This window comes from Bidens hawaiensis, unplaced genomic scaffold (genome assembly GCF_021521415.1).
Source record: "Bidens hawaiensis isolate Kalapana, Puna unplaced genomic scaffold, B.hawaiensis_p1.1 tig00022149_1, whole genome shotgun sequence".
Lineage (NCBI taxonomy): Eukaryota > Viridiplantae > Streptophyta > Magnoliopsida > Asterales > Asteraceae > Bidens > Bidens hawaiensis.
The window spans coordinates 14,587-154,936 of record NW_027493430.1 but is presented as its reverse complement, the minus strand read 5'-3'; the positions used below and the strand labels follow the sequence as shown (position 1 = coordinate 154,936).

At 39.7% G+C, this 140,350-nt stretch overlaps 5 protein-coding genes and 4 pseudogenes across 6 annotated transcripts; 6 read left to right on the top strand and 3 right to left on the bottom strand.

Moving 5' to 3' along the window:
• Positions 1-14,564: 14,564 nt before the first annotated feature.
• LOC143564716 (chloroplastic group IIA intron splicing facilitator CRS1, chloroplastic-like) lies at positions 14,565-18,332 on the top strand. Its single transcript, XM_077051908.1, has 7 exons — positions 14,565-15,233; positions 16,116-16,497; positions 16,573-16,703; positions 16,768-17,118; positions 17,204-17,360; positions 17,448-17,737; positions 17,816-18,332. The coding sequence occupies exons 1-7, from the start codon at positions 14,634-14,636 to the stop codon at positions 17,915-17,917; spliced, it is 2,013 nt and encodes a 670-aa protein (XP_076908023.1). The 5' UTR covers positions 14,565-14,633; the 3' UTR covers positions 17,918-18,332.
• Positions 18,333-20,560: 2,228 nt separating this feature from the next.
• LOC143564705 (uncharacterized) lies at positions 20,561-21,281 on the bottom strand. Its single transcript, XM_077051899.1, has one exon. It carries the CDS (start codon positions 21,276-21,278, stop codon positions 20,778-20,780), a length of 501 nt encoding a protein of 166 aa, XP_076908014.1. The 5' UTR covers positions 21,279-21,281; the 3' UTR covers positions 20,561-20,777.
• A 7,818-nt stretch (positions 21,282-29,099) lies between these two features.
• On the bottom strand, positions 29,100-31,661 carry LOC143564704 (putative glutamine amidotransferase GAT1_2.1; annotated as a pseudogene). The gene is made up of 3 exons (XR_013140923.1): positions 31,562-31,661; positions 29,407-30,134; positions 29,100-29,312 (listed from the first exon to the last, which is right to left on the bottom strand). The product of XR_013140923.1 is annotated as a putative glutamine amidotransferase GAT1_2.1 (transcript).
• Positions 31,662-43,190: 11,529 nt separating this feature from the next.
• LOC143564723 (mitochondrial-processing peptidase subunit alpha-like) lies at positions 43,191-59,228 on the bottom strand (annotated as a pseudogene).
• Positions 59,229-62,657: 3,429 nt separating this feature from the next.
• Positions 62,658-64,367, top strand: LOC143564703 (protein PLASTID MOVEMENT IMPAIRED 2-like; annotated as a pseudogene).
• Positions 64,368-67,774: 3,407 nt separating this feature from the next.
• LOC143564702 (large ribosomal subunit protein uL24z pseudogene) lies at positions 67,775-68,458 on the top strand (annotated as a pseudogene).
• An 11,827-nt stretch (positions 68,459-80,285) lies between these two features.
• On the top strand, positions 80,286-83,092 carry LOC143564701 (zinc finger CCCH domain-containing protein 14-like). Its single transcript, XM_077051897.1, has 2 exons — positions 80,286-81,684; positions 82,050-83,092. Exons 1-2 carry the CDS (start codon positions 80,872-80,874, stop codon positions 82,353-82,355), a joined length of 1,119 nt encoding a protein of 372 aa, XP_076908012.1. The 5' UTR covers positions 80,286-80,871; the 3' UTR covers positions 82,356-83,092.
• A 5,331-nt stretch (positions 83,093-88,423) lies between these two features.
• On the top strand, positions 88,424-89,508 carry LOC143564700 (transcription initiation factor TFIID subunit 9-like). The gene is made up of 2 exons (XM_077051896.1): positions 88,424-88,958; positions 89,044-89,508. Exons 1-2 carry the CDS (start codon positions 88,701-88,703, stop codon positions 89,344-89,346), a joined length of 561 nt encoding a protein of 186 aa, XP_076908011.1. The 5' UTR covers positions 88,424-88,700; the 3' UTR covers positions 89,347-89,508.
• A 33,480-nt stretch (positions 89,509-122,988) lies between these two features.
• On the top strand, positions 122,989-123,465 carry LOC143564722 (uncharacterized). Its single transcript, XM_077051914.1, has one exon. It carries the CDS (start codon positions 122,989-122,991, stop codon positions 123,463-123,465), a length of 477 nt encoding a protein of 158 aa, XP_076908029.1.
• Positions 123,466-140,350: the final 16,885 nt, after the last annotated feature.

The window sequence follows — 140,350 nt, the reverse complement described above, 5'->3', positions numbered from 1 at the left end:
ACGAAGTTTGTGTACCGTGTTCTGGAGAGGCACGGTGTACACCTGACCGAGGTGCACCCGATGGCGATCGCCAAGATTCGCCACTTCGAGTGGGTGTGCCGGATTCTGGGCATTGAGCCCTTCGTCGACCGCCTGATGACCTTCTACTCTTGGAGGTGCATCCAGGGGTGGTATACTCTGATAACCCGGATCAAGGGTTTGAAGATTTGCGCAACCGAGCGCAGTCTTCGCTCATGGAAGCGGGAGTTCTTTTTTATCTCCGCTCGCGCCATCCCCCTTGCCATGAAGTTCAAGAATGGGCAAGCACTCCCCAGCCTTCACGCCTCCAACTACCAGGAGGCGGAATGGTTCTCGAAGATATCCCGAGTCCAATCTCCGGTTTACCGCTTTGCGGAGTCCGGGATGGTGATGCTAGGGATGAGCCGGGTGTGGAAGGATGCGGAGGCGCGAAAGATCCCGATCGTCCTCGAATACGGTTTGAACTCTGTTCCTTACGGTATGCTCTGTTTACTTTGTTTATATAGGTTTGTCTTCTAACTGCTTTTCTTTTATTTCAGAGGGGAACGACTTGCAGTCGCTCTTGTATCCGCGGGAGGCTGACAGTCCCGCTCGGATGGGTACTCGCGCTCTAGATGAGAACGAGTTGCCATCCTTGAACAGACGGCGGATCGGTTCGTGGAGATCTACCCGCCAGGCCACGAGATCCTGAGCGCTAGGCGGCCAGGTAAGGCGTTATTCAACCCTCGACCCCTCAATGCTGAAACCTCTGGTGGAATTCCTCTAATCTTGTGTTCTGATGAGGAATCCGCAGATGGTCCTCCGTTGGTGCGGAAGAAGAAGGCTGCCGGCGGGAAGGGAATGGCGAAGGCCTCCACTGCCGATCCGGTGCCTCGGTCTGATTCAGAGACCGAGAGCGAGGAGGTGGCGGGGAACCCGGGTGGTGATAGGACCACTGTTCCGGAGGCTGCGACTGTCACCGGAGAGCCCAGGAAGACGACGGTGAGCGGCGTAAAGAGGCCGGCTCCATCGGGTTCGTCCCCGCCTCTCCGTACCTTTAGGCTCAAGAAAACCCGTAAGTACAAACTTCCCCTTTTTAACTTCGTAGCTTTCCATCATTAATACTTATCTTCCTTGTGCAGGCGTGGATGTTGACGCATTCCAGGGTGGAGCGGGGAGGAGTACCTCTCCGCCCATGACGGTAGGCTTGGTCAGCCTACCTGAGGCGACGACCCAGGCGGCTGCGCCTGCTTCCGCTAGTTCAGTTGCTCACTCCGTTGAGCCAACTGTTCCAGCTGTGATGACATCACCGCCGGCTGTCAGTGCCATTTTTACCGCATCTTTCACTGAGCCGGCGGTTACTTTTTCTGCGCATTCCGCAGCGGCAACCACGGTTGTGAGTTCACCTCCGTTGGTATCTACCGCGGCGGCCTCCATGCCTCCGACGTCGGCAGCTACAGCCGATCTTTCAGGTATGCTTGGGGCTTCTCGCCAACCTCTGCCTCCTTCCCATCTGCCTGACCTGTTGGATGGATTTCCCTTGGGTTCAGGTGATGGGTTTGGCGGCTATCGGCCTGTTGTTGACCCTACAGGTGCGTAGGGTTCTTTTGGCCTTTTTTTTTTATATCATCTTTTCCTAACTGCTTTTTGTTTTTTGCAGTGTCGGATTCCAATGAAGTATATGTTCCACGATGGAACATCCGCCGAGGAACAACCCTTCGCACACCTGTGGAGTGCGTGGAGTGGGCTCGTCACGCAGCTCCCAGTGGTGCGTTGGGGGAAGCCATGGCTAGCTACCAGGAGGGTAGGCTAACCAATGAGCTTCGGGTTCTCCTGGCCCGGATGCAGCTGCGCGTCGAGCTGCTTTGTCGTGAAAACGACAAGTTAAAAGCAGCTCGCATTCAAGAAGTAGCTCAGGCGCGGGCTGTCCGGGAGGAGAATAGGAGGCTCTCCGCGGCTGCTGCGGAGAAGGAGAAGGCGTTCAAGGCCCTTGAAGTTGAAGTTCAGGCCCGTCTCAAGGCCCGTTCCAAGGCTGCCCAAGCTGTTAACGAACAGCTTCGGCTGGCTAAGGAAACTGCACGGAACGCAACCGAGAGGGCCACCAAGGCTGAAGCTGTTGCTGAGCCTCTACGCGTGGAGAATGAGGAGCTTAAAGCCAAATTAGAGGCTCTCCAGCAGGCTCATGATGCCTTGGCGATGGAAGACGCCAAAAAGCTCCAAGAGATCTTGGACCAGAGGGGGGTGCTTGACCACACTGAGCGGAAGCTAAAGGGCGTCGAAGAGGCTGCTGCAAAGGAAGTGTTGCTTGCCAACCTCAATAAAAGTGAAGCCGAACGCGCCAGTAACCAAGCTCAAGCCGCCCTCCAAGAAGCTCTGGTTGCCAAGGAATGGCTTCTTCGAGAAGCGTTGTCTCAGGTAAGCTTAGCTTCATAACGTCTTCACGCTTTTCTTTGTAAATAGAAAAGGTTTTGATACTTGTATATTTTTTTTGTAGGTTGTGCATCGAGTCTTCACGGATACGTCATATGACGATGCTATGAGCGCAGCCCTCAACGCTTCTCATGAGGATGGGGAAAAGGCCGGCTTCCTGCTTGGTCTAGGGTTCGTTGAGAATGGCATCCCGCCTTCCAACTTCCCTTTGTATGATGTGGATACTGAAGCTGTTTATGACCAAGCAGTGAATCAGTATGCCGCCTTCCCGCATCCGGTGGTGGAGAAGGTAAACGAAGTTACCGCTGCTGATGATGGGTTAGCTATCCTTAAAGCTTTCCTTGAACCGCCACGCTCTACTGATGGTGCTGGTCCAAGTGGAAGTGGCCCTGAAGCTTGATCCTGAAGATCCCTTCCCACTGTTAGGATAGGTTTAGCTTGTATAGATTTATATTCTTGTAGGCGGGTAGTTACCCGGCCATTCTTGTAACGAATATTATGAAATATAAATCTTTGTGCGGGTAAGACCGCTATTTTCACTGGATTCCTTGCTTTATAAACGTTATATGACTTGCATACTTTAGTTTAAATTAGCAATTTTCCAAGTGTTTAGAATAAGTTAACCTTTGAACGTGGTAGATAATAGGTTGAAGTTTTGCTTCCTCTTTCGTGATTGTGCGGGTAGGACCGTCACTTGCACTTAGTAGGATGGCTAAACTTTACCTATATCTGACCTGCGTAGAGGTTTTCCTCATCTTTTTATAAATTTTCCAAGTGTTTAGAATAAGTTAACCTTTGAACGTGGTAGATAATAGGTTGAAGTTTTGCTTCCTCTTTCGTGATTGTGCGGGTAGGACCGTCACTTGCACTTAGTAGGATGGCTAAACTTTACCTACATCTAACCTGCGTGGAGGTTTTCCTCATCCTTTTGTTAGAAATTCTCTGTATTTTGAATAAGTTAACCATTCGACGCGCGGTTGTCAATAGGTTCGGTTTCCTCTCATGATTTGTGCGGTTAGGACCGGCACTTTCATTTAGTTGGATGACCAAAGTTTACCTATGACTGACCTGCGTGAAGGTTTGCCGTTTTTTGGGTTTATGCGGGTTTTGCCGCCTTCCCCACGCAACGACTTTCCACGTAATTATGCGGTGAAAACCGGCATCAGTGTTGAGTAAATTAACCGTTCGACGCGCGGTTGTTAATAGGTTAGTGTTCAGTTTCCTCTCATGATTCGTGCGGATAGACCGGCACTTTCATTTAGTGGGATGACTGAACTTTACCTTTAACTGACCTGCGTGAAGGTTTGCCGTTTTTTGGGTTTATGCGGGTTTTGCCGCCTTCCCCACGCAACGACTTTCCACGTAATTATGCGGTGAAAACCGGCATATCCGTGTTAAATAAATTAACCGTACGACGCGCGGTTGTTAATAGGTTAGTGTTCAGTTTCCTCTATCATGATTCATGCGGATAGACCGGCACTTTCATTTAGTGGGATGACTGAACTTTACCTTTAACTGACCTGCGTGAAGGTTTGCCGTTTTTTGGGTTTATGCGGGTTTTACCGCCTTCCCCACGCAACGACTTTCACACTTATGTATGCGGTGAAAACCGGCGTCAGTGTTGAAAGTTCATAAAGTATAAATGTAAAATCATCAGCGTCGATGTTCTAAGGAGAATCATTTCCATTAGAAGTGGCTCTGGGCCTTTTCTTTACAAATTTGGAATTGATCTACATGCAAACTGTGTAATTGAGCTCCCTTCCATGTTGTTGGGATGGGAGTGCCATCGAGCCGATATTGTAACATCCCGAAATTTTTATATTGATAAATAAAAGAAAGTTATGTTTAGTAATTTCACGTTTTAGTTATTTAATGTCGAGTAAGGAACGGGTCTTGGGCTTAGTTATTTTATGAACTCGGCCTGTCTCGACCCGTAGGAAGCCAACCCGAGCCTAACCAAACCCGTAGTATATAAACGAAAGTTCTTGACACTTCCACCATTTTCACCATCTTCCTTCACTTACACCCACCCAAACACTCTCATTTCTAGAGAGAGAAGCTAGAGAGAGAAAGTTCTCAAATCACAAATCCGAGTCCACAATCTAGTTCCTAATCGTTTTTGGTAAGTCCCTCTCGAAAATCATCCGTTTTCATAACCATTTTCGAGCTCAAATCGAGCAAAAACTCCCTATTTTCGTAACTTGAGTTTTCGGGTCAAAAACCGCCTTGTTTTGATGTCAAAATGCAAGCTTTTGTGTTTAAAAGTACAAGGAATCGATAGCCCTTTCAATCCCGAGCATTTCCATGTCAAAAACTTCGATTTTGGGTCAAAAATCTGGAAAATCTGGAAAACCCGTGGGTTTCTCCGTCGCCCAGCTTGAAGGAGTCGAATCAGACTCATTCGATCGAACCAGTCGATCGAATCAGTCCATTCGATCGAATGCGTAGATCGAACAAGTCCAGTCGACCGAATAGGGAAGCAACCGAATAGTCTCCAACTCATTCGATCGAATGAGTTTTGTATTCGATCGAATGAGTGTTGTATTCGATCGAACGTGTTCCTATTCGATCGAACGTGTTCCTGTTTGATCGAACGTGTTCCTATTCGATCGAACGTGTTCCTATTCGATCGAATCAAGCCAGAACCAAGCTGTTTCCGAGTTCGCCTAAGGTTTAACTTCGCCTGAAGCGAAGTTCGTTTATAAAATGAATTAAAAACCTAATGGAAAATGTGTTAAGGCAGTTATCGAAAACGAGTAGTAGTAGTTAATTGATATGTGTAAATATTATACAGTTAGCCGAGCCTAGTTAAAGAAAGGAATTTCAATCAACGGAGAACGTAACCGTATTCAGGTGAGTTTCTAGCCCCATTTCCTTGTTATGTTTTCGGGGCTGTGTGCATACTCGATGTGAAGTGTGAATCCACTTACTTTAAGTGGTAAGTGTATGCTATAGATGTTATATGAGGTATATATTTATAATGCTTGTCGGTACGTGAACGATCTTCGGATATTGCACGTATCGCCAAGGATAGCGATTGCCAAGTGGTTGATAGTGTGTATGAATGATGTGATGTGACTTGTTCACTACGTAAATACTAAACTAATATGAGTGTGACCAAGGCAGGTTGAGGTAGAGTGTGTTAGAGGTAGCAGGAGTCTAGTAAGGGTGTTAGTGGCATAGCGTGAGTGCGTGATAGGGAAAGCCTATACGTGCCTTCGTTATTAAGTGGCATAGCGTGAGTGCGTGATAGGGAAAGCCTATACGTGCCTTCGTTATTAAGTGGCATAGCGTGAGTGCGTGATAGGGAAAGCCTATACGTGCCTTCGCTATTAAGTGGCATAGCGTGAGTGCGTGATAGGGAAAGCCTATACGTGCCTTCGTTATTAAGTGGCATAGCGTGAGTGCGTGATAGGGAAAGCCTATACGTGCCGTTGTAATTAAGTGGCTAAGCTGTAGGGGTAATTAAGTGGTTAACAGTGGCATGTTAGACAGTGGACTATGTGTCTTCGGATACGTATATATATATTGTATGAAGTGGTTGTATGATAAGTTGCTTGATTAACTAGAACTCACTCAGCGTAGCTGACTTTTAGTATGCACGCAGGTGAGCTGATTATAGAGTTAGCATGAGGATGACACACGGCATGGATTGAACGGCTGGCATCTGAAGAAAGAAGTAAAGATGTTTTAAATATAAAGTTTTGTGTTATGGTATCAAAGAAAAGATTGAATGATTTGTAACAAATGATTGATGTTTTATATTCCGCGAAAAGTTTTAATAAACTCTGATTTGAAGAACTGTGTTTATGAGTAAATCCGACGCGAAAGTAGGGCTTCCGGTAACGGGGCCTTACAAGTTGGTATCAGAGCATAAGTTCGAGAGATTTAAGCATCCTACATGCTTAGACTCGAACAGAAAATGGGATTTAAGTAAGAAAGGAAAGAAGATGCCAGTTCAAGAATGCCATGTGTCGCTCAAGCAAGATCAGTAAAGGTAAGGTGTATGATTAAATGATATATGTTAATGAGAAAAGAAAGATATGTGAACGTTAGGGATAGGAATAATTGATTGTTTGATTTGACAAACTGCTTATGTAGAACCAGCACAAATGGACTCATAAAGGGAAGTGTATAGGACACGGAAAGTAACGTGATCAGCTAATCACAACTGGCCACTGTTATTACCTGTTAGCCTTACTATCCTTGTACTAGATAGATCCTTGAGTGATGATGTTTGTGTTTTCCCTTTTAGATTACGATGGCTGGAGCTGGAGAATTTGTTGAAACTGGGGGTCGCACTGGGCGTCGTGGCAGGCCTCGTCTTGTCCGGCAACCCTCGGTGGAAGAAGCTTCCCACACCGAAGATGAAGGAAGCGCAGCTGGAGGAGACCAGAACAACAACGAAGAAGTTCAACTTAGCCCTGCAGTTCAAGCAGCCATTGTTCAAGCTGTAGTTGCTGCTGTGAAGAACCTGAATCCCGAAGGGTCTGCTGGAAGCCGTGAACGAACCGTTGAAGGGGCAGGTGGTAATAATAGAAAGAATGACGAGAGGGAAAGGGATAACTCGAGTGAGGTAAAGTCTGTGAAAGATGATGAAAGGAAGAGGGGCCGAGGCGGTTGCAACTATAAGTCCTTCAAAGGTTGTGACCCGCCTAAGTTGACTGGTTTGGGAGACGCAATCGCTACTCTTCAGTGGATAACCGCCATGGATAAGGTTATCCGCATTAGCGAGTGTCGTCCTGACCAAGCAGTGGGTTATGCCACTCAGTCATTTGAAGATGAGGCCATGTACTGGTGGGAAACGGTCGAACAAAGGAAGACCCGAGAGGAGATTAAGGCCATGAGGTGGGATGACCTTAAGGAGTTAGTGATGAAAAGGTTCTGTGCTGATGCTGAGGTTGAGAGGGCCGAGATGAAGTTTCTGAATCTAAAGGCGGACAAGATGACACATCGTGAGTACACCACTGAATTCAACCGCATGTCTAGGTTGGTACCTGACATGGTGAACACCGAGGCGAAACGGATCAAGTGCTACGTTAGAGGACTTCCCCAGAAGGTCCGCATGTTGGTCAGGGCCAACAAACCTGTTACCTTTGAGTCTGCGGTCGAGTTGGCGGAGATAGTCTATGATGATCTGGCGGCGGATGATGTGGGAGTGGAAGATGAGGGAAAAGGGAAAGGAACTAAAAGAGCTGGGGATATCGTGGAACATGCAGGGAGAAGGACACAGAAGATGGCAGGGAGTGGAGCATGTAAGGTGTGTGGAAAGATGCACTTGGGGGAATGCAAGGCTGGTCCAAACCAGTGCTACCGATGTGGGAGGGAGGGGCACCTCTCCCGTGAATGCACCGAGGACCAGAAGTGTTATAGGTGTGGTAAGTCAGGTCACATAGCTAGGGAGTGTAGAGAAGCCGTGGCAGTGAGGGAAGGAAGAGGAAACGCGTGAAGGGATGGTCTATTAGCTGCTGAGGAGGTTGCAGGAGAATAAGTGGCATGTCACAGTTGTTTTATGTTTAGTAGTTAAAGAGTGTTTTATGTTACAGTTGAACCTATGTTGTTTAGCAAGCTTGAATGATTTCCTTTTATGTTATGAAGTACTTGTGACTTCTTGTGCTTTAGTATGAACGATCTATGAATTTAACTTGAATGCATGTTGGTTATAATAAATAGTTGTGTGATGGTAAAGCGTGTAAATATAAGAAGTTTTCCGTTTATAGGGAATAAGTTAGGTTTCGGGGGCGAAACCTCTTTAAGGAGGGAAGACTTGTAACATCCCGAAATTTTTATATTGATAAATAAAAGAAAGTTATGTTTAGTAATTTCACGTTTTAGTTATTTAATGTCGAGTAAGGAACGGGTCTTGGGCTTAGTTATTTTATGAACTCGGCCTGTCTCGACCCGTAGGAAGCCAACCCGAGCCTAACCAAACCCGTAGTATATAAACGAAAGTTCTTGACACTTCCACCATTTTCACCATCTTCCTTTACTTACACCCACCCAAACACTCTCATTTCTAGAGAGAGAAGCTAGAGAGAGAAAGTTCTCAAATCACAAATCCGAGTCCACAATCTAGTTCCTAATCGTTTTTGGTAAGTCCCTCTCGAAAATCATCCGTTTTCATAACCATTTTCGAGCTCAAATCGAGCAAAAACTCCCTATTTTCGTAACTTGAGTTTTCGGGTCAAAAACCGCCTTGTTTTGATGTCAAAATGCAAGCTTTTGTGTTTAAAAGTACAAGGAATCGATAGCCCTTTCAATCCCGAGCATTTCCATGTCAAAAACTTCGATTTTGGGTCAAAAATCTGGAAAATCTGGAAAACCCGTGGGTTTCTCCGTCGCCCAGCTTGAAGGAGTCGAATCAGACTCATTCGATCGAACCAGTCGATCGAATCAGTCCATTCGATCGAATGCGTAGATCGAACAAGTCCAGTCGACCGAATAGGGAAGCAACCGAATAGTCTCCAACTCATTCGATCGAATGAGTTTTGTATTCGATCGAATGAGTGTTGTATTCGATCGAACGTGTTCCTATTCGATCGAACGTGTTCCTGTTCGATCGAACGTGTTCCTATTCGATCGAACGTGTTCCTATTCGATCGAACGTGTTCCTATTCGATCGAACGTGTTCCTGTTTGATCGAACGTGTTCCTGTTCGATCGAACGTGTTCCTATTCGATCGAACGTGTTCCTATTCGATCGAATCAAGCCAGAACCAAGCTGTTTCCGAGTTCGCCTAAGGTTTAACTTCGCCTGAAGCGAAGTTCGTTTATAAAATGAATTAAAAACCTAATGGAAAATGTGTTAAGGCAGTTATCGAAAACGAGTAGTAGTAGTTAATTGATATGTGTAAATATTATACAGTTAGCCGAGCCTAGTTAAAGAAAGGAATTTCAATCAACGGAGAACGAAACCGTATTCAGGTGAGTTTCTAGCCCCATTTCCTTGTTATGTTTTCGGGGCTGTGTGCATACTCGATGTGAAGTGTGAATCCACTTACTTTAAGTGGTAAGTGTATGCTATAGATGTTATATGAGGTATATATTTATAATGCTTGTCGGTACGTGAACGATCTTCGGATATTGCACGTATCGCCAAGGATAGCGATTGCCAAGTGGTTGATAGTGTGTATGAATGATGTGATGTGACTTGTTCACTACGTAAATACTAAACTAATATGAGTGTGACCAAGGCAGGTTGAGGTAGAGTGTGTTAGAGGTAGCAGGAGTCTAGTAAGGGTGTTAGTGGCATAGCGTGAGTGCGTGATAGGGAAAGCCTATACGTGCCTTCGTTATTAAGTGGCATAGCGTGAGTGCGTGATAGGGAAAGCCTATACGTGCCTTCGTTATTAAGTGGCATAGCGTGAGTGCGTGATAGGGAAAGCCTATACGTGCCTTCGCTATTAAGTGGCATAGCGTGAGTGCGTGATAGGGAAAGCCTATACGTGCCTTCGTTATTAAGTGGCATAGCGTGAGTGCGTGATAGGGAAAGCCTATACGTGCCGTTGTAATTAAGTGGCTAAGCTGTAGGGGTAATTAAGTGGTTAACAGTGGCATGTTAGACAGTGGACTATGTGTCTTCGGATACGTATATATATATTGTATGAAGTGGTTGTATGATAAGTTGCTTGATTAACTAGAACTCACTCAGCGTAGCTGACTTTTAGTATGCACGCAGGTGAGCTGATTATAGAGTTAGCATGAGGATGACACACGGCATGGATTGAACGGCTGGCATCTGAAGAAAGAAGTAAAGATGTTTTAAATATAAAGTTTTGTGTTATGGTATCAAAGAAAAGATTGAATGATTTGTAACAAATGATTGATGTTTTATATTCCGCGAAAAGTTTTAATAAACTCTGATTTGAAGAACTGTGTTTATGAGTAAATCCGACGCGAAAGTAGGGCTTCCGGTAACGGGGCCTTACAGATATGCACCTGGTTCGGGATCTCGTTGTTTGCGCAGTATGTAGTCTCCAACATTGAAGCTGCAATTTTATTCGTGTTTTCCCCAACTGGGGTTCTACACGCATCAGCCTGCTCAGCGTTCATTGCGCCACGAGGTGCGCGAGCGTCCCATCTCTGACAAATGCTTCGACCATGTCTTTTACGTCTGTGCATTCTTCAGTGTTGTGGCCTTTTGTCCTGTGAAAGTCACAGTATTTGCTCCGATCAGCATTGTGACGATGTCGGATTATTGGAGCCTTTGGCCATGGGAGCTCCTCAGTGGCGAATATCTCGGTGACGCTTTTGGTGAGTGGCGTCCATCTGGAGTTCTTGTTTGACTGTACGTTATCCCTTCCGCCTAACCGATGTTGCAAGCCGGATGAGGTGTCAAAGTTTACCCTTGACTGCCAAATGCCTAGCTTCCGCTTTTTGTTTAGTCCAGCGGTAAGGACGTTGTCTTCTCTTGTTTTCTGGGTGTAGAGGTTTGTGCTCTGGGGGAGATCTCTACCCAGTTGCTTCTCCGTTTCCGCAAAGCGTTTTGCTGCTGTCATGATGGCATCCCATGTGGATGGCATGCCATCTTTACCCGTTAAGGTGCGGATGAGCTCTGGGTCGTTCGCGCCCTGGATGAAAGCAGCTCGAACAAGATCTTCGCTGATATTACCCAGACTTAGCTTCTTTGAGTTGAAGCGAGTGATGAAGTCTAGCAAAGATTCATCTTCCTCTCGAATGCATTTGAGGATTGTCCATTGCTCTTCGGTATACTTTCTTTGTTGGCTGAAGTGTTGGCTAAACTTCTGTTGGAAGTCTGCCCAGTCGTAGATGTGGTTGACCGGTAGACGATCGAACCACGCTCTAGCTGCCCCAACAAGCGTCATTTGGAACATGTAACACCACGTAGGTTCCGTCCAACTACTGACGGTTGCCCCCGCTATGAACCTGTTCAAATGATCGTCTGGATCAGATATACCATCGTAAGTGTCGATGTTGGACATCTGTTTGGCACTTTTCGGGACGATTGCTTCCGCAATGTCCCTTGCAAATTTGGACGTTCCCGCCTTTGCAGCAGTTGGTGTAAATGTTTTCGAGAAGTCACGTGGATTTCCACCTGTTTTTTGGTTTGAAGGTTTCTTCAAAATGCCTTCTCGGTTGGGAGTCCGTTTCCTTACGCTTCCCTTTCGCCCTATGACGAGGGTTTGCGTCACTATCGGATTCCTCCGAATCATTGTCCCAGTACTCTCCAAATTCGTCAGCTTGTTGGACGGAACGCAAGCGTTCGTCCAACTCAGCTTGGAATTCCTTCTGACGTGCCTCCGCCCACGCTTTAACTTGTTCAAGTGTTTGGCGGGAGAGTCTCGTCTGTTGTCTTTCCGCCTGGGTATTATTGAATCCCAGGGGATGGTTGTTTACTGCATTTGCCCCAGCTTGGGTAACTGGGGTAGTGTTCGTAAAATTTACTGCACTTGCCCCGGCTTGGGTAACCGGGGTAGTGTTCGTAAAAACTGTGTAGTCGCCGGTATTCCTCCCAGTAGGTGGGGTTGTGGTTACCGGAGTTTCTTTAACCATCTTTCCAGAAGTTTGAAAAAACTAAAAAGAAATGAAGTTTTAGCTTTTATGCACGGATGGCGCCAATGAAGAAACACTAATCGGACCCCGGGCAGATTACGGATAACCTGGGGGTTAAATAGATGTTTCCCACGAGGGGTTAGACCCGACAAAGATGGTTCTTCTGATAACCTGCAAAACAGACACCGTGAGCTCGTCACTGAGAAGGGGGGGTTCCTCCTTGTGACTACCCTCCGGCGTGAGAATCAGACTAGATTGCTTTTGAATATAAATGTATATTAAGAGATTGCTAGAGCAGATATCAGGTATATATGTAATACGAGATAGTATATGATGATAAGATGAGATGATCATACCATTTGGGGTATTTATAGCCGAAGGTAGGTTTCCAAGAAGGTGTAGCCGGCTGAATAGTATTCCTGTTCTACCAACTGTGGCCTACGCACGTGCCATGCTGGTAGTTGGTGGGTAGGCAGCGGCTGACAGTGACTAGGCCTGCTGTGTACTATTCCTTTTCCACCAACTGCCGGCTATGCACGTGGTATGACAGGAGTTGGTGAGTAGGCAGCGGCTAATAGTGACATACAGTACAAGAGCATGCTGCTCGCCATACTGTTGTCAATGAGCTGTCGTATCTTTGGTCAGATCTTTTGCCCATACCTCGTCAGGTACAGTACAGAAGATCTTCCTGTATCGTACGGACTGGCTTATTTGGGCGGGAGTATCCCCCTCCCGCCTTTGTGCGGGATTGTTCCCGGCTTTGCTCATTCCTTCAGGTGACAACTGAATTATTGAGAGCTAAGTGCCTTGTGCGTGTAGCCTTGCTGCGCGGGTGGCCTTCCCTGATGGCTTGTATCCGCAGCTGCGGGAACATGCAGAGTACTTCACCATTGGGAGGCATTTCCTGCGGGAACAGCTTGCGTACTGCGCGTAAGGACGTCACGTCTCTGAGCATGGTGGGTCCTGCGGATCCAGTTGGTTTCTGCGCAGACGTCTCTCTTCAAGGTGAGTCTTGCGGGTCCAACTGGGCTCTGCTTGGACCTACCTCTTCAGAAAACTATATTGGTTTTACATGGGGAACTCTTTACTTGTTCATATTCTTAACGTTCATTTTCCTTTATACAAATGCAAAACAAAGACTTTTGTAAAAAGGTCAAAATATAATTGAAAATTAGTGTTGTGCATGGGCCGGTTTTTGTTTTGTTGTGAGCTCAACCGTACCAATACCAATTTTGGTTTTTGGATTTTAGAAAAATGTTATGTTACGAGTTGATTTTAATTTTAAATTGGGCTTGAGATGTTTGGCCTAAAAAATGTTCACTCAAGATAATTTAATTTGAAGCCGAATTTGTGTAACCCACTTATTAAACAATAAAATTTGGGCATAAAACTTTTGATCCCAAAATAACAATTTTAAACCAATAAAAACATCCAAACAAGTTCGGTGTGGTTCGCTTTTGGAGTTCAATTTGGTTCGGTTTTGTTTTGGAGTTCGATTCAGTTTGGTGCAATTCGATTTTGGAGCGAGTAATTAGCAAAACAGAACCTTGATATTCAGTTTTAAAGAAACCCAACCTGGATCGTTGCTTATTAATTTGGATCGATTAACTCTCTTTAATTTTATTGATTTTTTCGGTTTTGATTTGGTTATTCACTATTTTTTTCTCACCCTACCTGAAGATCATCATCATCATCATCATCATCATCAAGAAGTTTCTTTCAATTTTTTTATAGATTCAAACTAGTTATACTTTTTTTGTAAAAGGTATATAAAACAAGTTCATTTTTCAAAAACCGCGTTTTGTGATAATTAGACCAAGTGTAATGAAGGTGCTAGGGGCGTCATCCACCTGTCACCTCAGCACACGTCAACCCATTCTCGTCAACAATCTAACGCTCAAGAGGGCTTATTTTGTGGGGTCCACTCCCATTTCAATCAATTTGTTTTTTTAAATCTTGATTAGACCATCCGTAGTGCCACAGCTTTGTGGCGTTTTGGCTCCAAAACGCTGACGGGCACCCCCCCCCCCCCGACTTTTTGGCCTAGCGTTTTACGGTGGGCGTTTTCTACAAAACGCGATGATGGCACACATTTTGATAAAATTGTGTGTGGGGGGTGGAGACAGAGGAGAATATATGTAATTATTATATGAGAGTTGTGTCGTTTCGTTTTGTCCATTACACTACTTTTTGTAAAACTCTCCAATGTTGACGGGATGCCACATGACGCAAAATGCGCAAAGGTATGACATTTTGACTACGCATGATCTTAACTAAACCCCCTCCATTACACTTTGCCTTTTGAATTAGTTAAAGGTCACTATCTATATGAAAACTTGTGGTTAACTGATAACTTGACGAAGCTTAAACTAACCAAACCATAATACAGTTCATTGCATCAACCATTCATGATTTCATGCCACGTAGATGATGACATGTCACAGATATTTCTAGCACTTGGATAGTTGGATAGATCAGTCCAGTCTCCACACACTGCAACTCAACCTCAGAATTTAGCTTAGCTTCCATCACAATGTCAGCATCCATGTTTCTCTCCCACACAATACTCTCAAAACCTTCAAACTTCCCTAAACCAAAATAATCAACTCCTCAAACCACACACCTGAAACCCATGATAAAAATCTTGACTTTAACCCAAATCCATCAAATTCGGCCACCAAAACAGCCCCATGGATGAAAACCCCTCTTGTTCTTGAACCCAATCAAGTCCTAGACTTCACAAAACCCAAAAACAACAACAAATCACCCGATACCAAACCCGAAAAGACCCGAAAAGCATTAACCCAGAAAGTCAGCGGCGGAAGAGGCAAACAAGCCATGAAGAAAATCCTCTACAGTATAGACAATCTTGAACAACAAAATCAAGAAGAATTACAGGATACCCACAAACACATTGAATTTAATTTACAATTAGATGAATTGGGTGATGATAATAATATTAATAATAATGTTAATATTGATAATATTGATGGAAGAGATAAGAAATGGTTTCGGCGAAAGCTTCCGTGGGAACGAGACGAAAGAATGGTGTTTAGGAGGATGAAGAAGGAGAAATTGGCGACTGCTGCTGATTTGAGTTTGGATGAGGGGTTAATTGAGAGATTAAGAACTGAAGCTAAGAATATGAGGAAATGGGTCAAGGTTATGAAAGCAGGTGTGAATGAAGGTGTTGTTGAACAAATTAGGTTGATTTGGAAGACTGATGAGCTTGCCATGATCAAGTTTGATGTGCCCTTGTGTCGGAATATGGATCGCGCACGAGAGATTGTCGAGGTTAGTTCTTAATCAATATCATTAGGGTGCAAATGAGTTGAGCTGCTCGTGAGTTACTTGAGATCAGATTGACAAAAAACTCGAAAAGGGCTGTTTTGAGCTTGGGCACAAATAAAGCTTGTTTAGTTATTGAGTCCGAGCTCGGGCCTTGTATGGGAAGGTCGTTTTAAGCTCGTCAAGCGTGCTTTTACAAGTTTTACCTTGTTTTGACTTGTATGATTAATTTTACAATGCACAGTCAAGCTCGAGCCAGGCTTAGGCTCGTTTTGAGGTTTTTCTTAAAATATATAACTACAATTAAAAACGTATATAAATTAACTAAGACATAATATGTGAGGTTAGTGCTTAATCAATTCAGGGGTGCAAACGAGCCAAGCCGCTCGCAAGCTACTCAAAATCTAATCGATAAAAAGCTCGAAATCAGCCAAGCTTTTTCGAGCCTGAGCCTTAAATAAAGCTTGTTTAATTATGGAGCCTTGTATGGGAAGCTCGTTTAGGCTCGTTGAGTCTTAACAAGCGTTGTGTGCTTTATAAGTTTTACCTATTATGGTCTTGAATATATTAATTTCACGCTGCATAGTCGAGCTCGAGCCGAGCATTGACTCGTTTAAGGTACTGCACAAGCTCAACCCGAGCCTAGGCCCGTTTTGAGGTTTTTCTCAAAATATCTAAAAATAATTAAAAACGTAAATAAGTTAACTGTAAATGAATAAATGAGCCAAGCCCTAGCTTAAAAGAACAATTCACGAGCCGTGCTCGAGCTCGAGCTCTTGCAAGTCAAAGCAAGCCACAAATTAGGTCATGAAACGATGAATTTTCTCAAAAATGGTCATGAAATGATAATTTTTTTCAAAATTTAGGTTATTGAATCTTTGTTGGCAGATTAAGACGGGAGGTTTTGTAATATGGAGTAAGAAGGATGTTCTGGTTGTCTATAGAGGATGTAATTACAGAGATAAACATGTCACTGGGACATTATATCAAACTGTTGGTGTGCATGATGAAAAAGTGGAAAGCATGCCTGTACAAGGGTCCCTCTTTGAGAGGGAAGCTGATAGATTATTAGACGGGCTGGGACCGCGGTTTGTTGATTGGTGGATGCCAAAGCCATTACCCGTGGACGCGGACTTACTTCCCGAAGTGGTTCCTGGTTACAAACCACCGTCACGGCTTTACCCGTTAACCGGTAGAGCTAAACTCACAGACACCGAGTTGACTCACTTGAGGAAGCTTGCCTACCATTTACCTACTCATTTCGTCCTCGGTATTCACATTTATCTTTCTAATATTATGTGATGTTAAATGAATAATAATCTGAATCAAATGAATACTTGTGCAGGAAGAAACCGAAACCTTCAAGGCTTGGCTGCAGCCATTTTAAAACTGTGGGAAAAATGTCATATAGCAAAGATCGCGGTAAAATGGGGAATTCCTAACACAAGCAATGAGCAGATGGCTTCTGAGCTTAAGGTAAGATTATTAATAATATCGGTTTGACCAAAAAGTCAATGCTATAATTTGTTTACATGTGCAGGTTCTCACCGGCGGAGTGTTATTACTACGTAATAAATTCTATATAATACTTTACAGAGGCAAAGATTTCCTTCCTCCCAACGTTGCAGATCTTGTTACCGACCGAGAAACGGAGATTAAAAGCTTCCAGCTTGAAGAAGAAACAGCACGTGCTAATACAGTTGGAACGTTTGATTATCTTGACCAACCGCCATCAGACGTTAGCACTGTGGGTACATTAAAAGAGTTTCAAATTATTCAATCGGAACATGAGGGATTCAATGGTGGAATTAGTGAGAATGAAATTCAAGTAGAAGCCGAGAAACTAAAGTTAGAAAAAGAAATACGGATTCAAGAGCGCAAGTTTTTAATCGTACGTGTATTTTCAGTTATTTTATTTCCGGTTGTTATTTTTGTTGTGAGAAATGAAGATGGGCTAAAAAAATATTATTTTGCAGCTTAAAATGAAGATAAATAAGGCGTCAAAACAGTTAGCAAAGCTAAATTCTGCATGGGAGCCGGTTGAGCCAAATGACGACCGAGAGGTTATAACAAGTGAAGAGCGAGAGTGTTTAAGAAAGATGGGATTAAAGATGGATAGCACATTAGTACTTGGTAAGTAAAAACTCTAATATTAAATTTTTTGAAAAAAATATAATGAATTTTGATAATGCTAATAAGAATGATGATGTTGGATTTTAGGGCGACGAGGTGTTTTTGACGGTGTAATAGAAGGTTTGCATCAACATTGGAAGCATAGGGAAGTAGTGAAAGTGGTGACAATGCAAAGAGTGTTTTCAAGGATATTGTACACCGCACAATGTCTTGAAGCCGAAAGTGGCGGGGTACTTGTTTCCATAGACAAGTTGAAACTCGGATATGCTATTATTATATATCGCGGGAAGAACTATAAACGCCCTTTAAAGTTTTCAAGAAACCTTCTTAGTAAAAGAGAAGCGTTACAAAGATCTTTGGAGATGCAAAGAATTGGGGTAAAATAATGTTATCCTTTTCGTGCTTCATTGATACCATTGAGTTGCGGTAAATAATGATGTCTTTTGTTGTTTCAGTCATTGAAGTTTTTTGCAAATATGAGACAGCAGGCTATCTATGAAGTCAAGTGCAAATTGGTGAGTCTCTGCACTAGCCATATACACATAGGTTACCCTTAGTTTTCATATTACCAATATGATTAAATTGTTGGCTTCTAATTCAGGATGCTCTTACAATACATTGATGTAAAAAAGAAGACACTAAAGCAAAGATTTATGAGGTATGCATCGTTTTCTATGGTAGACCGTGATGTAGCTTCACTAATACGGGCAGGAGAGCTTTTCGACGTGTACAGCACCCGTGTAGACTCGTAGAGGCCAGGGTATATCATAAGCTTGTTGAAGCACAAAGTATCACATTTTCATACCAGTTTTAACAAAGTATCATCTAAATTTGAAAAGGTATGTTTTACAAGATGGTCTAAATTTTGTTGAGTGGTCAAACTACTAAAGTGTAAAAGTCATTGTCTTGCACAAAACATGTCGGCAAGTTAAAGATATATTCATGTTTAACACAAAATTTATCAAATTAGTTTAAAATAGCAATCCATTAATGTGTGTGAACTTTTTGTTACATTTTGTGTTTGTATTGTTTTTTTTATATGTATGAACTTTTTATTACATAAATCTAACTTCAAAATGCCTTCCTAGAAATAATAAAAATTAAAAAGAAGAGTTTCACTTCATTATATATATTTTTTAATTAGTTATTAACCTATTGTATTTGAAGTTATATCTACCGTTTAACGGGTTTGATGTTTTGTCATTAAATTTTACGTGAATAAACTCTTACATGTGTAAAGCACTATTCCAAGCATACCATCACATTTGTGCATTGGTTTTGGATAGTCCGTTCATTAGATATATCAACCGTCTTACATTTTTAGACCAGTGTAGTGGGTTGTCCAAGCCACCTGACCCTTTTAATGTCCATGAAACCATTGATCACAATAGGGGCTAAGGCGGTACTGGGTGCGAGGGCTCTGTGTGTGGGGCCATAACTTTTTCCAACCAATCAAACTATCTCGCTCACATTTTTATGAACCAAAAAAAAAGATTAAATAATATGTGACTTTAATAAAACCATTACGCGGTTTTAAGGTGTGTGGGGCCGTAACTTTTTCCAATCAATCAAACTAGTTCACTCACATTTTTATAAAAAATACATTAAATAATATACGTGTTTTTAATAAAACCATTGCATGGTTTTGAAAGAAAAGTTAACGGGAGCCCTCATGCCTACGTGGTAGTGACGTAACAGTCATATTTTCACATTTTAGTTAAACCAGTACTCGCAGTTTTAACAAATAAACCGTGTGATGCAAAATGTGAGAGTCGATATCAAAATATTCAACCAATAAAAAGTTATAACTAAAAATAAAAAAAATCTAAAGACAAACATTACTATTTTGGCTTCTCTTTCTCTCTTCCAATACGTATGATCACCACTCTATCTATATGTTATGCTATAGTTGTTGTGCTTATTTGTTACTTTATTGAAAGCTCAGTGTACATAAATATCAGTACATATACTAATCCTCCATCCGATGATCTTGAATAAGGAAATGTTATTAATAATAAATGTAAAGTGAAAGTGATGCGTAGAAGAATGAGGAAAAGAAGATGGCAGATGAGTTGGAAATCAGCACTCCACTCCACTCCACTTTCAGCCATTCCCATAAAGATCCCCATCCCATACATTCTCTGCATAAAAGCATTTCATCTTCCTTGTACTTGTTTAGATTACATTTCTGGTGTGGTTATCATTCACTTATATTTCATTATGTGTTCTTATTTACAAGGATAATTACATATATGAATTAGAAAAATGACACGTCTTTATCAAAAGAACATAATGTCTCTTTCTGATTTTATATTTTTTTTCTTTTAGGGAGACAAAACTTAGAAACCTGATATAATTAGAAAGCAAAACAATGAAAATATAGCTTTCCTTTCCAGTCAATGAGTCAAGTCTTTAAATTAGGAAATGGGTATGTACGGGTTTATGCTTTTAAAACTAGGTCATCGTACAATTGCTTACATTTTCCATTTTTTGGGAAGATACTTAGAAAATCCCTTAGTAAAGTATGGTTTTTTGTTCTTTTAATCACCCTTTTGGCTTTAAATCACAATCATGTATTTTTTTTTTGAATGACAAATTTCAAATTTCTTTATTCCAGTCATTCATTGGACTTAAAAACAAATTTCAAATTTCTTTAATCCAGTCATTGATTGGACTTAAACCCTAGACCTCCCCTCTTAAACCTTGGTGTTTAAAGACTTTGACTTCGCCAAATGACAATCGTGTTCATTTAAGATTGATTAACCGAGGAAAGATTTCTGTCAATATATTGCTTTAAGTATGTACCTGAGCAACCGTTCTTCTAACAGGATTGGGGTTTAAAATGGATTGCTATTGAGTTGTAAACGAATTTGCATGTTGTAGACTTGTAGCTATATATTTTTCGGGTTTTGTGATCTAACTTTGATCAAATACACATTTAACACAATCCAAACACGACCTGTTTATTAAAAGAGTTGCGCTGCGTTTTGCATTTCACAAGTGCATTCGTCAACACTACTATCTTAAACAGCATATTACTCACAATACATCCTAAATAAGAACATATAGCAACTTAGCAAGTGTAATAAAGCTACAAAATTCTATCTGATTTAAGTATTTGTTATGAAATCTATAATATTCTACAAACAAACTTCATATGTTGATCTGCAATCAATTAATTTGTATAAAATGTTGTAGCCTATCTTTGTAATAATAATGAACTCACCTGGAACTTAATCCAATCAGAATCACATTACAAAAAAAACTAAATTACCTTACCAGCTAGATGCTGGAACCACACCACCACTCTCACTCTCTTATTATTATAATTACTTATAACAATCACTCTTTCAACCATAGTAATGCTATGATTCCAATGCTTCTGTTTCGATATAAACACTACTTTTCCATCAAAATTTACTCCGGAATCGCCACGAGTACCGGCCGCCACGCTCGCCTCATTAACCGCTGCCGTAACGTCCCCGGAAAAAGCCTAAATCCTCTCCCACCGCCTCGCCGGACCACCAGATCACAATCGTAACCGCTCCACCGGTTCGCCTCTTCTCCCATCTCTTCAACCGGCGGTGAAGATGAATTTGAATTTGAATTCGATGACGTCACGAACAAGTCCTTCAACTTCCGTCGGGAACCGGTATTATTATTATTATTATTATTATTATTATTATTATTATTATCCTCCGATGAATCAGCATCACTTCCTCTACGATCTAAAAACTCGTCAGTTGACGGTAACCGGCGGTTACCGTTACCGTTACCGTCACCGCCGCGAGTTAACAGCATCCGGAGTGTTTTGCGGCGGCGGAGGTGGATGACGGGGCTGGTGGACGGACTCCGAGTAGGACTGCCGGCGACGGCGCATTGTGTGGCTAGCATTTTGAACTTGTACATTGTGGCCATTAATTGAATCTGATCTAATTAGAAGAGGATGAATTGGATTGAGGATGAAGAAAAAGATAGATCTGAGATTGATGCTAATCGTGTGATGGTGTAGTAATAATAATAATAATAATAATAATAATAATAATAATAATAATAAATATAGATTCTTTGTTTTTTGTACAGGCCACAGCAGCTTGCTTTGGAATTGAGGGTTAAAGAAATGAAGAAAAGCAATGGCCGGATTAAAGTGACAGTGGTTGATGCTGACCGATTTGTACTCTTACTCTACGTGACACGTGGATCACCACGCGTATACCCAACCTCATGATTTGTTGAGAATTATAATTTAAATTTAAGAGGCTAATATCTACAGTTTGGATCATTATTATACTAATTGTGGCATATGAGATGTGTCATGTGATAATATACGAGTCATATGAGATTATACGAGCTAACATCCAGCCGCATGGTGACCATGGGCGGATATTCATTTGGGTCACAACGGGCCTGGTCCTTTCCTATTTTTAAGTTTAGAAGTGTAAGTTTAGCTCGTTATATTTGGAATAATGTTATATTTATTTGGTTGGACCCTCTTAATTCAAAATCCCTAACTAGACATATGGTTTTCGAATATTTTTAGCCGCCCTAGTTTAAGTGTTTAAGTTTGGCCAATGATGACGGGATGACCACATGTAGCCAGAATTGGATGGGGATTGTTAATGTTTATAAATTTTTGAATAATATACCTCGTGTTTAATACGAGTATACGATACATATGAAAGTAATCATCGGATTCAAGTACGAAATAAATTATCATATTTAGATTAAATGTTAAAAGTTTTATTCAGGTGAAATAAATGCTTTCCAAAGTTCGATTCATGAGTAAATATTAAAAATCCAAAATTCAATTTATGAGTAAATGTTAAAAAGTCTAGTCAACTAAAAATCAGGTACGATTGGGTTGCTTGTGTGGTGGAGGTTCATGGCCGGTATATATATATTTTTTTTAAATTGACTTTCATTAAAAACAAACACAACCAACGACTATCACCAAGACGGAGAAAGACGTCGAAAGCCACAAATCAAAAATAACAATCACGTTACATCAAATAAACACCATCTTTTCCAATCCACTACCCCTATCTTAGATCTATTTTTGTACCAAAGAAAACCCAAAGATTTTATATCCGCAACCATTTCTACCACCTTAGTGTTCTTGCCCGAAAAAATCTTTTCATTCCTAGCCCGCCAAATCCTCCAACAAGTAATGATGACAATGCCATGAATAATCAATCTCTTGTTCCCCGTCGCACTACTAACCTTATGCACTTCCACCAAATCATTAACATGGAAAACAAAAGATCTAGGGATGTTGCACCATGAACCAATCGCATTCCAAACGGCCATAGAACTGAAACACCCGGTTAACAAGTGCTCGAGCGATTCCTCGTTACTCTCACATAAAGCGCAACTATGATCATCACAATGCAAATGACGTCTAGCTAAAGTCTCCTTGGTTGGAAGACAATCCAGAACGGCCCTCCACATAAAAATATTACATTTTTTCGGGACCCAATCGCTCCATTGAAAACCGAAACTCCCAGCATCCACAACGGACCGAACCATCCATCTTTTAATCGACGAAACCTCGAACTCTTTGCAGCTACCAACCGCCCAAGACCATGAATCTTCACGGTCAACCATTACCACCCCTTGTAGGATATCTTCCAACTCTTGCTTCTCGATCACCTCCTGTTGGGAGCAAGGAACTCTAAGCCAATCCCACACAATGCGACGAGAGGATCTAGTGACCACTAACCGATCTGCTAACAAGACATTTTTATGTTTTTCTACCGCATATAAGGACGGATACTTGTCCATAATCGGCGCCGAACCCAACCACAAATCCATCCAAAACCGAACTTGGCGACCATTCCCAACTGTGGCCCGGATCACTCTATTAAAACCCACACCATCAACCTTAAATTTGTTCCAAAACATAACACAATTCTTCCAAACCCCGGGAACCCCATTATTAACCAGAGCAAGCCCCCAACCGCGCGAGGACCCGTGAATAGACAACACTACTCTTCTCCACATCGCGTGATGATCGTTTAGAAATCTCCCAAGCCATTTAGTAATCAGCGCTTGATTATTAACCTCTAAACGAGCGATACCTAAACCCCCTTCTTTTATAGGTTTGGTGACTACCTCCCAAGCCACCCATGACATCTTCCTCACTTCATCCGAACCGCCCCATAAGAACCTTCTCATCAAAGCTTCTAAATCATTGGTAACCTTCTTGGGTGCCTTAAAAAAGCGAAAAATAATAAGTGGGAAGACTATCCAGCACCGATTTAATAAGGGTTAACCGACCGGCAATAGATAACGAATTAACTTTCCATTTAGAAAGCCTCTTCTTGAACTTGGACACAACCGGTTCCCAATTAACCACCCTATTCATGTTAGCGCCAACCATAATCCCTAGATAAGAAAACGGGATTCTACCCGGCTTACAACCCATGAAACCAGCTTGGATATCGATCTCACCATCTTCTACACCTACTCCAAATAACACTGATTTATGAAGATTAATCTTTAGCCCCGAACACAAGTAAAATATGCGAAGAATATGCTTCAAGTTATCAAAATTAAAAGAAGACCATTCTCCCATAATCATAGCATCATCCGCATAAAAAAGATGGGATAAAGTAGGACCTTCATTAGGAAGAGTAATACCATGAAACGCACCTATATCACAGGCTTGTTTCAACATACCTGAAAAAGCCTCCATCAGAATAATAAAAAGAAAAGGCGATAGCGGGTCACCTTGACGAATGCCTTTATGACACCCAAATTCGAATGTAGGAGATCCATTAACAAGAACAGATGATCTGGTCGCCAACAAAATACCACTAATCCAATCACACCAGACCGAAGGAAAACCCATCTGAGAAAGAACCGACAACAAGAACTCCCAATTCACATTATCATAGGCTTTATCGAAGTCAATTTTGAACATAAAAATTCTTCTCTCCCTCTTCTTAGCCCAAGCAATAACCTCATTAGCCACCAAAGGGCCATCAAGAATATATCTCCCGGATAAGAAAGCCGACTGATGCTCTGAGACAATCTTATTCATAACCGTTTTGAGTCGATTCACTAACACCTTCGACACAGTCTTTAAAATACAACCAATGAGACTTATCGGTCTAAAATCCCCCAAAGATGACGGATTGTTTACCTTAGGAATTAAGGTGATAAAAGACGATCCAACCCCCGAGCAAAAACTTTTAACACTATGAAAATGATCAAGAATATCCGCAAAATCCTTCTCGAACAACTCCCAAAAAAACCGAATGAACCTAAAATTAAAACCATCCGGCCCAGGAGCTTTGTCACTACCGCATTCAAAAACCGCCTTCTTGATCTCATGCACGGAAAAATCACTGATCAAAAAATCCGCCTCCACCGAATACAAGACCGAAAACCCATATCCAATCAACCGAGGCCGATGTGTAATAGATTCTTTAAACTTACCAGCAAAGAAACGCAAAACTTCCTTTTTAATGAGAACCGGGTTTGTTTCCCACACCCCATTCACTTCCAAACCCGGAAAATAATTTGAAGCTTTACGTTTATTAATAAAACCGTGAAAAAATCGAGAATTTTCGTCTCCATGAATCGCCCAATTACACCGAGCCTTTTGCTTCAAATCCCGGTAATAATGATTATCCAACTCGCCTAACCGTCTTTTAATTTCGCTTAAAGACCATGTCTCTTCTTCCAACAAATCCCGAGCCTCCATGGTTTGGTCCAAATCACGCAACTCTTGCTCCAATAAAACCCTTTCCTCCTTTTCTTTGGCTTTACAATCGATCGCCCATCTAGAGATAGCATCACGCAAAGCTTTAAACTTATACAACAATCTCGCGTTCGGAGAACCATGAAACGAGCCATCGACAAGCGTCTTCTTAACCAACGTCCCAAAATCCTCTCTACCAAGCCATGAATTGAAAAACCTAAACGGTTTGGGACCATAGTTCTTGGAAGAACCAATTTTCAAAACCAACGGACTATGATCCGGCTTATTCCTTTCGAGAGCAATATACTCCGCACACGGCCATTCCATAAAGAAATCCCAATTAACGAAGATTCTGTCAATACGGCTTAATTTATTTCCTGCAACAAAAGTAAAACGCCTCCCTTTCAAGGAGTACTCGTGAAGATTCGAATCATCAATGAAATCGTTAAACTCATTGGCCTCACCCACATTAAACAAAGAATTCCGCCTATCCTCGGCACACCGAAGCGAGTTAAAATCTCCTGCCACAATCCACCTCCCATTACCCTCCCCGATCAAATCACGAATTTCCCTCCAAAGAGCTCGTTTATTAACTAGATTTTGAGGAGAATAAACATTGAGAATATGAAACAAGCTACTCTTTCCTTTCACAGTGCCCGAAACTAGAAGCCAATTATTATTCTTGACCACCCTTTCCATACGAAAGACTTGAGAATCCCAGATCGATAATAACCCACCCGACCTTCCAGACGAAGGAACCCAATCAAATGAATACTCACCATAACCCCAAAACCGTCCCACATCCACAGAATCCAAGGAAACAAATTGCGACTCTTGTAAAACAATAAAACTAACCTCATGATGGACTCGAAGACCTCGAATCCAATCGGCTTTGCTAGAACTCCCTAACCCACGAATGTTCAGAGAAAAAACATTCATTGAACACCTTCTTGATAGCCTTCGGAAACAAGAACCTCTTTAACATTAGAAACAAAATCTTGCAAATTCTTAACACCTAACGCCTTACTCAACTCAACGGTCTTCTCCAACTCCACCTCAATCGGACCTTGGTGTTGCACCGGATCAATACCTCTACCAATCATCGAGGGCTCCGCAGTCTCTCCCTCGATGTCTCGAACCACCTCCGTATTAGTAGACAGCCCTTTGTTAAGATCCGGTGTTAAGAACTCTCATTCAAAACCTGTCTCGATACCCCTAGTAAGATCCGAAGGCACGTGCATAATACCGATAAACCTATCAAGATCAAACATATCTTTATCCTCCCTTGGTCTCTTCTTAGGACGCTCCCTAGAACCACTACCCCCACTCCGATTAGAAAATAAAGACTTCCGTCTGAACTTCTTATGTCCCTTGCCTTTCAACACAGAAACATTTGTACTATCAACGTTACCATTCTCGACCGCCTCCTCATTAGAATGATCACAAGAGTTTGAAAACTCACCGACCATCACGTTAGAATTATCGTTCACACAACCATCCAACCCATTAACAACATATTCCCTGACAGAAACTTCAAGGCCGGTATATAAAACTTGTGTTTTCAACAACAAAAGTTGGTGTGTATGAATCTTTTCAACAACAAAAGTATTATTACTCCAAGACTAATAGAATAGAAGAGATAAAACAAATGCATATTTGTGGGTGAAGAATAAATCCTCTAATGATTTTCAATGTAAATTCATGTAGTTTAAATCTTTTGGGGTTGTAAGTTTTCGTATTCTAACGTCTTTTTAGTTGCTTATTCAAAATTCCTCTGCCTACCACGATGAAAAATATTAAAAGTCCAAAGTCCTTTATGAATAGATGCTGAAGAGTTCAAAGTCCAATATATGAGTAGATGTTAAAAGTCCAATATATGAGAACATGATGTCCACTTACGACTAAATGTGTTACATTTATGATTATAATTAAGTCCAAAGTCCAATATGATTAAACTTTAAAAACCAAAGTCCACCGTTAAAGTCCAAAGCCCAATTTATGGGTAAATGTTAAGTACAAAGCTTAATTTCAAAACAAAATTTCTAAATTATAATTTCATAAGTCATTTGTATATACGTATGCACATCTATCATATTCATTTCTTTAAAATTTCTAAAACAAAATCTCATAACCATTTGTATGTACATATCATATCTTTCAATTCAATTCCTTTAAAAATTCTAAAATAAGATTTTATAAGCCATTTGTGTATACATAAACACATCTATCCAGTTCAATTCCTTTAAATAAGTTTGACGGAACTATATTTGATACATAAACTTTCTAAAAGAAATTGGAATTTATGAAAAATAAATAAAATTGAATTGAGTGCAAAAAAATCATATAGCCCCCCAAAACCAACCCCACAAGGTTTAAAATATATACAACTATAACTAAAATATAACTTACATTATGTAAACATGTTTCTTTAAAAATATACGTTACCAGAATAACTCAAATTATACAAAATATATATGTGCAAGTGTTGAAAACAAGATAATTTACAATGGCTTCAGAAAAAAAATTTACAACGGCACTGCCTAGGTTCATATAAATGGTCTAAAAATTATCTAAATAGTTCAAATATAATAATGGAATTATCATCGATCTTATGAAAAGAAAATTATTATATAAGGTCCGTTTTTCATAATTGTCTCGAACACTCAAAATCTCAAAAACGACTTTGGGCATGTATTCAAGTTGTCAAAAGTCTTTATTTCTTTTATTCTTTATTAGTTTTAGTAATTTGTTAAATTAGTGTATGAATTTTATAATGTAATAATCATATTTTTAGTTTTCACAGTTTTTTATCATTATATTAGATTTTCCAATATATAAGTTTTATATCATTTGTTAGAATTTTATTTAACTAGAACTTATTTTCATTAGTAAAATACTCAAACCAAGCATTGAAATTTCATGAAATCTAAAATACAATGAAAGTAATAATAAACTTAAATTATTAAAATACAATTACCCAACTTAATGAGAAATTATTTCTATTGACCCGGCACAACAGTAAATCCTTCTTAATAGACATCCGGGCACTAAAGTTTTCCGACCCCCATAAAAAATATTTTTGGGTCCGCCACTGTGGAGAGACACATAACGAGTCGACAGCAAGTGGTTCATGATTTCATTTACTTTGGTTGATTTCTGATTTCTTTCACATTTAAAATAACTGTGTACACTGTAAGAGGATCGTTAAATTTCTTTAGATGATAATACTTGTTGGCATTAATTCTAATTCTAATTTATTTGCCAATTTCAATTCCATAAATTCCTCAATTCAAATTTTATTAACCAAGAAGCAAGTTAAGAGTTAAGACAACTACTGTTGAATAAATTGACTCTTAACAAGTCAAAGCAAACCTAAGTATTGCACATTAAAAGACAATAAACACCACAGGACCCCAAGAAGATTCCAACCACAAGCCCATTTGCAACAATAAAAACAAGTAGGTACAACATAGACACATGGATGATAGATGCAAGAGATCATGAAGATGTGATGCATCACTACATAATCACCAGAAGTAGTCACAAGTTATTAAAAAAAAAAAGCAAAAGATGGGCCTATTTTTCCCAATCTCATTAACATTTCATGTGATTCTTTATAAATAAAAAGCAAAGATCATCACATTATCAAACACTTTTAGACCTACAATTAACTGCAACATAAGCTAATCATAACAGATCAACATTAACATCTTGAAGCCTCTTCTTTTCCAATGTATCAGCACATATTTGACTCATCATGTGATAGAACATGTTTAATTCAGACAACTGTTCCGTTGTCATCTTACCCATCACAACTCTTGCCAATTTCTCTCTTTTTGCATTTAACTTCAATCTCTCCATGTATGAAGACGCATTCCGCACCGTCGCGCCCATCTGCATCAACCTGTTCTCTTGCTGCAAACTCAATGCTATATTTGACTGTAACCAATGCAAACATTACATCACTACTTGAATAAAAAAGTTAAAAATAATCTATTATTGTTCGGTTCATCGGTTGAATCATTAATCAATAATCATACCTCAAGAAACTCGGCTCCTGGTTTGAGATCAGAATCTTTAAGTTGATGAATATTATGACCTCCTGAATACAGGTTTCTCGCAAGCGAGAAGCTGCGAACGATAACATTTCGCTTTTGCTCCAATTCTTTATCAAGTATCAAAGATTTCGGCACTTTTGTAGCACAGTTGAGCTTCTTTTGATATGCCACAACCGCCTTCACGAATTCCTGCAACCACAATATGAATAAATATTATCTAATAAAATAATATAAACTAATTTTTTTGAAAGGATTTTATGAAAGAATGGTGATTAGTGATTACCCTATAAGCAGCAGTACATCCAGGATAATCAAAATCATCCGAATTCGGTTTCCTCCTTCGCTCAGGATGAAACTGCAACCCCATGATAAACTTACCCTCTTCTGGATTATAAGCATCCGGGTCATAAAACCCTTCAACCAACCCATCCGGTGCAAAAGCCATGGGCTTGAACCGGTGTGCCAGCCTCTTAACTCCTTGGTGATGATAGCTATTAACCTGAATCTGCATATCATTTTCTAAAGAATCATTAAACCACTGATGCAAAGGGGTTTCCTCAACAATCTTAACCGCATGTTGGTGGCCATCATAGTTATCATAATCCATATGCACCACTTTCTTATTTTCTGGACAAGATTTAGTTAACTCTTTTCCAATATCTTGGTACAATGTACCACCACATGCTACATTCAAGACTTGTGAACCCCTGCATATTCCCAAATAAGGTATATTTCTTTCGAGACAAATTCAAGCTAGCAAAAGCTCTATGGTATCTTTTTCTTTATCGATGGCAGTATCACTAACATGCAACCGCCGGATTTCTTCTAACTCTTCATTAGAAGAATCGGTTTCTTCGGCCTCGTAGAGCGACGGGTCGATATCCTCCCCTTCGCATAACAAGACTCCATGGATCGGCTCGAAACTGTGCAACAACGTATGAACTCCGGACACCCGCGGTACAATCACCGGCACAGCTCCATATCCCACAATAAGATCAAGATGATATTCACCTGTTAATCGACCAAAATTCCGATATCAATTATTACCCTTAATTAATATTATTAACCCATTAATCAAAACAAATCTCTCTCAGGCATTTTCACACAGCGGCGGAGGGACACATGGGTCACCAGGTTTGTCCGAACCATGTCTTTTTTCGGTTTATATATAAATATAGCATTGAATTAACGAGATAATCCATTCTTTTTCAGCGAGCGAACCAAATATCATTTTGAAAATATTCGAACCCATTAATTATAAAATTTTACTTTCATCATCATCATCATCATCATCATCGTACTCAGTATATCCCACCAATAGCAAAGCTATGGTAGGGTCTGAGGAGGGTAAGATGTAGGCAGCCTTACCTCTACCCCATAGGGATAGAGAGGCTGCTTCCGGTGAGACCCCCGGCTCGATAGTAGTTTTGCATCAAGCCTTGGACATAAGGCACATAGCACTCAATCATCGGGACACCGGCTGATCGGTGCATGTACCCTTATCTTTCAGCTATCAACGCCACTATATGATGCCTGATTAACCGTCCGTCACTTTTAACGTTATTTTCACGAGATTAGTAAAATAACGTCAAAATTAGTGCAATTTCACTTTTGCCCACCCGAGGGTTCACACATATATACATCGTATGTGCGCACCGCAAGCAGGGCTATATAAAATTTTACTTTAAGTAATGAAAATTTTTGTTATAAAATATAAAAAGTATTTAAAAAACTATAGAAGTTACTAACAAACATTATAAATAAGCCAATAAAAAAAGAACCCATATATAATGTATAAAAAACCCACAATTATTTAAAATGACTTTGTAGTATGTAATATCTCTTCTTTTAATCCAAAATAACTTTGTGTTTTGTTGAATGTTGATGATGCACGGCTGTTATAATTATAATAGTGAGATTGCATTTTATTTATATAAATCGAATGACCAACGGACCCATCGTGCACCAAAAAATCCCTGGTTCTGCCGCTCTAATTTCACAAACACATTACGTGCAATAATGAATTAACAATTAAACACACAATCGTAAATCAAGATGATAAAGAAAAACTGAAAAATATTCACCTGTTAATTGACGGAATTACCCATATTAATAACTATTACCCTCAATTAGTATTAACCCATTAATCAAAACAAATCTCTCTGAGGCATTTTCACAAACACATTACGTGCAACAATAAACCAACGATTAAACACAAAACCCATCAATCCGGGTGAAACTTATTCGTTAAAAATGGTTAATTTATCAACATAAGTCATGCAAAATGACGATCATAAAGAAAAAGATTCAAAACCCATGTGATTAAACACAGAATCCATCGTTAAAGGTGACTTATCATCATAAATCATGCAAAATGACGATTATAATTTATAAATACAAAAATTAAAAACCCATGTGATATTAATGAAGAAACATACCAACAAAATCGACGAACTTGTTCTTGCGAAGACTCCGGCGAGAAACGATGATGACACGTGGCAAGATGACGGCGAGATCGGAGGTTGACATGGCGGTGTATGAGGTGCGATTAATGGGTGACAATGCGAGGTTGGTTGGTTGGTTGGTTGGTTGGTTTATATAGGGACTCATACACGTGACTGAGAGCTGGGCGGTGACCCATGCTGACGTGGCTACGGTCTTAATTTAGATATTATTATTATTATTATGGCTAAATATACCACTGGTGGAGGTTTTATCCTTTGCTATTTTTACCCATTGTGTTATGTCACGTTTATTTTTAGAAACTACAGTAGTTTATTAGAAGATGATATCTGTATATTAAATGAGTTAGATGGCGTTTCGGAAATAGATAGATGTTACGTTTTGATTTTTTTTCTTTTGACAGATATTTTGAATGAGGTGAAAATAGAGTTAGTTATGGATAAAGATTAATATGTTTATTCATAACTGATTCTAATCTTATTACCTTTAATTATTCAAAATATTCGTTAAAAGTATGATTAAAAGTATAATTATAAAGTAATAACGTCCGGCGTAATTTGACGTTACAAACGTATCAGTTAGTGTAACTATGAATTCAACTAGAACACAATTTAATTAAAGCTAATCACATTTGTCTTGAAAAGAAAAGGAAAACTTGATTGCTACAATCAGAATATTTTTGTGTGAAAGATTGTGTGTTTACTGATTAGGGTATTACAAATGGGAGAATGCATACAAATTATATTTTCAAAAATCATCAATCAATTTAAAACTAATAAATTTTAAAATAATCACGGCCATTTGAATGATTTTCTTTCAAAGTAGCAATGAAGGGTTTCTATATCAAGGTTAAAATGTTAAATTTTGAATTGATTTTCTATTCTCTTTTAGCAATAATGTCTAACGGTATTCATGATTCGGTTTTAAATTGTGAAATCATTTAAACATGTCATGTTTGCTTTTGTTTTATTCCCATTTCTTTCTTACTTAATAAACATTAATTTTTATTTTGCACTTTAATTTTTATGATTCTTTAATCAACTTTCGGTATATAAGTTACAAGATATATATGTGTTGTGATAACAAAGAGCTTGAAGCATAATGTTATTAAGGTGTTGTGATAAGATGAGCTTCAAAGATAAGGGTTCAAGTTCATGGTGAGAGAAATGATGTAAAATTATGAATATGTCAAGGTGTGTGAGTTTGTCGATAAAATTATATAAAGAACCATTGAAAATATTTAAAAAGAATTATTTGGAACATGGAAGACGTTTAAAAATAGATAACAAAGAAACAAATAACGTTTATCCATTAATTTTGACTTTAATTCGGTTGCTACGATTAAATGTTTCACACCGAAAGTGATATTTTGGTGAACTCATTTGCTTATTGGACACATTACACCGAAAGTGATATTTTGGTGAACTCATTTGCTTATTGGACACATTGTTCCAAACACACTTTTGATCATACTTCATCCAATGTGAATTCAAACGGTTAAGACCCATCTTTATAATTCATTTTATATTTTAATTTACATCAATAAGTTAATAAGTTAAAAGTCTTTTTTTTACTAATAGACCACTTACTCCCCCTATTATATTCAATTCATCATCATCAGAGAAAACCTACCATATTTGTAGCTCGACTTTGATATATTTTAATAGAAATTATTGGATGTTCAATTTTCCTTTCACATTCATATGCCCATATTACGAACACAATTTTTGGTGTTTGGATTTATCGTGAAAAATAAACTAGTCTTACAACTATATACACGATGCACATATTGTTTAGCATTCATGAAAACTACAACTTAAGAATTGTTTGTCAGAAATATGACTTGAATGAAAATTGTCATGTGTGTCTTTTACAAATTATTTCAAGTAAACTTTGTAAGAGAAGACGGGACATCAATATAGGCAGGGCATATGACTTTCAAATCACATTGCAACACCGCCGTCACTCCTGTGGGTAGGTTATATGGCTTTATTTCATGGCAAAGGTTTGCCACATAAAATTGATTTATTGATTCATTTTTTACATTTATTGTACTTGGAGAAATAAATAAAAATACAAAAAGTTTTAAGGTACTTGTGGGTATGTGTTACCAATGATTTTATGATTTATGGGTACTTGAGGATAGAAATGAAATGGCAATAAAGATTGAACAATGCATAGGTAATACATACGAGTGCCATTAAGCATCTGAATGGATGTTTGTAGGGGTGTTCAAAAAATCCGAAATCCGGAAAAAACCGAAATTTGAACCGAAATCGAAACCCAAATAAACCGATTCGAATTCTTATTCGGATATTCGGATTGGATCAATCCGAATATCCAAATAACTAATTTGGATTCGGATCGGATTCGGATATGGAAGTATACAAAATTCGGATTGTTCGGATTATTCGGATATCCGTTTAATCCGAATAAAAAACATGTTTTTAGTGCTATTTTCCGGTTTTGTATATTTATTGTGCTATTATTTGAAGTTTAAACTTAAAATTTGTGTTAAGAGTAATTCGTATTTTCCGGTTTATATATTTATTGTAATTCTAAACTATTAAATGTTATGAACAAAAAAATATGAAAATTTTTTAGGTTTATTTCGGATTATTTGGATAATATCGGATTATTCGGATATATCCGAATCCGATCCGAATTGAATTCAGATAGATTCGGATCGGATAGGAATATTCCTAATTCGGATCGGATCGGATTTCGGATAGGGTCCAAAAATTTTCAAACCCAAATAACCCGAATAATCCGTTATCCGATCTGATGAACACCCCTAGATGTTTGAAAGAATATGCCGCATCCATTACCTTAAAACCTAACATTTATATTGTATAAATGAAATAACTTATCCAACATGACTTTAAAGAGAGGACAAAGCATTGTTTAGGTAATAGACGCCACTAATCGACCTACTAAAATGTTTTGATAATTTTAATTATTGTGCGATGTTATTTTAAAATATATAATTAATATATTAAATTCACAAGCCAAATTAGGTCTGTAAGCGAACTAGACGTCTGATAGACGTCCGGTCGTCCGTTCGGCAAGAATTTCGTTTGTGTTTGTCCATTTAATAAATGAACCGGACATGGACACAAAAATTTCGTCCGGTAAGCTTAATGGACGAACACGAACAAATGTCATGTCCGTTCAATAGTGTCCGTGAACGTCCGGTAACGTCCGTTCGATTACGTCCAGTAATGTCTGGCCGTTAACGTCCATACGGATAGGTTTGTGTATGTTTGTTTTTAATTAATGACATCATTAGTGTTCGTTGCCTATTAGTGTCCATTAATGTTCATATGTTTGTTTGTCCATTAATGTTCATTAGTGTCTATTAATGTTCATGTGTTTCTTTGTCCACTAGTGTCCATTTGTCCATTAGTGTTCGTTAACATCCGTTTACAATATTAACGGACGGACACGGACGGACATGGACAAACTCAATTTCTTAATGGACAAACATGGACGTGAATTTTTGTTCGGTAGAGTGTTCGTGAACCGTCCGTTTGTCCGTCAAAAGCTTAACGGACGAACACGGACAAGGTCTCGTCCGTGTCCGTCCGGTCCGTGTACACCCCTAAGCCAAATCATATACATTCATGCATGGCTTATCACTTATCTGATCCCGTGTTATCTTATCATATTTTTCAATATTTACAAGACTACTTCTATTCAACTATTCATTAGAATACTTTCATACCCATTAACAACCCAACCAAACACACATTAACAACCCAACCAAACACAATATTCTTTAAGTATAGTTTATGGTTATCCTCTATTGAGCATTGGAATAATCTTTTGAATCTGAAAATTAAAATAAAACTTTGGACACGAATGATTCTTTGTCAAATATCTTTTTAGTTTAAACTTTACGAACCCGAATTAAGTATCGAAAGCAGTACATTTTTCTTTTGATAAAATGCCCAAAATTTCCTTTATCCTTTACTTGTTTTGTTATTGCTTAACAGTTATTAATATTAGAGTTAAGTGTGGTTTTGGTTAATTGCAAAAATATCCATCATGTACCAGACACATAGGTAGGGTTAATTAAAGTAGTTGATGGGGTTATGATAAATGAAAAACAGAACAAAATGAAACTTAGACAAAATATAAAGTAACTTTTTGGACTATAATAAATAAAATGGTCAAACCACATAATAGTTAACTAAAAAAGTTTGTTTAACATTATAACGGACTTTCAAACACTTGCCGAGCTAGTAATTTGTAATTCACAAAAGCCTAAAAACCATCGAACACATGTGGAAATGGAATAGACGGAAATTGTTGGAAATCAGGCCACTGATCGAACACGGAAACACGAGATTGAACAACTTGTTCGACTCTTTATATTATTATAAAACCAAGCACACAAATTACAATACCCCTAACCATCTATTTATACTTAAACTTTAACTTGCTCACCAAGACTCCTAATTAGACTCCAACTAGGAAACCAAATACATTAACAAAAATAAACCTAATAGTATTCCTAATTAAATATAAAAACTCAATAAATAATTCACCAAGAATTATAACTCCTTTAATCTTTATCTTCTAAAATTCAAGATTAACGTCTTCAGAGATGATAAGCATTAATGAACGAACCAGCCATTTTTTTGTCAATACTATACTGCCATAAACAACGGAGGTGATAAGCATTAACGAATGAGCCACTCGCTCATCCTTAACCAACTGCTGGACGATTTTAATAGTTTATTATAGTTTAGATATTTCTTTATTTTTTCTAAGAATGTGTTGATGCTCAATTTTTCTTTCACAAGCACACTATTATGAACACTACTTTTGTGTTTGGATTTATTTTGAAAAATAAACTATAGTCTTACATAACATTGATATTTGCATATATTGTTTAATTTCCATAAAAAATATAAATTTACAACTTACAAGATTTATTTGTTAGAAAAATGACTTGAATAGAAAATTCTCAAGTAAACTTTGTAATAAGTATTCGAAGGGATTTGTGAAAGAATATGCCGCAACCATCAATTTAAAACCTAACATTTTTATTGAATAAAGTTTAAATAACTTATCCAAAATGGAAATAAGGAGAGGACAAAACATTATGCAGGTAATAGACACTACTGATCTACCAATTGAAATATTTTGATAATATTATTTGTTATGCATGGCCTGGGTAACAGGCCCGGTTTTTGGGCCGTGCGGCCCGTGCAATGGCACGAGGCACAAATCTTTAGGGGCCCAATGGTTTTAAATTTTATCATAACCTATTTAATATGCCAAGCCCAATAGAAAACACCGTATATACTAAGTAGACGAACGTCACGAACTAACTGAAGGATAATTATATCATATACCAGAGATTACTGATTAGACAACGGGAAAGTAGGAATCGAATCGAATCGAAGGTATGAATCGTATGATACTATGATTTATTGATTTTTATTAAGTTCTGTTAATTGATACCTACTTTTATGTTTGCAAATATGAATTTGCAATTTGGATTTTAGCCTTTTAGGTTTATCGATTCTAACTAGAAAGAGGAAGGTATAATTTTATTAATTTCTAATATTCTATCATGTTTACAAAATCAATTTTTGTATTATATTTGACCCAAAATTGGCTTTTTATGATTGCCCAGACACTTCGTTAATCACTTGAGGATTTTTTATTTTTTTTTATTTTTTGATTTATCTAACATGAGTCTTTTTTTTTAGTTTCATGAGCAGATTGATTGTTTTGTTATTTTTTGGTTTTTTTTCTAGTAATACTAAATGGTGAATTTTTTTTGTCTAGAAATCATGCCTCCCGTTCCTAAATATAAATACCTCTCCGGTGCCCAAAAACGTAAAAAGAAGATGCATTGAAATATAAAGAAGAATCGGACGTTGATGCTAATGAACTTTATTTGGAGTTGAAGCTAATTGAGACATTTTTACCGAATCACATTGTTAGCCCTTTTGATGCTTTAAATAATATCAAGCGGCTTGGTCATTTCCCTAATGCTATAAATGCATATAAAGTGCTTTTGACAATTCCGGTAACGGTGGCATCGGCATAAAGAAGCTTTTCAAAATTGAAGTTGTTGAAGTCTTATTTACGATCGACAATGTCGCAAGAAAGACTCAACGGATTGGCAATGATATCTATTGAAAACGAAATATTAGAAAGTATGGACTACAAAGACTTGATCGAGAGCTTTGCTTCCCAAAACGCTAGGAGAGCCTCAAAATTCGCTTAAGTTTCATCGTTTTGATACACTAGTTTTGTTTTGTTTATTTTAAGGAATATGCCAACTTTATTTTAAAACAGTTGAATTCGTATTATGGTTTTTTGATATTTAATTGATGAGTTTATATTATAAAGAGGCCCAAAATTTATCTAGCACGAGGCCTAAATTTTTTTTAGCATTCTCGGAGATGGGCCTGCTGGGTAAACTAAAGTCGACGCCCCGAAGTACCCAAAATACCGGCTGGTACAAAGCAGGTCAGGAAGCTTGACATGACAGAAGTTCGAGTCGAACCAAACTAGCAGACAGTGGGACGATTGGGAGTGAGGGCAGTGGAAGGGCTTGTAAGGCAGCTGTAAGGGGATGAAAGCGCGTAATCCCTCGAATCTTCCTCGGTCCACAACTATAGAAGGATCTTGATTTGGCTGTACCCCCACCAGAAAGATGTGTTTTCCATTTTTGAAATAAGGCAAGTAAGCCTCTTTGTCCCTCCCGGTTGTTAGGACTTTATGCTCTCAGTTGGATAAGACCTCTAATTTAAACCAAAGTTAAACAAAAACAAGCATACTAACTGATGTAAATTATCTTTAAGTTATTTGAAACGACAAACATATTCTTGATTAGTTGTGCTCTTTGTCAGACCCGGCCCAAGGGGAGGGCTCAATCCCCAGGCCCACTCCCCTTTAAAGGCCCATGGACTTTTAATTATATATATATATATATATATATATATATATTATGGACTAGGCCCAATAGAGTTAAAACAATCCCACATGGTTTTGTTCCAACACAACAGCAAATCATAGACCATCGGCATTCTAAAATAAAACGCCATCTGACTTCCGAGTTCCGATATCCGACGACATTCCCGCAGGCGGCAACCATCTTGATTTGGCTATTACATGTTATTAGATTTAATACTTATACCTTATTAGTCTTATTTTAATCTTGTTCTGTATGTCAATTTTCAAATAGGCTTTTTGTTAACCGTCAAATGTTATATGTTCACGTTAATTGTTAACAGTTAGTCGGTTAACACACTTAAGAGTTATTCAGTTAACTCTTAATCTCTAATTTATGTTTTAATTATTTACTGTTAAACAATCTTATGTTTGTTATTTTGTTAATGTTAGCTTTATTATTTGTTAATTAGCTATGTTAACATTTGTTTTTTTATAGTATGCCTCCTAAGTGTTTAGACACTTATCCTATAGTCTTAAACGTAAAAAGAGAATAATAGAAAACAGAAAGACACGAATTGAGAAGAATGCTAAGATACATACGTTTTAGATAGATCATTTTACTAAAAAAAATTTGTTTTGTTTTATTATTATTATCACCTTTATCTAAATTATATAAGAACTTTTAAGTTTGTATTTTAGGGCCTTTTGTTTTTTATGTCCCGGGCCTTTGTATTCTTCTGTATTCTCAGAAACGGCCCTGCTCTTTGTAATATCAAAATTCGAAAAGTCCTGTATTCTCGTTTCGTTTTAAGCCTCCGAAAAGATTGATCCGCCCCATGCACGTGTTGCTATTTTTAAATGTTATAGATTGAAATCTGGTAGTAAAATAATTAAAATACTTGATTCACAAGCCAAAGTTCCATTTTCTTTGTCATCTACATTGCTACAAGTAGTATTAGTATATACATTCATCCATGGATGGCTTAACACTTATCTGTTAATCTCATATCATCTTACATTCTTATCATACTTTTAAAAGTTTAAAACGAATTTTGATGGTATTTATAAGCGTTTAAACTTTAAACCTGATTACCTGAATACCTGATATTCCATCAAAGGCGATTTTTTAGAATTTCTAAAAAGAACCGTAAGTTCGTGGCAATTGCCTATTGATTTATCTGGGTGTAATTGAACTGAAAGAACATGTTGATGGATAAATGAATAAAAGCGAACACGATTAGATTTTCTTTTCTTGTATTTGTACACTAAAAGGAAAATTTTTATACTCGTTACTCAAGATGGAATCAAACATATATACATACACGAAAGAAAATATAATTTATCATAAAACGTATAACTTAATATGACATAATTAGTACCCGTTTTCTTATATGTTGCTAATGATCATTTTGAATTAGATGAAACTATTTTATAAAAATAAGTGTTTACTATACGTGTGTGTATATAATATTGGAACATACATGAGTAATAAATGAATGAACGAGAAATTTGGTTCCATCTTCATGAATTTGATAAAGAAGTGAACATAAATGAACGGGTCGCCGAATAGTTCCATGAATTGTTAGTTAAACGTGTGCTTTATTTTGCGCGCTTAGCTAAACGAGCATAAAATTGGGTTAGTGTTCATTCAAACAATTGAACAAAAATGAATGTATTGCCCCACGGGTTTAGGAAATGTTTGTTAAACATTTGTTTCATTTTGTACTTCTGGCTAAATGGACCTAAAATTTGGTTCATGTTCATTCATTTGATAAGCAATAAACAACTGAATATAGATGAATGTATTGTTAAACGGTTCACAAATTATTCGTTAAACACTTGTTTCATTTACAATCTCAAATGTTGTCACGTCAAACCAACTTGAAAAATACAAGAAATAAAAATAAGAAAAAGAGAGGTCTTTAGAGACTAGAAGGGAGGTGTTTGATATTCTTTAAACTTATAAGGTTGGTAATGGATGTAATCAAACTATGAGGGGAGCTAGTAAAACTCATTAAAAGCATGTTTATCATGTACAATTTTATTCTGGAGAAACGTTTTATAAAATGTAAATGAGATCATCGTTCAAGATACATTAAGCATGGGTTCTAGTCTAAAGGACTTGTCATCGTCTCATTGATGAAGTCTCGATCCGGGCAGACCTAACCCCTTTTTTGAAAGGGGGGGGGGGTATCTTAACATTTTTGTTTCTTTAGTGTTACATGTACGTAAAAATCCCTATCCACACCCCTCCCAAAATAAATAATAATAATAATAATTAATAATAATAATAATAATAATTGGTCCGCCGCTACCTTGATCTGCTTTTACCGAGCCACTGGCATTGCATTTTCTTTACATACACTCCTATTGGTGTTCCCATGATAATTTAAGGGGTGCGTCTACAAGAATCAGAGATATATGATACCCCTATTGATAAAAAAAATTTAGCATGCCGGGTGGTATAATCAACCATCTGTACTCCTATACAGTTCAACTAATGTGTGCAAAATTATATCGCGTTTCTTTATGAAAGTAGTACATGTTATTTACCTTTTAAATCCAATGTTAAATACATATATACAAATAATGGCCGCGTGTAACTTTAAGTAGTTACGACATTTATGATTTACATTTAGGGACAATGACATGACATGCTTTCGCAACCTTCTTGGTAGCAGGCGACTCCACATACCTAGCAAAATTTGGATCGTTAATGTAACCACACATGCAAGGCTTTTGTTCCTTGAGCTTGCTACAACACTTCGATGAAGGTGGTGTTCCATTCATGATCGGTTTCAAGCAAGAAATAAGTTGCGTGGGTTCGCATGTGATCACTGCCATGCTCTGCGTAGCATCGACCATTATTAACGCCACCAACAAATGAAGTGCAATCAGGGCTAGCAATTTCTTCATCTTTGACATTTTAGATGTTTAGGAAAATTGATAAATAATAAATATGTGTTATTTATACATGTGTGAAGTATTTACGTATAGGAATGAGATTATTAGTAATATATTCATTCATGAGGCATGAACAATTCCACCTACGACATAAGATGGACAAAGAACAAGGATTCTGTGACACCGTTGAAGAGGTCATGTAATCAATATTTAAACGGAAATAGATATGAGCGTCTATTACTTAACCACCAAAACGAGTAATTAATAATGACATTCAAAATAAGGTCTCCCTACTCTCATCGTGCCAAAAAAACATCATTTCGAAATCTCCTGATGTCCTTGGTAGGAATCCGATTAGAAGAAATTCGCCACCCCAATATATTAACTTTAACTAACAGGAACATATTGACTTCAATGTGTAGAGTACTTTGATGTAAAAGCATAAAATTTATATGTTTCCGAATGGAGCTGACATAAAAGGCATCGTCTGCGTCGAAATCCTAGATCCACGAATTTGTACTTTTTAAGATTCCACCTCTGATTAATCATCAAGAAGAAGAATGCAATTGTTCATGTTCAACTCCTTCCCAGACATGTCTCCTCAACGACCACATCCACCCTTCTAACGAAGCATCCGGGACGGGTATACCTAAAGCCCGATAGATATTGGGCCGGGAATGAGATTAGTTTTACTAATTTATTGCGAGCTTGAGAAGGGCATGGGGTTAGGTGATACTCGATCCGATTGCCCGGAACCACATACCGTTTATCCAAACTATATACCCAAATCACAAACTCCAATTTTTTTTTTAATTTCCCCTTAACCCTCGGCTAATAATGTTTTATTTTATTAGGTTCATTATACGGAAAAAAAAAAGAAAAAGAAATTTTCTTGAGATACGTATTTAATGATATTATTGATATTTTATACGTTATGAATATTATTATTATTTTTTATAACGTTTATATGCATGTAATGTATCATATTTTTTAATTTTTAATAGTTGATAAATAAATAACAAATATACAATAATTATTATGGTAAAAGAAGTATGCCCGGTACTCAACGGGTATTGAACCGGGTATGAGACAGGATTTTACAATCGGGTACGAGATTGGGGTTAGCAATAACCGACCGATTGCCATCCCTGGATCTTGGGCTTAGGTTTAGTTGACAAGTTTATCACCATTACTTGATCGATTAAGCATGTTTAATAAAATTTATCATTGTTATAGTTTTTTATTACAAAGAACTAAGGGTAAAAATGCTTATCTTAAATGATAAATTTTATACTTCTTATTACTAAAATTACGCATTAATAATCGATAATATCTTATTACGGCATCATGAAAAGAATTATACTCATGAAAACAACAAACTTTGGTTAAGCTAACTTGACCTCACAGTTTGACTTATCTTGACTTCTGGTCAAAATTCCCAAACTGACTATATGAAAATTTCTTTCTTGGAATTTATTTATAAATTTCTAGAATAAACAACTACATCGAAATGGAATGCTAGCTAGTGCTACATCATCACAATCAACATAAAAGAGAATCACACTCATATTGCACATTATCGTTCCTATCACTATCACATATTAAACCAAATACCGAACGCATATGAATCAGTTCTTGTAAACTTCTTGCAGACGTTAAGCTAACTCGCATAACCCGTATGCAAATAATGGAGTACATGTATCTACTGTGAGTTGTGTTTGTACATTTAAAAAGAAACAGCTAGGACATTGTTATTGGTTTGAACATCAAGCGGGCTGGCAGTCAACAAAATTTGCTACTAACGAAGTCGTAGGTTGGTACATTTGTAACTGTCATAAAACGGTTTAAAAGTACAAGTCCAAAATGTGAAATAATCAAATAATACAATGAGATAAAATGATATGCTTACCATCTCCATGAGATGCCATTGTGAGGGGCGAGGAAAGAAGTTTTGTGACAATGGAAGCGATATCCTTGTCTGATACTTCATCTATAGCATTCAGGAAATAGGCTACAGGTTTCCTGGTTTTTTTTTTTTGGAAAATTGGATTTTAATAATCCCAACTTAATGGAGTTGGCCAATAATAATCCCAACTTTGAAAATAGCTGTCACCAGTCCCAACTTTCACACTATTTGTTTTCATTGAACCTTCGTTAAAAAAAACTTAACGACGTTAAGTTTTTTTTAAATTTCAAACTGATATTTTAGGGCTTTTGATCAGAATGAGGATACGAGTCGATTGATGTAAAAGTTAACTTGAAACGGCGCTTCAAACAGCTTGATTTTTGTTAATTAATAGTTTAAACACCGGAATTGATGCATCCTTTAGTTGTTTGGACCACTGTTTGGAGGTAAGTTTTACATCAATCGACTCGTATCCTCATTCCGATCAAAAGCCCTAAAATATCAGTTTGAAATTTGAAAAGAACTTAACGCCGTTAAGTTTTTTTTAACGAAGGTTCAATGAAAACAAATAGTGTGAAAGTTGGGACCAGTGACAGCTATTTTTAAAGTTGGGATTATTATTGGCCAGCTGCATTAAGTTGGGATTATTAAAATCCAATTTTCCTTTTTTTTTTCATAAAAGTAAAAATTTTGTTAATTTCATAGTTCGGAAATTTTTGAAAAAAAAAATTACTTACCTCTCTCCGCATGTTAATATTTGCCTGCCTATATCTTCTAAAGTAACCATCAGCAACAACCAAAGCAAAACATTAAGCCAACTTCTAACAATTTAGTAATCTAAAATGTTGCATATATACCCTTGATTCTAAGTTCATTAGAACAGCAGACTTTGTTGACTGTTTGGCACGATTGAGTTGTTTCCGTCTTACTGAAAAACTAAACATATGAGACAAGTAGAGACGGATGATATGGGTTGAAAAGGCAGGTGTGTCAGTTAACCTCTTCCTTCATAGGAAATCTCAGTAAGCTCTTTAATAGCTAAATCAATGGCTTTCTGTGCAAACTTGGGACTATGTAACAAAGTGATTAGAAGCAACACAAACACAAACTTATACTAGACGATCAATCAATCTTACAGTGGTGCATTGGATTCCAAAAATGGCGGTGTTGTTATGAACGGAGGTGAACGCGGAAAATGAATGAATATCTGAAGAGGTAGGTCCCAGCAGAGCCCAGTTGGACCCGCAAGACTCACCTTGAAGAGGGACGTCTGCGTAAAGACCAACTGGTTCCGCAGGACCCACCATGCTCAGAGAGATGAAGACCTTACGCGCAGTACGCCAGCTGTTCCCGCAGGAAAAGCCTCCCAATGGTGAAGTACCCCGCCTGTTCCCGCAGCTGCGGATACAAGCCATCAGGGAAGGCTACCCGCACTAATAGTAAGGCTACACGCACAAGGCACTAACTCTCAGTAATTTAGTAATGTCACCTGAAGAAGGAATGAGCAAGGCGGGAATACTCCCGCCCAAATGAGCCAGTCCGTACGCTTCTGGAGGATCTTTTGTACTATACCTGCCAAGGTATGGACAAAATAGACAAGATCTGACCAAAGCAGCCCATGAACCAATTACAGGGTGACAGCTCACTGACAACAGTACGAGGAGGAGCACGCTCTAGTACAAAATGTCACTATCAGCCGCTGTCTACTCACCAACCCTCATCGTGGCACGTACATAGCCTGCAGTTGGTGGAAAAGGAATAGTACACAGCCGGTCATGTCACTATCAGCCGCTGCCTACCCACCAACCACCAGCACGGCACGTGCGTAGCCCACAGTTGGTGGAAAAGGAATATTATACAGCTGGCTATACCTGCTTGGAAACCTACCTTCGGCTATAAATACTCCAACACCTTGGAACGGTATCATCATCACATCTTATACCATCATTATCACATATCTTATCTGCTCTAGCTATTTCTCTTAATATACACTTATATTCAGAGCAATCTAGTCTGATTCTCACGCCGGAGGGTGGTCACAAGGAGGTACCCCCCCCTTCTCAGTGACGAGCTCACGGTGTCTGTTTTGCAGGTCATCAGAAGAATAACCATCTTTGCTGGACCTAACCCTCGTGGGAAACATCTACTTAACCCTAAGATTATCCGTAATCTGCCGGGGTCACCTAGTGTTTCTTCATTGGCGCCATCCGTGTATAAAAGCTAGAACTAATTCTTTTTCAGTTTTTTCAAAACCTCTGGAAAGATGGTTAAGGTTACTCCGGTGCCAAGGCCAACGAGTGACCAAGAAACTCCGGTAACCACAACCCCAGCTACTGGGGGGAACACCGACGAGTACACAATTTTTACGAACACTACCCCGGTTACCCAAGCCGGGGCAAGTGCAGTAAATAATCCTCCCCTAGGATTCACCGATACCCAGTTGGAGAGACAACAGACGAGGCTCCCCCGCCAAACACTTGATCAAGTTAAAGCGTGGGCGGAAGCACGTCAGAAGGAATTCCAAGCTAAGTTGGATGAACGCTTACGTTCACTCCAACAGGCTGACGAATTCGGAAGCACTCGACAACAGCTCAACATGAGTAATGAGTGCGAGTAGGATAAAGATTGGGAAGAATCTGACAGTGACGCAAACCCGCGCCATAGGGCGAAAGGGAAGCGTAAACAAGCAGATTTCCACAGAAGAAAATTTGGAGAAACCTTTAAACCAAAAAACGCGGGTGGAAACCCACGTGACTTCTCTAAAACCTTCATACCAACTGTTAAAAATGCGGGAACGTCCAAATTTGCAAGGGACATTGCGGAAGCAATTGCCTCGAAAAGTGACAAACAAATGTCCAACATAGGCACATATGATGGTATATCTGACCCAGACGATCATTTGAACAGATTCATAGCGGGGGCAACCGTCAGCAATTGGACGGAACCCACGTGGTGTTACATGTTCCAAATGACGCTTGTTGGGGCAGCCAGAGCGTGGTTCGACCGTCTACCGGTCCACCACATCTACGATTGGGCAGACTTCCAGCAAAAGTTCAGCCAACACTTCAGTCAACAAAGAAAGTATACCGAAGAGCAATGGACGATCCTCAACTGCATCCGAGAGAAAGATGAGTCTTTACTAGACTTCATCACGCGCTTCAATTCAAAGAAGCTAAGTCTGGGCACTATTAGCGAAGATCTTGTCCGCGCTGCTTTCATCCAGGACGCGGAAGACCCAGAGCTCATCCGCACCTTAACGGGTAAAGATGGCATGCCATCCACATGGGATGCCATCATGACGGCGGCCAAGCGCTTTGCGGAAAAGGAGAAGCAACTGGGTAGAGATCTTCCCCAGAGCAAAAACCTCTACACCCAGAGGACGAGAGAAAATAACGTTCATACCGCCCGACAAAACCAAAAGAGGAAGCTTGGTATTTGGCAGTCAAGGGTAAACTTTGACACCTCATCCAGCTCTCGCCCTCTCTTAGCGGAAAGGACAACATGCAGTCGACGAACCGGAATCCCAGATGGACGCCACTCACCAAAAGCGTCACCGAAATACTTGCCACCGAGAGGCTCCCATGGCCAAAGGCTCCAATAATCCGACAGCGTCTAAACGCTGATCAAAGCAAATCCTGTGACTTCCACAGGACAAAAGGCCACACCACGGAGGAACGCGTATCCTTGAAGGACGTCGTCGAAGCATTCGTCAGAGATGGGAAACTCACTCACCTCGTGGCGTAATGGACGCTAAGCAGGCTAATGCGTGTAGAACCCCAGTTGGGGAAAACACGGATGAAACTGCAGCTTCAATGTTGGAGACTACATACTGCATAAACAACGAGATTCCGAACCAGGTGCATATCGGCTCGAAAGGCTCGATGACACCCCCATCCCAAGAATATGGAAGGGAGCTCAATTACACATGCTGCATGTAGATCAATTCCAAACTTGTAAAGAAAAGGCCTAGAGCCACTTCTAATGGAAATGATTCTCCAAATCACATTGACGCTGATGGTCTTACATTTATACTTATGAACTTTCCAGACTGATATGCCGGTATTCACCGCATAAATATGGAAAGAAGTAAGTCGTTGCGTGTGGAAGGCGGCAAAACCCGCATAAACACAAAAAACGGTAAAAATTTCTAAGGAAAAGATGAGGAAAACCTTCACGCATGTCAGTTATAGGTGAAGTTTGGTCATCCCACTAAATGAAAGTGACAGTCCTACCCGCACAATCATGATAGAGGAAACTGAACATTAACCTATTGACAACCACGCGTCGAAAGGTTAACTTATTCAAAACACTGATATGCCGGTATTCACCGCATAAATAAGTGGGGAAGTAAGTCGTTGCGTGTGGAAGGCGGAAAAACCGCATAAACACAAGAAACGGCAAAAATTTCTAAGGAAAAGATAAGGAAAACCTTCACGCAGGTCGGTTATAGGTGAAGTTTGGTCATCCCACTAAATGAAAGTGACGGTCCTACCCGCACAATCATGATAGAGGAAACTGAACATCAACCTATTAACAACCGCGCGTCGAAAGGTTAACTTATTTAAAACACTTAGAAAATTTCTAAGGAAAAGATGAGGAAAACCTTCACGCAGGTCAGATATGGTTAAAGTTTAGCCATCCTACTAAGTGAAAGTGACGGTCTTACCCGCACAATCACGAAAGAGAGCAAAACTTTAACCTATCATATGCCACGTTGAAAGGTTAACTTATCCAAACTACTCAAGAAATTGCTAAGTTAAACTAAAATATGCGTGAAACAATGATTCAAAAATAAGAGGGAATATACCCCCTTACCTTGGTAACCAAGAAACCGTAAGACAAGTGCGGGTACAGTGTCAAGGCGAAACCCTTCACATACTTAGCACCTGCAGGGAATTGAAGCCAAGAATACCTTGGTAACCAAGAAGCCGTAAGACAAGTGCAGGTACAGTGTCAAGGCGAAACCCTTCACATACTTAGCACCTGCAGGGAATTGAAGCCAAGAATACCTTGGAAGTCAAGTAACTATAAGACGAGTGCGGGTACAGTGTCAAGGCGAAACCCTTCACATACTTAGCACTTGTAGGGAATTAAAACCAAGAAGGATCTTCTGGGCCATGCTTGTGGAAAGGGAAATAACATCCCCGCATAGCGGGAACGTTGAGAACTAGATTGTTTGAAGCTCCAAGATGGAATTGGTTGTTTAACATAATTGATCACTTTGTCTAAAACTACCAAAACCTCGTGGAGAATCTACACAAGTGAAACTCAACGCTCCTGACTTGCGAGGAAGTTACACACCTACCCGCATCATACCCAAAGATCAAGCAGAAAAGTCAGGAATTTCTGCACGTGACATTAGGGAAACCGCGGGAAGAATCTCCACGGAAAACCTTAAAACTAAAAACCCTTTTCAAAACCCCTTGCTTAAGTCCAAAAGTTCACCTCACTTATTAACAATTCATGAGAAGAACATTGGACTGGGGGGACTTGAAGAGGTAGGTCCCAGCAGAGCCCAGTTGGACCCGCAAGACTCACCTTGAAGAGGGACGTCTGCGCAAAGACCAACTGGTTCCGCAGGACCCACCATGCTCAGAGAGATGAAGACCTTACGCGCAGTACGCCAGCTGTTCCCGCAGGAAAAGCCTCCCAATGGTGAAGTACCCCGCCTGTTCCCGCAGCTGCGGATACAAGCCATCAGGGAAGGCTACCCGCACTAATAGTAAGGCTACACGCACAGGGCACTAACTCTCAATAATTTAGTAATGTCACCTGAAGAAGGAATGAGCAAGGCGGGAATACTCCCGCCCAAATGAGCCAGTCCGTACGCTTTTGGAGGATCTTTTGTACTATACCTGCCAAGGTATGGACAAAATAGACAAGATCTGACCAAAGCAGCCCATGAACCAATCACAGGGTGACAGCTCACTGACAACAGTACGAGGAGGAGCACGCTCTAGTACAAAATGTCAATATCAGCAGCTGCCTACTCACCAACCCTCATTGTGGCACGTACATAGCCTGCAGTTGGTGGAAAAGGAATAGTACACAGCCGGCCATGTCACTATCAGCCGTTGCCTACCCACCAACCACCAGCACGGCACGTGCGTAGCCCACAGTTGGTGGAAAAGGAATATTATACAGCTGGCTGTACCTGCTTGGAAACCTATCTTCGGCTATAAATACTCCAACACCTTGGAACGGTATCATCATCACATCTTATACCATCATTATCACATATCTTATCTGCTCTAGCTATTTCTCTTAATATACACTTATATTCAGAGCAATCTAGTCTGATTCTCACGCCGGAGGGTGGTCACAAGGAGGTACCCCCCCTTCTCAGTGACGAGCTCACGGTGTCTGTTTTGCAGGTCATCAGAAGAATAACCATCTTTGCCGGACCTAACCCTCGTGGGAAACATCTACTTAACCCTAATATTATCCGTAATCTGCCGGGGTCACCTAGTGTTTCTTCAATATCAGTGTACTCATTCAAGACACGAAGATCTGCTCACCATACAATAATATAAAATGATGCAACAATTTTCGAATCAATAAACGAATGTCGTGTGGAATGGACAACTTATAAAGCCGCGAGCACTTTCCTTTTCCAGGACCCCCAACTGAAAAAGATTCACCTCCACCCATTAGCGTCTGCAATTAAATAACACATCATAATAATATTAATGATGATGATCTCAATATCACTTTGAACATTCTTAAAAGAAAGCAAAGCCGACCTGAAGAACTGACAAAGTCACGACGTCCTTTATGTTGAGCCAGCCACCAGGAAGTTCAAATGCTAGAGCAAAACTAGTTCTCTGATCGATGACGGAATTAAAGTTACAACAAGCGAACAAACAAGCACGCATACAAAAGATACATACCCCTGTATTAGTCATTATGCAATGATCACCACCGACATAAACCGACTTTGGTTCCTCAACCTGAGTGCCACCTGGCATATCAGAGAGAAGAGGTTATGCATATCTCAACAGTTCCTCGTGCTCAACACCATGTGCAACAAGTACCATCCGAGGAGCAGTATAGTTTGTCTACAGTTTCAAACATCAGAACGATTCATATTTAAACTTCTCCTCCCGACCCTCCGTAACAAGTAAATATAAAGAAAACTAACAAGTACAAATTCTTGTAATGTGGTGCTGTTGAGTGAGCCTCCCAAAGCAACAAGAGGATTGGCTAATGCCCCGGAATATCTAGCTAAATAAATTGCTTCTAACAACGACGGATAATCACGTGTCTCAGCAGCTTTCACTCTCTCGATCTGCAATGCAATGCAAATCAGTTAGCAAAATTTATGTTTTTTTTTTTAAATTAAAAGATGAAAGATTACCTACATGCTCTTTGACCTCCGAGTCCAAGAATACAGGATTCCTTACAGAGTCAACAAGTAACTCAACCATTTGAGGAACATAAGTCTTGAGGGCATCACATACGTAGCTTGTTTGCTCCCTAGAACCACAAGCCGTCACATTGCCACCGATAGCCTCCACATCTCTCACGACACGCATGTCGCTTCTGTTACGGGTGCCGCTTCTGAAGACCATATGTTCTAGAAGGTGTGTAGTCCCAAGTGAACATGGTGTTTCATAAACTGACCCAGAATTTAAATACAATCCGATGGAAGCTGCAGGGTTCTGTCCAAAATTATATAATTAATGCCACTGCGAGTAGGCCTATAAAAGAACCGCAAGTTTAGTGAACTGTTCGTGAACAGTTCGACAGGAAGTTTGTTTATTTAATAAGCGAACGAACATGAACAAAAATTTTGTGTTCATTTAATTAAACGAATGAACATGAACACATGTTTCTTTCGTTCATTTATGTTCGTGAACGCTTGTTTAACTAATATGTTCATTTAAGTCTGTTTACATATTAATAGAATATAATTAAATACTAATCGGATAAGTCATCTACTTAATGGTTTTATATCTGTTCGTTTGTGTTCATTTACATTCATGTTCATATATGTTCATCTATCTTTATCCTGTTATATTCATTTATGTTCGTGAACTGTTCGTTTAGATTTTAAGCAAACGAACATGTTCATTTTTTAAACGAGCGAACATGAACACAAATATTTATTCAATTAAGTGTTCGTGTCCGTTCGGTTCATTTGCAGGCCTTACTACAAGTAACTAATGCATCCATTTATCTATCTTTGTGTCTGTGTGTGTGTGTGTTCGTGTTCCTTACAGATGAACTTTCTGAGGCGATTCTAACTCCATTTGCGAGAGTTGTTATCTTGGTTTCATGTAAACAACATTTACTTGCACTTGCTCTTGAACTTGCAAACCTCCCTTGCCCCTGTTACACAAGTTTTAATATTTTACCACATTACACATAGTCACATAGATAGTTTGTATCTACCAATAAGCTTTAGGTTAATTGGTATTGAAGGGAAAGTAAAGATTTGGGCTGAAGACACAAGATCTCAAGTTTGTATCCGATCTCAACCGGCTTTTACTACAGTAGGCCTTCGGGCGGTGGGCTTTCCCCGGAACATGATATGGTGGGCTTGGGCTGCCCATCGCCTAGGCCTGTAAACGGCCCGAACATTCATGAACTACTCGGCAGGAAGTTTGTTTATGCTCGTGAACGTCCGTTTATGTTCGTTTGTCTGCGTTTAATTTTTAATAAATACATAAGTAGTTATATTTATATAAACATAAACATACTACGTGAGTATGTGCTCATTTAAAATTTTAAACCACTAATCATGATGGATATTTTGAATAAATCATGTAAATTTAAACAACTGATATAGATGTGTTTTTGGATAAATTATGATGCATTTGCCTTGTTCGTTTGTGTTCATTTATGTTTTGTCAATTATGTTCATTTGTGTTCACTTTTGTTCGTTTAAGTTTGTTTGTTTATGTTCGTTTACGTTCGTGAACTATTCGTTTAGGTTTTAAAGGAACAAACATGCTCATGATGAATGAACGAACATAAACAAACAAATGTATACGATTATATATATTTGTGTTTGGTTAAAGTTAAATAAACGGACACGAATATACATTTTACCAATGTATTACCCATGTAGCCGGGTTTTATTCGCTCGCCGGTCAAAAAGAAAGTTTGTATCTGTCAGCATGGGCATGGACCGATTCTAACATCTAGGCTAAATAATAATTAACACAAACTATAAGCCAAAAAGTTTCTTTATTTTTTATGTTTCACTCACTAGATTCTTTCTAGTTTCTAGGTCATGTCATGAATAAATATATTATTCTAGTGTATGACTGATTGACCTTGAGGATTTTGATTCTCGATGCAGCGGCTGAATACATGACGAATATGTGTTGGGTTCGGGAGGCGAATTTGTTTTTTTTTTTTCAGAATTGTGTGGCCTGGGCTTTACACAAGCTACGGCCCAAAAGTTGATATATTTACTAATTACAGTGGGTATGTTTGGTAAAACTGGCTTGTGGTTGTAGCTAAAGCTGGTAGCTGGAAGCTGTAGCTGGTAGGTTTTTTTAAAATATTTAGGTGTTTGGTAAATAGCTGGAGCTTTTAATAAAACTAGATCGGTGATCGCGCGGTGCATTGTTCTAATCTGAAACATATTCTGACTTAACCCCTTTCGACTTAAAATTGTACCAACATGAACTGAACTAAATTAGCCCTTTTTTGCATCGACTAGTTCCGACTCTAGTTTGGTCTTACATATGACCCCGACTTGCCTGACTCGACTTGTTGTCAATTCTAACCAATATTCACATAATATGTTAATTTTTAAAAGTTAAAGAAATATAACAATATGATACTCAAATTAAAGAGAATAAAATGCTCATTTTTATGATGCAATTTAAAAAAAATATTAACATGTTAAAAAATTATGGTCTTTTAAAAAGTCATGGGGTAGTTGGTTTTAAATATGGGTTAAATATGTAATTATTATATGATGGAAGTTCAAGTATCAAAATTGTAAAATTTAAAATGCTAAAAGCTTATAGTTTTTTCTAAACGCTGGAGCTTTTAGCTTCAAGCGTTTTCTCATCACCTAAAAGCTTCAAGTAAAAGCTTCAAGTTACTCTAAACAAACAAGACTTTTCAATAAATATAAGTTTTTTTTAAAAAATTTATAGCTTAAAACTCTTAAAAAGCCTCATTTAACAAACATACTCATTATCTAATAACTTTTATGTAGCATTAATCTAATATTAATAAATTTATTAAAATCTTATATTGATATTATATATATAACAATTGCAAAGTTTTATGTGCATCATAAGTTGTACATTATGCATTAGTTTTTTTTTTCTATCTTTTACTTTAATCCTTTAGTTTCATTATTTATATTTAGTCTCTAAATCTTTCATTTTTTTACAAATTTATTACAAAGTATGTTTCATTTTTAGTATCAACAATTTTCTACTTTCAAAAATTTTTCTAATACTTTTCATCTTTTCCTAAATTTTCATTAAACGTTTTAATCTAAATTTTGCAAATTTACACGCTGCAACACGCATGTGTTGTTTACCACTCTTATATCTATCTTCCCCATTCAACTTTTATGTCCGAAGACGACTTAGTTATTATTTTTTGTGTTTTATATTTTGGTCTATTTTTCACGTGGTAACAAGCCACAACAAATGGTCGTGATTGAACGTTTTTAGGTCTACTTTTCGTTCGGTTTAACAATCCCGCCACAAAGCACGAGTCCAACGTCCCCGGCCCTTCAACACACGGGTTCGATAAATATTTCAAGGTTACTTTTTGTAACATCCCGAAATTTATAAGAATAATATTATATATATTATTTATTTATGAAGGGGAACGTTTACTTGAATTGGTAGAGAAGTAGTAAATAACAAAGAGGGTTCAAGTGGGCTAGTTAGATGGAATTAAATATGGACCAAGAAGGAAAGATGGGCCTTAGGTCCATGGGCTTAAGGGAGTATAAATACCCCTTAAACCCTAATCCTTTCCATTATTATCTCTACACCATAGCCTACACCTTAGAAAACACACACACACCATCCTTTAACCCGAGCCAAGACCCGAAGGCGAAAACCCAATCTTGTTGGTGCTAGATCGTCGTGTCAAACCTAAACAACATCAAGACTAGCTCGTGTTTGTAGAAATCGTTCATATAGGTTCGGATTGGTTTGGGAATCATAGATCTGTGTTAGTATGATAAAAACGAATCTAACCAAACAAATATTACTAGAATTGATTAGCATTTGATAGGTTAATTGTTAACCTAAAATAACCCGTAACCTAGATGCACAAATCGCACCCCCTGAACATTGATGTTTGGCTGATTTGAGGGTTAGGGTTTGTAGGCGCTTGGATTCCGAATCCAATGATACCTAAATCGTGATATTTGGTTAAGAAACGAGGGTTTAATTGCAGATTTATGATATGTTGACTAATCTGTGTTCTTGATAATTTTGACTTTGACCTTAAGTCAAAGTCTGGATAAGAACAAGGGGTGATTCGTTATAATTAATCAATTCGTTACGCGTTCATAACGAATGGAACTAATTCGTGTGATTTAATAACGAATGAACCTTTAATTCGTTATCTGTCCATTTGTTATATCAAGATAACGAATCAATCTCCCCAGTTCGTTATGATCAGATAACGAATCACGTGATTCGTTACCCACCCAAATCGTTAGGATAACGAGTTAGGCCAGCGAACTAAGATAACGAATCAGAGGACGAATCAGAGTATGATATGGTAACGAATCAGAATAGCGAATTAGGATAAAAAGATAACGAATTAGGCTTAATTCGTTATAACAAACAAGTGGGCGAATTAAATAATAATTTAAAATCGTGGTGGAAAATGTGTTACGGCAATTACAGCTCGACCCCAGCCAGGGGCTCTGCCCCTTGGACCCTGCTAGGGGCTGCCGCCCCTAAACCCCGCTGCCAGGGGCACAGCCCCCGGACCCTCGTTCTTTTTGGGTTATGAATAAACTAGAAACGCGATATAGATAGTGATAGTTAATTGATAAGTGTAATTGTTATACAGTTAGTCGTGCACAGCTCAAAGAAGGAATAACTACTATCGGTGAACGTAACAGAATTCAGGTGAGTTTCTAGCCCCATTCCTTGTTATGTTTTCGGGGCTGTGTGCATACTTGATGTGATTAGTTAATACACTTACCTTAAGTGGTAAGTGTATGCTATATATGATAGGTGATAGATATGAATGATTGTTTGTCGGTACGTGAACGATCTTCGGATATTGCGCGTACTGTCAGGTTATAAATAAAGATATGAATGTTATATGTAACGTATAGATGATGTATGACCGTGATAGATGAATGTTTGTCGGGGCGTGAACGATCTTCGGATATTGCACGTATCGACAAGGAGTATGATTGTTAAATGAATGATGTGAAGAACGCCTAGAGTGTTCTTATGCTACGATGTGATTATTGTATATGCAAATAAGTGTATGCAGGTACAGGAATGGCAAATGAGTTCTATATCTGACTTAGTAAGTTAGGATGACAAATCCCTCTAACCTTCGTTGGGCATAGACTCGGCATGTGATGGCGTAGTTAAGGACTGTGGGCCTTATACGTGTTATAGATGATAGATGAGAACGTAGTTAAGGACAGTGGACATTATACGTACTTCAGATAGGAGCCAGCATAGGAAAGGACTGCGGACCTTATACGTGCTGTAATTGCATTGTGGTAGCATAGGGGAGGATTGTGGACCTCGTACATGCTATGAATTAGGTTACAACATAGGGAGGGACTGTGGACCTTGTACGTGTTGTTAATGTAGGATGGTATAGGGAAGGACTGCGGACCTTGCAAGTACCATAAATGGTGAGCACTGGTAAGGACTTCGGACCTTTTACATGTTCACGACCTTGAGTATAGGTATAGACGGCGGACTATGAACATACTCTCGGTGGATTGAGGTAGGTAGTAGTAAGTATGTATGTAGAACAGAAGGGTAACTGGTTAAGTATGAATATGTATCTTCAGATACATAAGTATGTATGATATGCGTATGTATTGTATGTTACCTGATTAACTAGAACTCACTCAGCGTAGCTGACTTTTAGTATGCACGCAGGTATATATGTTTATCGTGATGGCATGAGGATGGCACATGGCATGGATTGAACGGCTGGCATCTGAAGATAGAAGAAACGATGTTTTAATTATGATGCTTTATGTTACGGTTTTAAAGAAAAGATTAAATGTTTTGTAATAAACGATTACAGTTTTATATTCCGCGGAAGTTTTAATTAACTCTGATTTGTAAGAACTGCGTTTATGAGTAAATCCGACACTAAAGTAGGGCTACCGGTAACGGGGTCTTACACTTTTTTAATAGTTTTCGCCCATCGCAACGCGATGGGGCTTAATTAAGTTATCAATAAAAACAAAAGTAAAAAAGGCATCACTTATAACATGTGAGGTGTGGGCCTTTTTTATTTTTTTAGACAACAAATTATCATAAGCTTTATCATTTGAGATGGACTCCATCATAACAAGCATTCGTATACCATTATGCTACAAACCCTTTTGGTTATAATATGCTGGTCTAACTCATGTTTTTCCTTTAAACTCGTTTTCTTTTTAAATTAACAAATTCATGTGAGCGGAGGGTTAGCGGACCCCTTGATTGGTGTTTGGTTTCGCTGATGCAACTAATAATTTCAACTATACCGTCTATACGAATAATAAGCTGATTCATCCAAAACTTAATTTTATCAATATTATATTTCTGTTATCTTTAATATAGCATCGATTTACTTGCACTGATTCCGAATACATTCATAAAACAAAATGAAACATACATTAAATTTACAAAGATATAATCCCAATTAACCATGGTTTTTATATAGGATTTCTCATGATTTGAACAACACATATTTCATGATATCAGTAACATTATTATTAATAACAAGGAGGTACAACCACACCACAACCTTGAGCGACCCTACGAGCTCCAGCCCCTAGGAACCGACCATAATTCGTGCCTTGGGAGTACTGGCACAAGCATGGCACTTGGTCCCTTAGCCTTCTACAACATGTTCCTGATGGTGGAATGTAGAACAGGGCGTATCCTAGGCACGGACTTAGCGCGAACAGGTTGCAATACTGTGCATCTGTCTGGTGCACCACCGCAACCAATAGTAGAGCCACCACTATCAAGGAAGCAAGATTGTTTTTCACCATGAGGAACAAATTGAAATCAAAGAGAGATTGCATTGAGTTTGTTTTGGTGCACAATTTTTATTAGGTTGTAAAAGTACATGTAAGGGGGCACTTTAGACCTACTTTATATTATGTCGGTTGTATTTTGTGAAATTGGTATGGCTTTTACTTTCTAGCGATTAGCACTAAAAACGTTGGTTTTAGACTTTCAGCCTCATATCAAATAAAAGTTGAAATTAAAATTTTTAATGAAATGGGCCGAGCCCGGTTGATAGTGCCCACTGCCAGTACCTGTTAGCTAGGCCCGGTCTTGAAGCTCAGATATGGGCCTAGCTGCAAGTTTTAGTTTCTAACTTTTTTTTCTTTGATATTTGATAAAAGTATTATTGAGCGTTCTTGTAAAATATTTAGTGTGTTAGAAGCAGTTTTACAGATTGGTTTAGAAGATTTTATTATCAATATATTATAACTTGATATGATAATCTGAATTTTATTTCATAACCAATAAATGTCAGTTAAAGATAAAAAATAAAAATAATTAACATAGTTAGTAAATTAGTAATATATACTTTTTTTTTTGTTATATATGAAATGACTCAGGGCCGTCCTAACTTTTTTGGAGGCCTAAAACAAAAAGAGAATCGGGGGACCTTTTCGTTTTTTATTTTTACAAAGCAAAACAACTAACTATGAATATGTTTGTCTTTTCTAATAGCTTAACGGTCATTTTTATCATTTAGTATGTTTTTGTTCTTACCTGGGCAATTATCCATTGCCTTTATATAACCAACCTATAAATTGAAGGTCTTATTCAAGTAGGGCCTAAAACCCTAGCTTGAGTTTACTCCATTAGAGCCGGAATTGGCATGAGTACAACATTTCAAGTCATTTACAAGATTGTCATTGTATGAGTAAACTCCTTTGTTATTTGAAGTGACTAAAACTGGTTTGAGGGTCTTAAAGTAATATATCTATTCGATTAAACTACCACTTCATCATTAGTAATTGTTGTTTATATCTTAAAAGAACTATTTAACTAAAAGAATTTATTAGGATATATCTCATCCATTATCTTCTAATAATAATGATAATAAATTAATAAGTTTAATCAAGAAACAAAGAGGTTAACCTTTAAAAACTCATTAATCATATCTTCCAGCGACATAAGCTTCAACATGTCATATATGTGCCTACCTTTGTCATTGTCACCTACACTCACATTTGGGTCGGGTATGTACGACCACGACCCGTACCCTAACCCATATTCTTCAAACACCATTACCGTGTTGTGGCTAGCATGCAAATCAGGTGAAAACACGAAATCCCCACCAAAAAGATCCTCATTGTTTTCTGATCCAAGAAATGACGTGGTTTTCAAAAACACTTCTTGACCGAATTCAAAGGGGGGCGCCTCATGATCAAAATTAATATCCATAAACCAATCATAAAAATCATCCTTTTGATCATTATTTAAACAACACGAAAGATGACCTCGATGATATTTCTTGTTTTCGTGTGAAATGTTAGTGGGAGGAGGCGAGGAAAGAGAAATTAGGTTTTTAGAACGATACTTTGTGATTTTCTTGAGGTGGGAATTGAGAGTGTGTAATAGTTTGCTTTCGGGTTTGTTCTTCTTGGGCTTTTGATGATTGTGGTGACGGTGGTGGTGATGCTGGACTATCGGAACATGATTTGATAGTTTATCTTCATCATTGAAATCCTCGGCAACCCTTTTCTTTCCCATGATGTAATTACATTATGATATGGGAATTGGTAGAAGATGATGAAGTGAAAGCAAATTAATTGTGTCTTTCAAAAAAAATAAAAAAAATGGAAATTAATGGAAACAAATTAAACAAGTTTTTTGTGGTCTTTGTCCGAAATTATGTGCCATTCGCACAATATAGTCAATCAATCACGGTGCGCGTACGGAAATTACTTCATGGTCAAACCCTATACACGTAATTTTACTGTATGTATACATATGCCATACGTGTCTATATACATCAACTACGTAAGTGTGTATATGAATAATGAATTACAAGTATCATGTTTTATTTATATAAAAAATGGGCATTTTGTTATTTCCTTTAGGGTTTGTTATATTTCACCACTTCTGCTAATTTCAAATCAACATGAACTATGAAAAGTTTTAGTCTTTCAACTTTGGCTATCAAGCACATCAAGACTTTAGGGTATGTTTGGTTGAAAGAAATGGAATGAAGGGAGAATGGAATGTGAGAATGAATGGAATGAACAAATGAATGAAATAGATCATTACCATTCATTTGTCTTGTTTGGTTAACATATTGGAATGAAATGAATAATTACTTTATGTTTTTTGGTATCTGAAAAAATTTTTAGGAATAAAATAGAAATAATAAAAATATTCCTATCCCAAAATATATATTATTTTACAAAAAAAAAAAAAAAAAAAAAAAACTACAATGGCGACGGTGGTGGTAGCTCTGGAGATGAAAATGGTGGTGGCAGCGGCGACGGTGGTGGTGGTGCCGGTCAGGCGGAGGGGTTGGTGGTTGTTGTGGTGGTGGTCAAGCGATGGTAGCATTAGTAGTGATGGCGGTGGTAGGGTGGTGGTGGCCAGGCAGTGATAGTGGTGGTGGCGGTTATGGTCGGGTGGCGACGGTGACAATGGTTGCCGTGGTTATGGCGACGATGGTGGTGGTGGTAGCTTTGGTGGTAAGGTGGTGGTGGTGGAGGTGGTGATGGCGACGGTGATGGTGACGGTGGTGGTGGTGGTCAGATGATGGTGGTGGCTATGGTAGTGGTCGTGGTGGTGGCGGTGGTTGTTGTTAGATGATGGTGTTGTTGAGAAAGTAGGTTGAAGGAGGAATGGAATGAAAAAAAAGGAGAGGGGAGTGGGAAAGAATGGTTTTGATGGAATGAGATTCCATGTGTAATGGATGATTTCATTCCATTGTGCAACCAAACACCTCTTATTTCATTCCCACGTAATGAATCATTCCATTCCGCCTGTCATTACTGCATAACAAACGCTACCTTAATTTTTAAACTTTTGTCTTCTAACTTTTTATAATTTTACACATCAGCACTTTTCACTTTTCAACTTCAGCCACAAAACATTTAGACTTTAACTTTTACGTATCAAGACTTTTCACATTTCAATTTTGACCATAAAACTTTAGATTTTCACCAATCCGCTCAAGGCCTTTATAACCCACTCAAAATCCTCTTTTCTTACCTCATCATCTAGGTAAATATTGAAACATGGAGGTGTTAGATAGATTTTGTTGCCAATTTCAAGATGTTATTCCTTCCTTTGATCACCATCCCAAATGACTGATCCTAGGCCAGTCTCTTGAACGTCATAACATTGTGTCCCAAACATAACTTAAACTGTGTTTAGTATGACGAACATGTAACTTTGAAGTTTGTTTTTTTAAGCGATATGAATAACCAAAGCTCTAATATCACTTGATGCACACATACAAACATATTGAAATAGCTTTAATTAATAGAATAGATACAACCAGACATTTGAATTGGATGATTATGTTGGCAAGCTTAAAGCTTCAAATGCTTATCATTTATCAAAAAAACTAACAAAATAAACTGTTCTTATACTAAACAATTTAAGATACAATTTGAAAGCAAGATAAACATAACATTTTAAAAAGATAGAAAAGAATAAAAGAGAGAGATCTCTTTATCCATTTGGCCCATATGATTATCCATCTTCACTTGACCCACTTTTTACTCTCTCGAACCTAGCATGCTTGATGCTGAATCAAATGACCCACTAAACGAGAGCATCGTATGCAAGCCCATGAATGTTTCTCCATCAAACTTTATGGTTACTAATGTATAGAAATTGGTATAAACATAATAATTAATGAATTGATGCCTTGATTTCAAACCTTTTAGTTTCAACCCTTATATATTGAATTAATGGACAAATGATATATTAGAGATCTACATTAAATAAAGATGAAATTTAAAATCAAACTTCATTAGAAATAAGCAAATACACAACTATTTGCGTAGCAAAACAAAATCAGGCCAAACAAAATGTTTATTAAACAACTCGGATATGATAATTAAAATCCTAATCATTTTCATATAATGCTAGAAACAAACATCCTTACAAAACATTCCCATACACTTTGGATTAAATAACGTGGTCACATCATGTAAAGTCCAAAACCGCATTCCCAGAACATGCCAGCCAACGCCGTCTCAATATGCACAAGAAATTCATCTGCGATACTATGTATCTGCAAACGACATATTAGGACAGAACTTATTACCAAAGTTTGTATAATAATTAAAAACCACAAAAGATTCTCCTCATATGCTATAACACAAACATCAAAAACAAATTTACAACCTTTGTTTTCTATGTACAATAAACAAAAAACAAATCTTTGCTAGCATATGAATATCACAATGATCCTCAAAAGTGACGTAGTTCTTTGTTTTGTATATTGCTTTTCTTTATCACCAACTTTCCAAACTGTTAGCCATTTGATTAACAGTGGTTGAATTGTAATATAAGGTATCTTCATGGGCATGCATGAAGAAGACATAATTTGACTTTAGTTGAAACAAGATTTACATTCACAACTAAATGAGTAGGTCCCACCAAGGGCCTACAAACTTGAGACACAAACATTTCCAACACATACCAATCATCAAGATTTGAAATTGGACTGCATTTATACCCTCAGTTTCTATTTAATTACAATCCAACCATCCTATCTCCCATAAGAAAACACACATGCCCTCAAATGTCAAATCCCATACATTTTATCCAAATGTTTCCATCTTGATCTCACCCCACTTTCCACCTATCTTGATTCTGATTCTTGTAGTGAATGATTGTCCTTGTGCATCAAGTGTTTGTACTTTCTCCTGGTAAGCTCTGCAGCCTGATTTCATTGTCCCTTTACAAAGAAAAACAAAATTTGTTAGTTAAAGATTTCTGGGTATTAACCAACTTGTTATCTTTTTAACTTTTTACGAATCAGAGCGACGCAGAACATGCACTTTGAATATTAGTTACCAAGAAAACAAAAATTGTTTGTTAAAGATTTATGGGTATTCGTTTAATTGTTATCATTTTTAACTTTTTACGAATCTGTGCAACGCAGTTTGCAGGTTGAATATTAGTGGATCGTGACAACAAGGCCACTCTGCTGAGCAGGGTGTGAAAGATTGCACCTTTTGCCCCAATATTGTTGCAGAGTAAAAACAAATCCAAAGCCCCAATGCAAAAATCCGAACTCGAAAGCGTACGCGATCTAGCGTCAAAGATCGAAGAAGCGAATTCGAGGTCCAGAGGATTACAAAGGAAACCGAAATGGCGCCAACAAGAACCAGAAATATCTATACAAAACGAAGATGTTCGGTATGAACAAGTGATGAAGGAGCTTGCAGACATGAAACAAGAAATGGGGAAGCTTAAGGTGACATGAAGCGTGTTTTGAAAGATAAACGACACGCTGAGAGATCGTTAAAAGCGTCAAATTCTAAACGGATGACAATATTGGCATCCATGGAGTTGATGAAGAAAGAATTGCAAGAGCTTGATGAGGAGCAAACTATTGTTGAGTTTGCTCGAATTGAAGCGGCTAAAGAATGCGAATCGATTGAATCGGATAGGAAAGAAGAGGCTGATCGGTACAAGACCCAATTGTCCGAAGCCGAAGCGAGATCGAATGAGCTTCAAATTACACTTTTTGATCTTAATTTGGCGAATCAAGAATTGTCTCCTATTAACACGATTGCGGAGGAACTAGAGAGTGCGAAATGCGAGCTTGCGTCGGTTAAAGGTGAAGGGTTTAAGTTCTTGACTTCTATGGATGTGATTCAAGCTGAGCTGAATCATGTTCGAGAGGGGTTAAATGTTCAAACCTTGAACTCGAAGATTATGAGGGCGAAAGCGAAGTTGGAATCACTTACATCTGCTTGAATCAAATGCCAACACAACTGCGTCGAATCTCGTGGTTTCACTCGAAAAACTACGAGCGGAAGCTGAAACCGCGAAGAAAGATAAGGATACCATTAATGAAGAGATTGAAAACATGAAGGGGGAGATTCACAAAACCGAATTTGAGATCGATTTAGTTGATGAAAAAATAGAAGCAGCTATGGAGGAGTTGGAAGCAATCAAATCATCAGAATCTAAAGCAATGGAGAATTTAAGAAATGTGATTAACACAACAATGGAAGCTAGAGACACGGCTTCCGTTAACGGTTCAATGATAACGATAACCGATTTTGAATACGAGTATTTAACGGGGAAAGCGGGTCAGACTGCGGTGCTAGCTGATAAAAAAATTAATGCAGCACAGGCTTGGGTTGAAGCATTGAAGGCAAGTGAAAAGGAGTTACTGATGAAAATTGAGATGACACAAAGTGAATTAAGTAGTGAGGTCGGCACGGAAACCGATGCAGAACGGGTTGGGTTTAGGGAAAAAGTTGTGGCCTCGCCTCGCAGATCGATGAGTAAAGTCGGGAACAAGGTGGGTTCGCCTCGGAGATCGATGAGTAAAGTTGGGAATAAGGTGTTTGTTAAACGGGCTAAATTGCAAAAGTTTCGGTCTCCAGCAACCCGATACTCGAGCTCGAGTAAGTCGGGTTCGGTGAAGAGGGAAAGCTCGAGTAAGTCGGGCTCGGTGAAGAGGGAAAAAGTGGTGCCAAGTCTCAAGAAGTTGTTTAGCAAGAAAAATGTTGCAATGATTTGATGATGAAGGCTTGTTGAGATTGTGTAAGTTGAGTAAAGTTTATACTGTGTGGATGTATAGGTCATAGGGTTAGAAGAGTTCAAAAGGTTGTCATTGCAATTTTTGTATACATGATTTGATGATCATGTTTATGTGTAAGTGAGGGGAAACATATCATGGGAAACTTTTTTACACATTAAACAATCTGTGTTGCAACCATTGTATAACAAGACTTCATTTAGTTGGGGTTTAAGACGATAAAAAAAAGCCTGAACCCGATTAAAAGTTTAGGCGGTAATGAGACGGGTATTCGTGTAGGAGAATATGTATGAGATTAGTTATATAATATTTTACACGTTTGGGACGATTAGATATAACATTAGTGCCATGTTTTTGAGTTTTTTAGTTAAGGAAAGAAAAGGTAAGGAGAGGGAAGGATAAGAAAGTGAAGAGAAGGGAAGGACAATTTTTTTAATTATGTGTGTTCTTAAGTTGGAAGGAAATTAAAGGAAAGGAAAGGATAACTATGTTTTAAGTTGAATGGAAAGAAAAGGAAAATAAAACTTTTATAATTTTACCCCTCATCCTTAATAAGCAATCGTCTCCAAAAAATAACCAACTAGTTTTAACAAGAAATGCAACCAACTAGTTCCAAAAAAGTTCAACTCATAACCATTTTGGTCATAACCCAATTTGGTCAAGACCCGTTTTGACCATAAACAAATTGTTTTTTCAAAACCACCCAAACCCATTTTGGTCAAAACTCGTTTTTTCTATAACCAAATTGGTTTTTGTAAAACAACCCAGATCCATTTTAGTCAATAATCGTTTTCACCAGAATCTATTTTGGCCGGATACCCTGTCCAACTCGACTGTTTGCCAAGCTTAAGCTGAAGTATATTATATAAGTATGATATATAATAAACATAAAATAGAGCTGTGATATTAGCATGGTTTATTAACAACTGTTCAAAGCTATTTGGCTAGAGTTTACAGGGGAAATGAAGATTTGGCTAGAGATCGTAAGGTCTCAAGTTCAAATCCGATCCCAATTGGGCTTTTTCGTATTAGGTTTACGCCCAATGGGGGGTGGATTTTCCCGGAACAGAAGACAATGGGCTTGGGCTACCCAACGCTCTCTGCGCCTTGCGGGATATATGAGGTCGCCTTTTGCCATTGGGTTACCCCGAATAGCTGGACTTTATTTGTTGGTCGTTTAAAATATATATATTTCTTTTATTGAAATTTTAATTCTTTTTGATAAATTTATGAGTCTTTTATTAATCATCCTATAACTATAAGTTTAAAAAGTAACAGTTTAGTAAAGAGAAATCAAATTAATACTCAGAGTTACCTTGATGACCGATGACCTTAGTGAAACTTTTTAAAATATTTCGTAAAATAATAATAATAAAAGACATTAAAAATGTAAAAACGAACCTGCTAGCTTCTCTGTATCTTCCCGTGTGTAAACAAACCCACGAAAGCATTCAATTCTTGCTCACAAATTCTTAAATTTGGTGAACCCAACCACACATATTCAAATCTTTATCTCCTGCCAGTTTTCAGACTTCAGTCGCCTTCATCACCTTCTTCTCTCTGCAATTTAATAATAAAGTTTCAATTTTGAGCATGAGAAAAGCTAGATGAAAGGCCGATCGAAGTTTTATTAAATGGGTAATATTGTAATTAGGTGTTGTTATCCTGTAACTAGGATAACTTATTGAAAAAATAGATCAATTTAACCCCCCCATAACTTCTCCTACTTCTTTCCTTTCAATCATAAAAAAAACCTAAGAACACCCATTTTTTAACTATTCTTGCGGTCTTGAGTTTTTTAACTAAGGAAAGAAAAAGAAATGAGAGGGAATGATAAGAAAAGAAAGGGAAGGGAATGAAATTTTTTTTAATTAGGTGTGTTCTTGAGTTTGAAGGAAATTAGAGGAAAGGAAATGATAACTATGTTAAAAAATAGTTATCCTTAGTAATCATCCCATTTTTGGGAGGATAACTTATTGGGAAAATACATTAATTTAATCCCTCCTAACTCTTCCTACTCATTTCCTTTTCATCCTAAAAAAATCTCTGAACACCCATTTTTTAACTATTCTTAGTTTTCCTTTCTTTTCCCTCCTTTAAAAAAACTCAAGAATAGGGTGTTAGTTTTCATTTCCTAACTCCTCCTACTCCTTTCATTTCCATCCTAAATGATACCCGCTTGATTAACCTAACCTGATTACAAGAACATAAACCGAGCATCCCCTTCGTACTTGTTATAATTGCAACTTTAGATTCAAATAGATCATATCTTGTCATGTTTTCGAAGTTTCTTTTTATACTCCTTGATGTCCAAAAATTGGATTAACATATTATACACTCTTAAAAAGTATAATACATAATAATATGTTAAAAGCAGTAACAAATCAAAAAATATTAAAAATATTTAAATATTAATGAATAGCCAAGTATTTAATAATTTTTAAGTCTGTCTTTTACGTGAACTTAGATCTAGTTTCAGGCAATGTGCATTTCAAAATATGATCTTAAGTTCATGACTACATGAGTAATGAACACAAATAATCAACTTAAGATTGTAATTGCCAATATTTGGCTTATGTCATGCCTGTTGTAATTCCTACGTGGATTTGGTCTATATAATGCAATAACAACCATTAACAAAACAGTTCAAGTAAACATGATTTTTCTTTTTATTTTTTTTTTGAGTAAAATTAAATCATTTTGGGCGTAGAATTTGAAATAGAGGTGGACAAAAAACCCACTTCAGGACCCGGTCCTACCCGACTCGTAGGCACAAACCGGGTTTCGGATAAAAGAAACCGACCCGGACCCGAAACCAACAAATACCTGTTTGAATTGGTTCCACCTCTACCTAGTCAAAACCTAGCAAAACCCGACCATACCTCGAACCGGTTCCTACCCAACTCAGTTCTTGACTTTTATTGACTAAACTTTGAACCAGTTCCTACTTAGAGGCGCACAAATCGGGTTTTTTAAAACCCGGTTTCGTGCCCGGGAAAACCATACCCTATGCATTAGGTTCGGGTCAGGTATAAAACCGGGTATTTGAATACTTTATTTCGGGTATTGAAAAAACCTTGTTTTCGGGTTTTTACTTGAATAACATTTTGTAAGGGTATTTTTTGTGTATATATGTTTTTGGTTTTAGGTACTTTTCCGGTAATTTTTGGTGTAGATTGGGTATCTGAAAAACGTAGTTTTGAGTATTGGAAAAAGCCGGTTACGGGTATGGAGCGGTTCTGGTTTTTGGGTATTACCGGACATAAATCGGGTCCGGTTTTAGGTACGGGTTTTGGTACTGAAATGCATACCCTATCCATATCCTATGAACAAGGTCGGGTACGAGTATTACAAACCCGAGCTTGAAAAAAACCCGGTTCCGGGTTCTGTTTTTTTTCCCCACCTCTATTCCTACCCGAGTACCCGGTTTGGTCACCTGTAATTTAGTCCAAAACATTAGGGGGCCTAAAAATGTCCAAAATCAAGTTAGTGGATCGGCCCATATTAAACGGCCTTTTCCACCAAACCCTAAATCACCTTCTTCCCTATATCACTCCATAACCTTACACTCACAGCCGTTCTTCAAACCCTAACCAGCAGCCAACCGAGGTAAGTAAAGGTAAGATGAAGTACAACCCACGAGTCACCAGCTCCCGCCGCAAATGCCGCAAGGCCCACTTCACGGCACCATCCAGCGTCCGCCGTGTGCTGATGAGCGCACCTCTCTCCACCGAACTCCGTACCAAATACAACGTCCGATCCATCCCCGTCCGTAAAGATGACGAGGTCCAAATCGTCCGTGGCACCTACAAGGGCCGTGAAGGCAAGGTGGTCCAAGTCTACCGCCGCAAATGGGTCATTCATATTGAAAGGATTACGCGCGAGAAGGTCAATGGTCAGACAGTCAACGTTGGGATTAACCCGTCGAAGGTTGTGGTGACCAAGCTGAAGCTTGATAAGGACAGGAAGTCGTTGCTTGAGAGGAAGGCTAAGGGCCGTGCTGCTGATAAGTCCAAGGGCAAGTTTACTGAAGAGGATGTTGCTGCTGGTGCTTCGCTTCAGGAGATTGATTAGGTTTTTGCTTTAATGTTTTGGGGTTATTATTATGTTTTGTTATGTTATGTTGAGGATTGTTGGTGATTTTGGTTTTGATGTTACAGAGGTTAATTCTGTTTACCGTACTGACTTTATGAATCTATTCTGGTTATTTAATGCTGGTGTTATGTGATTTATTTCTTTGCACTCCAGGTGTTTGATGAAATGCCTAGAAGATTTTACTATCTGATATAGTTGTACAGTTTATTGAATGCTATATTGTGAACTTTTTGTTACACTTGAAAGTTTAGGAAAATGGATTATGTGTTGCTATGGTGTCTAAGTAACCTAGCAATTTTGGTAGTATATGAAAGAATTTTGTTATACAAATTGAGTAAAGTGATTGTTTTGTTGAAGTGATGGTTTGTAAGCTGTTTATAGTAATGGAAATAGGTTAAAAGTGTGGTTTTTGTATTTGTTAGGTTAAACCATGTCGTGACTGTTTTTTAACAGTTTGGGTTGTGAGTTGTTTTTACAGTTTGATTAGTTCATTTTTTACAACTGGATTAACACGTTTATGGTTGACATTGTCTGCTCTGTTGCTTTGCATTCTAGCTGTTTGATGAATTGCTAAGATGATTATATTATCTTAGTTTGCTGTTATAACTTTATGGATTATATCAGCTTGATCTCGTTATTGTCTAGGTTTGTGGTATTTTGGGGAATTGATTGTTGACCATCAAATATGTTTTTAGTATTTCTTTATGTGATTTGGTAACTAGTGACACACTGTAGGATATTTCAGGCTCTTTTGTGATGATTTTAGGTGATAATGTTATGTTAGCATGTAAATCTTGTGTTTTTTGATTTTAAGTGCTTGAAGTTTTTTATGATGATACAATCTATTGGATTCTATATGAAATTGTGAACTTTTTGTTGCACTTGAAATATTAAGTAAATGGATTGTTGATACTGTGTATAAGTTATCGAATAATTTCAGTAGTATAAAATCTGATAAAAGAGGGTTTTGGTTGGGTTGATTGTTTTATAAGCTCTTGTGATCCATTGGGATGCCAAAAATGTGTTTCTTTTGCTGTAAAGTTTGTATATGTTATGTGAAGTAGGAGGAAGTTGATGCTTGAAAATAAATAAATAGTTATTGTTTGTTGGTTTAAACTTAGGGGTGACAATTTCTGAGATGAATCAAAACACGAAATGACATTATCAATTTTCAGGACCTGTTTATCAAACTAGCTGGTGTGTTTTCTCGAGTTTGTTTGGTTGGTATGTTTACATAAACTTGCTGAAATGCCAAGCTGATTTAACCATATTAGTTTTGAGTTACAAGTTTACAGATTTTAGCATCATAATGTGCTTACAAGTAGGGTTATTGTTTTGCTTTACTGTCTAGATGTGGGAAATTTTGTGGGATAACTTCAAATATGTATTTAGTATATTATTGTGTGATTTCGCAATTTATGACCTTGTATGATACTGCAGCATTTACCTGTGATGATTCTAGGCGATAATGGTATGTTTTACATGTGAAACTTATGTTTTTTGATCTGTAAGTTCCTGAAGTTGTGTATACAGGTTATTGAATGCTATTGAAATTGTGAACTTTTTGTTATACCTGAAAGTTTAAGGAAATGAATTATGTGTTGCCACTGTGTGTAAGAGATGAGATTTTGTTTTAAAAATTGATTAAATAGTGTTGGTTTGAATTAGTAGTTTTAAAAGCTCTTGTTAATCAAGGTGATGGTTTAAAAATGTGGTCATTACTGTTATAATGGCGTTAGAACAGTTTGTATAGCAATGATGTTATGAGAAGTAGGAGGTAGGGGTGTTTAAATCAATCCAAAACCAAATCCGAATTCTCGGATATCGGAACTTTGGATATCTGAATTTTCATATACGGATTCGGATAGTGAAATCGACTATCCAAAGTTTTCGGATATCCGAAGCTCCGAATATCCGATTTTGAACACCCCTAATAGGAGGAGGAGAAAGACAATGGTTGGAGATAATTATGAAATGAATAGAAAAATCAAGTGACATAAACAAGTTTCATGACCTGTTTAATTAATGGCTGTGTTTGGGTTGATATGCATAGTTTTATTTTTAGCTGTGACCTGTTTTAACAATGTCATTAATTTATATTTTATAACTTTATTAACATGTTTATAAAATGGTTACTACTTGTTTGACTAAACTTGTGATTGGGTTACTCAAAAATACTTTTATAAACAATCTACACATGAATCCTGCAAATTTTGAACCCTCAAACCTATATGAATTACTGTCACACAATGTCCTTTGAGGAAATTTAATATTTTATATAAATTATTTAAATGTTTCGAAAATAATAAATATTTTATATTAGATGTCATGTGATATGACCATGTGGCTCAAGGGTAGAGCACTCACTTTCTAAGTGAGAGGTAGGAGGTTCAAACCTTACTATCACCAATTTATATAGGAGATATGAGGGATGACCCAGGGTTCGAGTCCTGATCTCACCCGGTTTTAGAGGTGCACAAATCGGGTTCACCTGGAAAACCCGAACCAGTTCGGAACCGGTTTTTTCACACCAGGTTGTAAAATGGCACCGGTTCCAGTCAAGAACCGGTTCGGTTCCCGACCAGAACCGATGCCCAGATATGCTAACTTTTAGGAACCCGGTAGGGTATGAACCGAGACCGGTTTTTACGTCCACCGGTTTTTTTTGAAATTCAAATATTATAGCCGTTAGGAACCGTTCCAACGGCTATATAGCCGTTTTTGACCGTTGGAACCGGTTTTTTAACTATAAATAGGTTATTTTTTTACTCTAAATAGCAAGGTTTGTTTGTGTACTTGTTAAACCACTTCCAAAACTATAAAACACACTCCAAACCACAATTAACCTTAAACCAACAACAAATGGCAACTAATGATGACGTTGTTATGGTGATCGAAACAACAAGATGCCCCGATGTTTGGGTTCATTACGATTTGTGTCTCATGACCGACTCACATGAGATGGCACGTTGCAAATATTGCTCGAAGTTTCTTAAAGCAGGGTCCAACTCGACATTACGAAAACATACGAATAAGTATTGTCGAGAGAAAAGAAGTTTGGATGCTAAAAAAACGGAAGTGGGAGAGTCGTCCGGCTCTACAACCCAAAAATAAGTATTCCCGGATTAAAACGACGGACTTTGTTTTTGAAGTTTTAGTTGTTATGTTTAGTATCGTTTATGTTTTAATAATGTTTGTAATAGTTATTGTTTAAATAAATAAAATGTTCGTCGTTATTAAAAAAGTAACAAAAAATTAATCATGAATAACAAAAGTAATTATAATAAAACAAATCAAAACTAAATATTAGTTGAACAAGTTACAAATAATTTTACTAAAACAAATAATTACAACTCTTCTTCGTCTTCATTCTCGTCTTCACCATCGTCTTCGTTATCGGAAGAAACCCCGTCCTCCGTCTCCTCATCATGAATATGACGCTCTATTGGTATTTCGTCTTCAAAGTTCGCCTTGTGTTGTACACGATCCACCGCATCCAAATGGTCATTTAGGCAAATGCAAACCTCTAGAGACTCGGGAGTTAATTTTGTTCTTCGCATAGATAACACCCTCCCACTAAGAGAAAAAACCGATTCGGAAGCAACCGTTGAGGCTTGTACGGCAAGCAAATCACGAGCCATGACGGATAGAATGGGAAATTCGTTTTGTTTACCTTTCCATCAAGCCAACAAATCAATATTGCGAATTTCGTCGACCGTTGCGCCCTCAACATAGTTTGCTTCACTATATCGACCAAGTTCGCTAGTTGGTGTGTTTCCTCTTTGCCTCTTAGATGCCGATTCACGAATCTCATTCATCAAGTTTATAAGTGGGTCATTGCACGGCCTACTAGTTGTTGTTTTTTTCACAAAAGACGATCTCGTGCTTGGACCATACATTTGAAAATAATGGTCATATAGGTCTTGAAGGTTTTTGTTGAACTTGTCCTTCGCTTCCGTCGACAACTTCGGGTCGATCTCGTGCATACCTAAGTTGTCGAATATTTCCTCAATCGTTGTTTCAACCCCATTAACATTCCAATAGGGGTTTAATGCGGCGGCACAGATAAAGACCGGCGGTATGTTTTCAAAATATTTTATGAACTTTTCTTTCATCACCGCAACAATATTCTTGAAGAGTTTGTTCTTCTCCGCAAAGCTTTTAAAAACACAAGACATATAGTACAATTCTTGCAAAACCCAACAACTAGTAGGGTAATAGACTCCCGATAATTTTGTTGTTGACTTTTTGAACACGTCAAGATACTCCAACAAATAACCGACTTGGACCCAAACACTTTCCGGAAACATATCGGCCTCGCGTTCTTCAACAAAATTGTTATGAAAAGCTTGTAAAGTTTGGCGTTGGGCAAAAGCACACTTTAACATATGACAAGTTGAGTTCCAACGGGTTGGAACGTCCCAATTCGGCCCCAAGTACTTTCTTTCAACCGACTTGCAATAGTTCTTATATTCAAGATGTCTTCTTTTACCACTTTTGAAGACATCTTGTAACATAAGTCTAAAGTATTTTAAATCATCACAAATGTTTTCATTGTCAAGACCTATTTGAACAACCAAGTTGATGATATGTGCAACACATCGAACATGAAAAAAATCCCCGAAACAAGGTGGTGAATATTTAATGATAAATTTTTCGGCCGCCTTAGTATTGTTTGAAGCGTTGTCAAACGAAATCGAAAATATTTTATTTCTCAAGTTGTAAGTCGTTATAACTTCATCAAGTAATTCAAACAATTTTTCGGCGGTATGTGGGAATGGGAAGTTTTCAAAAGCGATGGTGCGTTTCATCAATTGCCATGTCACCGGATCAACCCAATGAGCGGTGACACATATGTATGATTCGGGCAACCCATGTGGTGCCGACCAAACATCGGTAGTTAAACTAACCATGGCTTCTAAAGAATGAAAAGACTCGATTAACTCTTTTTTAGCACACTCCCACAACCTGATACAATGACGTCTTAAGGTAGTACAACTTACATGTGTGTATCTCGGTTGTAGAGTTTCGCGAATCAACGACGTCAAATCCGAGTCATCAAAGTGGTTAAACGGAAAACCTCGTTGAATAACGAACTTTGACATTCTATCTTGAGCTTGAGTCGTGTTGTAACGAAATAGTGTACCATCTTTACCCAAGTCAATTTGATCAGTCGCGCCAATCCCTTTCAACGCCTTGCAATATGGCTTCTCGATGTGCTTTCTCAAAGTAGAGTTGGAATCGTGCTTTAATAGTGAACCACATAGTTTGCAACGAGCCTTTTGATAACCTTCGTCATCCACAATCAAATCCCAATTCTTCCATATGTCTTCGTTGCGGTTATGGTTGACTACCGTAACAACCCTTGGGTCCTCCGTAACAGGAACGGGGGCAACAAAAACACTCTCCTTAGCCTTCTTGTTAGTTTTTTTGATGGGTGCCATAATAATATTTAGTTGGATGGTCGGGTAACGGAACGGGTTTGCTAAAGGAGTAGTATTTTAGTTTGTTTTTGAGTTTGGTGGTGAAACAAGTGGTGGAAAACAAGATATATATAGGTTTCGGGCATCAAAAACCGGTTCCAACGGCTATATTACCGTTGGAACCGGTTACAACGGCTCTATTCTCTCAAAAACCGGTTCCAACGGCTATATTACCGTTGGAACCGGTTACAACGGCTATTTGGTGTCTCAAAAACCGGTTCCAACGGCTATATTACCGTTGGAACCGGTTCCAACGGCTAGTTTGACTTTTGTTTGACTCTTCAAAAAAAACCCGCCGGAACCGGTTTTTTCGGGTACGAACCGAAACGGTTACAATTAAGAACCGGGTAGGAACCGGGTTGGAACCGATGGGGACATACAAATAGGAGAACCGGGTACGCTTTTCGGGTACAAAAATACCCAAACCGGGTATTGGACCAACCGGGTAGGAACTGGAACCGGTTCCGGTTCGGTTCCACCAGTTAGGTTCCGGAACCGTTTTTTTGTGCACGTCTACCCGGTTTTACCAGCCTCTCGCTGTCGTGCCTTTGGCGGGCGTGGGGGTCGGGTTTTATCCGGGGAATCCCTCGATAGGTGAACCGCTAGGGGCTTCGTCTGTCCGGACTAGTGGCCGGCTCGGGCTACCTTTAGTCAATGAGGGCCGCATACAAAGTATCCGGCGTTACTTAGTCGGTCGTTTAAAAAAAATAATCAAAAGTTACGGTTTTTCTAAATTTGTTTTAATTCAACTAAATGAACCTCTCGAGCAACTAAGGTGTGACTATTAAGATGAATAACTCTGTATTATCTTTGTTTACATGATAGTTTCATTAAGTAGCAATTGAACATCTTTACACTTATTTTTTATTTTGGTGATGAGTGATACGCTCAAAGGTTAATTTCAGGGTAGTTTCTACATTTTTTTAATGGCAAATGTTACTCTATTTTATAACAATAAAATTACTTCCTTCTCCAATGTGTAAACATGAGATCTTTCCCTATTAAGAGACATAAGCCTCTAAAAGTGAGCTAGCTCAAATTCTATTGTTGTGCTCAACAATAAGCGAATAAGGAAAATACTTCTGTTTTTTAAGTATTTTTCCTTTTCCTATCGTTGTCTTATATTAAATTATATTCTATTTTTTCAACTTAATTTTCTTTCGAGTATGTAGCAACTAGCAAATTGAGTTATTAAGTAAAATGATGACCGATTGTTTGAAGACAGCAACAGTTTGTTGAGTTATAACAGATGCATTAGCAACACTATATAAAGTATAAACTAATACATACAACTAAACTAACACACGTGTATTAGTTATAGGTCAACACACAAATAATAATGAATTTAGTGGTTAGTTTGAAAAATTGTTGTAAAAAGTTACTTTATTATACTTTAACTAAAAAACCAAAATGTTTATTTTACGAATGTGCGTTATTTTATGACGGCAATTTGATTCTTACGATTTTTTAAAAATATAACACACGTAATTTTATGCCATCAACGGGTTAAAAGGTCTTTTAAATTCACTTGAAACGACAATTTACCCTTATTAAGAAATCTTAAATAGGGGTGTAACCTTTTCTCGTTAACATTCAAAAAGCTCACATAAATTTAACAATTATTAATTTATTTTAGTGTGTTAATGAAATCGATGGAACGAAAACTTGATAATTGTAGAGTATAAATCCGTATTTTTTTAAAAGTAAACATTCGTATTACACAATATGGATGAGCAAATTCGCTACCGATACCGGTACCAATTTGGTATCGTCGGTACCAAAATTTTGAGTTTTGGGATCGGTACGATACCGATATCGGTACCGGAATTTCCCGAATGTTTACCTTCGGTACCGGTACTATCCCGGTACCTGGTACCAATAATTTGCAATTTTCGAGATCAATATTTTTGACACTGATACGGTACAGAGCTCATCCATAGCACATAAACCATGCGTTAAGTTTGCCTTGTGTTTCCCAAGAGTACAATTTCTATTAATTGAACATTATATAGAGTATTTATATCATATTTTAGTTCCTTATCAGTATTTTTATAGAGTATTAGCTTTTATCCCTCGTATTACGATGTTTTTTTACATTATGTGTTTATAATATTTATATGTTTTTTTTGGATTTTTTAAAATTTTTTTGTAAGAAAGTTAATAAAAGAATTATGATTTGATGATGAAAGTGTTTCACAAATAAATGAGATGTTATAACACGTATTAAAAGCTATCTGGGTTTGGTGAGACCCATGACCCGCTTATTTTTTTTATTATAAAGTTTTTTCTTAATTATAGATACTTTTTTTAAAATAAATAATATATTATTTTTTAGTATATCCCTACTTTATAAGAATTTCATATCAAATATTTTGTGAGATTAATTTATAATTATATGACATGTTATAACCCGTTTAAGGCTATATGGGTTTGGTGAGACCCATACCCGTGAATTCTGGTCAAATACATAAGAAACTTTAATTTTAAAATATAGCAATCTGTTGGCCATATTACGGGGGCTTTTACATTATTCGTTTATAATATTTATATATTTTTTGGATTTTAATTTTATATATTGTACATAAATTAATAATATACTTAGTATTTGATGATGAAAAGGTTTCACAAATAAATGAGATATTATAACCCGGTTTAAAAGCTATTTTTGTTTGATGAGACCCATGATCAGCTAATTTTTTTTACTATAAAATTGTTTTTTAATTATAAATAACATATATCTTTTTTTTTTAAAAGAAATTCGATGTTAATTTTTAGTATATCTCTATTTTATAGGATTTTCATATCAAATATTTGGTGAGATCAATTTTTAATTTAATGAGATACTTATTTAAGGAATATCTGGGTTTGATGAGACCTATACCCGTGAATTAGGGTCTAATGCATGAGAAACCTTGACAATAATGCAATATAATGGCTTGAAGGAATGAGCAAGCATCGGAGATCTTTTAAAGCTTTCGTTTATATATATTATAGATTTATATAAGTTTACAATATCACATGAATTTAGAAATTATTCCTAGTAGTACAATTTCTATTCAATGAACTTTTGATAAGAGTATTTATATCGGTTTATAATATAAAGTTAGTTTTTTTAACAAAATATATGCCATGAAGTGATGAGGTGATGGCTGTTCCATAAAATATCAATTTCATACTATATTAAAGTTAATTAAGTTAATTATACTCTATATTTTGGCTTTATTCAAATTTATTACACTTTTAAACATGTTTAGATACGTTCATGACTATTCGTTTTCATCGGCTATTCGTTTTCACACAACTTAGTAAGATTCATATAGATTCGATAAAAAGGACCAACCTAAGGCCACCCTTTCACAAATAACACAACATTTTGTTTATTTCAATTTTTATGTTATTTATGTAGCTATCATAGGTTTTCTAACAACATGAAATCCGAATTAGAGTATTGGTATTTGTTGAAGGATGGGGTGATATTAGCTAAAGGTGTAATAAGGAAGCAAAAGAAGGAAAAAACAAAGGGTGATTAAGAGAAGCTAACAACATCAATCATTCAAAATGAAAATCCACACCTTAATACTTGCACCTCTCGCTATTTGAATTTAAACACAATCCCACTCAACCTCCCCTTTCTTTTTCTCGGGTCAAATTTTAATCAATTTCTAACTAATTTCCTTCTACGTCTAATAGCGACCTTATTTCTAACTCTTCTCATGCATCACATATATTAATCACCTTAATTATCTTTATAAACCATCCTTTAAACAACATAATTACACTTAGTAAAATTAAATTAGTGTTACAATTAAAATCTTTTTTATTGGATTATATATACCTAAAAAACTACATAGTTACACTAGATGAGATCTCTACCCGCATAGTAGAATACGAGACGCCTCTCGAAATATAACTTTATTTAACTAGCGAGATTTAATATTGGACTTTTGTGCTTCAAACACATAAAAGGAAGTAAAAAAAAATCAGTGTCTTCATAACGAAGATGACACCATGAATAAAGTAATGGAATCCCGTCTTAGGATAACAATCGGGCTCTAACCGTCTTTTGATGGACACTTATGGCTCGCTTATTTTTTATTCATTCTTTATTGTGTTAAGTTTCTTTTTATTCAATCATTGCATTGTAAAAAACTTGAAGGGGGGCCGAGTTTTGTAAACTAATTTGTACACTACGATTTTTTAAGGTTATAAACACCAGTAAAAAGCTCAGTGAAGGCCTACGGCCCTACACCCCTCTTGGGAATCCACCCTTGAAATGTTCCTTCTTGGGACATAAATTCAATGAGTTGCTTATATTCAATTTAACCTGTTACCCGTATGCCTATTAGATCTCTGTGAAGCTGAATCAATATGGAAAAAGATTCGTTATTATCACATATTACAACTCCGGTACTGAAATGTCAAAGGATATCGTCTATCTTCTAATATATATATCTTTAGTGGCAACAAAGTTTTACGAAGAAGGAGACACAATTGATGAGCCTCCTCAATGATGAATTACGGTTTAATATTTGGTGTGAATAGATTCTATTGCTTCCTTTTTAGTAAAATCATTTTAAGTTAAATATCGCTTCCTATTAGTTTAACTTTAATATTATAAATTTAGAGCATTTAAGCCTCTAAGGTATTAAAGGGGCCACAATGAAGTAGCTACTACAGCTTTGGAATGTGTGAGTCAAATGCTGAAATTTGATCAAGTCCTTACGTGTTGAAACTCGAAAGTATATGTAGCGCTTATTAATATCTTGCATGCCCATATTTTAAATTATTTTTATTTATTAATTATTTTTGAAAATATCAATTTTAATAAAAACTTGTCATTTGAGAATAAGGCACGGAAAGGCTTTAAATGTTCTATATTATATGTAATTTTTTTGAAAGGCAAAGTTAGATTAAGACAACACCACTGCTTAAAATAACCTAACGTGAACAAGATTACATGTTAGTAACAGGTTTTCGAGTCGCGCTATCCAATTCAAATGGAACTTATCAATACGCCACCAAGCCTAGTTGCATTGCTAAGCTACATATACAACTTTAATCAAGTTATATTTCTCCACGTGCATAAGGATGGCAAACATAGTTGGTCGATGGCAAATTGGGGAACTGGTTAAAACGGGTTCTGCTCAATACATGTTTTGAATAAAATGATTTTGAATGAAAATGGATGGATCTATTAAAAAGAAAGTTCGGTTTAGGTAAAAATTGGTTCTAATAAAATTGAACTCAAGTTATCTCTTCAAGTCTAGCCTGAATCATCTCGATAACACCTCCTCCTTGTCGTTGAGACCATCACCGATGGAGACCCGCGTGTGAATGGTGGAGGCAAGTAATGTAATTTGCATGAAACTTCAAGAAAAATCTTAAATAATAAATATAACCATATCATATGGATCTTTAATGTGATTAACTTTACACTTCATTATATACTTAACTCGGATAAAAAAACAAACTTATCTACATATCAAATACGCATCCACCGAATAATGCTTAATTTTATTGCGAGCTACATATACTAATTTAATTTAATCATATTATTTTTTCGTCATGCATATGTCTGGCCGGGTAGGCTGGTCGATGGCAGGTTGGGGGGACTAGTCAAAATGGGTTATGGTCAATACATGTTTGAACAAAAGGAGTTCGGATGAAAATGGCCTGTTTTAAGAAAGTAGCATAATGGTTTAGGTAAAAACAAAGTTTTAATGAAAATGAACTAATAATGAGTCTTGTTATACAAAAAGGTTATCATTATACGGTCAAATGGAGGATGTTATAAGTTTTATATGATGGTTAGCGGACACGTGTGGAGGTAGCTTTGATGTGGTGTTAGTGGTGGTGCTAGCCATAATGAGGAGATGCTGTCGAGATGGTTGTGGTTGGTCGATGCAACAACGATGGTGGTGATGTTGGCGCCAGTGAGTAGGTGCTAAAATAAAAACAAAAAACCTTCATAGATCGTGCTAACTCTTTTGAACGTGTTTTAAGTTAATAAATTTTACAACAATGACTTCTTTTGACCGTTGTTTGTTTGGGCGACCAAAGTTAGTACGTTATCATTATCAAATTTAAGTTGATAAAAAAAAAACCTAAATGTTATTATTTTTCCTAATCAATCTATCACAACGAATTATGATTTTGACACAGAAAAAAACTAAAAATCGTATACAACATATCAAACCAATATAATATATTTAATCATATTCATATTTGTAGTCATAAATTAGTTAGCCACATACTCACTAGCTGATTTACATGGTACATCAACACAATAAACATATATATACACACGGATAATATATTTCTTTAAATAACCACAAAAGGACCCGATACCGACGTCTTCAAAAGTACCAATTAACTAATATTCTACTGTTAAAAAGCTGTGACATTGTGCTAAAACTAAAAATAAAAATAAATAAATCGTATAAAACAATGTTACATCAAAACATATAATAAAAAATAGTATGTTGTAGGTTGGTGAAGCGGCCAGTTTGTTGGAAGTGGACGCACTGGCATTGCTGTTGTGAAAGAGCTAGCTTTGTATCGTGTATCATCTCTTAACGGTTTCAACGTCCGCCTCAAGCAATTCTTACCCCAGCCAATCCCCAATTATTATTATTATTATTATCATATTATTATTATTATTATCATATCATATCCACCCTCCATCTTTCCTTTCCTACCAAGCTTACCCTGTTCCGCGACACACCTGATCCCTACCCTTCCTTCCTCTTTTATACACTGCTTCATTCTCCATTAACAAACAACAAACTCTAACCTCCAATTTCCTATTCATTCTCTCAGGTATTGTTTAATTCAATTAATTATATAACTCAATGTGTTTTATATCATTGAATGTATACAATTATACAAACATTCATCTACTGTTTGTTAACTTGTGCTTGCGAATTTGCTGCACAGGTGTTTGTTTATTATATCCAATGTGTTTATAATTGATAGTTTATAAACTTTATATTCGATTATCACGTGATTCTGATGCGTTTATTATCAATTTGACGCAGAGGTGTAAGTTATCAGTCTGTGAGTGATGGAGAAGAAGGATACAGGCTCACCGGTGATGAACACGAACACGAACATGAACGCAAACGGTACCGAATTCGATACCGATACTAATAATAACAATATTAATAATAATAATAATAATAATCTATTTCTATCAGCTATTTCATCACACAACAACGATGAACTCGATCAACTAGACTTCGATTTCAGTTCCGGTGAGTTATTCAATCCTAATCCTAATCCTGTACCTCCGTTTTCATCCACATCGATTTTCCCGCCAAAATTCATTACACAGTCACAGCTGTCATTCTCTTCACCTTCTGACTGCTCGTTCGATGACGACGCGTTCAGCGCCAACGCGATTTCGACCGAGAGTCGTTTGAGTCAGGCGAGTTTCATACTCGAGTACCAGCAGTTGTATAACAGCTACACTATGTGTCTCGCGAGTTTACAGGACTGTGTGAAGGAGGTTGATGTGCTTCGCCAGGAGAATGAGGCTCTCCGTGCTGCGAATACGGATTTGGTGCAGCGGTTGAGTCTGTTCTCGAAGGCGAAGCACCAGCAGCAGCGGCAGAATTATTTTAGTTCTTCGAATTTGATTGGAGAGTTTAGTCGGCTCGGGATTGGAGCGTCGTTTTCGGAGAGTAGTGTGTCGGTTGAGAAGCTTCCGAGTGTGAGTCCGACGAGTGTGATTGAACCGAATCAGTTCCTCAGGCACAATGGCGAGAGAGTTGCGATGCCTAAAAGCATTTCGGTCCGTTCCAAAGGATACCTGAAGTCAATTCTGCCTCAACGACAGACTCGTCAACAGATCGCCAATGCTCCGTTAGGTCAATCGGTAAGTTGTTAATATCGTTGTAGCAATTGACGCCTAGTCGGGATTTTTACAATTATTACTTGTTATATGATTAATTAGATCTGATTTCAGTATTTGCTCATATAGAATTAGATATAATTAGTCAATTTTGACTTTTCATGAGTCAAATTCATAAACACAATGAATAAACTATTAAACATGTAAACCAGAATCCATCACAAAATCCATGTGGATTATATATTTATATTCTGCTTGTTTGACTTTACAGTTTACAGATTACAATTTAATTCATGTATGTTGCTTAAAATGGAAGAATCCTTTATTCCTTTATTCATTTTTCTAACCTTACCTAATAAAGTAACTTGTTATAATCATGATTTCAACAGCAACGTGTGCGTGTGCCCGGGGAGAAGAGAGCTGCAGAGGGAATGGAGTTTGATGTCTACAACCAGGGAATGTCGAAAACCGAGCTGTGTAACAAGTGGCAGGAGACTGGAACCTGCCCTTATGGAGACAACTGTCACTTTGCACATGGAATAACTGAGCTGCGTCCTGTGATCAGGCACCCGCGCTACAAAACCGAGGTGTGTCGTATGGTTCTTGCTGGTGATGTTTGCCTTTATGGTCACCGTTGTCACTTTCGTCATGCTCTTACTGATGAGGAAATGCTTATGGCTGTCAATCCACGCTAGAGAGGTTATGTATATCAAGGGCGGTTTTACGGTTTATACTATCTTAATTTCATGAGAACTAAAATAAGTGCACATTTGTGTAGATGGAGTAATTAAGTATATAGCTTAGAAGTGAAGTTTAATGAACTGCTGAATGATGATTATACCATTAAAAAGTTAAGATGTTATGTTACATTTCTGGATTAGGTTTATGTAATTGATTTTGGATGTCATTTAATTGGAAATGAAGATGGTTACTTTTAATTGTTTTAAGGCATGCAATAGTTGAAGAATTGGGATGCTGCATTTGTCTCTATCATTGGCTGTTTTGTAGTTTAAATCATATAGTTTTTGTCCAATTGGCCCTCATATGTGTCACCAGAACATGAAAGGTTGATAAGCTTTGGCACCAACTTATACCTTTCAAGTTTCAACGCATCCTTGACACTGCATGTTGTTGATACAACCCAAAAGAACAAATTATGGGACCCAAAATGTTTTCTCTGTTACATGATTGTTGATTTGAAATTGCATTCGATTTAGGTTATATTGAAAAAACCTCGTATTGTTAATCGAATCAATTTTGGACATGTATTATTCGCTATCATCTCGTTTGTCTTGTCTTTGACTACTTTAATCTAATGGTTGAATCAACATAGTCATGGAAATCAGTACACTTAGTGCAACACACAAGATCGAGCAACTAATTAAAACTAATTAATAAATTAGTCGATCTTGAGCCGAGCTTGAGCTATAGTAAATTGAATGAGCCAAATTCAAGCCTAGTCGAGCGTGAGCTCAGCTTAACTCATTAACACCCCTAATAAAATTAGAGTTCCTGTGTTTCATATATTTTGGACGTCTAATTGCCTATCCACTATTTTAAACATCCAAATTTTCATATATATATGTTTTGAGCACCTCTCCCATTAGTCTGATAGGGGCGGACCTGGCCCATAGAACAGCCCCATTCAACATGGCCCAACATCGGGTAAAATTTTTTTTCTCAAAATAATTAATGTATTCAAAAATGTATTATAGATTTATAGGCTCAAAAATTACTGTATTATAAAACTTGTTTATACTTGGAAACATATAGTCATCCATACAATAAATATAATACATAACAAGCTTTTTTTCCAATAGTGGACTACAACTACTTCACCTGTTGATCGACTAAAAAACTTAAATTGTGAGAAACTTAACATTAAGAGTAAATTGCCAAAAATGTCCCTAAGGTTTGATGACTTTTGTGACTTTCGACCAAATACTTTTTTTTATGAATCGAACCATAGAGATTTCTCGTTTCTTGCCAATTACGTCCAAACTGGTGGCCTGGGAATCGGTTTATTGTTCACCTTCATTGCTACATCTTTGACCTACTTAACACAAGTAACATGAGTTCCTTCAACAGCAATAAACAAATAATGGGATTTAACTATTTAACTAATTGAGGTAACTCTGGTAGAAGGGGATGAGTGGAGCTGAAATAGCTTTTGGACTTGACAGCAAGCATAACATCAGCACTATCAACATGGGCCTTCACAACACGGTTTGAGTAGGCTTGTGCATCGGTTAGTAAATCAGCAGCGATGCAATAATAAAGTTTGAAAAACTGTCAACACCGACTGATTTCAGCATGGCTATAATGGTCTTTGCATCTCTGGGCAAGTTGTCATCTCCAGCAGCCATTGTTTTGATTGTATTGCAATTTTTGAACTTCTAATGTACAGAAATGCATGCCAATTTATAAAACTATGACATTTGCATAGCAACAATCAGCAGACAAGTGTAACACATGCACACTTTTACATAAAGATAAACTGATAAACATCTGCATACACAAGTCAAGTATTAAACTGATCAATCGTTGAAACATACTACTATGAGTCTAAGATATAAAAAATCAAAAAGAACCACTATAAAACTTCAGGCTCCTTATGATCCATAGAATAAACGAATAAACTTGATATATCTTTGCGGCTTATCTATTGAATATAAAATATGTAAATATAAAATAACACATGTAAATATAAAATACATGCGATTCAACCAGATTCAACGCAGTTCTCAAAATTTTGTTGCAGATTCTAGATCTGAAATGTCTGATTGAGCGTAAAAGAGCATAAACGATTACATCAGCATTAGAAAATACGACTTTTTTTTTGTATAGTAAAATGACAAAATCATCAAATTTCTAACTGCAACAGTCAAAATCCATTACTTGCCAACAATATATCAACATCGATTAGCTTATCACCGTATTATTAGCAGTTCGCAAAACAATAACTGTAATATATATCATAATCTGTAAACATGGTTGCTGTATTTTACTTGGTCCAGGGTTTCATTTATCTTTTGAGACACCGGTGTTTTAGAAAATGATAGTTTTAATTTTTATATATAATCAATTAAAAAAAATACTATCATTTGCTAAAAAGCTAACTTGATTAACAAATAATATCTTACTCAAGTGAAATTCCCACTAGTTTAGACAAGTTTTACAAACAAATGAATGTTACTTGTAGGCTTGTAGTTAAACACGTTTAGTTCATATGATGATTGATTCACTTAATCTCCGCTAAACTTTATGGTTATTTGATTAATAAATGTACCAATAGTAACATTAACTAACATCCTTTTGTGAGACAGATTTAACTAACATTTATTTACTAAATTATTTATATCTGATGCAGAACATAAATAACTAAATATATCAAATTGCAGAATAAAACATTTAACTACACGCCCAGTCATTTCATTAATATAGATATATATGTCTAAACAGTTAACTAATATCAGATAATAACCTATAAATAAAGACCACTGCCCACAGGCATCCATACGGGCTTTATGTTAGAGAAGTCTTAGATTCATACGAGTGCCTTTTTATGCTGACGAGAGCTCTCACTCCTCTTCCGCTTTCTTATCTTGGCCTTGGCACCGGTTTCAACACTCTCATCACCTTCTTGCCCCTGCTGCATCACACGTATATATAAACAGAAATTAGGACATTCAAGCATCAATATAATATATGCATACATAAATAGACATTTAGATCGAACCTTGACGTGTTGTCCCTCATAATCATTTTCATGAGGACGCGGAAGAGGATGGGGGGACACGAGACTCTTGACAAATAAACTAGCACGCATAAAGTGTCCAGCACCGGGCACACGTATACCATCATCAACACCGTACACACGAGTAGGCGACTTCTCCACCACCACCACCACGTTGTGTGCAACATCATACTTGCTCTCACAACAATCATCATTATACACTTCCCACTTGTAGTTTTTCATCACCCATTTCCAACAAGGCAAAGGGCCCACATTGTTATATTTCCCTAAAGACGACCGATCCTTGTATACGCATAGACACTCTTCAACAACCCCCAATGACCGCCAACACATTCATACTCTGCATGTATAGGTTGAGGGATTTCACTAAATTTCTCCGTAAAGCCCGTAAGGCGGCGTTGGGAGTTTCTTAAGCTCTCTAGTCAAAGGATTGGTTACTACAATGTTACCACTACTTTTAGTAGAAATGCATACTAAACCATTACACGAGCCAACAAAGAATACTTTTTTGCGGTCATTTAATGTTATATCGAAACCAATCCTTCTGTGTCCAAGTTGAGTGTTGTGACGGTCAGTCTTGTGAGATTGGTTCAAGTGGTCTTAACAAAACGAGGAGTGGATATAAGTGAATGCAACGAATAAGATCTTCAGCACATCAAACGCAACCTCTGCCTCTGCCATTCATTCAAATTTCAAACCCTAACGCCTTGTTCTTGAGTAACAGTAACAGTAACAGAACACAATGAGTCAATGAGGCAGCTAGGTAAAGTAATTATTAGTTCACACAATCCAAAAAACAATATTATTACAGTTTCATTCTTCAGCACAAGCCCAAGCTTGGTGTTTTAAGGCCCAGCCCAATTAGTTGTAAACTTGTAATAATGCTGATTTAGTGATTTTCTAAATTATTCAAATACGACATATGACACTTTTCCAATTAAAACGAACGAGTAATTTGTACTATAGATGCACAAATCGGGTTTTTCTAATGCTGGTTTCGAATATGGAATCAGATTCGGGTATAACTGGGTATTAGAAATCGAGTATTGGCAATTACCTGGTCGGGTTCAGGTCTAGGTATTGTCTCTAAAAATCATACCCTATGCACCGGGTCCGGGTCGTGTATAATCACAAGTATAAGAAAACCCAATTCTGGGTTTTTTTCGTGTCCGGTTCCGAATTCGGGTTTTTTGTGCACCTCTAATTTGTACCTTGATAAAAATGGATAACTCGCTAAACTGGCACGAACCGAACTTAATTTAGATAAATTCAAGCCGCTTTCGTGCAATGTTTTCAGAACCGGACCAGATACCGAACCAGATATCTTACCGGGCATAGATTGGACCGGATGTAAGAACCGAATAATATATATAAATATTAAGACTACAAAAAGGTTTTAATATTTATGTAACTTTCAACACAAATAAAAGAGAGGGTATTTTTTTTTTCAGAAAAGAAGAAAACGATACAATAAAAAACACAAATTATCAAAATAAATTTCTCTTTGGAGCAGATGGTTTAAGTTTGTGTCTTGTTGTACATGTGAACGTATGGACGAACCTTGCTTTTGGCACGAATTAATTTTTGGATCCAACCCAATGTCTTCTTATTTCCGTTTCAAACTAACGGCTCCCTGTTTAACCGGTTCGATCATAAACCACCCTGTTTGATCAGAAGCGGTTCATATGTGTCAACCCGAGCCGTGGACCAAGTCGTTCCTAGTTCAACCGGTCCGTGCTAAGCCTTGGTTTCATATTAAACATTCAAACCATTTAGCTAAACAAATTTGGTTTAGGTTGACGTGTTTATTTATTTTTTTTTCAAATTGTTTTTTTTTGTCATAACTTAAAAATAGTTTTAATTTATGACGAAGTTTAAAGGTCAAAACATAAAATAATGTTGACTTTTGTAATTCAAAGATAATTATGTTTTATACATTTGTAATTTTGTATTTTACAAATTTCAAGTATTGATATAGAAAAAGGTACGGGGTTTTTCATGTCTACCCGCGAATACCTCATCATATTCGAGTGTTCACATGTCACACAATTTTCAAGTAAGACTATTAGAAAATTTAACACTTTAATTAATGTAAATTGTTGTGTTTAATACTATCAATTTATCTATGTTTTTTTTTTGGTATTTTATGGGTTTAAGTCCATAATATTCTGTTTCACATCTTAATCATCCGGAGATAAAATTAAAATAAAAAATAAAACTGAAAATAAAAAGGATTCTTTTTAGAAAATAAATCATTTTTCAACTTAAATTGAATAAATAGGTGGACCCCACCACAAAAATGAAATGAAATAAAATCCAGACGGTTGCGGGCTACGTTCCTTGTTCAACGCCCTGTGACGGTGCCATAACCAGCTACTGCTTCCATCTCTCCGTCCTTGTCATTGATGTATTTCTTATGCTACACGTTACGCTTCTGATTATTATTGTATGCATTTGATACTTGATCGTTGTCCATTTCATTATGTTATCAATTAGGGATTTCATTGTTGCTAGCTTTGTACAATTTACCGTTTTTGTTTTGCCAACTGCTAATAAAATAAAGTAACACGGTTGATAAGTTCATCGATGTTGATATATCGTACATCAGTAACGGATTTTTTTTATTGCAGTTAGAAGAAATTTGTTCATTTCATCATATTCGAAAAAATATCCAATCCTATGTTCTAACGCCGATTCAATCGTAACAGTTTCAGATCTATAATCTGCAACACAATTTTTACAACCAAGTTCAATTGCATGTGTTTTATTTAATATATATTTATTTATTTGACTGATGCTCAAAAAATGCACCGAACAACCATTTTGTAAGTTTTTGTTTTAAAATAAATTTATATATAAAATATATATTATTCCTTTTTGCAATTATGGGCCCCAGGAAGAGCGGGCCCTGTCCGGCCACCCCTGGCGGTGGTGTGCGGATGATTTTTGGCATTTATTTACAATTTTGTCCTATGGATAGATTGGCAAAGATACGTAAGTTTATTCGTTTATTATATCCGTCATCAGAAGCCTAATGTTTAATTCTGGTTGTTTTTTAATTTCTTATATGCGATTGTAGTTATGTTTAAGACTTAAGTACAAAATTGTTCGGTTTAATACTCGACTCTTGTATGTGGAATTTTATGTATATGTGTGTTAATTTATCTGCTGAGCGATGTTAACTTGTTATGCAAAATACAATGTGATAGTTTCATAGAATTGAATCAAAATTTGCCTGTTTATCTGTAAATCAGTTGTTGAACGATTGCAGACGATCAAAAGAATGGCTGCTGGAGATGACAACTTGCCAAGAGATGCGAAGACTATTATAGCCCTGCTGAAATCATATGGTGTTGAAAGTTATGAGCCTCGTGTCGTACACCAGTTTCTTGAACTTTATTACCGCAGCGCTGTTGATTTAATAACGGATGCACAAACGTACTCAAACCATGCTGGGAAGGCCCGTATTGATAATGATGATGTCACGCTTGCTATCAAGTCCAGAAACTGTTTCAGCTCCACTCATCCCTCTCAAACCGAGGTACTTAAATAGTTAAAAAGTTAAATACCGTTTTTTGTTTCTTGTTGCGGAAGGAACTTGATCGTGTTACTTGTGTGTTAAGTAGGTCACAGATGTAATGAAGGTGAACAGTCAACCGATTCCTAGGCCACCTGTTTGTGGGCCGTCTCTCCCTCCCGAGTGGGACATGCTGATTGGTTCAAACTACCAGATTGGGATTCGAAGTAACCAATCAAGTGAACCGGTTGAAGAACAAGAGGTGGAAAGTGATGGCGTTAAAATAGTTGAAAATGCACCAAATGAACAAGTGGGGTTTCCTGATGCACGACATGAACGGAGGACCGATAACGTGTTGCCTGGAACCCGTCAACCGGTTTCATTTCCCCTTGGGTTGAACCGTCGAAGGTAATGTTGTGGGAAAAGAATACATATAATATATATGGGTATACTTCATAGACAGTTTGATGCAAACTTGGATTGGTAAATGGTTTTCTTGGTATTTGCTTTTTGTTTCCTTAAAATGATCAGCCATGTGAAGTTTATGCAGTAAATCTTAGATGTGAATTATGCATTTGGGTACACCATCTAACAATTTAAGGATATGATAATACCTATCTAGTATTTGTACAAGATAATTAGGCAGATCTCTTTAATTTTGTAGCAGAAACCTTAACTTAACTATAACCAATTAACCGAATCGATAAATACCCGAACTCAACCATTTAGTCAGAATTAACTGAATCGATAGATGACCAAACTCAATCATTTGTGAGGGAATCTACTTGGACTCTTATTATCTAATAACTAATAAGAGTCTAGAAGTTGGGGCATGGTGTGTTAGTAAGGTGGCTACCCTTTATCAAGAGGAGTAGGGTCCAAATGGTGCATATATAGGTGGTTTGTAGGAGTAATCACAATTATGTTAATTTGCCTATGGCAAAAAATAAATTAATTAAGAGTCTAGAGACCCTACTAAGTTTGTTGAAATCTTTTGTAAAGCCCAAATTTATACTAAATTCAGTCTGATAAAGCCAGGCCCAAAAAAGAAAGCCCATGCTTGTTAACCGAACTGTTTTTTAAAATTTTTTTTTGAACGGCCTAAATTCGTTATCAAAAATAGATGGTAGCAAAAAGGCTATTCTCCCAAGTTGCAAATACCAATAGAAATGCAAAACACCAACTGACATACACAGCATTCTACATGAACTCAAAATGAAAAACGTACACCATGTTTCCCAATCTAATTCCATCATTCTTGACCCCTAAGAAAAATAGGTGTTTAATGTCTTCCTCTATTTTATGTACCAATTCCCGTGTTTTGTTGAAGAATGATTTGTTTCTTGCCTTCCATAAACACTAACATGTTGATGTTGTAGTTATGATTGATTGGATTATAAGTATTAACCAAAGTAAATTTGTAACGCCCAAATTTATATTAAACTTAGTCTGATAAAGCCCAGCCCAAAATTGAAAGTCCGCCAGTCCAGGTTCGTTTAATTTGAATCTATACTAATTAATAAATAAATGTTCATTATGTCACATGTCATTACTATATTGATTCTTAAAAGAATTTCCCTTCTCTCTCTCATATTAAACGCATTTCTCTTTTTAGTATTCATTTTCAAGTTTTAATAATTCCATCTTAATTTAGTAGAATTAATATCATCATAAATATGTTAATTTGTTTAATACAAAATATATTGTATTAGTTATTTTAGATTTTTATAAGTAACCAATACGAAGCGGGTGAGTTTCTTTAACCGGTTAAAATATTAGATATTGTTCATGTCAAAACAGTTTAAGATTAAAATGATTTTTGGTTCACGAGTTGGTTTAAAAAAGTAGTCATTTACAAATAAACTTTGATATAGAAAATAACAAAGAAAATTTATGATTTATGAATTTTCTAACAACTTTTTATTTCTAAATTGCGTAATGTGTAATTTTTTTTACTGTATAATATATCTTTATATATGTGATACATTTTTATTTGTATTTCACATTACGTTATTATTTAAAAAAATTACTTATTCTAACCCGTGTGCTACACGGGTAACTAACCTAGTTATGTTAATAAATGAAAGTTACTCAGCTATCTTCTTTGATACAAGGTCGTTTATGGATGGACAGATTTTCTTTCTAATTATTATAATGTATGGCCATTTAAAATTTTACTTTTATAAAATTGTCTTTTTCAGTAACTTAACTCTTATCATTAGTTTAAAACTGTAGTGCTTGTAGTGCTTGTTCATGAAGTTCGGATAATGGGTTGGATTTAGGACAAGTTTAGGTACTCTAAACTTCATATTCGATTATAAAAGTTTGGGTTCAAGAGACCTCATTTACTTTTGAAATTATAGTAGATCCGATATAGTCAAGAATTTGAGCGACCCATAATAATTGTTGACTTTTTGAGTCTTGTTTTACCCGTTTTCTGAATTTTCTTTCCGTTCGTCTTTAACCATCCATTTTGGGGTTCACAACACGTCAACACACATCTACCGCAAAAACAAACACGTCCACATTGCACAAAGCCTTCAATTCGCAAAGCAGACCCTCGATTACTCCGCAATCTTGATTCCTCCGGCTTAAAGGTGAGCCCATAGGTAAAAAACTTCGGATCCGCCACTACCCGTTGGTTATGCATTGTAACTTTGTAAGTCTTCTAGTAGCACACTCTCATTATCAACAAAAATGAAAATTCAGTGTACATGTTCTTTTCTTCAACAGTAGAAGTTTCTATATTTGATTTGGAGTTTTGTTTTTCTCGCAAAACCAGGGGACAGTATTACACACTGAAGAAACACTAATCGACCCCGGGCAGATTACGGATAATCTGGGGGTTAAATAGATGTTTCCCACGAGGGGTTAGATCCTGCAAAGATGGTTCTTCTGATAACCTGCAAAACAGACACCGTGAGCTAGTCACTGAGAAGGGGGGGGGGGGTTCCTCCTTGTGACCACCCTCCGGCGTGAGAATCAGACTAGATTGCTCTTGAATATAAGTATATATTAAGAGATTGCTAGAGCAGATATCAGGTATAATATGTAAGATACAAGATAGTATATGATAAGATGAGATGATCATACCATTTGGGGTATTTATAGCCGAAGGTAGGTTTCCAAGAAGGTGTAGCCGGCTGAATAGTATTCCTGTTCTACCAACTGTGGCCTACGCACGTGCCATGCTGGTAGTTGGTGGATAGGCAGCGGCTGACAGTGACCAGGCCTGCTGTGTACTATTCCTTTTCCACCAACTGCAGGCTATGCACGTGGTATAACAGGAGTTGGTGAGTAGGTAGCGGCTAATAGTGACATACAGTACAAGAGCATGCTGCTCGCCATACTGTTGTCAGTGAGCTGTCGTATCTTTGGTCAGATCTTTTGCCCATACCTCGTCAGGTACAGTACAAAAGATCTTTCAGTATCGTACGGACTGGCTCATTTGGGCGGGAGTATTCCCCCTCCCGCCTTTGTGCGGGATTGTTCCCGGCTTGCTCATTCCTTCTTCAGGTGACTACTGAATTATTATGAGTGTTAAGCCTTGTGCGTGTAGCCTTGCTGCGCGGGTAGTCTTCCCTGATGGCTGGTACCCGTAACTGCGGGAACAGGCGGAGTACTTGGAAACCATTGGGAGGCGTTTCCTATGGGAACAGCTAGCGTACTGCGCGTAAGGACGTCACGTCTCTGAGCATGGTGGGTCCTGCCGATCCAGTTGGTTTCTGCGCAGACGTCTCTCTTTGAGGTGACTCTTGCGAGTTTGGTCTTTGCGCAGACGTCCCTCTTTGAGGTGAGTCTTGCGGGTCCAACTGCGCAGACGTCTCTCTTTGAGGTGAGTCTTACGGGTCCAACTGGGCTCTGCTGGGACCTACCTCTTCAAGTCCCCCCAGTCCAATGTTCTTCTCATGAATGTTTAATAAAGTGAGGTGAACTTTTGGACTTAAGCAAAGGGTTTTTGAAAAGGTTTTAGTTTTAAGGTTTTCCATGGGGATTTTTCCCGCGGAAGTCCTAATGTCACTTGCAGAAATTCCCGACTTTCCTGCTTGATCTTTGGGTATGATGCGGGTAGGTCTGTAACCTCTTCGCAAGTCAGGAGCGTTGAGTCCTAGTTGTGTGGATTCTCCAAGAGGTTTTGGTAGTTTTGAACATAGTGATCAATTATGTTAAAACCACCAATTCCATCTTGAAGCTTCAAACAATCTAGTTCTCGACGTTCCTGCTATGCGGGGATGTATTCCCGTTTCCGCAAGCATGGCCCAGAAGATCCTTCTTGGTTTCATTTCCCTGCGGAGTGCTAAGTATGTGAAGGGTTTTGCCTTGACACTGTACCCGCACTCGTCTTATAGTTACTTTACTTCCAAGGTATTCCTGGCGTCAATTCCCTGCAGATGCTAGGTATGTGAAGGGTTTTGCCTTGACACTGTACCCGCACCCGTCTTATAGTTACTTGGTTGCCGAGGTATTTTTGGCTTCAATTCCCTGCAGGTGCTAAGTTTGTGAAGGGTTTTGCCTTAACACTGTACTCGCACCCGTCTTATAGTTACTTGGTTGCCAAGGTAAGGGGTATTTTCCCGCTTACTTTTGAATCTTTGGGACTTGCGTTATAAACGTTACATGACTTGCGCATGCATATTTTAGTTTATTTTAGCAATTTTCCCAGTGTTTTGGATAAGTTAACCGTTCGACGCGCGGTTGTCAATAGATTCGGTTTCCTCTCATGATTTGTGCGGTTAGGACCGACACTTTCATTTAGTGGGATGACTAAAGTTTACCTATGACTGACATGCGTGAAGGTTTGCCGTTTTTTGGGTTTATGCGGGTTTTACCGCCTTCCCCACGCAACGGCTTTCTTTCACACCTATGTATGCGGTGAAGACCGGCATATCCGTGTGGAAAGTTAAAAGTATAAATGTAAAATCATCAGCGTCGATGTTCTAAGGAGAATCATTTCCATTAGAAGTGGCTCTGGGCCTTTTCTTTACAAATTTGGAATTGATCTACATGTAACATTTGCGTAATTGAGCTCCGTTCCATGTTCGTGGGACGGGAGTGCCATCGAGCCTTTCGAGCCGGTATGCGCCCTTTCCCAGTACTTGTTTGATAACGTACGGACCTTCCCAGACAGGGGTCAGCTTTCCTGGGCGCTCTTGGTTCGAAGCCTCGTTGTTACGCAATATGTAGTCTCCTACATTGAAGTTGCAGAGTTTTACCCGCGTGTTGTAGTACTTTTGCATTTGTCGTTTGTAGTTCTCTTCACGCATTGCGGCTAAGTCTCTGCGTTCCTCGGTTAGCATAAGGTCTAACCGTCTTTCCGCATCATTGTCCTCTGGTTGAATCATGACCCTTGGTGAGGGTAGACCAATTTCGACCGGGACCATGGCTTCAGTGCCATAAGTGAGGCTGAACGGGGTTTCTCCCGTACGTGCCTTTTTCATCGTTCTGTGTGCCCAAAGTACGTGTGGAACTTCATCCACCCAGCCAGATCTGTGTTCCAACAGTCTTCTCTTTATGCCGTCGACGATGCTCCTATTTGCTCTTTCCACCTCACCATTACCTTGCGGGTGCGCCACCGAGGTAAAGGTGTGGGTGATTTGAAGTTCTTTAAGCCACTGTTGTAGCTTCTTGTCAGCAAAGTTGGTGCCGTTATCGCTCACCAAATTCTGCGAAAGCCCGAAACGACAAATAATAAATTCCCAAATGAATTTTTTGATATGTTTTGCGGTCGTTTGGGCTAAGGGTTTTGCCTCTATCCACTTGGTGAAGTAGTCGATGGCGACCACTAGAAACTGGACGTTCCCTGCTGCTGTGGGAAATGGGCCTGTCACGTCGATGGCCCACTTCTGAAATGGCGATGCAGAGGTGACTGGAACAAGTTCATTCTTCGGGCGATGCGTGTTGGGTGCGTAGAGCTGACAAGACCTGCACTTTCTGATGTACGCCAGCGCATCCGTATGCATCCCCGGCCAAAAGTATCCCGCGTTGTTTAGCTTAGCTACAACTGCGCGTGGACCTGCATGTATCCCACAGATGCCTTCGTGTACTTCCCTTAGGAGGTAGTTGGCATCTTGGTCGTCAACGCATCTGAGGAGGGGGCCCAGAAAGTTACGTCTGTAAAGGATGTCATCGATGAGTTGATAGTTCAGTGCTTTACAGCGTAGTTTTCTTGCCTGTGTTTTTGACTCTGGTAGTATACCCGCTGCAAGGTAATTTATTATTGGTGTCATCCACGTTTCTGTACCGGTTTGGATGACACAGATTTCCTTGTGCGGGACTGATGGTGCTCCAAGGAGTTCAATGCGGATGTCCTTTCCCAAGTGGGTGAAAGCTAATGACGCAAGCTTGCTTAACGCATCTGCAGATTTGTTTTCGCTACACTTGACGTGTATGACTTTACAATCATTAAAATCGCGCATGAGGGTTTTTGCTTGAGCGAGGTACAGGGCCATTGTGTCGTTCACGGCCGTGTACGTCCCGTTTATCTGATTGGCTACTAACATGGAATCCACATGGGCTTCCAAGTTCTTTACTCCCATTTTACGCGCAATCCTCAAGCCGGCCAAGAATGCTTCATACTCAGCTTCGTTATTCGTACTTGGAAAGTCTAGTCGAATAGCGTAAGTGTATTCTTGGCCGGCTGGGTTGGTAAGTTTTAACCCTGCGCCTGAGCCCTCGTTGTTGGCCGCTCCATCAGTGTAAAGTCGCCAGACATCATCGATGTCTTGTGCTGGAGAGGGTTGAGCCTCGTCCTAGCACTCTTTCTCCCGCGATGCGGGACTTCGGCAATAAAGTCGGCCAAGACCTGGCCTTTTATGGCTGGCCTTGGCTTGTACTTTATCGCGTATTCTCCCAGTTCTATTGCCCATTTGGCTAGGCGTCCCGAAAGTTCGGGTTTGCCTAAAACGTTTGCAAGTTTGAAGTTGGTGAGAATAGTGATTTGGTGACCTTGGAAATATCGTCTTAGCCTGCGTGAAGCCTGTACAAGTGCTAAGACTAATTTTTCCAGGGTAGAGTACCGAGTTTCGACGTCTGTTAGGAGACGGCTAACATAGTAGATTGGCATCTGGATGCCTTTTCGCTCGACTAACAGGACGGCCCCGGTTGCTCTCTCTGTGGCGGAGAGGTATAGGATTAATTCCTCTCCCGCTTCTGGTGCTGTGAGCGTTGGGAGTTCGATCAAGCGTGACCGAATTTCCTGAAAAGCTGCTTCCGCTTCTGGTGTCCAGCGGAAGTGCGTTTTCTTTAGACAGTTTCTCAGCGTCGACACGAATGGGAACGACCTATCCGCATGATTTGCCAAGAAGCGGTTAAGTGCGACTAGGCGTCCGTGCAGTGTCTGAGCTTGCTTGATGGTAGTAGGTGATTCCATTTTGATAATGGCTTCGACCTTTTCAGGGTTCGCTCTGAAGCCATCTTTTGTAACAATGACTCCTAAGAACTTCCCTTCTTCCATCCCAAAGGAACACTTGCTCGGGTTGAGCTTCATGTTTATCCTTCTGAGTGTGTTGAATGTTTCTTCGATGTCTTTCAACATCGCTTCTGGGTCAAGGCTTTTGATGACCAGGTCATCCATGTATACTTCCAAGTTCCTCCCAGTTTGGGCATGAAACTCTTTGTCCATCAGGCGTTGGTATGTGGACCCGGCATTCTTAAGTCCGAATGGCATCATTTGATAACAGAATGTGCCATCGGGCGTCCGAAATGCGGTTTTGTCTTGATCGTCAACGGGCATGTGGATTTGATGGTACCTTTTATACGCATCAATGAAGCATTTAAGGCGAAACGGTGATAACGAATCTACCTTAAGATCAATTTCGGGTAACGGGTAACAATCTTTGGGGCATGCTTTGTTCAAGTCTTTGAAATCTATGCACATGCGCCATTGCTTGTTAGACTTCGGTACCATAACGGGATTTGCAACCCAAGTTTGATATCTGCTAACGCGTACGATGCCCGCGTCAAGGAGTTCCTTGACTTGGGTTCTACACGCGTTAGCTTGTTCTGCCCCCATTACTCTACGCTTTTGTATGACCGGCGCAAAAGCCTGGTCACACTTGAGCTTATGCTCTGCTTTACTTCGAGGTACACCAGTCATGTCTGCTGGTTTCCATGCGAAGATGTCAGCGTTTTTCTGTAGTAAGCGTTTGAGTAATGTGCGCGTAGGATCAGTGATTGTTGGGCCAATGGTAACCGCCTGGTCGGGGTATTTGCCATTAAAAGCCCATTCTTCTGGTTCGGTGATGGTGGGTTTAGCCATCTTTGGTTTGGGTGTTGATGAGACAGATGCGATGCATACCTGGGGAATACCGGTGACCATCGCCACGCCCTCAGCTGTTGGCCATCCCATCATGCCGTGGACTGAAGATACTACGGCATTGAATCTTGCCATCCCGTTTCTCCCGAAGAGAATGTCGTACGTGTGGTGTGGCTTCCTCATTACGACAAAGTCCACATCCTCTGTGCGGGAGTGTTTTCCGTCTGTGAGAGTGACGCGGAAAGATAGGATACCCAGAGGGGTGTTTGTGCTGCCGTCGAACCCTTCCATCGAGGCGTAGACCGTTTCCAGGCGTTCCTTGTCTTCATCATCTAGCTTGTCGAAGAACTGCCTGTACATAACTGTTGACGAGGCGCCGTTGTCAACAAGAGTGCGGGAAGTGATGTAGTGCCCCAGCTGGCTTTTGATGACGATAGGGCCTTCTTTGCTGGGTCCTCCTGGCACTCGCGGGAAGCGCACCTCAGCTTCTTTCCATGCGCATGGTTCTGTCGTCCGTCTTTTTCTTCCTCTGATGTTACCACGAACCATGTGAATGCTGATGTCAACGGGCTTTCGTCCGTTGCTTTTGTATCGGTTGTCATTCTTCCCTCCATTCCTGATTGATGCCACCAGGTGTGTAAGTTTGCCCTCCTTGACGAATGTTTCGATAATATCCCTCAAGGATGAACACTTCTCAGTGGTGTGACCCTTTGTGCCGTGGAAGTCACGGTATTTGCTCTGATCCGCGTCAGGTCGTTGCCGGACCGTTGGAGCTTTTGGCCATGGGAGTTTCTCAGTGGCAAATATCTCCGTGACGCTTTTGGTGAGCGGCGTCCACCTGGGGTGCCGGCTTGATGGGTGTGTATTGCCCCTTCCGCCTACTAGGGAGCGAGAGCTGGATGAGGTGTCAAAGTTTACCCTTGACTGCCACATGCTTGGCTTCCTCCTTTTGTTTTGCCAGGCGGTCTGGACGTTGTTTTCTCTTGTCCTCTGCGTGTAGAAGTTTGTAGTCTGGGGCAGATTCCCACCCAGTTGCTTCTCTGTTTCGGCAAAGCGCTTGGCTGCCGTCATGATGGCATCCCATGTGGATGGCATGCCATCTTTACCCGTCAACGTGCGGATAAGCTCTGGGTATTCGGCGCCTTGGATGAAAGCGGCGCGAACAAGGTCCTCGCTTATAACGCCCAGACTCAGCTTTTTCGAGTTAAAGCGGGTGATGAAGTCTAGTAAAGGTTCATCCTTATCTCTAACGCAGTTGAGGATCGTCCACTGTTCTTCAATATATTTCCTCTGTTGACTGAAGTGTTGGCTGAACTTGTGTTGGAAGTCCGCCCAATCATAGATGTTGTGGACCGGTAAACGGTCAAACCACGCTCTAGCCGCTCCAACCAGTGTCATCTGGAACATATAACACCACGTGGGTTCCGTCCAGTTGCTGACGGTTGCCCCCGCTATGAATCTGTTCAGGTGATCATCTGGGTCGGATATACCATCATAAGTGCCAATGTTGGGCATCTGCTTGGCACTTTTCGGGGCGATTGCTTCCGCAATGTCCCTTGCAAACTTGGATGTTCCTGCGTTTGCAGCAGTTGGTCTGAAGGTTTTGGAGAAGTCACGTGGGTTTCTCCCCGTGTTCCTTTGTTTGAAGGTTTCTCCGAAATTCCTTCTCGTTTGGAAGTCCGTTTCCTTACGCTTCCCTTTTGCCCTAAGGCGAGGGTTTGCGTCGGTGTCGGATTCCTCCCGATCATCGTCCGAGGACTCGTACTCACTGCTCATGTTGAGCTGTTGTCGAGTGCTTCCAAATTCGTCAGCCTGTTGGACGGAACGCAAGCGTTCGTCCAACTCAGCTTGGAATTCCTTCTGACGTGTATCCGCCCACGCTTTAACTTGTTCAAGTGTTTGGCGGGGGAGTCTCGTCTGTTGTCCTTCCGCCTAGGTATTACTGAATCCCAGGGGATGGTTGTTTACTGCACTTGCCCTGGCTTGGGTAACCGGGGTAGTGTTCGTAAAATTTACTGCACTTGCCTCGTCTTGGGTAACCGGGGTAGTGTTCGTAAAATTTGTGTGTTCGCCGGTGTTCCCCCCAGTAGCTGGGGTTGTGGTTACCGGGTTTTCCTGGTAACTCGTTGGCCTTGGGACCGGAGTAACGTTAACCATCTTTCAGAAGTTTGAAAAAACTGAAGAGAAATGAAGTTATAGCTTTTATGCACGGATGGCGCCAATGAAGAAACACTAATCGACCCCCGACAGATTACGGATAATCTGGGGGTTAAATAGATGTTTCCCACGAGGGGTTAGATCCTGCAAAGATGGTTCTTCTGATAACTTGCAAAACAGACACCGTGAGCTCGTCACTGAGAAGGGGGGGGTTCGTCCTTGTGACCACCCTCCGGCGTGAGAATCAGACTAGATTGCTCTTGAATATAAGTATATATTAAGAGATTGCTAGAGCAGATATCAGGTATAATATGTAAGATACAAGATAGTATATGATAAGATGAGATGATCATACCATTTGGGGTATTTATAGCCGAAGGTAGGTTTCCAAGAAGGTGTAGCCGGCTGAATAGTATTCCTGTTCTACCAACTGTGGCCTACGCACGTGCCATGCTGGTAGTTGGTGGATAGGCAGCGGCTGACAGTGACCAGGCCTGCTGTGTACTATTCCTTTTCCACCAACTGCAGGCTATGCACGTGGTATAACAGGAGTTGGTGAGTAGGTAGCGGCTAATAGTGACATACAGTACAAGAGCATGCTGCTCGCCATACTGTTGTCAGTGAGCTGTCGTATCTTTGGTCAGATCTTTTGCCCATACCTCGTCAGGTACAGTACAAAAGATCTTTCAGTATCGTACGGACTGGCTCATTTGGGCGGGAGTATTCCCCCTCCCGCCTTTGTGCGGGATTGTTCCCGGCTTGCTCATTCCTTCTTCAGGTGACTACTGAATTATTATGAGTGTTAAGCCTTGTGCGTGTAGCCTTGCTGCGCGGGTAGCCTTCCCTGATGGCTGGTATCCGTAATTGCGGGAACAGGCGGAGTACTTGGAAACCATTGGGAGGCGTTTCCTGCGGGAACAGCTAGCGTACTGCGCGTAAGGACGTCACGTCTCTGAGCATGGTGGGTCCTGCCGATCAAGTTGGTTTCTGCGCAGACGTCTCTCTTTGAGGTGAGTCTTGCGAGTTTGGTCTTTGCGCAGACGTCCCTCTTTGAGGTGAGTCTGCAGAGCCCAGTTGGACCCGTAATACTCACCTCAAAGAGAGACGTCTGCGCAGTTGGACCCGCAAGACTCACCTCAAAGAGGGACGTCTGCGCAAAGACCAAACTCGCAAGACTCACCTCAAAGAGAGACGTCTGCGCAGAAACCAACTGGATCGGCAGGACCCACCATGCTCAGAGACGTGACGTCCTTACGCGCAGTACGCTAGCTGTTCCCGCAGGAAACGCCCCCCAATGGTTTCCAAGTACTCCGCCTGTTCCCGCAGTTACGGATACCAGCCATCAGGGAAGGCTACCCGCGCAGCAAGGCTACACGCACAAGGCTTAACACTCATAATAATTCAGTAGTCACCTGAAGAAGGAATGAGCAAGCCGGGAACAATCCCGCACAAAGGCGGGAGGGGGAATACTCCCGCCCAAATGAGCCAGTCCGTACGATACTGAAAGATCTTTTGTACTGTACCTGACGAGGTATGGGCAAAAGATCTGACCAAAGATACGACAGCTCACTGACAACAGTATGGCGAGCAGCATGCTCTTGTACTGTATGTCACTATTAGCCGCTACCTACTCACCAACTCCTGTTATACCACGTGCATAGCCTGCAGTTGGTGGAAAAGGAATAGTACACAGCAGGCCTGGTCACTGTCAGCCGCTGCCTATCCACCAACTACCAGCATGGCACGTGCGTAGGCCACAGTTGGTAGAACAGGAATACTATTCAGCCGGCTACACCTTCTTGGAAACCTACATTCGGCTATAAATACCCCAAATGGTATGATCATCTCATCTTATCATATACTATCTTGTATCTTACATATTGTACCTGATATCTGCTCTAGCAATCTCTTAATATATACTTATATTCAAGAGCAATCTAGTCTGATTCTCACGCCGGAGGCTGGTCACAAGGAGGAACCCCCCCCCCCTTCTCAGTGACGAGCTCACGGTGTCTGTTTTGCAGGTTATCAGAAGAACCATCTTTGCAGGATCTAACCCCTCGTGGGAAACATCTATTTAACCCCCAGATTATCCGTAATCTGCCCGGGGTCGATTAGTGTTTCTTCACACACTCATTTTTGTTTCAAGTTCTTGTATCAATGAGTTGGACCCCGGATGTATAAAATTTGGTAGTAGTGTCATACGATCAACACTAAAATAGTCCAATGCAAGTAATCTAAATTCACAGATTAGCGTAAAATGGTTAAGAGAAGCCCAAATACGTTGAGCCCATATTCTTATAGGCATAGGTGCGTAGCGTATAATGAATAAAAATGGCATGCATGAAACGTAAGTACTTGATCATAAAAAATGAACATACTTCACCAATAAAAATGGCATACAAATATACAATTATGGTCATAACTATAAAAATAATAGCAAAGAAAAACTAGAACTAGAACTAGAACCAAGACGTAATAATAATAATAATAATAATAATAATAATAATAATAATAATAATAATAATAATAATAATAATAATAACCCCTGACAATGCTTGCATGCAAATAGAATTAGAACTGGAAGTAGGGTAATATGAAGTTACCATATTCTTTTGTTTTAAACGTCTTACAAACTTCGTTGAAATGTAACACATTTGTTATGAACCAACACTTTGTGACCGTTTTTGCTAGGTAAATGCATTGTAGTAATTATAAATGATTAAGCACGCTACTTGTTGGCAATGATGTCATGTTATTGTTCATACAAGGTGAATACATTCAAGAGTTTCAAGAGACTAAATATGATCGAGGAGTACCAATACATTGATCAGAAATCATTTGACTTGATAAAATATTGTACATAATCATTCTACACATGTTAATTTCATTGTATGATATTCATTATTCAAGATACAATAAGACTCGCTTCGTCTGACATCGTACAAAGAAAAAGTTATGTGAAATTGTTAAGAATCGACCCTATAAATTTTGTTTGTTTGTTTTATCCTTTGAAACAAATGCGTGTGTGAGTCTTTGATGCCCTGAATTTTGTTACTCGAATATGTGTTTAGTTGTTATGCCCGATTTGGAACAGATCGAACATTGATGTCTATTTTGATGATCGTACGTTTCTTTAGATGATCAATATTTTAAAATGAGAAAGGAAGTTTGACATTTGAGATATTATTTTCAAATGGGGTGCTGAAAACTAAGCCATTAAATATGATGAATATCGAAGAAACCTGGTTTCTTCCAACTCATTATGATCCATGTGAAATATTTATAAATAAAATGAAGTCCAAGGTAACATGAAGTGGCGTTAGGGCAGCTTCCTAATTAAGTTCCTACACAGAGGGAACTCAAAGGTGACGCGGCGGCAATCATAATCATATATACTTGTTGCCTTCTTAACTAATTAATATAATCAACCAATCATAAGTCGTGCAGCTGACCACCGCAACCGACATATATACGTACATACTTTTCTCTTTCTTTTCATTCTATTTTAAACCGGAAAGTTATGTAAATTGAGATTTATAAAACACCATCTTAATTTAATCCTATTTTAGCTGTGAATTTTGGTTAACAATGAAATTGAGACGTGTTTTAGAATGACCATTTGTAGTTTAATTATCTAAGAGTTTTATTGAATCAAATAATGAGAATTGACATGATGTGGTTCCATTTTATAACGTAGTAAGTAGTAACTATTAAAAGGACTATTGGGTTTGTGGAGCTTGGGTCTCGGGTTTACGACCATTTAGTTGAAAATCTTGAGAACATTATTTTATTAAGCTTAATGAAGAATGAAGACATTAGGTGTAATCCTTGTATCTCTTATTATGCCATGTTTATGTCTTATTTTTATCTAAGCTAGAAACCTTAATGTGTCTCTCTATATTGTAGTCCTTGTATTTATTATTCATTACCATGGGTATGGAGAGCATAAAACAATAACAAAACTATGTCATATGTGGACGTAGATTAGCTTAGATCAAAGTCATCAAACCATACCCAAGGGAGGGACAAGGTGGGCTACAATCCAAGGCCCACTCCTCTTGGGGGGCCAAAACATTTAGGAACAAAAACATATTATATATAAATAAAATTCTTTTAGTAAAAATTTCAATTAAATGTAAGTGTTGGAATGGAAAATTCCTCAGTTTTGTTTCAATTAAAAGTAATCAGATTGATGATTACTTTTTGCTAATTTTTTTATTGTTTATTATATCGTATTTTTTATGTGACCGACATGAATCGTTAGCCAATCTAGATCATAATTTACCATTACCATTAGCCAATTAAATAGTTATTGCTATTGAGAATGATATATTAGAGAGTATGTATTACAATGAGTTGATTGAAAGCTTTGCTTCCAAAAATGCTATGTGTTTCATGTTTCGTTAAGTACTTAAATTATATCATTTTGCTATAATACTTTTATTTTGTTTAGTGTTATCACAAATATTTAAATTATATATGAACTATTGAGTTTATGTTAAGGGCCTACTTTTTTATAGCCCCGAGCCTAAAACATTCAAGGGATTCTCGGAGATGGCCATGACGTAAATCCTTGTGTCTTGCTTTCGAATGCATAACCGAGATCCTAGCAAGGATGTATTCCAAATAATATAGCATCCAACACGGGTTCGACCCGACCACTAGGTCACCTTAGAATCGCCACCGCGATGGACAATTTCCACCACAATTGATCTTTGACATCCGTTAATTACATGGGTGAACATCATGCTGTTAGGGCTAAGAATATATTGACATAATGGGTGTTAACTATCCCATGTCGGTGCCATTGACACGAATCTAAATGCTTAACAATAATGTAGGAAACATGTTACACTCTCTTAACATATTCTTATGCCATGCTTTTCTCTGGATAGAAAACACATTTGGTAACCGTGACGAGGCTAATGATCACCTGTTTTACACCGTTAATCATTTCTCCTAACCTCAAGTGACATGAATTTGCTTTAACGTACAAATATCATAAAATAATTAGTTTATCTATTATTTTGAGTTTTGGCATTTTCTTTTATTTTTAACATTTTTATATTGAAAATCAAAATCTATATGCTTTTGAGAGACGCAAAGTTGGAGGTTTGGTTCTGACCCTCACAACTTACTCCACTTGTCGAAGGGGATAACAACCAGACCTTTTTTCTTTTTAAATTTTGTTTCACAAATAACATATAAGAAAATTTCAATAATTGACTTTAGCTCATGAAACCAATATTGTTTATCTTGACTGACTAGATAGGTCTTGTATTATTAGGTGACAAATCGGTTAAAGGTACATGTAAGCCGTGTATTGATTTCAACATGCCCGTATGATTTTTTTCTATATCAAACTAAAGTTTTTAGATATTTTAAATTATGTTAGCCTCAAAAAATTATCTGCTTACAAATATGAAATATCAAAACCAACCTAGCACAAATGACAAACTTAGAGCCTACTCATCATCATGCTTATCATGCCCAACAAATAATTAGGACCAAATCCAACAACCATAGATTATAGATTTTGTTTTTTATTTAAAAAAAAATCAAGTGTATAAATATATAAAAAATGGGATGTTATTTAAATTTTAAAGACATGAGAAGCAATCAAAATATGTTATGTCTTTCAAACAATGAAGGGTATATAAAAATCTGATAGCTATATTTAAGCGTATGACGCACCATTTTATGAGTTGCATGCTATTAAATAAAGTCATGATCATACTTTAATAAAATAATAATAGTAATAATACTATTATAGTAATACCACCATCAACTTACATATCAAATGTTCGATTTTATTGTGTAACTTTAACTTTAGAAAATTCATATATATATACAAGTTTCTATGTTTAAAATCGGTGAAAAGAGAAGGAGTCCATTTTATGTTTCAAAAAATAGTTACGCCCTCCGTCCCGGTCAAAGTGTCTTAACTTGAAAAACACAAAGTTTAAGGTAGATTAAATTATTGTTTTTTTTCTTACCAAATGACAATAATGTTCTTGAAAATTGAGTCATAGATATTTTTTATTAATATTAGTTGTTTGTGTTTAAAAGTAAACTTAGAAATTTACTAATAAATTTTGAAAGTAAACATTTACAATGAGAAAATAAAAAGGGAAATGTAAACACTTTTAATCGTTTAATCGAACGGATGAAGTAATATTTTTATGAGGAGACTTCGATTATATAGATTACCAATGAGGATTTCTTTCTGGCAAAGAGATGGATATTCCATGTAAGTTTAGGTTTTTTACTGTGGCAACATTAAAATTTGTTTCTCTCTTCACTAAGACCATGTGTAGTCGTAAAGCTCCACATCCAGGGGTTATACGTCACGTGGCGCCCAGTCAGAGTTATAGTTTTGTACGAAAACAGGCTGTAGTCATAACTCTCCACATCCAGGGGTTATGCGCCACGTGACGCCCAGTCACTTTTACACTTTTTGTTTTTTTTTTAAATTTTTAATAAGAATAATCAAATAACAATAATATTTTATTAAATAAATATTACAAGAAAAAATAAAAAAAACTATTCGTCGTCGTCGTCGTCGTCTTCGCCCTCTTCGTCGTCGTCCTCGTCCTCCTCATCGTCCTCATCGTCGTTTTTATCGTCGTCGTTGTCTTCATCATCGTCGTCGTCCTCGTCCTCCTCATCGTTTTCACCAGGCATAGGCCGATACATCCAAAGATGTTGGACCAAATCCTCCTTTAGTGCGTTATGTATCTCTCTTGACCGCACGGAATCCGAGTTTTCGAGTCGTTGCTCCATACTTGCCGGAGTCCGTGGTGGATCCGGATCCGGTATGAAAGTTGGACATATTGCTCTTCCCTCGTCCTCGATGATCATGTTATGCATTATGATACACGCATACATAGCACATCTCATTATTTCTAAAGACCACAGATGTGACACCCGGTAAATTCCCAATCCCTTAAACCAAGTAATCAACCTAAATATTAGGTAATTATGTTATATGCGCCTTGCGCGAGCGCGCCATATTAGAAACAGCGCGTGCATTTGTTATGTGCGCCCTGCGCAAGCGCGCCATGTTAGAAACAGCGCGTGCATTTGTTATGTGCGCCCTGCGCAAGCGCGCCATGTTAGAATCAGCGCGTGCATTTGTTATGTGCGCCCTGCGCAAGCGCGCCATGTTAGAATCAGCGCGTGCATTTGTTATGTGCGCCCTGCGCGAGCGCGCCATGTTAAGAACCAGCGTGGGCATGTGTTATATGCGCCATGCGCGAATGTTTTGGCTTTATGTTTTCATGTACCTTAACGTCATGTTGTCTAATGGGTTGACCATCCCGCATGATGCTAAGGCGGGTGCATCCTAAATCGTTTATGCGCGTGCGGAAGGGAACTAACCTCCCCGCATGGCGGGAACATTGAGAGCTAGTTTGTCTGAAGCTCCAAGATGGAATTGACTTCAACATAACTGATCACTATGTTGAAATACCAAGACCACCTGGAGAATCTACAAATGAAACTCAATGTCCCTAACTGCGAGAAGGTTACGCACCTACCCGCAGCAAAGAAATGTCCTTCACGCAGAAAGCTATGCGCACAAAGTGATACGCACAGAACACTCAGTCTATTCTCCAGACGTAAGGAGATTACTCCCGCCCAAAAGGAAACAGTAGCGTGTTTCAGAGATTTTCCACTTTTTACTGTACACTGACAAAAGTACCTGAAAAAGCACACTGTAACATGAAAAGTCAACTGTCAGCCACCCTATTCTCACCAACCCCAGACCTGCATGTCCTGACCAAATCAAATCAAAATCTTTTATCCACTACTCCACTTTTAAATAAATAATAATAATTTCCATACTTTATCATCATTACACCTAGATATGAAAAGATTACAATCCCCTAAAGCAAGGGATTGTGTTCCCTTGAGTTTGCCTATAAATATGTAACCTAAATTATCACCCAAGCACACTTCAAACTTCTCTCTTAAGAACTGCAAACTTGCACTAAACATCTCCCAAGCATCCGTTATTTTCAATTCCGTTCCAGTTACTAGACCTTCAATTCAAAGGCCAACACCAAGAAAACCCGAATCTCGATTAATCCCTTAACAAGAACCACATGTGAGTCTCACAGCCCCTATTTTCACTATTTTCACTGTTTTTAAACTGTTTTCGGGGCGAGGGACACGTACTTAAATTACGATTTATCATGTTATACTTACAAGTTATGCAAACGATTGTGTTTAAATTATGTTTCATGATGAGCAATGCAAACGGTTATCTTTGGTTTACAATGTATGTGCGCCAGAATTCGAGTAAGTGATCACTTTACCATTGGAACTCTAAGGGTAGGGACTGCTGGTTTGATCCGCCCACTCGTAGGGGTCGCACCTCTTACACAGACGAGTGCCTAGTATGGTCATGGGGCAGTACTATGGGTTTGAGCCCGCTAGTAGAGGTCGCTCCTCTTACGCAGACGAGCGCCTTGTTTTCCGGCACAACGTCTGCTCGTAACCCGCGGGACGGTATTATTCGCTCGTAGTGGCAGCGCCACTTACACAGACGAGCACGACTTTTCAGAAGTGTCCGCGCGTAACCCGCGGGACAGTATTACTTGTTTCGCTCGTAGTGGCAGCGCCACTTACACAGACGAGCACAGTTCCCAGAAATGTTCGCGCGTAACCCGCGGAACGATTTTATCAGAATATATTGATAGAACTATGTTTTACCAAGCATGTGTTTTAATGATGCTATCAGAATTATGTTTCAGAATGAGTTTTATCAAGATTATGATGCAATACGATTTATCAAGTTACTAAAACTTGTGAACTCACTCAGTTTATACTGATTCAAATGTTTTTTTACGTGTCTTTCAGGAGATAACTAGGTAGCGCATGGAGTCACACTTAGAGCACCTCACGCTGAACATCTAAAACTAGCTTTTTGGAAGATTTTAGTTCTATCCCTTCGATGCGCGTGGTTGTTCCCGCCGCGCAAGGGGATATGGCATGGAAATCTTCAACAGTTTTTATACTTGGATGTTTTTATGTAATTTTTAAACAATGTAATGTATTTGTATTAAACATTTCATGCGCAATGAAAATCTTTGAATGTTTGCAATGGCCCGTGCTTAATTATTAATCCCCACTCGCGCACCCGGCTGTTTCCGCCGCTCAGGGCCGGGTGTGACAGATTGGTATCAGAGCACTGGTTATAGCGAACTAGGAAAAGAAGTTTTAACCTAGACTATAACCGTTGGGGAATCGCATGAAATATTTTTTTCAAAGAAAATATTTTCAAAAGAAACTATACACACACTTAGGAACACGGGTCACACAGTGTCTAGTGAATAAAGATAAAGAACATTATGTGCTCAGAGTACATGCGCTAAGTTTGATATATTTTCACTCTTTTAAAGCGAGAATGCCTCCAACCAGAGCCAAGGGAATTACCATGACACCCGAGGAACTCGCGGAAATAATCGCGCAGGCGATTGCGACACATGAGGCCAGCAAGGCCGAATCAAGTCAGGGTCGTCAGAACGAGACCCCAGAACCCGATTCAGGAGCCTTGGACAAAGGGTGCTCCTATAAGACATTTATGGCCTGTAGGCCTTGGCCATTCAAGGGTACCGAAGGGGCCATTGGGCTCTACAACTGGATTGACAAGATGGAGACAGTTCTCTCCATTAGCAGATGTAGTGAGAACCAGAAGGTTCTTTACGCGACATGCATGTTCCAAGAAGCAGCTTCGTCTTGGTGGAAACTTCAAGTGAAGACTTTGGGGCGAGAAGTTGCTCTTCACAAGACCTGGGAAGAACTGAAGGAAATGATGATGAGAAAGTTCTGCTCTCGCGCAGAAATCCAGAGTCTGCAGCAGGAATTCTGGAACCACACCATGGTAGGAACGGATATCGACGCCTACAACAACCGGTTCAACGAGCTTTGCCAGTTGGTGCCAGACATGGCAAACACGGAGGAAAAGAAGATCGAGAGGTATATTTTTGGGTTACCTCCTGTTGTTAGGGTTCCGCTCAACGCCGCAGCGCCTCCAACCTTTGATGAGGCGGTAGCGCGGGCCATCACCCTTACAAGGGATACGGTCCGTGCGGGTATGTTGACTACGCGCGGAAACGAGCAGCGAACCTCTGACTCCAAAAGGAAATGGAACTCTCACCACCGAGGGTCCGACTCCAAGCAGCCACCGTTCAAGAAGCAGGAAAGCGCAAGGGTTTACGCGATCCAAGCCGCGGAGCCATCAAGGAAAGGATACAGCGGGCCTTACCCATGGTGCAACAAATGCAAGTTTCACCACGAGGGTGAATGCGCAAGAATCGAATGTGCCAAATGTGGCAGACCAGGGCACAAGACGATGAATTGCCGTGTCAGAGAAGCTGGAGCGAGCGACAACTGCTACGCATGCGGGAAGCCAGGGCATTTTAGTCGGGATTGCCCGCAAAAGGGAAGCCAAGCTCGCGGGAGAGCTTTTGTGATCGGCGCAGGCGAAGCTAAAGAAGAGCCGAATGTGGTAACCGGTACGTTTTTGCTTAACGGACATTTTGCATCTGTCTTATTTGATACTGGCGCTGACCTAAGTTTTATATCCGCTGAGTTTAAAGACTCCCTAGTCTTAGCGACCAGTAGGCTAGACACACCTTATATTATAGAACTAGCCAATGGTAGGCAGTTATGCGCGAACGAAAGAACTGAACAATGTGTAATAGTCATGGGAGGTCACGGGTTCAATATTAACTTGTTACCAATAGACTTGGGAAGTTTTGACATTGTGATAGGTATGGATTGGTTAGTCGAGAACCACGCGGAAGTTATTTGCCATGAGAAGCAGGTTCGGGTCCCACTGTTGAACGGAGAAACCTTGGTGATTCAAGGGGAAAGAAGGGGAGTTGCGACGAAACTAATTTCGTGCCTAAAGGCGCGTAAGTGCCTAAGGAAAGGGTGCTACGCCTTCCTGGCGCATGTCGTAGAGAAGAAAGGAGATGAGCGAAGAATTGAAGACTTACCAGTAGTGCGCGAATTTCCAGAAGTTTTTCCTGAAGATTTGCCCGGATTACCGCCGCCGCGACAAGTCGAGTTTCGTATTGATTTGGTCCCAGGAGCTGCGCCAGTAGCTCGAGCGCCTTATCGACTAGCTCCATCTGAGATGCAAGAGCTATCCAATCAGTTACAGGAACTATTGGATAAGGGTTTCATACGCCCAAGCTTTTCACCTTGGGGAGCTCCAGTACTGTTTGTTAAGAAGAAGGATGGTTCGTTCCGGATGTGTATTGACTACAGGGAGCTGAATAAGCTGACAGTCAAGAATCGGTACCCCTTACCGAGGATTGACGACTTATTTGACCAGTTGCAAGGATCCAGTTATTATTCGAAGATAGATCTACGGTCCGGATACCACCAACTTAGGGTCCATGAGGAAGATGTGCCGAAAACAGCCTTCCGAACTAGATACGGCCATTATGAGTTCTTAGTGATGCCTTTCGGGCTAACTAATGCGCCGGCTGTATTCATGGATCTGATGAACCGCGTGTGCAAACCATACTTGGACAAGTTTGTGATTGTGTTTATAGATGATATTCTGATTTACTCTCGGACCAAGGCCGAGCATGAGCAACACCTGAGATTGATTTTGGAATTGTTGAGGAAAGAAAAGTTGTATGCGAAGTTTTCCAAATGTGAGTTTTGGCTTAGAGAAGTTCATTTTCTCGGTCACGTTGTAAACGAGAAAGGAATACACGTTGATCTTTCCAAAGTCAAGGCCATCGAAAACTGGGAAGCGCCAAAAACCCCAACTGAGGTGAGGCAATTCCTAGGACTAGCTGGCTACTATCGACGCTTCATTGAGAACTTCTCCAAGATAGCTCTACCACTGACCGCGCTAACTCAGAAAGACAAGAAGTTTGTTTGGGGCGAAAATCAGGAAACAGCATTTCAAATGTTGAAACAGAAGTTATGTAGTGCGCCAATTTTGTCTCTGCCCGAGGGGACGGATGACATCGTCGTTTACTGCGACGCTTCACATCAGGGACTTGGATGTGTCCTTATGCAGCGAGACAAAGTCATAGCGTATGCCTCACGCCAACTCAAGACCAATGAAAAGAACTACACAACGCATGATCTGGAACTTGGAGCGGTTGTCTTCGCGCTAAAGATTTGGCGCCATTACCTCTATGGTACAAAGTGTATAATTTTTACGGATCACAAGAGCCTTCAACATATATTTGATCAAAAGGATTTAAACATGAGGCAACGAAGATGGGTGGAGTTGTTGAATGATTATGATTGTGAAATTAAGTACCACCCTGGAAAGGCGAATGTGGTGGCAGACGCGCTAAGTAGGAAGGAGCGAATAAAAACGCTGCGAGTCAAGGCTCTAAGGTTGACCATTCACGCAGATCTCTCTACCCGCATCCGAGACGCTCAGCAAGAAGCCTTGAAACCAGAATTTGCTAAAAACGAATCCCTTGGGGGTATGATTAAGAGTTTAGAACTTAAAGAGAACGGCAATTTATATTTCGCTAACCGCATATGGGTCCCTCTCAAGGGAGGATTGCGTGAGCGAGTATTAAACGAGGCTCACAAGACGCGGTATTCCGTACATCCTGGCGCAGACAAGATGTACCAAGATGTTAAAGCGCTGTATTGGTGGCCCAATCTTAAAGGCGCCATCGCGACGTATGTCAGTAAGTGCCTGACGTGTTCGAAGGTAAAGGCTGAATACCAGAAGCCGTCGGGGTTGCTTCAACAGCCAGAAATTCCCATGTGGAAGTGGGAACAAATCTCTATGGACTTCATCACCAAACTGCCAAGGACACCTAGGGGTTACGACACGATCTGGGTTATTGTGGATCGGCTAACTAAGTCAGCGCACTTCCTGCCGATCAAGGAAACCGATAAGATGGAAAAGTTAGCCCGATTGTATATTCGAGAAGTAGTTTCAAAACATGGAGTCCCAGTGTCCATCATTTCTGATAGAGATAGTCGGTTCACCTCAAGATTTTGGAGATCGTTACAAGGGGCTTTAGGTACTCGTCTTGACATGAGTACGGCATATCATCCTCAAACGGATGGGCAAAGCGAGCGAACAATCCAGACATTGGAAGATATGCTGCGCGCGTGCGCAATCGATTTCGGTGGTAGCTGGGATACTCATCTCCCATTGGTTGAATTTTCTTACAACAACAGTTATCACACAAGCATCAAGGCTGCGCCGTTCGAAGCTTTGTATGGGCGCAAGTGTAGATCCCCACTGTGCTGGGCTGAAGTGGGTGACAAGCAAATGACTGGTCCAGAATTGATCCAAGAAACAACAGACAAGATTTTTCAGATACGGGATCGCCTTAAGACAGCGCGCGACAGACAGAAGAGCTACGCAGATGTGCGAAGGAAACCGTTGGAGTTTCAAGTAGGGGATAGAGTACTTTTGAAAGTCTCTCCATGGAAAGGAGTCCCCCGTTTCGGCAAGCGAGGAAAGTTGAATCCGCGCTACATTGGACCATTTGAGATCCTGGAAAGGATCGGTCCGGTTGCTTATAAACTCCGTTTACCCGCCGAACTCAGTGGAGTTCATGATACGTTTCATGTGTCCAACCTCAAAAAGTGCTTATCTGACGAAACGTTGATTTTGCCGTTGGAAGAGATTCACATCGACAAACAGCTGCACTTCGTAGAAGAACCTATAGCAGTAACCGATTGGAAAGAACAAAAGTTACGCAGAAGCAGAATCAAGTTAGTAAAGGTTCAATGGAACTCGAGGCGTGGGCCTGAATTCACTTGGGAAAGAGAAGACCAGATGCGCATGAAATACCCACACCTCTTTCAGAGCATGGCTTCTGCCAGCAACGTCTCCTAAATTTCGGGACGAAATTCTCTTAACAGGGGGAGAATGTGACACCCGGTAAATTCCCAATCCCTTAAACCAAGTAATCAACCTAAATATTAGGTAATTATGTTATATGCGCCTTGCGCGAGCGCGCCATATTAGAAACAGCGCGTGCATTTGTTATGTGCGCCCTGCGCAAGCGCGCCATGTTAGAAACAGCGCGTGCATTTGTTATGTGCGCCCTGCGCAAGCGCGCCATGTTAGAATCAGCGCGTGCATTTGTTATGTGCGCCCTGCGCAAGCGCGCCATGTTAGAATCAGCGCGTGCATTTGTTATGTGCGCCCTGCGCGAGCGCGCCATGTTAAGAACCAGCGTGGGCATGTGTTATATGCGCCATGCGCGAATGTTTTGGCTTTATGTTTTCATGTACCTTAACGTCATGTTGTCTAATGGGTTGACCATCCCGCATGATGCTAAGGCGGGTGCATCCTAAATCGTTTATGCGCGTGCGGAAGGGAACTAACCTCCCCGCATGGCGGGAACATTGAGAGCTAGTTTGTCTGAAGCTCCAAGATGGAATTGACTTCAACATAACTGATCACTATGTTGAAATACCAAGACCACCTGGAGAATCTACAAATGAAACTCAATGTCCCTAACTGCGAGAAGGTTACGCACCTACCCGCAGCAAAGAAATGTCCTTCACGCAGAAAGCTATGCGCACAAAGTGATACGCACAGAACACTCAGTCTATTCTCCAGACGTAAGGAGATTACTCCCGCCCAAAAGGAAACAGTAGCGTGTTTCAGAGATTTTCCACTTTTTACTGTACACTGACAAAAGTACCTGAAAAAGCACACTGTAACATGAAAAGTCAACTGTCAGCCACCCTATTCTCACCAACCCCAGACCTGCATGTCCTGACCAAATCAAATCAAAATCTTTTATCCACTACTCCACTTTTAAATAAATAATAATAATTTCCATACTTTATCATCATTACACCTAGATATGAAAAGATTACAATCCCCTAAAGCAAGGGATTGTGTTCCCTTGAGTTTGCCTATAAATATGTAACCTAAATTATCACCCAAGCACACTTCAAACTTCTCTCTTAAGAACTGCAAACTTGCACTAAACATCTCCCAAGCATCCGTTATTTTCAATTCCGTTCCAGTTACTAGACCTTCAATTCAAAGGCCAACACCAAGAAAACCCGAATCTCGATTAATCCCTTAACAAGAACCACAGGTGAGTCTCACAGCCCCTATTTTCACTGTTTTTAAACTGTTTTCGGGGCGAGGGACACGTACTTAAATTACGATTTATCATGTTATACTTACAAGTTATGCAAACGATTGTGTTTAAATTATGTTTCATGATGAGCAATGCAAACGGTTATCTTTGGTTTACAATGTATGTGCGCCAGAATTCGAGTAAGTGATCACTTTACCATTGGAACTCTAAGGGTAGGGACTGCTGGTTTGATCCGCCCACTCGTAGGGGTCGCACCTCTTACACAGACGAGTGCCTAGTATGGTCATGGGGCAGTACTATGGGTTTGAGCCCGCTCGTAGAGGTCGCTCCTCTTACGCAGACGAGCGCCTTGTTTTCCGGCACAACGTCTGCGCGTAACCCGCGGGACGGTATTATTCGCTCGTAGTGGCAGCGCCACTTACACAGACGAGCACGACTTTTCAGAAGTGTCCGCGCGTAACCCGCGGGACAGTATTACTTGTTTCGCTCGTAGTGGCAGCGCCACTTACACAGACGAGCACAGTTCCCAGAAATGTTCGCGCGTAACCCGCGGAACGATTTTATCAGAATATGTTGATAGAACTATGTTTTACCAAGCATGTGTTTTAATGATGCTATCAGAATTATGTTTCAGAATGAGTTTTATCAAGATTATGATGCAATACGATTTATCAAGTTACTAAAACTTGTGAACTCACTCAGTTTATACTGATTCAAATGTTTTTTTACGTGTCTTTCAGGAGATAACTAGGTAGCGCATGGAGTCACACTTAGAGCACCTCACGCTGAACATCTAAAACTAGCTTTTTGGAAGATTTTAGTTCTATCCCTTCGATGCGCGTGGTTGTTCCCGCCGCGCAAGGGGATATGGCATGGAAATCTTCAACAGTTTTTATACTTGGATGTTTTTATGTAATTTTTAAACAATGTAATGTATTTGTATTAAACATTTCATGCGCAATGAAAATCTTTGAATGTTTGCAATGGCCCGTGCTTAATTATCAATCCCCACTCGCGCGCGCCCGGCTGTTTCTGCCGCTCAGGGCCGGGTGTGACAACAGACGACAAGGATTTTTAACATAATGCCATCGTTGTTGAAGAACACCAAAACACCTCTCGATATCCTTTCTCGCAGACTCTTGCACTTTCTTAAAATACTGTCTTTTTTCATCCATCGGGTCTCTGAATGTTTTAACAATTATCGCGAACTCTGGATATATTCCATCACCCAGATAGTACCCATGATCGTAGAAGTTATCGTTAGCCCAAAACGAAGTGACGGGAACGATCCCAGATATGTAACTCTCCATCACAGGAGACTGCTCTAAGACGGTTATATCATTGTTGGAACCGGGAACACCAAAGAATGCCGACCAAATCCAAAGGTCGTATGAAGCGATCGCTTGAAGGCTGACCGTTGGTCCCTTTTGGTCACCTCGTGTGAATTGACCTCGCCATGCAGTTGGACAATTAGCCCATTCCTAATGCATGCAATCTACACTTCCTATCATGCCGGGGAAACCATGTACCCTTGTATGTGCCTCGTAAAGACGTTGTAGATCGTTAACGTTGGGCTCTCTCAGATAATGTGGTCCATATAGTTTAAATATTTCTATATTTTACGAAATTTTTATAAAAATAAATGATCACAGTAAACAAGTGATAAACTATTTAAAAAAAACAAAACGTACCGTAACAAAAATACTCCAAGGTGTCCCGAGTTGTTTTTTCGGCCATCTTTAAATACTCGTCGTTGATGTCGGTCGTGTTTCCGTAGACGAGCACGCGCACGGCTGACGTAACCTTCTGAATAACCGTGAATCCTAGCGTTCCTCGAGCGTCAGGCTTTTGCTTAAAGTAATCAAACTCACGCTCCAAATCATTGGTGATGCGCATAAATAAATTTTTAGACATCCGAAAACGACGCCTAAAAGTCTTCGGGTTCTTGTATCTCGGCGTGTCGCAGAAGTAATCCGCCATCAACCGGTTGTTGGCTTCGGCACGATCTCGTTCGATATATGTTCTTGTTGAAACGGGGGGTGGAGAGCTAATTGCACCCGTAACGGAACTCGTATACTGTGTCGCGAGCATAATCGCACTCGTAACAACCCGTTCCTCGGCTTGTTGGTCGGGCCCGAAAAATTGTTTATATATAGATGGAAGATCCATATATAGTGAATTTGGTGTAAAGGAATTTTTATAGAGTTGAAAGAGAATTTTTATAAATTTAATGAGGTTTGATTGGGGATGAAATGGTTTAATATATAGGAAATAATTTTTTTTTTTAATTTTCCAACGGTCATTTTTGCAACGGTCACCTTGGATTTTGTGCCATTCTCAGCGTTGTATATACAACGCTTGCAAATTTAACCTCAACATAACGCAGGGGGGGGCGGTGTTCCCCCCGCGTTTTGGAGCCATAACGCGGCCATAACGCACCATTACAGGTGGTCTAAAATTAAACACTCAAAAAAAAAAGGGGAAAAAGGAAAAAGAAAGAAAAGGTGGCATAAATGCATGTCCCACACTCCCATATCTTTCTCATCTTTCATCAACTTCTTCACAGTTCAAGTTGCTTCCTCCCAACCGCACAACCATGCCCACCAAGTCCCCTTATCATTAATATCTAACAATGATCACCTTCGATGGCCAGTCATCATTGTTTTGTTTTGTTTTCTTTCTTTGAATGGCGACGAAATTATATAAATCTTAATTACTATGTCACTAGCTAACACAAGTACGACTCCTAATTAATGACGTTCTAACACATCAGCGACGATGAAGGATTGAGTTTGACAATGTGTATAGTCTCTTTCGCTCTGTTCCCGAGTTTACTTAACGAAAGAATGGAAAGGAAAAAAAACCATTTCGATTCCATTCCTTTCCTTTCCTTTCCTTTCTTACGTACCCTTCATTTTCTTTTCCTTTCTTTTCATCCTATTCCTTCCATTTTGGAAAGAAACAAGTTACTCTACTTTCTCTCTATATTACACTCTATTTCCTTTTCTTTCTTTCCTTTAATGAAACTTTGGAACACACTACTATATGTTTTCCTTCCATTTCTTTCTCTAAAAAAAATCTCAGGAACATCACCTTCTCTTTTTTTCTCCCCCTTTACTTTCCTTTCTATCATTAAGTTAAACTCTGAAACACAACGTTTATGTGTCATTCGAAAATGGGCAAATTTGTACCAAGTTGTATTTTCTAGTTATTTTTTATTTTCACACGCGTTTTGTAAGTTCCAATTTAAACGTTAGCATTTTTAAAGAGACGAACATAAAGTATTAAAGAAAAAGTTAACGTACAAATTAAATTAACGTGCTAACTGTGCGAATCCAGTAATGTAATTATGAAATTATGTTGTATATGTAATTGCACTACTTGATTTACACATTTAGCAGTTTAATATTATTTGTATTTAATCTAAACCAAAAAATTAATAGTAAAGGATTGTGTCGGATTTATCTTGTTTAACCTTGTTTATGTTTTTTCAATTTTTTTATTCTTTTTTATATTTTATTCAAATGTTAAAAGAAACCAAAAATTAATTACTTCTTTTTTAAAGTTACGTCATCAAATGTCTCCCATTTGAAATAATGAAATAATAATGAATAAACTAAAAGATACTTTAATTATACATACTCATGTAGTTATATAAAAATAATTTAAATCTTACACAATAAGGTGTAACAACCATCATATTTTTCAAAACCATGCATCTTACATTCTTACATGGTCAGCTTTCATGTTTAAGTCATTCCAACAAAAGGTTCAATCTGTGTATAGTATAACATTTAATCATTGTTAAACAAAAATCATATTAAAGAGAAGGTATCGAACCACTCATATATATTTATGACAGATATTTAGGCTGCGATAATATCTTCCCGATCATTCTCTTCCATATTTACGAATTTGATTGATATATAAGTAAGCTATATTATGAAACCACACAAAGAGGATAATTTTTTTCCTTTTTTTTTTATCATATGTTAAATATTCAGGCTATGATAATATCTTCCCGATCATTCTTCCTAGTAATTATGACTGACAAATAAATAAGGGCAATGTTTTCTTTGATAATTCTCTTTAATAACTAGTTATGACTTAATCGACAAATTGGATTTTAATAATCTCAATTTAATACGGTTAATCAATAATAATTCTAATTTACAAAATAGTTGTAACCGATCCCAACTTTCACACTGTATGTCTATATGTTTTCATTGGACCCCGTTCAAAAAAACTTAACGACGTTAAGTTTTTTTTTTCAAATTTCAAATTGATGTTTTAGGGTTTTCGTTCAGAATGATGATACGAGTCGATTAATGTAAAACTTACCTCAAAACGGTTGGCCAAACGACTAAATGATGCTTCAATTCCGATGTATACACTTTAATTACAAAAATCAAGTTGTTTGGAGCACTGTTTCGAGGTAAGTTTTACATCAATCGATTCGTATCCAAATTTCATCCAATCAAAAGCCCTAAAGCATCCATTTGAAAAAGTCATGGAACATCAATTTGTAATTTGGAAAAAACTTAACGCCGCTAACCTTTTTTTTAATATAGGTCAAATGAAAGCAAATTATGTGAAAGTTGAGATTGATAACAAATTATTTTTAAGTTGAAATTATCATCGGCTAACTACATGCAATTGAGATTATTAAAATTCAATTCGTTGATTGAAAATAACTGTTATTAACCCCTATGGTTATGTTAGAGAAATTTCTCTTGTATAGCTAGGACTTACACAAGATGAAAGTCACGCGTCAATTTTGACTTATGTATCCCACTTTATTCCATCACCTGCAAGCTAAACATGATGTTATACATAGGGTTGTCCAAATCGCTCGTCGCTCGACGCCCGTTTGTCGCTCACTCGAAAATCGCTTGAATAATGCTCGTTTGATTTTCGCTCGATTTGGAAATGAGCCGATTGGATCGGTTCGATTTGAAAACAAGCCAAGCACGAGCAAAGCTTCGCTCGGTTCAGTTCGGTTTGTTTTGCTCGAATTATTTTTTTAGTTTAAAATTTATACATAATATGTATTTATATAATATACAAAATTTTAAGGATTTTTTAATTTTCTATTTTAAACCATAGTTACTTGTTCAATACTTTCGAAATTCCACTTTTCCATAAACTTTCTTGTCATTATGTCATTCAGTACTTTGATTACACATTTGAAAAACTAGCTACCGGTTCTCGTTACACTTGATACACAAACTATTTTTTCTAATATCGACTAGGTATCTTCGCTGAACTTATTATGTATGTTTTATTATTAACTTTGAGTTTTATACATTTTAGAGTTGGAGCTCTTTACATATTTTTTGTTAAAAGTTTTGAATTAATGATATTTTGGAGTTTTAGAATTTTAAAATTGAAAATTTTGTACGAAACCAAGCAAAACCAAGTCGAACCAAGCCGCTCAATTTAAAACCAAACCAAGTTCAAGCATAAACATATCGCTCGTTTCTTTAAATTCAAGCCTCTCGGTTCGGCTCGGTTTCAAACCAAACCAAGTATGAGCATGCCTGCGTTCGGTTCGTGAACAACCCTAGTTATACATGCATCATAGTCTTATGTGTCACCTATTGTTCATGTATCATCAACGAAACATATGTTCTTCATGAAATTTTGTACAAGGCGAGTTTACTTCGCGTAGGATTAGGTTTTTCACGTGTGTGTGTTTAAGACATGAAGCTAATTCATAACTTAACTCATTTAAACACGTGCATAGTATACACTGAGAGAGAACATCGTTAATTGATTTAAAACTGCATTATCTTCGTCTTAAACAATTAAAGAGGTTTGGTAGGGTTATTTGTGCCATCTTAATGGCTTTATGTACGAAGCAAAGATGGTAACAAGAAAGGCCACAACGTTATCTTATATTGTAGTTGTCACCATGAATGAAAATTGACAACACCTAAATCAAATCATCGTATATATTCTAACAAATTTTGGGTTAAACATAGTTTTTGTGCCTTCTCGCCTTTGATAGTTAAAAGCTTCTGTATGAAACTTTTGGAACTTATTATTCTAACGACCAATATTAACTATATATCTATAATATATATAAACGAAACCATAAAAATCTTGCGTGTCACGATGTGGTCCCTCCCCATTTTTCTGGAGTTACCAGAGTTGCTTGATTTTTAAACGGATGTTTCTCATGCATTTGACCCAAATTCACGGGTATGGGTCTCACCAAACCCAAATGATCCTTAAACGGGTTATAACATATCATTAAATTAAAAATTAATCTTATCAAATATTTGATATGAAAATCCTTCAAGTAGGGATAGACCAAAATAAATATCTGATTTGTTTAAAAATATATATTTTATTTATAATTAAAAAAAACAATTTTGTAGTAAAAGAATAAACTTGTCATGAGTCTCATTAAACCCAAATAACTTTAAACCGGGTTTAGCATCTAATTTATTTGTGAAACTCTTTAATCATCAAGATATATTTTATTTGTGAAACTTGTTAATCATCAAACCCTAAATATATTATTAATTTCTTTTACAATAAATAAAATTAAAATCTAAAAAAATTATATAAGTATTAGAAACCAATAATATAAAACAACTCCGTAATACGGGAGGATAAAAGCAAGCATATTATATGATGTAAAATTTATAGCCTCTGGTGCTTGTTTCTAATACATTTTATTTATGATAAGGAGATGGGTTATAAGAGAAGGCCATAATTAAATAACCATTTTAATATGAGTTTATACCGTTATAAACAACTAGTGAGGTGCTTACTTTGGATCTTTGCAAACCTGGAGTCAGTAGCAAGGGCTAGAGGACAAATCTCCAATCACACGTAATTTTGAGCTACTTTAACTTGGCGTAATTAAAGTAGCGTGCGGCCATAGTTTATATAATATCCAACTTTAGTTAATCGCCTAACATATATTATACTTATGAGATGTTTGGAATAATAGAATATAAACTATAATGCCATGTACCAAACTAGGTTCTACAAGTACGACTCATCCATTAACAAGGTGATAAATCATGAAATTAGACATATCACGACTCACATGAGTGGTTAATCCACAAATTACGAACAAACTACAAGCAACAATTGACATGGTGATCCTGAAACCCTGTAATTATACTTTAATGGCGTTCATGTAAGATATCGTATAATCTTATAAGTAGTTTCCGATTCTACTTATGTTTGAGCTAATTTAAGCTGCCATGTTATCAATATTTTGTTAATAACATAATAAGCGCAAACCTAATGCTTGTGGCAACCACATGCGGGGAGTCCAGGGGTGTCACGCCGACTTGGGTATGTGTACACATTCTTACCTTGTATTTCCGTAAACGACTGTTTCTACGAATTTACGTTGTGACTTCTAGATCACATGCCAACAAACTTACCGTTGCTCCAAGGTTCACCCCTTACATACGTGATTGAGAATCATGCATGCACATTTATTAAAGAATCAAAATTGTTCCGCTCCCATCAATACTAACTTAAGTTAATCAAATTCACACCACAATATTAATTAAGTATAAATTCGCCTACATTTTTGTGTATTTATTATTTTTCATATATACAACTAGGGATGTCAATGGGTTGGGTTTAGGTATTCCCAAATCCATACCCGGTTATTAAAGTCCGTCCCAAACCAGTCGGGTTTTAATCGGGTAATTACCCGTCGGGTTTCGGGTTTTCCCATCGGGTATCGGGTTTCCTATCGGGTTTTAATAAGATTCCCATCAGGTATATCCGGCTCAAAACTCGTCAGGTTTTGACTAAATATAACTAATCGATTACAAAGATAGTTAACATAAAGATAAAATATCTCAAATAATTGACATATACAAATTTCGACATATAATATATTTGGAATATAGCATATATATAATATAATAAGCTATATCAGGTACATCGAGTATATAATCGGGTAAATGGGTTTATGTTATCAGGTAATCGGGTATATTAGAAATCCCAAAACCGTCCAAAACCTGTGAAAAATTTCAAAACAAATCCCAAACTCGTCCCAAACCCTAATGGGTCGGGTATTACCCGTCCCATTTATGTCGGGTTTCGGGTTTTCCCATCGGGTTCGGGTTACATAATCATCCCTATGTACAACGAAAATATTTAAGATATTACCATTAGTGGTGGTTACACAATCAAAGATTCACATTCCTTATCACTACATCAACATCTCATACATTCAAAACTTATTAATTTTTAATTTTGTGACATTCATCTCTTCACAAAACTCAACACGGTTTATTTTATACTTTCCGTGACATTTTGTTGTACCATACATACACACATGACACATCGGCCAGATCAAAAACATATTATTCACCTTCTTTATAGGACGCGGAAACCTCATTGTCAACACATCCATTCCAACTGTCACCTTCCATTAATTAATCCAACATTAATTTAACATTAATTTTGTCAAACATCCTAAACACCATAAATACTCCTCTCACCTCCATTCATCCAACCCAAAACATCAACCTTAAACCAACCCACTTCTCTCAAAACATCATTAAACGTTGTCATCATGGGCAACTATGCTTCATGCACCTTAGCCAAACACTCCAAAGCCACCAAAATAATATACCCCAATGGCGAAATCCACAAACTCCGGCAACCACTCAAAGCCGCAGAACTCATGATGGAATCACCCAACACATTTCTAGTAAACTCAAAAACTCTCCGAATCGGAACCCGGTTTGTTGCACTCAATGCGGACGATGATCTGGAGGTTGCTGGTGTTTACGTCATGTTTCCAATGAGCAGACGTAATTCGGTTGTCACTACGGCTGATTTAGCGGCTCTTTATCTTGCTGTGAAATCTGGGGTTGGTAAAGTTGGAAGCGTGAGGATATTGCCCGAGAATCCGCCAACGCCCCCGAGGTTGAGTTTGGAGGAGATTGAAGAGTTTTCGTCGCCCGAGTTTAAGAAGATGATTTCGATGTGTAGATCGAAGAAGCCGTTGTTGGAGACCATAGCCGAAGAACCGGGTTCTACCAGATGATTGTTTTTATGACCCGAAGGGTGATAAAATTAAACAAACCACATGAACACGAAAATGAAAATGATGTTTTAAGTTAGTTTTATTTTAATTGAATTTATTACTTATATAAACATATAGGTATAAAATATTTTTTTATATGTATACATTCTTTTTTGCTAAAAGCAATAAGGGAATTGCTTCATATGTAACAATTGATTTTTTAAGGTTGCTAATATACTATGGAGTGTTAAAAAAATTTTATTTAACTTTTTTGTTGTTTAAGAATTGGATTTAAGTTCGATTGATGATCAGTAATGTTCTTTGAAGAGTACCTATATGTTATGTTCTTAGTATCTTCATGAGTCATGACACAATGTGATTTCTATATCTTTTTTGGTCTTTTGATGTTGGTAATTGTTCTTGGTATCTTCGTTTCGCTTATTTCTAAATCTTATGCAAATTGAGAGTAGAGAATTAATCTTACAAGTTCATTTTGCTCATAGTGGTTTAAGTTTGCAATACGTTTTTCTTAATTATGCAATTAACCGGTTTAACGACAACCACAAATTAACATGTATTTTATTAAAAATCGTCACATCAGAATTTGTAGGTTAGAACAATAGACAATAAGTTGTTTCAACAAGAGACGGTTTGGTTTGAACCATTCTACTTAATCACATTGCTTGAGCAATTGAGTATTGAAGAAACACTAATCGACCCCGGGCAGATTACGGATAATCTGGGGGTTAAATAGATGTTTCCCACGAGGGGTTATGTCCGACAAAAATGGTTCTTCTGGTGACCTGCAAAACAGACACCGTGAGCTCGTCACTTAGAAGGGGGGGGGGGTACCTCCTTGTGACCACCCTCCGGCGTGTGAATCAGACTAGATTGCTCTTGAATATAAGTGTATATTAAGAGATTGCTAGAAAAGATAAGATGTGATAAGGTAATGTAATGTAATGTAATGTGTCCATACCATTCCAAGGTGTTGGAGTATTTATAGCCGAAGGTAGGTTTCCAAGCAGGTACAGCCGGCCGAATAGTATTCCTGTTCTGCCAACTGTGGGCTACGCACGTGCCATGCTGGTGGTTGGTGGGTATGCAGCAGCTGATAGTGACCAGGCCGGCTGTGTACTATTCCTGTTCCACCAACTGCAGGCTATGCACGTCCTCCGACAGGTTGGTGAGTAGGCAGCGGCTGATAGTGACATACAGTACAAGAGCGTGCTGCTCGTCATACTGTTGTCAGTGAGCTGTCGTATCTTTGGTCAGATCTTTTGTCCATACCTCGTCAGGTACAGTACAAAAGATCCTCCAGTATCGTACGGACTGGCTCATTTGTGCGGGAGTGTTCCCGGCTTTGTGCGGGAGTGTTCCCAGCTTGCTCACTCCTTCTTCAGGTGACATTACTGAATTATTTAAGAGTTAAGTGCCTTGTGCGTGTAGCCTTGCTGCGCGGGTAGCCTTCCCTGATGGCTAGTATCCGTTGCTGCGGGAACAGGTGGAGTACGTCGACCATTGGGAGGCTTTTCCTGCGGGAACAGCTTGCGTACTGCTCGTAAGGACGTCACGTCTTTGAGCATGGTGGGTCCTGCGGATCCAGTTGGTTTCTGCGCAGACGTCTCTTCAAGGTGAGTCTTGCGAGTTTAGCCTTTGCGCAGACGTCCCTGTTGAAGGTGAGTCTTGCGGGTTCAACTGCGCAGACGTCCCTCTTTGAGGTGAGTCTTGCGGGTCCAACTGGGCTCTGCTGGGACCTACCTCTTCAAGTCCCCCCAGTCCAATGTTCTTCTCATGAATTGTTATTAAGTGAGGTGAACTTTTGGACTTAAGCAAAGGGTTTTGAAAAGGGTTTAGTTTTAAGGTTTTCCATGGGGATTCTTCCCGCGGAAGTCCTAATGTCACGTGCAGAAATTCCCGACTTTTCTGCTTGATTTTTGGGTATGATGCGGGTAGGTCTGTAACCTCCTCGCAAGTCAGGAGCATTGAGTTCCACTTGTGTAGATTCTCCATGAGGTTTTGGTAGTTTTGAACATAGTGATCAATTATGTTAAAACAACCAATTCCATCTTGGAGCTTCAAACAATCTAGTTCTCGACGTTCCCGCTATGCGGGGATGTTATTCCCGTTTCCGCAAGCATGGGCTAGAAGATCCTTCTTGGTTTCAATTCCCTGCGGAGTGCTAGGTATGTGAAGGGTTTCGCCTTGACACTGTACCCGCACTCGTCTTATAGTTACTTTACTTCCAAGGTATTCCTGGCTTCAATTCCCTGCGGGTGCTAAGTATGTGAAGGGTTTTGCCTTGACACTGTACCCGCACTCGTTTTATAGTTACTTGGTTGCCGAGGTATTCTTGGCTTCAATTCCCTGCAGGTACTAAGTATGTGAAGGGTTTTGCCTTAACACTGTACTCGCACCTGTCTTATAGTTACTTGGTTGCCAAGGTAAGGGGTATAGTCCCGCTTACTTTTGAATCTTTTTGAAATTCGAAGAGTTGGTGAAAGGATAAGAATAGTCCAAACTGTTGAAACGTCGTCCGACGGTTTTCTCTGGCAGTGTCAGGACGTGCAGGAAGTTATGGCGACGTGACAGTATATGGTCATTCCAGACGCTTTTTCAGGCGCGTGGGCGCGAGTTTTCGGGCGCGTGGCCGCGAAGTTTACGGCACGCGTCCTGTCAACAGCTGTTGCCAGCTTGCTTTTTCCACGTGTCATAGTTTCATTGCACCAGTGTTTTCCTCTCTCTTCCGCATTAAATTCATCGCATTCATTGCGATGAGTATATAAAGGGAGGAGAGGTTGCATCTCAACTCACAGTTTCACCTCTCTTCTTCTTCTAAACGATTTCCGGCGAATACTCTAACTTTTCTGTCGAGCATTCTCCTGAAATCGTTCTTCTTTACATCCAAAACATGTCTTCTGTTCATGATCTTAAGGCTACCGCCGAGGAGTCTGACGTGTATGCCGAGAATCCGTCGTCCACGTCGGACAAGGATGACAAGAGTACTGCTGGCGAGTGCCAGTGTGCTCTTCTGGTCGACCTCTATCAGTACGTCGTCAGGAAGTTCATGCTCGAGCCTTTCGAGCCTGAGTTTCCTGCACCTCATCAGACGGTGTACGATGCCCCCAAGGGCAAGATAGGGGTGTACGCTGCATTCCTCGTCTATGGGAATCTCAGGTTCCCATTGACGAAGTTTGTATACCGTGTTCTGGAGAGACACGGTGTGCATCTGACTGAGGTACACCCAATGGCGATCGCCAAGATCCGCCATTTCGAGTGGGTGTGTCTCATTCTGGGCGTGGAGCCCCATGTTGACCTCCTGATGACCTTCTATTCCTGGAGGTGCATCCAGGGGTGGTATACCTTGGTCACCCGGATCAAGGGTTTGAAGATGTGTGCTACCGAGCGCAGTCTTCGGTCTTGGAAGCGGGAGTTCTTTTACATCTCTGCCCGTGTCGTCCCTATTGCGATGACATTCAAGAACGGGAGAGCACTCCCCGGCCTTCACGCCTCCAACTACCAGGAGGCGGAATGGTTTGCCAAGATTTCCCAGATCCAATCTCCGGTTTACCGCTTTGCGGAGTCCGGGATGGTGATGCTCGGGATGAGCCGGGTGTGGAAGGAGGCGTCACAGATTCCCATCGTCCTCGAATACGGTTTGAACTCTGTCCCTTACGGTATGCTTCATATTATCCGTTAATTTAGGGTTTTTGCTCTAACCGTTTTTTCTTTTTGATTTCAGAGGGAAACGACTTGCAGTCTCTCCTGCAGCCGCGGGAGAGTGATGGTCCCGCTCGGATGGGTACTCGTGCTCTAGATGAGAACGAGTTGCCTATCCTTGAGCAAACGGCGGATCGGTTCGTGGAGGTCTACCCGCCAGGCCACGAGATCCTGAGCGCCAGGAAAACCAGGTAAAGAACTTTTTGACCCTCGCCCTCTCAATGCTCAAACCTCTGCGGGAATTCCTCTAATTTTGTCATCTTCTGATGAGGAATCCGCAGATGGTCCTTTCTTGGCGAGGAAGAAGAAGGATGCCGGCGGGAAGGGGAAGGCGAAGGTTGCCTCCACTGCCGATACGGTGAATCAGTCTGACTCAGAGACCGAAAGCGAGGAGGTGGCGGGGAACCCTGGTGGTGTTGAGATCACTGCTCCGGAGGTTGAGACGGCTGTCACCTCCGGGCAGCCCAGTACAGCGACGGTGACCGGCGTAAAGAGGCCGGTTCCATCGGGTTCGTCCCCGCCTGTTCGTACCTTCAAGCTCAAGAGGACTCGTAAGTACAAACTTCCTTTACTTTTAACTTCATATCTTTCCGCCATTATACTTATATATCTTGTCTTCGTGTAGGCGTGGATACTACCGCATTCCAGGGTGGAGCGGGGAGGAGCACCTCCGGACCCATGATGGTAGGTTTGGTCAACCTACCTGAGGCGATGACCCAGGCGGCTGCGCCTGCTTTAGTTGGTTCAGTTGCTCACTCGGTTGAGGCAACTGCTCCAACTGTGACGATGTCTCCGCCGGTTGTAAGTGTCATATTCACTGATTCTTTCACTGAGCCGGCGGTGAGTTTTTCTGTGGTCTCTTCCGCAGCAACGACCGCGGTTGTGAGTTCACCTCCGGTGAGTTCACCTTCGTTGGTCTCTACCACGGCGGCCTCCGCCATGCCTCCTCCGGCGCCGGCGACTACGGCCGGTCCTTCAAGTATGTCCGGGGTTGCGGCGTCTAGCCAATCTCTGCCTCCATCCCATCTGCCTGACCTCTTGGATGGATATCCGTTAGGTTCGGGTGATGGGTTTGGCGGCTACAGGCCTGTCGTCGACCCTACAGGTGCGTAGGGTTATTTTGGCCTGTTATGTTTTTTTTTTTATAATCTTTTCCTAACTGCTTTTTGTTTTTGCAGTGTCGGATTCGAATGAGGTGTTTGTTCCGCGGTGGAACATCCGCCGGGGAACCACCCTTCGGACGGCTGTGGACTGCGTTGAGTGGGCGCGCCACGCCGCCCCCAGTGGTGCACTGGGAGAAGCTATGTCAAGCTTCCAGGAGGGTAGGCTGACAAACTAGCTTCGAATTCTCCTTGCCCGGATGCAGCCGCGCGTCGAGCTGCTTTGTCGTGAAAACGACAAGTTAAAAGCAGCTCGTATCCAAGAAGTAGCTCAAGCGCGGGCTATCCGGGAGGAGAACAGGAGGCTCTCCGCCGTTGCTGCGGCGAAGGAGAAGGCCTTCAAGGCCCTTGAGGTTGAAGTTCAGGCCCGTCTCGAGGCCCGTTCCAAGGCTGCCCAAGCTGTTAACGAACAGCTTCGGTTAGCTAAGGAAACCGCTCGGAACGCAACTGAGAGGGCTACCAGGGCTGAAGCTGTTGCTGAGCCTCTACGCACCGAGAATGAGGAGCTCAAAGCCAAATTAGAGAGGCTCCAGCAGGCTCATGACGCCTTGGCCATGGAAGACGCCAAGAAGCTTCAAGAAATCTTGGACCAGAGGGGTATGCTTGACCATACTGAGCGTAAGCTAAAGGGCGTTGAAGAGGCTGCTGCTAAGGAAGTGTTGCTTGCCAACCTTAACAAAAGTGAAGCCGAACGCGCCCGTAACCAAGCTCAAGCTGCCCTCCAGGAGGCTCTGGTTACCAAGGAATGGCTTCTACGAGAAGCGTTGTCGCAGGTAAGCTTAGCTTCATAATGTCTTCACGCTTTTCTTTATACTTAGAAAAGGTTTTGATACTTGTATTTTTGTTTTGTAGGTTGTGCATCGGGTCTTCACGGACACATCATATGACGATGCCATGAGCGCAGCCCTCAACGCTTCTCATGAGGATGGGGAAAAGGCTGGCTTCCTGCTTGGTCTAGGGTTCGTTGAGAAGGGCATCCCGCCTTCCAACTTCCCTTTATATGATGTGGATACTGAAGCTGCTTATGACCAAGCAGTGAACCAGTATGCTGCCTTCCCGCATCCAGTGGTGGAGAAGGTGAACGAAGTTGCTGCTGCTAATGATGGGTTAACCATTCTCAAGACCTTCCTTAAACCGCCACAGCCAACTGATGGTGCGGGTACAAGTGGGTTTGGAGGGAGTGGTCCTGAAGCTTGAACCTTTAGATCCCTTCCCACTGTTAGGATAGGTTTATGTTTTTGTATAGATTTACACTCTTGTAGGCAGGTAGATACCTGGCCATTCTTGTAATACTTGAATTTTTATGGAATGTAAATCCTTTGTGCGGGTAGGACCGTCACTCTTGCTTTATAAACGTTATACGACTTGCTCATGCATATTATAGTTTAATTTGGCACTTGTTTTGCCGCATAAACAATATATGATTCGCTTGTGCATATTTTAGTTTAACTTAGCAATTTCTTAAGTACTTCGGATAAGTTAACCTATCAACGTGGCAGATAATAGGTTAAAGTTTTGCTTCCTCTTTCGTGATTGTGCGGGTAAGACCGTCACTTTCACTTAGGATGGCTAAACTTTACCTATATCTGACCTGCGTGGAGGTTTTCCTCATTTTTTCCTTAGATTTTCCAAGTGTTCTGAATAAGTTAACCTTTCAACGTGCGGTTGTCAATATGTTAATGTTCAGTTTCCTCTATCATGATTGTGCGGGTAAGACCGTCACTTGCATTTAGTAGGATGACCAAACTTTACCTATGACTGACCTGCGTGAAGGTTTTCCTCATCTTTTTCTTAGAAATTCTTGCCGTTTTTTGTGTTTATGCGGGTTTTGCCGCCTTCCACACGCAACGACTTGTTCACACTTATTTATGCGGTGAAGACCGGCATCAGTGTTGAATAAATTAACCGTTCGACGCGCCGTTGTCAATAGGTTAGCTCGGTTTCCTCTATCATGATTTGTGCGGGTAGGACCGGCACTTTCACTTAGTGGGATGACCCAACTTTACCTATAACTTACCTGCGTGAAGGTTGTCCGTTTTTTGTGTTTATGCGGGTTTTGCCGCCTTCCACACGCAACGACTTACTTCCCTACTTATGTATGCGGTGAAGACCGGCATATCAGTGTGGAAAGTTTATAAGTATAAATGTAATATCATCAGCGTCAATGTGATAAGGAGAATCATTTCCATTAGAAGTGGCTCTGGGCCTTTCTTTTACAAGTTTAGAATTGATCTACATGCAGACTGTGTAATTGAGCTCCCTTCCATGTTCTTGGGAGTGTCATCGAGCCTTTCGAGCCGATATGCACTTGGTTCGGAATCTCGTTGTTTACGCAGTATGTAGTCTCCAACATTGAAGCTGCAGTTTTATTCGTGTTTTCCCCAACTGGGGTTCTACACGCATTAGCCTGCTCAGCGTTCATTACGCCACGAGGTGCGTGAGCGTCCCATCTCTGACAAATGCTTCGACGATGTCTTTCAAGTCTACGCATTCCTCGGTGTTGTGGCCTCTTGTCCTGTAGAAGTCACAGAATGTGCTCTGATCAGCGTTGTGACGCTCTCGGATTATTGGAGCCTTTGGCCATGGGAGTCTCTCGGTGTCGAATATCTCGGTGACGCTTTTGGTGAGTGGCGTCCATCTGGAGTTCCGGTTTGACGACGACATGTTATCCTTTCCGCCTAACCGAGGGTGCGAGCCGGATGAGGTGTCAAAGTTTACCCTTGACTGCCAAATGCCCAGCTTCCTCTTTTTGTTTAGTCGGGCGGTAAGGACATTGTTTTCTCTTGTTTTCTGGGTGTAGAGGTTTGTGCTCAGGGGAAGATCTCTACCCAGTTGCTTTTCCGTTTCCGCGAAGCGTTTAGCTGCTGTCATGATGGCATCCCATGTGGATGGCATGCCATCTTTACCCGTTAAGGTGCGGATGAGCTCTGGGTCTTTTGTGCCTTGGATGAAAGCAGCGCGAACAAGATCTTCGCTAATACTACCCAGACTTAGCTTCTTTGAGTTGAAGCGAGTGATGAAGTCTAGCAAAGATTCATCTTCCTCTCGAATGCAATTGAGGATTGTCCATTGCTCTTCGGCATACTTTCTTTGTTGGCTGAAGTGTTGGCTAAACTTCTGTTGGAAGTCTGCCCAATCGTAGATGTGGTGGACCGGTAGACGGTCGAACCACGCTCTGGCTGCTCCAACCAGCGTCATCTGGAACATATAACACCACGTGGGTTCCGTCCAGTTGCTGACGGTTGCCCCCGCTATGAATCTGTTCAAATGATCGTCTGGGTCGGATATACCATCATAAGTGCCGATGTTGGACATCTGTTTGGCACTTCTTGGGGCGATTGCTTCCGCAATGTCCCTTGCAAACTTGGAGGTTCCCGCATTTGCAGCGGTTGGTCTGAAGGTTTTAGAGAAGTCACGTGGGTTTCCACCCGCTTTTTTGGTTTGAAGGTTTCTCCCAAATTCCTTCTTGGTTGGAAGTCCGTTTCCTTACGCTTCCCTTTCGCCTTATGGCGAGGGTTTACGTCGGTGTCGGATTCCTCCGAATCATCGTCCAAGTACTCGCACTCATTATTCATGTTGAGCTGTTGTCGAGTGCTTCCGAATTCGTCAGCCTGTTGGAGTGAACGTAAGCGTTCATCCAACTCAGCTTGGAATTCCCTTTGACGTTTTTCCGCCCACGCTTTAACTTGTTCAAGTGTTTGGCGGTGGGGCCTCGTCTGTTGTCTTTCCACCTGGGTATCAATGAATCCCAGGGGAGGATTGTTTACTGCACTTGCCCCGGCTCGGGTAACCGGGGTAGTGTTCGTAAAATTTACTGCACTTGCCCCGGCTTGGGTAACCGGGGTAGTGTTCGTAAAATGTGTGTACTCGCCGGTGTTCCCCCCAGTAGCTGGGGTTGTGGTTACTGGGGTTTCTTGGTTACCCCCTGGCCTGGGGACCGGAGTAACGTTAACCATCTTTTCGGAGGTTTTGAAAAAACTGAGAGAATTAGTTCTAGCTTTTATGCACGGATGGCGCCAATGAAGAAACACTAATCGACCCCGGGCAGATTACGGATAATCTGGGGGTTAAATAGATGTTTCCCACCAGGGGTTATGTTCGGCAAAGATGGTTCTTCTGGTGACCTGCAAAACAGACACGGTGAGCTCGTCACTTAGAAGGGGGGGGTACCTCCTTGTGACCACCCTCCGGCGTGAGAATCAGACTATATTGCTATTGAATATAAGTGTATATTAAGAGATTGCTAGAAAAGATAAGATGTGATAAGGTAATGTAATGTAATGTGCCCATACCATTCCAAGGTGTTGGAGTATTTATAGCCGAATGTAGGTTTCCAAGCAGGTACAGCCGGCCGAATAGTATTCCTGTTCTGCCAACTGTGGGCTACGCACGTGCCATGCTGGTGGTTGGTGGGTAGGCAGCGGCTGATAGTGACCAGGCCGGCTGTGTACTATTCCTGTTCCACCAACTGCAGGCTATGCACGTCCTCCGACAGGTTGGTGAGTAGGCAGCGGCTGATAGTGACATACAGTACAGTACAAAAGATCGTCATACTGTTGTCAGTGAGCTGTCGTATCTTTGGTCATATCTTTTGTCCATACCTCGTCAGGTACAGTACAAAAGATCCTCCAGTATCGTACGGACTGGCTCATTTGTGCGGGTGTGTTCCCGGCTTGCTCACTCCTTCTTCAGGTGACATTACTGAATTATTTAAGAGTTAAGTGCCTTGTGCGTGTAGCCTTGCTGCGCGGGTAGCCTTCCCTGATGGCTAGTATCCGTTGCTGCGGGAACAGGCGGAGTACGTCGACCATTGGGAGGCTTTTCCTGCGGGAACAGCTTGCGTACTGCGCGTAAGGACGTCACGTCTCTGAGCATGGTGGGTCCTGCGGATCCAGTTGGTTTCTGCGCAGACGTCTCTTCAAGGTGAGTCTTGCGAGTTTAGCCTTTGCGCAGACATCCCTGTTGAAGGTGAGTCTTGCGGGTTCAACTGCGCAGACGTCCCTCTTTGAGGTGAGTTTTCCGGGTCCAACTGGGCTCTGCTGGGACCTACCTCTTCAAGTATTCTATTCATTCTCGTCCTTCAAAGAGAGAGAACACCTATTATATCATCAGATACTATTGGGGCAAATGGCCTTTGTTTCTTAGCCTTTTGTCTTACAATACAAACAAAGGATATATAAATATAAAATTCATCAATGCTTGTCGTAAAAAGTATTAATATTAAACAAATTTTATATATTTGACATTTTACTACAAATTTTATAGAAAATTCAACTGCATTATGTTAAAAAAAGAAAAAAAAAGTGATCACTAGAGTCTAGATGCACGGTTTTGACTTAATTTATCAATCTTGTTAATTCACTTTGTAATTTGTATGGCAATCATTTTATTCAGTAATAATAGCATCCAATGTGTGATTTCCAAGCTTTAGATTACATATATCATTGTCTTTATTTAATGGCCGATTAAACCATCCCAATCATTACATTATTTTCCTTTTCTAATTTGAATGCCAGCTAAAAGATGATACTAAAACATTGTTTTTTAAGTTCAAAGAAAGGATAACATTTATTTCAAAGAGCTTGTTTCCATATATCTTTTGACACACACGCATTAGATGCGTTCATGAAGAAACACTAATCGACCCCGGGCAGATTACGGATAATCTGGGGGTTAAATAGATGTTTCCCACGAGGGGTTAGACCCGGCAAAGATGGTTCTTCTGATAACCTGCAAAACAGGCACCGTGAGCTCGTCACTGAGAAGGGGGGGGGTACCTCCTTGTGACCACCCTCCGGCGTGAGAATCAGACTAGATTGCTCTTGAATATAAGTGTATATTAAGAGATTGCTAGAGCAGATATCAGTATAAGATATAAGATACAAGATAAGATGAGATGATCATACCATTTGGGGTATTTATAGCCGAAGGTAGGTTTCCAAGAAGGTATAGCCGGCTGAATAGTATTCCTGTTCTACCAACTATGGCCTACGCACGTGCCATGCTGGCAGTTGGTGGGTAGGCAGCGGCTGACAGTGACCAGGCTTGCTGTGTACTATTCCTTTTCCACCAACTGCATGCTATGCACGTGGTATGACAGGAGTTGGTGAGTAGGCAGCGGCTAATAGTTACATACAGTACAAGAGCATGCTGCTCGCCATACTGTTGTCAATGAGCTGTCGTATCTCTGGTCAGATCTTTTGCCCATACCTCGTCAGGTACAGTACAAAAGATCCTCCAGTATCGTACGGACTGGCTCATTTGGGCGGGAGTATTCCCCCTCCCGCCTTTGTGCGGGATTGTTCCCGGCTTTGCTCATTCCTTCAGGTGACATTACTGAATTATTTTGAGAGCTAAGTGCCTTGTGCGTGTAGCCTTGCTGCGCGGGTGGCCTTCCCTGATGGCTTGTATCCGCAGCTGCGGGAACAGGCGGAGTACTTCACCATTGGGAGGCATTTCCTGCGGGAACAGCTTGCGTACTGCGCGTAAGGACGTCACGTCTCTGAGCATGGTGGGTCATGCGGATCCAGTTTGTTTCAGCGCAGACGTCTCTCTTCAAGGTGAGTCCTGCGGGTCCAACTGGGCTCTGCTGGGACCTACCTCTTCAAGTCCCCCCAGTCCAATGTTCTTCTCATGAATGTTTAATAAGTGAGGTGAACTTTTGGACTTAAGCAAAGGGTTTTGAAAAGGGTTTAGTTTTAAGGTTTTCCATGGTGATTCTTCCTGCGGAAGTCCTAATGTCACTTGCAGAAATTCCCGACTTTCCTGCTTGATATTTGGGTATGATGCGGGTAGGTCTGTAACCTCCTCGCAAGTCAGGAGCGTTGAGTCCCACTTGTGTAGATTCTCCATGAGGTTTTGGTAGTTTTGAACATAGTGATCAATTATGTTAAAACCACCAATTCCATCTTGGAGCTTCAAACAATGTAGTTCTCGACGTTCCCGCTATGCGGGGATGTTATTCCCGTTTCCGCAAGCATGGGCTAGAAGATCCTTCTTGGTTTCAATTCCCTGCGGAGCGCTAGGTATGTGAAGGGTTTTGCCTTGACACTGTACCCGCACTCGTCTTACGGTTACTTTACTTCCAAGGTATTCCTGGCGTCAATTCCCTGCGGGTGCTCAGTATGTGAAGGGTTTTGCCTTGACACTGTACCCGCACCCGTCTTATGGTTACTTGGTTGCCGAGGTATTATTGGCTTCAATTCCCTGCAGGTGCTAAGTATGTGAAGGGTTTTGCCATAACACTGTACTCGCACCTGTCTTATAGTTACTTGGTTGCCAATGTAAGGGGTATATTCCCGCTTACTTTTGAATCTTTTTGAAATTTTGAAATTCAAAGAGTTGGTGAAAGGATAAGAACAGTTCAAACTGTTGAAACGTCGTCCGACGGTTTCTTCTGACTGTCAGGACGTGCAGGAAGTTATGGCTACGTGACAGTACATGGTCATTCCAGACGCTTTTTCAAGCGCGTGGGTGCGATTTTTCGGGCGCGTGGTCTCGAAATTAATGGCACGCGTCCTTTCAACAGCTGTTTCCAGCTTGCACTTTGCCACGTGTCATAGTTTCATTGCACCTGCGATTTCTCTCTCTTCCGCATTAAATTCATCGCATTAATTGCGATGAGTATATAAAGAGGTAGAGGGTCCTTTGTAATCCACACTTTCACTTCACTCTTCATCTTCTAAACGATTTCCGGTGAATACTCACTATTCCGTCGAGCATTCTTTTGAAATCGTTTCTCTGTACATCCAAACATGTCTTCTATTTTGAAGCTGCTGCCGAGGAATCTTACGTGCACGTCGAGATCCCGACGTCTACGTCTGATAAAGACGATAAGAGCACTGCTGGCGAATGCCAGTGTGCTCTTCCCACTGAGCTTTTTCAGTACATCGTCCGGAAGTTCATGCTCGAGCCGTTCGAGCCTGAGTTTCCGGAGCCACACCAGATGGTGTACGATGCCCCCAAAGGCAAAATAGGGGTGTATGCTGCATTCTTCGTTTATGGGAATCTCAGGTTCCCATTGACGAAGTTTGTATACCGTGTCTTGGAGAGGCACGGTGTGCATCTGACGGAGGTACACCCGATGGCGATCGCCAAGATCCGCCACTTTGAGTGGGTGTGCCTCATTCTGGGCGTGGAGCCCCATGTTGACCGCCTGATGACCTTCTATTCTTGGAGGTGCATCCAGGGGTGGTATACCTTGGTCAATCGGATCAAGGGTCTGAAGATCTGCCCAACCGAGCTCAGTCTTCGGTCGTGGAAGAGGGAGTTTTTTTTATCTCCGCTCGCGTCGTCCCGATAGCGATGACGTTTAAGAATGGGAGAGCACTCCCCGCCCTTCACGCCCCAAACTACCAGGAGGCGGAATGGTTCGCCAAGATCTCCCGGATCCAGACTCCGGTGTACCACTTTGCGGAGTCTGGGATGGTGATGCTTGGGATGAGCCGGGTGTGGAAAGAAGCGTCCCAGATTCCCATCGTCCTCGAATACGGTTTGAACTCTGTCCCATACGGTATGCTCTGTCTTCTTTGTTGATATAGGTTTTTCTTCTAACTGTTTCTTTTTATTTCAGAGGGGAACGACTTGCAGTCTCTCCTGCAGCCGCGGGAGAGTGATGGTCCCGCTCGGATGGGTACTCGTGCTCTAGATGAGAACGAGTTGCCCATCCTTGAACAGACGGCGGATCGGTTCGTGGAGGTCTACCCGCCAGGCCACGAGATCCTGAGCGCCAGGCGGCCAGGTAAGGAGTTATTCAACCCTCGACCTCTCAATGCTGAAACCTCTGCTGGAATTCCTCTAATCTTGTCTTCTGATGAGGAATCCGCAGATGGTCCTCCGTTGGTGCGGAAAAAGAAGGCTGCCGGCGGGAAGAGGAAGGCGAAGGTTGCCTCCACTGCCGATCCAGTGCATCGGTCTGATTCAGAGACCGAAAGCGAGGAGGTGGCGGGGAACCCTGGTGGTGATAAGACCACTGCTCCGGAGGCTGAGACGACCGTCACCTCCGAGCAGCCCAGGACAACTACGGTGAGCGGCGTGAAGAGGCCGGCTCCATCGGGTTCGTCCCCGCCTGTTCGCACTTTTAGGCTCAAGAAAACCCGTAAGTACAAACTTCCTTTACTTTTTAACTTCATATCTTTCCGCCAATATACTTATATCTTCTTTGTGCAGGCGTGGATGCTACCGCATTCCAGGGTGGAGCGGGGAGGAGCACCTCCGGACCCATGACGGTAGGCTTGGTCAACCTTCCTGAGGCGATGACCCAGGCGGCTGCGCCTGCTTCAGTTGTTGGTTCAGTTGCTCACCCCAGTTGAGCCAACTGTTCCAACTGTGATGACATCTCCGCCGGCTGTCAGTGCCATATTTACTGAATCTTTCCCTGAGCCGGCGGTGACTATTTCTGCGGGTACTTCCGCAGTGGCGACCACGGTTGTGAGTTCACCTCCGGTGAGTTCACCTCCGTTGGTTTCTACCGCGGCGGCCTCCATGCCTCCTCCGACGTCGGCAGCTACGGCCGATCCTTCAGGAATGCTTGGGGCTTCTCGCCAACCTCTGCCTCCTTCCCATCTGCCTGACCTCTTGGATGGATTTCCCTTGGGTTCAGGTGATGGGTTTGGCGGCTATCGGCCTGTTGTCGACCCTACAGGTGCGTAGGGTTCTTTTGGCCTTTTTTTTTATCATCTTTTCCTAACTGCTTTTTGTTTTTGGCAGTGTCGGATTCCAATGAAGTGTATGTTCCACGATGGAACATCCGCCGAGGAACAACCCTTCGCACGCCTGTGGAGTGTGTGGAGTGGGCTCGTCACGCAGCTCCCAGTGGTGCGTTGGGGGAAGTAATGGCTAGCTACCAGGAGGGTAGGCTAACCAACGAGCTTCGGATTCTCCTGGCCCATATGCAGCCGCGCGTCGAGCTGCTCTGTCGTGAAAACGACAAGTTAAAAGCAGCTCGTATTCAAGAAGTAGCTCTGGCGCGGGCTGTCCGGGAGGAGAACAAGAGGCTTACCGCAGTGGCTGCGGAAAAGGAGAAGGCCTTCAAGGCCCTCGAGGTTGAAGTTCAAGCCCGGCTCGAGGCCCGTTCCAAGGCTGCCCAAGCTGTTAACGAACAGCTTCGGCTGGCTAAGGAAACTGCACGGAACGCAACTGAGAGGGCCACCAAGGCTGAAGCTGTTGCTGAGCCTCTACGCCTCGAGAATGAGGAACTTAAAGCCAAACTAGAGGTGCTCCAACAGGCTCATGATGCCTTGGCGATGGAAGACGCCAAGAAGCTCCAGAGATCTTGGACCGAGGGGGGTGCTTGACCACACTGAGCGGAAGCTAAAGGGCGTTGAAGAGGCTGCGTAAAGAAGTGTTGCTTGCCACCTCAACAAAAGTGAAGCCGAACGCGCCCGTAACCAAGCTCTCCAGGAAGGTCTGGTTACCAAGGAATGGCTTCTTCGAGAAGCGTTGTCGCAGGTAAGCTTAGCTTCATAATGTCTTCACGCTTTTCTTTGTAATAGAAAAGGTTTTTGATACTTGTATTTTTTCTTGTAGGTTGTGCATCGAGTCTTCACGGACACATCATACCACGATGCCATGCGCGTAGCCCTCAACGCTTCTCACGAGGATGGGGAAAAGGCCGGCTTCCTGCTTGGTCTAGGGTTCGTTGAGAAAGGCATCCCGCTTCCAACTTCCCTTTATATGATGTTGATACTGAAGTGCTTATTGACCAAGCAGTGAATCAGTATGCCGCTTTCCCGCATCTGGTGGTGGAGAAGGTGAACGAAGTTGCTGCTGCTGATGATGGGCTAGCCATTCTAAAGACCTTCCTTGAACCCCACAGCCAACTGATGGTGCGGGTACAGTGGGTTTGGAGGGAGTGGTCCTGAAGCGTTGAACCTTAAGATCCCTTCCCACTGTTAGGATAGGTTTAGTTTGTATAGATTTATATTCTTGTAGGCGGGTTAGTTACCCGACCATTCTTGTAATGAATTACTATGAAATATAAATCTTTGTGGCGGTAAGACCGCTACTTTCACTGGATGATTCCTTTATAAACGTTATATGACTTGCTCATGCATACTTTAGTTTAAATTAGCAATTTTCCAAGTGTTTAGAATAAGTTAACCTTTGAACGTGGTAGATAATAGGTTGAAGTTTTGCTTCCTCCTTCGTGATTGTGCGGTAGGACCGTCACTTGCACTTTGTAGGATGGCTAAACTTTACCTATATCTGACCTTCGTGGAGGTTTTCCTCACTTTTTGTTAGAAATTTTCTAAGTGTTTAGAATAAGTTAACCTTTGACGTGGTAGATAATAGGTTGAAGTTTTGCTTCCTCCTTAGTGATTGTGCGGGTAGGACCGTCACTTGCACTTAGTAGGATGGCTAAACTTTACCTATATCTGACCTGCGTGGAGGTTTTCCTCATCCTTCTGTTAGAAATTTTCTAAGTATTTTGAATAGGGTAACCGTTCGAGCGTGGTTGTCAATAGGTTAGTTCGTTCTTCTATCATGATTTGAGCGGTTAACGACCGGCACTTTCATTTAGTGGGATCACCAACTTTACCTATGACTGACCTGCGTGAAGGTTTGCCGTTTTGTGTTTATGCGGGTTTTTGCCGCCTTCCACAAGCAACAATTTCTTAAACTTATTTATGCGGTGAAAACCGGCATCAGTGTTTTGAATAAATTAACCGTTCGACGCGCGGTTGTCAATAGGTTAGTTCGGTTTTCCTCCAGTCTAATGATTTGTGCGGTTAGGACCGGCACTTTCATTTAGTGGATGACCCAACTTTACCTATGACTGACCTGCTGTGAAGGTTTGCCGTTTTTTGTGTTTATGCGGTTTTGCCGCATCCACAAGCAACGACTTCCCCACTTATGTATGCGGTGAAGACCGGCATATCAGTGTGGAAAGTTCATAAGTATAATGTAAGATCATCAGCATCGATGTTCTAAGGAGAATCATTTCCATTAGAAGTGGCTCTGGGCCTTTTCTTTACAAATTTGGAATTGATCTACATGCAAACTGTGTAATTGATCTCCCTTCCATG

What these genes read in the sequence shown, in the direction of transcription:
- LOC143564716 (XM_077051908.1), top strand. Translation starts at nt 14,634, where the DNA reads ATGAAAACCCCTCTTGTTCTTGAACCCAATCAAGTCCTAGACTTCACA. An exon ending in ACCTACTCATTTCGTCCTCG is followed by an intron (nt 16,498 to 16,572) that starts GTATTCACATTT and finishes ATACTTGTGCAG; the next exon opens with GAAGAAACCGAAACCTTCAA. An exon ending in GGATAGCACATTAGTACTTG is followed by an intron (nt 17,361 to 17,447) that starts GTAAGTAAAAAC and finishes GTTGGATTTTAG; the next exon opens with GGCGACGAGGTGTTTTTGAC.
- LOC143564705 (XM_077051899.1), bottom strand. Translation starts at nt 21,278, where the DNA reads ATGGCCACAATGTACAAGTTCAAAATGCTAGCCACACAATGCGCCGTC.
- LOC143564701 (XM_077051897.1), top strand. Translation starts at nt 80,872, where the DNA reads ATGGAGAAGAAGGATACAGGCTCACCGGTGATGAACACGAACACGAAC. An exon ending in ATGCTCCGTTAGGTCAATCG is followed by an intron (nt 81,685 to 82,049) that starts GTAAGTTGTTAA and finishes TGATTTCAACAG; the next exon opens with CAACGTGTGCGTGTGCCCGG.
- LOC143564700 (XM_077051896.1), top strand. Translation starts at nt 88,701, where the DNA reads ATGGCTGCTGGAGATGACAACTTGCCAAGAGATGCGAAGACTATTATA. An exon ending in CTCATCCCTCTCAAACCGAG is followed by an intron (nt 88,959 to 89,043) that starts GTACTTAAATAG and finishes TGTGTTAAGTAG; the next exon opens with GTCACAGATGTAATGAAGGT.
- LOC143564722 (XM_077051914.1), top strand. Translation starts at nt 122,989, where the DNA reads ATGGGCAACTATGCTTCATGCACCTTAGCCAAACACTCCAAAGCCACC.